Source organism: Dromaius novaehollandiae, chromosome 1 (assembly GCF_036370855.1).
Source record: "Dromaius novaehollandiae isolate bDroNov1 chromosome 1, bDroNov1.hap1, whole genome shotgun sequence".
Lineage (NCBI taxonomy): Eukaryota > Metazoa > Chordata > Aves > Casuariiformes > Dromaiidae > Dromaius > Dromaius novaehollandiae.
The window spans coordinates 189,438,070-189,580,033 of record NC_088098.1 but is presented as its reverse complement, the minus strand read 5'-3'; the positions used below and the strand labels follow the sequence as shown (position 1 = coordinate 189,580,033).

The following is a 141,964-nucleotide window of genomic DNA, read 5'->3' as shown; positions in this document are numbered from 1 at the left end:
AATGCAGGGATGTGAACCTGGATCACGTTCAGTCAAAACATCAGTCATACATAACATGACATACTAGATCGGACCAGAACGTAGAAATACACTGTACAAGACAATCTTACATTGTCAAAAGAATTGTGCAGCTAGTTTAGCTGGCTACATAGTCTGACATTAGTGTCCTTCATTTAAATACTGCCAGTGGTAGAGTGAGCCACATATAGGCATACACTAACACAAATTAATAGCAACAACTAGCACTGTTTAGCAGGCTCAGGCCGAGTGTAGTTCATGCCACTGATGTCTCAGTGTATGGTGTTGGCTCTCTAAAATAAACTATATGTAGGTAGGAAGAGGAATGCTGTAAAATCAGAGAAAGAGAGTAACTTGGGAACAGCTACCAAGGTCTTTTTAGCACATGGAAGGAGCAATGAGTGTACATCAAACCCAGAAATGCTCATTATGAAGCTGCTAAGTCGATAAACCAGTCCCACCACAGGAGGGATGCTGGACTCATGTGCAACCCTGGGGCCTCTTGGTATCACAGGAGGTCAGTCCACTGTGGGTATCCAGTGATACTTAGAAGAATTTTTCTAGTTCCTTTATCTATTCCTCAAGTACCAGAAAAAATCCTAGTGGTGTATGAGGAGCTTAATGTTTAATGTGTTTTGAATATCCGGCTTGATTTGCACACATGTCATTTTAAAAGTAATACAAGTTTGTGTGGAGGACTTAACATAAATATTCCAATATAAATAAGGCTCTAGGTGTGGAATAAGCCCCCTTAATTGGAATCCCTCTTCCCACTTTCCTCTAGCAAGTTATTAAATATGAGTTTGGACAAAATGCTATAAAAGGTACTCAGTACACATCGGTCCTGTACTGGCATGTGTATAATAGTTCAGAAATTACAAAAACTCTTCCATCCTTTCTGACTGATAGACTATACCATCTAAATCAATTTACTCATATGTGCAAAATTAAATGCATACAATTTCTTTTAGGGTTGGGACCAAGGTGCTGTGCCAGGCTGTGAGAGTAACTGTGGCAGAATCTGGTCCTCAACTTCTTAACATTTAAATCACCACACTCAGCTAAGAGGCCTTAATGTGTTTTCAGACATTGTGTGTTAAGTGATTTGCCTAAGGCAACAGAATGGCAACACTGAGGCAAGGATTCAGTACATCTTTAGTCCCAACTTGGGCCTCTGTTCTGGGAAGAGCTAAATATTTGCTCTCCAACAACTGTAATGGCTATGGAGGACACTGAACCCCCCAAAGGAGGTAGTCAGTATTCTGTAGTACCAGCGCTGGATGACCCTGCTGTCCCTCTGATTCTTAGTCTACACACATACATTTATTTAATCAGTGCAACTCTGTTTAAAAGCAGGTCACTCCCACTCATTTTAAGTGTGATCTCAAAGTCAAATAAATTGAGTTTAGCCACTGTTGAACTAATTTAAGATGTAACCAAACCTCCTTAAATATTTAGAAATAGATTTAGTTAAATTGATGCATTTCTGCATGTAAAGTTTTAGGTGGTCAGCTAATACATCTTTTCCGTCTCTGACTTTTATTATTCTAGTTAGTTATGTTTAAGCACTGGCATATGAAAGGATCTGGAATAGATTTTATGCTGCATTTAAGATTAATTTACTCCATCTGTCCCAGGGAGGGAAAACAGAAACATTCTAAAGGAAATATATAATTAAGATAGTAAGTAAAGCTACCACAAACTCTAGGCTCTCTTATTTATATATTTGCCTCATTTAACTCAGTTTTATTCTGGTCTTTCACATAATTATGGTGAAAAGAAGTCTTCTCTGCAATGAATTCCAGGCATTTCAGGGATTCTAATGAATGAGGTGTTAAGTCCTTGCTTTTACTTAGTATTTCTCTGTTACCAGTTCTTCACATGAGCTCTTCTGTATGGTCTGTTGAAAAGAGAAGTTAGATTTTAATTACTTTCTTGTATTTATGAGGTTATGATATCAGTTTCAAGGTAAGGATAATAGTGAAAATATTCCTGGGTTAAATTTCCCCAAATTTCAAGTCTTTCATTAAGTAGCATTTAATAGCAGTGGTCACAAAGACCGTTAGACATAAAAGTGTCAGGAGAAATCTTTAGAGAAGCCAAAAAAATAAACCATTCTTTTGTCAAAAAGTAATGAAACTAACACTGAGGACATGAAATTAATACCTGTTCTGCAGAGAGTTCTCTTGCTGTTAGTTGCCTAGGACCAGATCTAAAGTAGGACTTAAAGTACTTAAAGGAGGATATGAAGAGATTTTAAATGCCTGTGTTCAAATCTGTGATTCAGCACTGTGGCTGATTAGGAGGTGCCTAATCTCCAAAAGCAACTTACATTTTTAATTTGAAATTTTCAAAGTGCCTAGTGCTGTATGCCCAGAATTTACAAGGCTAACCAATTTACCTCATACCAGGGCTGAGCCTAAGAACCACCTGACAGCAACCACCAGCTGCTATGGCCTCCACCCTTGTAGACGCAAATGCAATAGAACCTCCTCCACCATCCCTCACATAATGGTTTTGGTCTTAGTAACTGAGAACACAGTGCAGGAGAGTGATAGCTGTGGCCTTGAACTGAATAAAGACTTTGTGAAAGCTGTGTGGATGAAGCTACATCAGATTATACATGTGCTGAAGGAGAAGAGGAAGCAAAAGCATTGATTTGCCTGATGAAGCCACACCTGGATTCAAATTTCAATCTCTTCTACTTGTGGAGTTCTACCTACCTGGCTATCCTCTTTCCTGTCTCAGCCATGAGGACAGAGTGTGTGTGAAAGAAAGAGTGTGAGTCTGGTTCCTTAGCCTAAAGAGAAGTGAGGGAAGAGAGGTGATGGTTCCACTGCTCCATATGAATGTCCTAATGATTAAGGACAGTTATGGGATATTTCTAACCTCTTCCTTATATTTCTTTCTGTACAGTGGCAGAACTTTACTGTTGGGTAGAGAGAGAAGAGAAAATGTAACTTAAATTGTGGTATCAGGGCAGTCTGCTGGGAAAAAAATACTTGATTCAGTTCTTTTCATGTGGCATTTTGAGTGTCTTCCGTTCTGTGCAATTCCAAAAGAAAAGAGGGCAGATGCCACTGCAGTTTCTTCTGCATTACACTATAAATTAGACAGTCTTTCTAGTCTTTGAAAAACAGAGCAGAGATCTGGCTTAGCAGAAGATTCAGGACTGGACCCAGAAAAGACAAAGAAACTGAAGGATGGGATTTTTCATATGTGACTGAAACATTTTGTAATGGACTATATTCGTGCCCTTTCCATCCTATGCTACCTCAGTCTGCAGGTAGGATCTAGCCCCTAACACAGGGTTCTGAATTCCATTCCAGACACTTTTTATTCCATTCTAGGTGCTGCAATGACTAACTTCTTGGTTTACTGGCCTTTCTAGAAAAAGGTTTCTCTTTGGCAGTCCCCGAGAAAATTAGCACTCTGTAGGTCAAGACTTTGTTAACATAGAGTACTGAACTTAAGGCACTGGATTGTGGATTAAAAAAAAATATTGAGACAGTTGCAGTTTTAGAAGGAAGAGGCGAGTTACAGCTTGGCATGCGGTTCAGCCTTTATGCAAGGTCAGCCCTAAAAGGCTGACTTTCAGACTGGTGCATGTTGCCAAAATATTTGTGGCAGTTTCTCACACAGACTGTTGGGTTGTTGGCTTCTTTAAGGGTTATGATGAGGTCAGTTTCATTTGTGGGAGGTCTCAAGCCAGACACCCAAGCTCCTAAAATTCTGCAATTTTGAGTTAAAATACAACTATGCAATAAAAACTGTTTCTTCAAAGCACTGAGGCAGAGGTTTTCAGTGGAGTTTAAGGGAATTTGGTTCCAACTATTTTAAATTTCATTTGAAAACACTAGAACAAAGTGTATAGTACAGTGCAGCGAATATGTATTTTGTAAGTAAATTGCCCTTTTTTACTTGAATTCTAGTATATTAAAAAATTTATTGAGAAATTCTAGCACTCGGTAACAGCTGCTATAAAAACTTGAGCATTTGGAGTCCCTTTCTGTACCATCCTAGAGGGAATACAAGAGGAGCAGAGCTGCACCCCCTTCTCTGTGCAGGTATCCAGCTGGAGGCCTAATTAAGCTGGGCAATGGAAAGCCCTCTTCATGGGACATAACATTGAGGTGATTCAGTATCATGGACTTGAAGAAATTCCATTTGCCCTCACATTGCAAACTGATCTGTTGAGCCAGATCTTTCACCGTCTGTAATCAGTGGGTTTGCTCCATGGAGCTGGAAGAATCTGCGCTCAGGCCTGGGTTTTAGGGCAGTGGCTCTGTGGCAAGCAATAATGAATCAGTCCCCAGGCTTTGTGAATCAACTGATCTGTACTGACATCCTGGACGAAGTGTAAGGACTGACCTTTCACTCCAAATTTTAACCTAGCTTTCAGGTGGTGCAATAGCTCCCAGAAGAGCTTAGCACCAGTTTAAGCAACCTGAATATGGAAAGCCTGGCTACATGCCACTGTTTTATAAAGGAGTGTGGAGGTAATACAGGTGAATTCTCCCCTTTTCATCACCAGCTTTTTTAAAGGATCATCAGTGTCAAAGCAGGGATGGGAATTGTCAGAGGACTCTCCTTTGGTGCCCTACGAAGAGCACATCAGCACAATCCAAACAAGGCCATCTGGGATGCCATTTGGACTGCAGAGATGCTTTCAAGATCTCAATGACTGGATAATCCTACAAATTTACACATATTTATAGATACTCTCTGCCCACTTGGCCAGAGGCTATTCTGATCTGTGTTCACCTGTGGAGGGGGGAATGTAGTTGCCTTCTGTGGACTTGTTGAGTTGGAGGGGGTACCACTTGAGTCAGGGGTGGGTTTTAGGTGATGCTCAGGTGTTTACCTGATTCCTCCTGTGATGGGAGTGTTAGGTTGTATTCACACATATCCATCAAAACACAGTGGAAATGTTTCAGTTGTCAAGCTTAAAGGAGTGCTAACAAGTCTCATGTTGTGCCCTTGCATCTTAGGACAAACTGCCAGGTGTGAAAAATTTGCCAGGAAAGCAAAGAACTTTTCATCAGTTTTATGAGGTCAGTGAGACAGTTCTGGCTTCTGGAGCCCTTCAGATACACTCAATATCAGTACCCTATTAGGAATGGTCAGAATATTCACATAACCAGTCCTATGTTAGTAACCCTGATGACTCCCACTAAATGAAGTTCTTCAAGAAATAGTGAGCTTTACAAGGCAGAGGAAACATTTGCTTTCAAGGACCATTCCTGTACCCACTGGTGTTCAAAGAGGAAGGATTAAACCCATAGAACAGTAGCAGTGAATATTATAGCAACTTTTAAGTGTAGACTCTTCTGAAGGAAAAAATTATCTTCATTTTCTTTTGCCTTTGCATCTTGTCATGACAGTAGAATGTTTTACTCTGGGAAGCAGCTATACTTAAAATGCTGTTGGATCTCCATGGGAGATTTCATTTCTTAATTGTTTTACCACATTGAATTACCTGCAATGTAATTTTTTTATCATAAGATTGATTGAAAATCAGATGGGCTTATTAGGTGTAAATGATATTTGTATTAAAACCTTTCATCCAGTAGTTGTGGGGTTTAGTAGCTGATTTATCAAGCAAGCAGCAAAAATGCCTGTTTTATCAATCGAAGACAGTAATCATTAAGAAGTAGATCATAGGAATAGAACATAAATAATTTTTACTAGAAGATATTTGATTCTCTTTCTACTTATGCGAACTGCAAACAAGAGTAGACTTACTGGCATAGAGGAGATGCTGAAGTCCCATACTGATGCCAGTGGTTGTGTCTTGTAGGCTGTACAGCCCTCCTTCCCCCTTCCCTGTCAGAGTGAGGCTATAAACACTTCTTTTACTGGTGCAGTGGGGGAAGAAATGTTAAAATATCCCTTTTCTCATATTGGAAGTAACCTTACCAAGACACTAGAGAAGGACAGAACAAAGTGGCTGCCCTTCTCCAGGACAGGAGGAGAGGACAGGACCACAGCAGCAGCTGAAGTCAAAGTGCATCAGGGCTTTGTCTTCACTTTGACTTCAGCTGCTGCTCTCAACTGCACTGAAAGAGCTGCAGAACTATAACTGGGCTATATTAAAGTATTGAGGGCAGAAACTTGGCCTAAAAATCCCTTAGCCAGAAAGCATTATCAGGAAAAAATTTGGATGCTATTTCTGTGGTCTGCAAGTTTTAACTGAAAATTACATAACTTTTTTTTTGCTTGTATAAACCAACTTAAAAAAAATAGTTCTAATGTTTAAGAAGGCCGGACATATAATAGGTGGTTCTGGTATTTTGAGAGAAGTTCATAAAACGGCTTAACATTCTTAATATTTGTTGCTGTAAACCCTTTTTTTTTGCTTGGGAGCCATCTGTTTATCTCTGTAGTTTATTGCCATCTATCTACCTTAGAGTTTTGGGTGGCTTCCCATCGCTGTAGTGTCTAACTGCCTTTTCTGAGAATAGCAGTGCCTCCTGGAAGCCCTGGCTGCTCTTCAATCTTCTTTTATTAGAGACTATAAGAATGGTCATACTAGGCCATAACCAAGATCCATCTAGCCTGCTATCTGTCTCATTCAGTGGCCAAAAGCAGATGTAAGTGTAAGAACAGGGCAAACATCTAGTGATACTTCTCTGATTTATCTCAAGATGCAGCTCTGATGTTAAAGAAGGTCAGGGATCATAAGAGCAAAATTGCTGGATCAGAGCATAGGTACACTTAGCCCACCATCTTGTCTGCTTGCAGGAGCAGTTTGACTATGGTTCTGTCAGAATATGTGGCTGACTTTGTGAATGCTGCTTAGCTAGTGGTGGGAAAAAACCTTAATAAAACAGAAAAGCTGTCTTGACAGCAGTTATACTCCAAATTAATTTGCTCTGGAAGTCTGCACTGTGTAGATGACAAAACATCTAATGGCTTTGTCCTCAGCTCTGATATGCCTTGATCAGACTTCTGTGATTTATCCAAGGTCTCTTGGTGAGTGTCTACCTAGAACTCCACACTAGCGGCCCTCAGTGCTACTGCCTGAAGCTGAGCTCTAGTGATACATAGGTATCATCCTGCACACAGCTGGGTGGATATATCCTCTCTGAATATATTGGTTTGATTTGATGGGGAAAGTTTGTCTAGAAAAACAAGGCAACATATCAATCACCATGGAAAACGTGTTAAGAGACAATATCTACTATTGAAGATGCTAATTGTACCTCTTAGCTCCAAGCTATTTGACCAAAGCCCAGCTGCTCACAAGTCTAAAGAAACCCAGCTGAATTTGAACATCCTTACTTTCAAGATGAAGAAGGTCCTGTTCATGAGAACAAGATTGAAATGTATGTCTTCTGTATAGTGTTATAAGAATTGCCCTGGTGAGACTCAACCCTACCTAGTTGCACTGGCCCTCTGCTTTGCTTCCACTTTGCTACCACTGGAATGATGGTAGTAGTGTGGCTTCCCCACTCTGGCAGAGAGGAGGAGGTGGACTAAACTCTCATATCCCTCCTCCTAGTTAATTTAATTTCTTCTCATAAAATGATAGAGTAGCAGATCTGCTGAGTATGTAGGGACTGTGTGGGAAGGAGGGATGCTCTGCAATAGGAAGTCCAATATCCCAGGAGAATGCAGGAGCATGGGAGCCACAGCAACTACCACTGTGTGCTATAGCCATCCCAAAATGTCTCGAGGATGCATGACTGCTCAACAGCTAGATTGCATTTGCTGAGAAGTGCAAGAGAGAAAGAGAGCAATCCCTAGACTTTAGAAAGCTGCTCATTCTCGAAGATGAAACCAAAACTTCTAACGTACCCAGGGACATCTTGATACTTTCCTGATGATTACCTGTCATTAAGTAAAACAAGCAATGTATCACCAATTTCCAAAGCATAGAGCTGTTGGATCTCCCTCTGACTTGTCTAACAAGGGCAGCTGGTACTCAGGGTACTGTAAGACAGGGAATTTTGGAATTCTGTCTCCAGAAATGTGATCTGAGAAAAAGGATTCCAAAAGCTATTCTCAATGCACCTTATAAGTAGCAGCCAAGAGAAAGACAATAACACGTGCAGGACATTCTTAATCCAAATCCCAGTAATGGAGTTACATGACAAGCTGGAGCCTCTTGCCTCTCAATTTATGAAGGATCAGTGGTTTTAGAGCCAGTCAACTATGCATCATAAAGTGCTCATCGCAGCACGTCAGCATGTGAAAAAATGACAGTCCACAGAGAGAATGAGGAATAAATTCTTCATCTCTCCTTTGACTAGATACTCAAGGAATGATCATCATGTTCTTGTCTGTGAGGGAGGAATGTTGTTTATGCTCAAAAAAATGGTGTGTGACTTTCATGAAATGGCTTGGATATGGATTCTGGGCAAAACAGAAATGCATGAAAACAATGAAACAGCAAGGTTCATTGTCTGAAAATGAAGTGTTAATCCTAACACTAAGGCAACATTATTCATTATTTTGTATCTGTTCAGCAAATGGTGCTAGTATTTTAAATTTAATTTTGTGTATATATGTTCTTTATAGCCATGTATGTGTGTGTGCATGTTGGCATTTCTGGGACTATTTACTATGTGCTATTACTGCATAGCATTTTATGGATCTGCATAGTATTTTTGGAATATGCACTACTGACAGTATTCTGCATCTCATAAATAGTTCCTTTTCAACTGTTTTCAATGATAAAGTTGCAAAAATCCTTAAGCAAAACTAAAGAGCAAAAAAAAATTACTTGGCCTAAAAACTTGTAAAAATTTTACTCCAGGGCTGTCAAAGAAAGAAGCAAAATGTAATATTTTAAGTATTTGCCTTTGCTCGAAGAATGTGAAAAGAAGTTTTACTAGTTACTTCTGCTTGTCCAGACATTGCTCCCATAGCTGTTCTTCAGAAGTTCTGTGCATGGAGTACTAATTCAGATGCCAGTTTATTCACCTAGGATTTATCAAATTTATCAGCTTTTCAGAGCTTGCTGTCCGTGGGCAATGCACTCCTCAAAATCCAAGTCTCATTTATTACTCTGAATGTTAGCCATTAATTCAAATATTGTTTGCGGGGGATGAGAAAGCACTCAAGCATGTAAGGAAGGGATGGAGTGATTTATAGATAAGGACAGAGGATACTGTCATCGCATCTAAAGTTACAACATCCCTTTATTTTGCTCACATTTTCATATCCATTCCCCTCTTTTGCCCTTTCTTTTTGGCCTATTTCCCCAAGGAGATGATATTTTTAGAAGTATTGTCTTTTGACTGCCATGGTTCATCTTCACGCTCCATACCCTATTTGTTTATGTCTCTCTCAATAATCCACTTCACATGCCCCTGGGGAACCACAGGGAAAATACATCTTACTACTTGTTGCAGCATCTCACTGCCTATTGTTCTTAGACAGTCAGCTGAAGTTTGGAGAACACTTTGTATAAGGCAGTACAGCAGTATAGAGAAATCTGTACTAGTATGAACAAGGGCGCTGTAATCTTTTCCTTCCATTCAGAGCAGTTGTGCTCACTCTTCAGGAGTCTGTGTTGAGCATATGAGAGAGAAGCTGTTTTTGTCCAGAGAACTTACTGGTGTTAACTTATAGGTAAAAGAGACAGATGCATCAGTCATCAGCCAATAGTACACGCACAGGATAGAGGAAAAGTCTCCACTCAGTGAAAAGTTTAAAGGGACTGATTTGTCTTAAAGAAGATCCTGAAACAGAAAAAGGCAGGTTATTAATGGATGAAAATGGGGGGCCGAGTTCAGTGTATAAAAACCTATGTACGGTTTCATTATGTTTTCCAGGGGAACAGTGCCAATCCAAACACATACAGGACGGAATTAATTTTTTTAAATCATTTTTAATCTCTGAAGACTTATAGGTGAAGAGCTTCGCTGGCCTACTTATCTGCCTTCTTTAGTCAATGGAGAAAGATAGGCACCCCCAGAGTGATTCACGTTGCATGAGGTCTCTATATATCACTAGAGAAGTAGCTTACAGTGACCACACTCCTAGCTTAGGTGTGTGGTAGGGGGGACTGTGTCCAGGCTTTTAATGATATTCTTGAATGTAGACCAATGCCTTCAAATTCCTGGTTCTTGAAGGAGCTTTATGACACCATTTAATAAATTGCAGTTAATGTGACTGTCTTAGCTTACTGACTATTTCTGCTAGACAGACATTTCTTGTGGGATAACATCATTTATCTGGGGTGGAAAAGTTCCTTTAAGTAACTATTATAGTTTCTGTGGTTGCTGTATCGTGAGATCACCCACATGAAGAAAATGTTTATTGGATTCTTTGAGTGATTGCTTCCTTTCTTGCATTTTTGGCAAAGCTTTTGGGCACTGGAAGAAGTAAATGGACCAAAAAAGTCTCATGCATTTCCCCACCCACATTGTCAGCCATGATTATATCAACCATGATATAATAACACATGTTTAAACATTCTCTAAGTAGGGAAGAATTTTAATGGATGATAATGGTGGAAGTTTATGGTATAAGTTTGAGACCAGTTTTACAGTGGCTGTGCAAAGGGTATTAGATGGCTTAGGGAACTGAGTGTGGGCTCTGGATCATTTCCCCAGCCTAGAAAAAATAGTAGTGGTTTACAGCCCAATAACTATATAGTGATTTGTCTGCTGTGAGTTTCTCTCCTTGTGTGAGTGACAGAAGACCACAGCCATATCTAGCTGCCTTGTAGTAGAGCCAAAGGCTGGACAGATAGGGAACCCAGCCTTCCCACAGAGCAGGTGTCTGGTTAAAGCTGGGTCTTGCTGGGGAATTGTGAAGATACTGCTATTTCTGAGATATATGACTAGGTAATGTTTACACAGTGCTATGAAGATATGAAGTGCTGTAAAACTGTTGCCTTTGTTTTTCTGCATATGTTAGTAAATCTAAAAGGCTATGAACCCTTCTGCTAATCTGGTCTCTTTATTTACCAATAGTAAGCTCTACTTTCAACAGCATCCTCAGTAGCAGAATATTTATGTAGTCTGTGATAAAGAGACATTGCTATTTGCCTTTTTCACTATCTGTATAGATCTGGCTTTAGGAGGAAACCTTTCCGTTATATTCATCACATCATTGTTTTTTGAGCTGATTTTAGGGCTGTTCTTCTGTTACATATCGGCTTTCTTTTCTGCTTCCATACAGTTAAGAATTTTGCTAGGACCAGCCCTCGTTGGTCTGCACTGCAGTCCAGCAAAAAGCCCTTGTGCAGAAAGGAGCTTCCCTGCCTTCGAGTTCCCTGCTCGAGCCAGGTGCCTAGAGATGTGGTGTCAGTAAAGCTGTTCCAGTGAGGGCCTTGTCCACTGGTTGCCTATCTGCTCTGTCAGTCTGCCTTATAGGGCTGTCCTGCAACACTGGGAGTGTGGTGCCAGGGGAATATGGCTGTGGTCCAGGAGGGCTCTCTGGCCTCCCATGGAACAGAGATTCTTAGAGCAGATTTTCAGGCAAGTGATCAGACACCTGAAATTTAGATGCCCACGCTAGGAGACTGATCTCTCTGGACTTGCTGCAAAGTCATAGGTGCTCTGAGTCACCACTGGAGGAATTTGTTCCTTTCCAAGTACTGTACAGCACACTTGTTGCAAGAAGGTGTTATCTCAAACACCTAATTTCAGGTTAGTGAAATCAATACCCATGTATGTACTTGCAATGTACATCACAAGCCTTGAACCAGAAAATTCACATTATTAAGAACTAGACTACAATGACCAAACAAGCTGTTTGTCAGGATACTAAGCTGGGAGTGTGTATATTATTACTGTATGATCTTTTATTGATCTTCAGGGGTCACTGGGCAGTTCCAGGAGGGTGGCCAAGGCAGACAGAAAGGAACCTCAAAGGAGACAGAGGTATGCGTGTGTGGAGGGGAGATGTCAGAGTGGATATCTGTATCAGCAAATGGATCACAGTACACACAGTACAGACCACAGTACCAAGCAAACGGAGATGTTCCCAAGCCATATAGACTTGCCAGCTTAAGTCCAAAATCATTCTGATTGAATTCACAGAGCAGTGTATCTGAGACAAGGGTTGTGAAACTGGGTTTAGAGACATGAGAAAACAAGCTACTTCTAGACCTAAACTGTATCATATCCAGATACTTCCCTTCCATCTCCACATGACTTCTGGTTCTGGGCTTGGTGCAAGCAGAGCCAGCTTTGAGTCTTTGGCACCACCAGTAAAAACGTATCAAGGGGTTCTCCTGAGACATCTCTGGCCACTGTAAGGCTCTTGTTGCTATTTTATCATGCTTTTGAAGCATAGTGTATCCCCAATAGACTGGATAATCTGGCCTTCAGGGTGAAGCAGGGAGAGAGCAGCGTCTAACCCCCTAATAATAATTATTCATCTCACTAATGAGAATGTTCCACCTTATCTACCCTGTGTTTTCTAGTCCCTCCTAGTTTCCTCCTTTTCCACATTAAACAAGAACTGGGTAATGACTGAGAGTCATTTTTTCTATGAAAAGAAAAGCTAGAACCAATCTATAAATAGCTGCAATCTGACTGCCCTAGTGAAAGTTGTTTTCATTTCTATATGAACTAGGTTCATTTTCAGTAACCTTTAGTGATGATGTCAATATAATCCGCAAGCAAACCCACATGACAGAAAGTGTTGTTCATTGTAGAAAGTGCCTTTATCTACACCTCTGTGTAAAAGAAACAGTTCTGGGAGTAGTGCATAAATGTGACATCAGACATGGCATCTTTGTGTGGAAAAGGGCGGGGTGAGAACTTGTTTGGAGACAAAAGACAGTCAGCAGGGAAGGACAGCTCTGCAGGCTTGTCATCCAGATCACAAATTTGAAGAATGAGTGAAGTAAGCCATAATATAGCCAGAACAATAGTTAAGGAGGACAGTATGCCATTCATGTATTGACATTGTACAGCTGAAGTAAAAGACAACTTTGAGGCAGGGTGTCAGAAACTAGGAAAAAAACGCCACAAAAATGGAGGCAAGGAGCAGGGAGAAAGTGAGGAGAAAAATCCTATACTTAGGAAGACTGCTGCAAAATGTCTAAGAAGTTATGGACTTTTCTTGATCTAAAAATCATTTTAGATGACTTCTCATTTCCAGGGAGACCTGATTCTGATCTCTCCTTATGTTGTGATGAGCTGCATATGTGAGGAAAAGACAGGCCTGTGGAGCACAGCAGTTCATGTCTTTCAGTAGACCAAGTTCATCTTTTGTGAAAAGTTCTCTGTCAGTGTCCAGGAAAACCTACTAAAATTTCTAGGAAGTGGGAGTACTTTGTAGGACAACTGCCTAAGGGCACAAGAGTGCAAGGAGAGACTGACAGTTTTTATTTCTAGAAAGGTCCTTCTAGCCATTGTTGTCACTGACGTTCTCTTCTCTTTGACAACAAGGGCAAACATGATCATGTATTTGACTCCTGGGCACAGAGCAGTCTGCCTGCATCTCTGCACTCCAGTGGCTTCATTCCATTAAGCTAATCGTATCAGACACTGGAACCAGTGCAGATTTCTCAGCCTTTGACTTATATATCTGGCTGGTAAAACTATGTTAAACTATGTAAAATTGAGCAATGTAAAAAAATCTTCTGTGACCAATCTACCTTTATTAGTAATTAGAATAAGGAATAGACTGTGAATTTACTGAATTTGGTTGGACTCTTTGGGCAGCAGCTGGCTTATTAATGGAAGAAAAGATTTAAGCAGGTTGGGCCATAAAATGAATGTTCACATGGCTGTATTATAATCATAGAATAAAATAAAACTCAAATTTCTTCTTTTATATATATATACACACACATACATATATATATATATATATATATAGTTTTAGCTATCAGACTGGCATTCTTACCTCTGCCCATATACAAGGCTGCACTCTGTATATGTGTATTTTCCACTGACAAAATTTGAGGAGTCTGCAAATTATGAAAAACTGAGAATGATTAGTGTAAAAAAAGGGTGCTATTTGTAGAGGCTTACCACATATTTATTATTTACAGTTTTCCATTCAATAAAGGCTAGCCTTACCACACAAGGCAGAGATGCAATAGTGTGACATCATCCATGATTCCATGTTGATACCATTATCCATGAGACTTTTGCTTCTTTTCTCTAAACAGCTTTTGTTCACACTAAATAACACTTTTAAAGGGACACTGTCAACCTGAAATGCACTTGGTTTCAGAAATGAATTCAAAGTAATCTTAGATAGTACTGTCACTGATGATTCCTGAAAAATGTTTGCATTTAACTATGGCTTCTTCCTTTCCTTGTTATAGGGATGAGAATCCATATAAAAGACACACACAAGCTGAATATTATTAGTTCCGGCCATTGAGGAGTGCTCAGCCAGAGATTCCAGCTGCTGCAGGACCATGCCCTGTCTCATACAGAATGCTCTACAAGGAGTGACCAGGGGTGCGTACACAAAGAAACTGTGCCCAAGCCAAAAATTTTCCATCCCTTTCAATTACAATAATCTCCAGTGTTACTAGTAGTAACACCAAACAAACAATTTCCCAGGAAAAATAACTTTTTACTATGTCTTTTTAAAGTTCATACATGCCGCATTTAGGCATTAAGTAGTGTGTCCCACTGCTATAACAGTGTATTTGGTCTGGACTAGCTCATATACATGAAGTATTCCCCTTCTAGCACTAATCATTCACAACTGTGGTACATCTTCCTTTTCCTGCTCCAATCCATAAAAAGGACACCCAATAAAACCAAACAGGACCATGAAACAGATTGACTGAAATGAGCAGAACAGATTAATGACATCTAGAATAATGAAAACACAGTCCTAACCCCAGCAGACCCCACGAGAAGAATGCCATCTGGGAAGCCCATTAGAGGGTAGTTTTTGCTGTTGGTGTTACATGCAAATCATTTGCATGTGACAGTGAGCAATAGCAGTGAGAAACTCCCAGGTAAGATGTGGTGAAAACAAATCTGTAAAACAAAGCTTTTTCTCTAACCTGTACTGATCTCTGCTAGTGTGGACTAAAACTTTGACTGGCATAAATGTGGCTAAATCCATTGAATTAGCTCACCTATGCCAGCTCAGGGCCTAAACTGTAAGAGGCATGTCTACACTGGTAGGTGAAACAGAGCCATGGCACTATGGGATCATGCCTAGCCTGTGGTTGTCCATACTGGTTACATGCTCCTTGACACTGCTATAGCTTGTGTTAACCAGAACTCCCTTCAACAGTGCCCAGCACAATTTGAGCAACAGCACAGGCCAGAGATCTGTCCAACTGGCATAAAGGACAAAGCCAGATATTCTGAGGGAAAACAGCATTTATTCGGGTAGACATTATACATGCCATGTCCATTGCCCTCAGAGCCAGAGATCAGACATTATACTATTTGACATACCTGTATAGATGTAGCCTCACATGCCACTGGTTGACATACACACCATTTCATGTAAACTGCTCTGCAGTTCAGTGGCTCTACAGAAATAACAGTTGTAGTACTATGCGTGAGAACAATCATAGGGATAAAGAGTGGGATATATAATTTTTTTGCATTTTATTCAAAATTGAAGAGCAAGAAACAAGGAACTTCTCACCTTTGCCTCCAAATCTTTCTGTAGCCTTTTAAAAATAAGGACTAAAGAGGCATGAGTATCAGAAATTCTTTTCAGAAATAGCCTCCTGAGTTTTTAAGCAAATTTCTATAAACTGTGTTTCCTGTTAGCTTTGTCTGAGTATTGGAATGAATTTGTTACTTGCTAAAACAGTAGACTTCTCAGGATCTGATTTAACACTCAGGACAAGGAACATCTCCTACTGATTTTACTGACATGGGCTATATGAGCCAATATGAGTTTTCTTCAAAAACAAATTTTGTGTTCATAGTCATGAGTATTCAATAGTTCACATCCCATTACTAAAAGCTAGTTACCCAGTCAGAAAATACATCTCATGTCCTAAACGTCTCGAATTTTGAACATAAAAACTCACAGTGAGCCACTCAGAAATAGAATAAAAAAGTATTCATTCATAAGAAGTATTTGGTGAGTAATTTCTTATAATAAATAAACATTGAAAACTCACACTTTGGTAATGTTATGCTTGCAGCTGGAAATCTTTTGGGAAACTCAGAGTGTATAGCCACCATTTATATATCAGAGATATCAGTAGTGTGTTGGGGAGCTTAATGCTACTGAAAAGAATAGCCTTCTATGATCTTTGTAACCCTAAGTATGTACCATTGGTGACCACCCCCTGTGAAGGGGCTGGTGGGAAGCACTGATCTCATTCTCTTCCTTCGTTTATCCAAGGCCAATCCCAGTCTAGTTCCATATTTTTGGTAAGGATTTAAATAGCCCTCATAGTCTGTACAGTTTTATCTGTGAATGCCTGGGAGAATCAGCAGTCTTATGCCTTCCATGTAAGAATCAGTAAGCTACAGAAATGCCAGAGTGCAGCTAACTCTTACTTAAATATTCAACTGTGTATAGGTAAACAACTCTTCAAGAAACTGGGATATACAAACGGTCAGGAAGCTAACAGAATAACTCTGGAGGTCAAGGCTTCCATCTAGTGGTAAAACATAAAGGTGCAAAAGTAGCTGTTCATAGGAATGAAAAATGTCTGAGGTCCTGAACAGCCACATGAGCGTATAGACAGTGCAGCATCTTATTAAACCAAGGAAGAGACCATTGGAGAAACTCTACCACGGGGCTGGGACCTGAGGACTACTATTAATAGGGCTCCATTCAGATGTTATGCAAATACTTTAAGTTAACACGCAGGTGTTAAAATAAATCACAAGCTTTTTTCCCTTCTGAATAGGAGTGTTATGTGCCTCTAACTTAGCAGGGAAGCTTTAGGAGAAACAGTGGCAAGTTTCTGTTGCAAGTGGCACTAATGGCTGAGGTACAGAGCTGGTCTATATATCACTACATCACAGAGGAGACACTTGCTGACAAGTGTTGCTGACTAGGGTGCTAGTGTTGCAGATTTATTAGGATTGAGATTGCTGTTTCAAATTATAACTGATTGAGGAGAACAGCAAGAAAATGAACAGTAGAAAAAACTACAAAAGCAAACAGACAATTCACAATATCACAGAGGTTCAGGAGGAGCAGTGTAGTTCAAGGAGAAAGGGATTACAATTCACTGGAGTGAGTATTGTCTTTTATTTAAAAACAAGCATGACATTTTAAAGAGGTCCTGGCAGTCAGGTATACTGAATGAGCTATAAGCATGACCCATGGCCTCAGGCATACAGCATAAAGCAAAACTGAGCTCTGCATGTTAATCTGTATTTTCAAATTTCCTTTTTGGAAAAGTGGCACTGTCATGGAGGGTGAGGAGTATGAAATTTTCCAAGTTGAGGTCATCCTGTCAAAAGCCCTTGATAACCTTTTCTCTCTCACATGGTTTAGAACTGTAATCGGGCCCATAATCTCTTCTGCAAGGATATGCCAAAGAGATGGAGCAAATAAAGCCTTTCTTGGAAACCGTAGTGTTATTATAGGCTCTAGGACAGGCAGTGGATAAATGAAGAGGTTTGCGACCTTGTAGAGATTGCTTTTGTGACCTTGTAGAGACTGCTTTTGCAGTATTAGCTACCCTTTTCCACTCCCCCTCCCCAAAACCTAACACCACAGGACAATTCTTGGTATCTGCAGATACAAATCTAGATACAGTGTGCAGGAATTTGTGTGTGTTAGATATGCATATCAATAACCGTAACCATATTCATATTCAAAGAATGAAGAACAGTGACAGTTGAATGGTAAAATGTAGTGTTCTGCATACTATTGAAGTCAATAAGAGGAACTGAAGTGAATTAAACTGAGGTATCAAATTAGTCAGCTCCTGCTGCTTCTTGTTTTCAAGCAATTGGATTTCTCTGTATGCAGGAAGAATTCTGAATGATAGGCTACAGTTCATTTCCACTGCAGCAACTTCTTGTGGATGTTTCTGTTGTATCCACTTAGCTCCAGTGGATAAGTAAAGGATCCTCAATGAAGTCCTTGCTTACTGTGTTTTAAATCAGAAATGCAGTGACTTTTGCTTGCTGCCAGCTCTGACCATGATTTCATATGTTGTTTTGGCTTGTGCACTTCCGTAACTACCTCAGTTTCCTGGAGATGTTTTTTATTTATAGTAGTTGTAGAAAAATTCTCAAGAGGAATGCTGGTTACCTCAGTCTTTTCTTTCCATTGTAATGGTATCTTTCAGTTTGTGATAATGTCCAATGTACAGGCTTGTAAATCTCAGCTGTTTCAGTTTACCAGCATTCACATAAATATTTCCTTCAGTTTTAGTTAACATAGTCTCACATTCTCTTGTGCCTGACCTAGAGGTCTCAAAGAAAAATACATTTAGAACCTCCATATTTTGATCATTTTGGGGTCAAAGGCTCATGTTCTACCTTATTTTAGAGTGAAGGTGTAAATCTCCATGTTCTTTTGAGACAACCCAAGTTTACTTGAAAGATTTATGAATTTAATGAGATTATAGCTCAGCCTGGAAAGTGCCATTTGGCTTTGCAAATTACTGTAACCATCTTGCTAAGCTGCAACCCCAGCCCAGCATGCCTGCCCACCAACACCTACCTGTCTTTGTGGTTCTCTGGCCTGACTGTGATCTTATCCATGCACCTTTCCTGAGACTTTTCAGGTTGCTTAAAGAACACGAATAGATAAAGATTTGGTTATTTTTGTATTACTTCTTTTGTTACAATTATTGAGCCATCTCAGAGTTAAGAAAGTTTCTTAAAATTCCTGAACGATTGCAAGCAGTGTTTCCTCCAGTGACACCTCATGTGTCCACTTTTGCATGTTGCCGAAAGGGCCTTGTGCAGCCCTTAATCCAGATATTCCAGCAGCACTACACTTTCAAGCCTTTCAAGTTTAGGCTTGAAAGTCATAGCTGAGGCTGGATAGCCACTTCTTCCTTTCCTTCCCACACCTTTTAAGTGTATCCTATTGGATATAGACTGACAGGGCTGGTTTATAATGGTAGCTGAAGGGTAGGCGAGAAGTGGACAGAGACAAAAAATCAAACTAGTTAAGGTGAAATGATTTGTATATATCCACAACATTATTTCCTGTTAAAACTGACAAATCAGGAAGAGCAATACGGGATCTTAATTCTCCTGCCCTTTTACTCAGTTAACAGGGAGAGGCAACAAAAACTGCTCCTGACAATCCTGGGAAATAATCATTGTCTTGTACATGTTGGTTGCTCCCTTTCAAAGAGCTACTTGCTGTTTACTCATGTAAAACCCTTTCTATTCCAGTGATGCATGGAGTGATAACAGCAGTAGCTGGAGCAGGCGTGTGCTGGTGTGCACTCCAATAAGGATGGTAATGTAGGACTCATTCCCTGTAAGGCGTCAGTGCAGATTTAGCTTACATTTCATGCGAAAGTGTTCTGGTTGGCTCCTTATACTCCTCAGTATGAGCAGTGTTGCTCCAACTGGAAATTGCTTCTGCAGCTGCTGGGCAGGCCATACGAGGAGATAGGCTCAAGCAATGTGTAGGAAAGAGAATCATTCATTTTATTAGTTATGGCAGCCATCAATTCGGGCAGGACCTCTGTGTTTTAGGCCCTATACAGATGTATTTTTCCCAGGGACATTGTGGTCAAAACATAAAAAATGCATGAGTTATTATGCTCAAAAGCACTATTAGGAAAGTGCTCAAGATGTATTTCTTCTTTCTTTCCATCCTGCCTAGTATTTATATAATATCTCCCTTGTACTCAATGCCCCTTTCTCAGACACCTCAGCCAGGCTACTCCCCCTTTGCTCCTGCAGCTTAGCTAGTCTTTACCTTGTTTCATTGGGTCAGCAGAGTAGAGAGAAGATACAAATGGGAGATAGGCATCCAAGGACACCTATGACAATGTCTCTAGGTGCCCTGAGTGGGCCTTGCCTGGAGATGACTCTGTGACTTACCGAATGGCTAGGGATCCAGACTCTCCCCTCTCATAAATTCTCCTAGGGGCTTCCTTTGCTGGAAGAATGAATAGTGTATTAGAATGTAATTGGAGTGAGAAACAGATGATCCAGTTAAAGATCAAGACAGACAAGTCATTGAATAGTTTGTCTTCTATAAACTAATTTGAAGAACTGCTGCTTACAATATCCATTCTTCATTGAGCTATCACGCAAGAATCTTAACTATTTATCACCTTCTCTAGGCAAAGACTTTATCAATGGGTAATGGATGTGACAGGCAACAAGCTAGACATCACAGTAATTCTTCAGCCATCCTTGGAACAAAAGACTCAAGAGGCGAGAGAATAACTAATTCTGCAAAGACGAACAAAGCTTAGAAAGGTTCTAACAATGTTTATACTAAAAGGACATGAATTCTTCCAATGAAACAAGCGAGGCCAACTGGTTGTCCCCTGACCCTGTGTGACAGAAGACAAGACAAAGTTCCCTTGTCAGGCTTGTCACAGAGATGGAGCTTTTAATGACAGCAGGGTTATTCTAGGAAACAAAGGGAAAGAGAAGGCTAGATACAGCAGTGGATAAGTGTGGTAACCTTTCACCCTCTGAAAATGCTGCCAGGCAACAGCTGTAGAGCTAGCACTAAAGCAGCAGTGTTTCACCAGAGTGGATTTTATTGCTTTGTGATAGAATGAACACAAAACATTGCCAAACAGAGGTGTCAGGGTAACTTAAATTAAAACAATTTTTGACTGATATCTCATTTGTATAATAATTTCCTGAGCATTTCTCATACATAAATGGCATTTCCATACATAAATAGCATTTCTTAATCTTCTTGTGCTTGCTGGAAATGCAGTCACTCCTTTGGTTGGTGGCAGTCAGTGCTAATTGTACAACAAAGACTATTCAATGAATGCAAGAGTTGCCTGCAGTGAAAATTTATGGAAAACATGCAGAGTCTAAGTCAAATGGAAATACTCAGTTTCAAATGTATGCTAGATGGAAAGATGCTGCTCCAGCCTAACAAAAAATTCTGTTCATCATCTGACAGACAGAAGTCTTCGTTCTATGACTCAGATGGTTTTGCAGGTCAGTGTTGCCATGGTGACAGCATGACTCAACTGTGTACCCTCAAGAAAAAAAAAAAAAAAAAAAAAAGACCTCTGTTAAATCTGACATGGGCAACACACCTAGATTTTACTGGGTTTACATCTAAATCAGCTTACATGAAAATATCATCTGACATGGGCAACACACCTAGATTTTACTGGGTTTACATCTAAATCAGCTTAAATGAAAATATCATATTGTAACATCTCCCTTCTTAGGAAACAAATTTCTCCAGTTTTATAGCTTAGAGAAGCAGTAGTAACTTATTTCAATTGCATGGTACTGGAACTGCTGTCTCTTCCCAAACTTCATGAACTTCCAGAAAGACTAAGAACTTTGTTCACATAAGGTGATCTAGTCAATCCTCTAGGACACATCAGTGACTTCTAAAGAACATAAAATGTTTCTGGTAGCAATTCTGAAGAGGTGGAACTCCTCCAGGGTGTTATTTTTACAGACTGACAGAGAAGAAGAAATAAATATTTCTGAGGATCCTTTTTTGCTTGGTAACAAGGTCCGTTCTTCTTCTATTTTCCCTCTTAGTCAATGGAAGGCAGGAATCTTGTAGTATTGCACCTCAAAAATCTGCTGTATCTCACTGCCTGCCAAAAGCAATGACATTCAGCACCTGATCTATGATTTGGGAATGTCCCCCCAAAGCTAGTCCTTTCAAGTTTGTATCGATTTTGAAACAAAAAGTCATGTTAGCCACTACATACCTGTATCAGACTTTGTTTCAGTATTAGGTTGTTGCCTCAGCATGCCTGCATTTTTGATTTTTTCATGTATCTCCAGGAGATTGTGTACTTCTGTGTGTGTGTGTGTGTGTGTGTGTGTGTGTGTGTTTTTGCAGAATTTAAAGGAAATGTATGAAGCAGTAAATAGTAAAGAAACCAGGGAGCAGACTGAAGCAGTAGATACCTATTGTACACAGTGATTAATTGTTTGCTGATGCTTTGGGCCTGTTTTGGACACCTTCAGCTAGCTCTCTCCTAGACAATTTGCTCTTTTATTTAGCTATATAGACCTAGCCAGAGTTTAACAGAGACTGACAACTGCACTTTAGTTTCTGAATCATCTAAAATAGCACCAGGCTCAATAACTGATGTGCTTTTGTATCAGTCATTTGGGTGAAATGTAGCTATCAAGAAGAATTTGTATGCATGATATCACGTTATTCTGGAGGTAAGTCTAAGTTTTGACAAATAAATTATTGAAAAAAAATGATAAAGAAGTGTGATTTTATGTTTTTAGCCACCTGGCAATCTGGAAAATTGCTATCAACCTATTTTATTTTAATTCTATTTGTTTATATATTGGATTTTATGGGTTTTATTCAACTGTATAGTCAATAGAGCTAAACAGGACAAATACATTTGACTAGATACATCTAATTGGATTTTCTTCCCCAGACATGAGGGCTCAGGAAGTGCCAAAATACTAGGGGTAGATAACAAAGGCAATTTTGTGAGCTATTGGTAGGCGATCTGTGTTACTTAGACCACTCCATTAGCTACGAAGCAAAACAGAAACATTAAAAACAATAGTAGAAGAAAAGTCGCTTTAAAAATAAAAAATCTTCAGTAAGTTAAGTCAAAATCAAGTAGCCAAATGAACAAATAAGATATGAGTATTGCCTTGTCAAAGTTAGTAATCTTAGATGCCATTAAATATTTAGTGTGGTCCATTTGATCTGCTTCTCACAAGCTCCTTCTATGAGAGATCTTTATTTATGATTTAAAAGCTGCCTGTAAGTTTGGCACTTTGAATTAACAGACCAAATATTCTTCTTCAACCATATTTGCTGCTTGGTTAGTGTCTTTGTGCAGAAAAAAAGCATTCTGGAATAAGAGCTTGGTTTTTAATTACCAGCAGGCTTAGATATGGTAGTATATTCAGTCCGTGGCAGTAAGACTAGGGAAGAGAATAGTGATATCTGCTGGCTGAATTACAGATACAAGGGGACTAGAGCTTGACCTTAAATAAATACAGTGCTATTTAAGAAGTATGTTTGAATGCAAATATCTTATAAGAAAATATCTTGAAAAGACATAGAGCATTCCTTTTCTCACAAAACACGCAAGAGACAATTGTGGCCTTTAAAGATATCCATAGTTTTGCCATTTAACTTCCTAAATCCATGGAGTTATTTAAATTAATTTAGAGACTGAAGAATACAAATTGATATTCATTTTTACTATAGAAGAAGATCCTGTATTCTCACTGCCCATAACCTGTGTACAGAATAAAATATTAATGTCTGAAATAATTGTAAATGACCCTTTATTTACTTCAAGGGAAATTCTAGTATATCATGCAGCTACTGTATTGATTCATGGATTTATTAAGCCCTCCTTATTTTACAACCAGAGTGAAAAACAGGAATCACATACACATTGGCACAGAATGAATCTGGCCCAGCAAGCTTTTCTAAAAATTGGGAGTGAGCTTACTTGAAATTGAGAACCCTCTTAAGAGCCTGAAAGCTTTTGAAATCAGTGAGATGTCAGCATATGTTGTAAATATTTTGTTGAAGGAGGATAGGAAAATTTATGGCTCATATTAAATGTTTTTCAAATCATAGTGCATAACATCAGACTTACTCTTCACAGTACATAATGCATCTTTTTTGTTTCATAAACAGGGGCTTGGATTTTTTTACTCTTCCCTGTAGCTCTTTGTAAATCCGGATGAGCTTAGAGATCAATCTACTACTGAAAGGCAGTGTCTGTCCTATAAGCAGTTGCTCAGTGGAGTTTCAGTTGCTGTTACTAATTCCAGTCTTTGTCAATAATTCCTTGAGCTCCAACTGAGTATCTTGAATCACAGGTTTTGTGGGTTAAGTGATTACAAGGTCAGTTAGAGAGTGCCTTTCTAGGGCTCACTGGTACTGGATCACGTCTATAACCAAAACCAGTAGCCAGTATAGCAAATCTAAGTCTTTTTTAACAGGGGTGTTCTGGAACACTCTCATTTTTGTAACTTTGCCAGCATATGCAGGGTCTATATGTACCTCAGACTTTCAGGACAATGAGTTACAAGCCCTTTGTAGCCTTTTGCTCAGAAAAGGAAATCAATCCCTGGAGGAAAAAAGTTGTTACTCTGTGTTATTACTGATGACCAGAAACATTCTACATCTTAGACTTGCAATTTTGGTGTCAGGTCTAGGCTCTTTTCATAGTTCTAATGGGCTACAAGAGCACGAAGTGTGCAAAATGTGCACCTCTGTGCAGGTGCTAGATCTCAAGGAGCTGAATGTATTTTAGAGCAATCTCTAGGCTGCTCTAAACTGCAGTGAGACTCATATGTATGCTACTAACAGAGGGCTGCAAAAGTGGCAAGAGGCTAGTTTGTCTCATTTTTTAGTTTTGTGTTAAGCACATTTCAGCTTTAACTAAAAGTAAAAGTCAAGGACAAAGTGCACATTTTAATAAGATGGTAGTATGTGTTTAGTGCTTGGTGGATCAGAATTCCTGAGAGAATGCATGCAGATTTATATCAAAGGCTCTCTCTCCTGCTGGGATCCCACAGCTCTTAGACTACTTAAGCTTTCAGTGAACACTTCTAGTGGCACAAGTGGGAATTTGCCTCAGTGGAGTCTGCAGCGTCGTATCCATGCACTTTCAAAAAAAGACATTTTTCTCAAGCTCCCAAAGCTTGAGCAAGATGAATTATCAAAACTATTTTGAACATGTTAAGCCTGGACATCACTGCTTAGTTTGAAAAAGTTCTTGACCGTCTTAGCAGTGAGAGTTGACCAAATACACTCTCTGCTTCTGCCTGATGCACTCATCATGGTGCTATACTATCACATGTATTAGCAGTGCTTGAATATGCCAATAGTAGTTCATGTTCTCTATATTTTTCAGCCAAAAAACAGTCATCAAACCCATTGTATTAAAATGCTTATGCATTAATCCATGAAAAGAACTAATGTGGAAAGATACAAATGCATTGGTTTCTTTTGCAGTATTTTGGCAGCTGAGTATTTTGGAACAGTGTTTTATTTTACAGCATCTCTTACACAGTGAAGCTTTGTATTGAGTGTAATAGATCCTGACATCTGAATCCACGTCCTTCCTAGCAATGCTGTGGTATCGGATAGCTGTAACCATCTCCTGGTTACCATAGGGTGAAACCCAGAACGACTTCTCTCAGCAGCTGAATTCCACCCGAAGGAAACGATTCCTCCCCAGTCAGTCTCTTGTCCCTGTTGATCGAGGCCGACCTCAACAAGCTCTTCCGAAAAACACCCCGCAGAGGCCGGCCGGGCCGCCTGTGCCGGCGCTTGCGCGGGCAAGTGGACGCTCCTGGGACGGCTCAGGCGTTTCAGCACCATGGCCAGCGCCAGGAGGCCTCCTGCCTGCGGCGCGGCTCGGTGAAGCGGGACGCTGAGGCGGCAAAGAAAAGCGGAAGAAACGCTAAAGAGGGAAGTTCCGTCAGGTGCTGATGTTTTGCTTGGGGAGCCATCAAAGAAAAGGACGAAGAATGACATTTAACCGCCTGTACTGTATTTTAATCCGAGAAAAGGGCAAAGCTATTTAACTGACACGAGTGGAATAGAAAACTCGCTTCTGAGTTACCATCATGCTCTTCACAATGTATTAGGTCGAAAATAATTGAACAGTATTAGATTGTTTTTATCCTCATTTAGTAAGTGGCAAAGTTGTCTGTCAGCTGAAGGCAAGAGTTGCAGCTACTGGATACCAGATCTTTGGTTAAAATTAAGAAGCGCAAAGAGAAGAGGTACACAGGGGAGGAAGTGACACACTATGTTCAAAAAGATCCATTCTATATTTCACCCCAGTTCCCACCGAAGAAAGGTGACAGACAACATCCCTTACTGTGATGGCACGGGTTCTGCAGTGAGACTGATCCGCAGCACTTCTATGTATGTTCTTGGTGGTGAGCAGGAGAAAGTTAGTGAACCACTGAAAAAATGCAAAAGTACAAGCAGCATCGACTCCTGTGCTTACTTCCAGCCAAAAGAGGAAGACAGGGCCTGGATGTACTCCAAGACTCAGGACTTCCTGAAGTACCTACAGGATCTTTTAGCCTTGAGGAAAAAATATCTTGACAGTATCAATAACTTAAAATCCATGCATATGGCTGCAGATTCCCCAGTGTCCACAAAATCATCTAAAAGTGGAAAAAAGTCATTACCTCCTCTTCCTTCCAAAGAGTCTCCTAAGGTAATTCCTAAGAACTTTTGCCATGTGATTAGTCTTAAGCCATGAAGCAATTAGTTGTATGACCTATGATTTTTTGCCTTATTGGTCTCCTGCTGATTGTCTTCTTACTGTTATATCATCTGAAATGCTACTAAATACCTTAAAAATTCTTTTAGCATAGCATGAGGTCAAATAGGAATGATTGATCATGGGAAGAAATATGTCTACATGTGTGAGAGAGAGAGAAAAAGAGGAGAAGAAAATAGATATGGGAGTATGAGAAGTATGTGAAAACACGTTCTGAAAGATAGCTGTTTTCTCAGTACTCTGACAGGCTACAGAGTTCTCCACTATGGTTATTTATAGCTGTTACTGGCTGGCAAGCATAGTAATCCCTGGGTTTATGGGCAGCCCTTTTATTGGTTTTAAAATTACTTACACAAAGTAATTTTAAATACATTGAAACAAGTAGGATTTCCTATGGCTCGTCAGATTAGCTTGTCAATGCTACTTTTATGATGAGTGCAAGCTTAACTGATAGGTGGTAGGACATGAGGCATTCTTAGGGCTCCCTTCTCTGTTAGTTAAGAAACTGGCAGGAAGTTTTGAGATAGACAGTGTAGTTCCTCACCTTTTACTGTAATGACACCACAAAATAACCTTGAAATATTGTCTTTGATATCTCCATATAGGCTAGAGGAGAAATGATTGCAAAGCTTCCTCCTAGCTGCATTTTATGAAGTGCATGTGGCTAGAAAGTTCGGTGGCTGATCTGACTCTGGCCTTGATTCAGTGGGGACAAAGGAAAGAATTCCAGCAGGAGGGGTGATCTGTTCAGGTTACATGATCACAAACATGTCTTTGACAGCAGACTCACAGCTTGCCCAGCGCAGCCCTTAAACTGCATACCAACACGGATGATAGCAAAAAGAGACATATGGCTGATTTACTGGATAGCCCAGGTAGACATTACCAGAAAGGTATTGCCCCACTTTTATGTTCTGCCACTGCAGAGTCTCAAAATAGCTGAAACAGAGCTCTGTTACAGACATTGCTTAACCAAAGCACAAGCCTCACATTTTTAGGACTAGATAGCACATTTTTTATTTTAAATTTTTATCTAATACACATTTAGTCAGTGGGAATCTTCTGTTTGGTTTTATCAGGCTTCATGTCATCTTTATAATACTTTGGATGGTGACTCTCAGAATCTAGGAATAATAGTAGGAAACAATGTTCAGCTCCCTGGACTGGAGGAGAGAGTTTTTATAAAGATGTTTTATAAAAAGTTTTAAAAGTTTTATAAAGAATTTTTTTATAATTTATAAAATTATTTAGGGCTAGGGAAGCATCCAAAGGAATGACTGAGTTATAGGATAGTGGCTTGCATGGCAGTACCAGGTGTCAGGAGATGATTATCACCCTATCGGTACATGGTTTGTGAACTGACGTTGTGTCCTGTTATGCAAAGTCAGGCTTGAAGAAGAGGAGATTTACAGCACATCAGTTCCCCTAGTGAGCTCAGTGGTGATATATCACAGCAGTATGTGACTAACCATCGCGCCAGGTGGGGAAAAAAGAGCGAGAAAGGATACTCAAACTATGAGCCAAGAGCCCATGCACCTCTAGGCTTTATGAAGGGTTGTGACTTCCTGAGGTTTGCCGCCAAAAATTCCACTTAAAAAATGCCAAAAGCTTCAGTTTAGCAAACAAATGAATATCCCAGAGGCTGAGGCTGTCATCTGACTGTGGCTGACTAGCTCTTATGTATGAACAGCCCTGATACAGGCTGGCACTGTAGCTCCAGCAGCCTCCCCCTCAGGAACAGAGAGGAACATCAGCAAGATATGCCACACAGTGAGTCATTCTTGCTGACACGCACAGCAGGTCCACAGCAGCGCAGCACTAGCTTTGCAAAAATTAGGGAGAGATCAAGAAGACTTCCAGAATATCCACATGACTCACCTGCTTCCTAACTGCAAGTTTTATATTCACAGATCACAAGGTTCATTTTATCAACAGGCTTGAGTGGTTTTGTACCTAAATATTCCTGTTCGTGTTAAATTACCTGTCTGTGAAAATTCACTTCTTTCCCCTACCTGCTGCATGATTAATGGGAATGTACTTTGTCCAGACATCCTTGTTCTCAGCTCCCCAAGACTTTACTGGGGGAAAAAATGGGCAGAACTAACCCTTGGGTCCTGAATGCTTCTTGGACTTCAAAGCTGACTGTAGCTTCAAAATTTGTTACTTGGGTCTAGTGAGAGAGAGAGAAATAGAGAGTTGTATCAGATACTTGAAAAACAAGCATTTCTTTAAAATGTCTTTTAACCAATAAGGGCTTAGTCATAATAGCAGTCACTACTCTCAGTGTGGTAACAGTTATCTTTTAGTACTTCTGAGGATGTGCTAATCAACCCATAATGGTAGGAGGCGAATAAGTTAGTTCATATCTCTGCCCCCATCATTTCACAGAATGAGGAGCAAGCTGATCCTTCTGATATGTGATAAGCATGTACCCTTTCCTTGTAGGTTTGAAACCCAAGGTAGTAATTTTCTGGCTTCATATTTCTGTCTGGCAATACGCCTGGCTTGGACTCTCAGAGAAAATATACAGCCCTTTATTAGGTAGAACCCCTGTGAATGGCAGAAAGAGTTCATCCTACATGGACCTACAGAATTGCTAACCAAGGCTTTATGACTGTTTCAGGGTTTATAGACAGGCATTTGCTTTTTTTATCAAGACAGGCTCCTAATTTTAAACCCCGTGGCTTTCCTGTGGGAATTATCATCACAGAGTTGAATGACTCATATTTTAATGCACACAGTCCTTTTCCATTTCAAAAAGATTCCAGCAATTTAGATCTGGATTCATTTCACCTAACCTAGGCATTTTAATGAGGTGCTTAAATTAGTAACCAAGTTACCCTATGATTCCTCTGCAGTTTACAGAAAGAGCTGCCTGCAGAGGGGAATTCAGCCTACTAAGGCCTGACTCATCTGCTGAGGGTACTGGAGCCTTGCATTAATTATAGAGGAAACCCTGCGTGACTACAGTTCTAATGTGTGTGCCTCATTAGGTCCCTACTGCTAGGTAGAATAAATTTGGCCACAAAGCTAGTCTGTCATTAGGCACCCAATTAAATGGCCTGGTACTGGGATTCTGAGGTATTTTAGAAAATCTGGCCAGCAATGTCCAAGTAGAAAATGCTAGGTGTCGAGCATGTGACAAGATGGACATTTGTTAGACTGCTGTCCTGCTTTCTTTGATGGCTACAAACTTGAGTAGTCTGGACTTGTATCCTTTTCTGACAGCTTGAAATATGGAATCAGATACAATTTTTGCACTTAACTCACTTTGCCTAACTGTCAACTAACTCTTACATATCTGTTCAACAGGCATCTATGGAAAGAAAAGTCCCACAGTCCAGTTCAGATGTGAGAGAAGCTATAGCTTTCTTCGACTCAGTTATTGCAGACCTGGACTCAGAGAGATGGCGGAGAGTTCCTGACATGGATCTGCCAAATGTGGATGTTGATTTTGATGGTGCAGTATAAAACAGCCAATATATGATTACTCTTGCTGGGCAGAGAGTAGAGGGAGGAGTGACGATGTGAGACCATATTTGTTTATTTAATAGACACACTTCCCATCCTAATTTTGCTTCACAAATCTAGGATTGCCATATGCATCTACTTGAAACTGAGGTAATACACTGCTTGTTCCCCACTGAAAGGGTGGACTATTTTATGTGTGGCCATTACATGAGGAAATGTAGCATGTGGAGTGCTGGAATAGTGCTTGTGTTCTGCCCAGGGCTGAATTCCACCCTTGCATCTCTACCCTCTATAAAAAGCTAGAAGAGCTATAAAAAATGTAAAGATAATTCTTTCTACATCTGGTTTTCATTTTTCTCATTGAGAAATGGCTGGATATTTTCTCTCCAACCAGCAAAACAGAAGTAATTTAGAGATTAGGCTAAATAATGGTATATTTCCATTAGAAAGGATGGGATTTGCCTGACTAAATGAAGATATGCCCATCTGAACTCTTCATCCTTCCTGTATAATCAGTGGAGAGAAACAGGCATTTGTAAGTGCTTTGTCTTAGGCTAAAATAGATATCTGAAACAGATCAGATTAACTGTGCCCTAAAAGTGCCTATAAAGAGACTAGCTCTGATATACAAGCATCGAAATATTAGGTAAGGTGAATCCCATCCCAAGGAGCATCCTGAAGTGAAAATATGTTGAAAGCCATTAGTAACTGTTTGCTTGATTACTCAGTATTACCTCCAGCAAGGTCATAGCAGGCACCCCATTCTTCCATGGTGCATGTAAAAATATTTCTTGAACTCCGCTAACTCCAGATTATCTTCTGTCTTTCAGTTGCTACCAGCACAAGTGAACACAGTTTACATTCAAACTGGATCCTTCGTGCTCCCCGGAAATACTCACAAGATACTGCCCAAATGGCAAAGGCTTCAAGCCAATCTCAAGGAAACATCCAGCGGAGAACCACTGGCTCTAGAAAGAGATTGGAAAGACATCCCATATACTTGCCCAAAGCTGTGGAAGGGGCATATAACACTTTAAAATTTAAGCCCAAAACACATAAGAAAGAATTTTGAAAGAATATTCCATCTTCAGCTGAAGATATATGTAAGACTGTGCGTGTAAGACTTACTTCTTTTTTTTACCACTGGCCCGTATCTTACCCTGTAGAAGTGATATGTGCAGTCACTGAAGGTTCTTTGTGTGGGATATATTCTAAGCCATGGCTATTCCAGTGTTGGACTCATACAAGTGTTTAACTCATCGAGTTCATTGTGCCTAACAATGTTGCTTTATCATGGAGTTGGGGGGTGGGGTGGGGGACTCCAGCCTGACAAGTCTGTTTCTAGTGCTGTTATTGAAAGCAATGATTCAAAGATTGCCTGGTGCAGTAATTTTTCTTCTGATTCCAGCAGTACAAAGCAATTTAGCTAATACATTGTGAGCTTTTGCACCAATGTCCCCAACTTCAGAGCAGCGAAGCAGAGTTTTCTCTTTTTTTTCGCATGTGAAAATTAGAATGTGCCATCATTGACTCTATGATCTGAGAGTATCCAGTGGCACTGACAGGAGGCTGCGGTACAAGCAGAAAGAGCTGCAGTGAAGGAACCAGCACTGAGGAATGTTTTTGAGGAATTTCTCCACTGTGTTTTGAAAAAACAAGATATCTTGTATTCTGCTTGCTAATAGGAAAGGTTCTGTTCTTGGATACAACATCAAGTGAATGCAACATGCATTCCTTGCATGCAAAAATTTATACAGTGGTTTTTAATATGGTTACTCCCCCTCTTAGTTTTCATCTATTTCAACACCCAAATGCAGAATTAAATTTATTTAAACGCTAGCAATCTAAAACATCCCAGTGTTCACTAGAAAAGATTATTAGTGTCTTGGAGCAGAACAGTTTGAGCAAATTGGAGCATAGGTTGTTCTCAGGGGCAGGATGCAATTCTCAGACAAATCCCATTACATCATTAGATTATACCCAGTAGTGGATTTCTGAACAGTTCATCATTAAAGATTAAACATTAGGAAGAACACAGTCAAGAGGTGTTCCTCTTCAGGCTCTTTCATCTTAGAGGTGAGATGTCTTCCATGTGATACTTGGAATTGTTATGTCCCATTTTCTGCCTATTTCACTGATGTACAGCAATTTAAAAATTCATGGACTGTGACAAGGACCTAGCATCCTGTGGAAGTACAAGCTTGCTGCCCTTCAGGTAGGGCAATACCATTTGTAAATCACTGGCATCAGTCTAGGCCAAATCTCCCAGCTCATACTTTGCCTTAAGAATTTACTAAGACATTTGGAAGCAAGCCTTTGTTTACTCAGATATATTTTTTTCAGCTGGTGTTCAGTCAGGGTTGCTCTGTGACAGAAGGATCATGGCAACACTGATATAACCAGCTAATGATTCACTGGGGATTTCCTATTCCTAAGTTCAGTGGTCTTTGTGTCCAAACGCTTGGATAAATTTCCTAAGGCACTAATCATTAGTGTAACCCATCTGATATATTATAATCTTCATAAACCTTGTGCCCACTACACAGAACATTTGGCAGATAGCAATTTTTGCTGATCTATGTTCTTAGTGTTTGAGACTGAGTTATTCAACCAGCATTTCTGCCATTAGGTGCAAGAACCTCTCTCAAATCTTGCTGATCTAGGACACTTTCTGTCATGGGATAGGAAAGTGCCAAGATAATATGTGTTCATCTATTTAGAACTGGCATCTCCTGGCTGAATAAAACTTTTTGTTCTTTTTCTAGTGGTGTTCATGAAGGGGAGGGGGGAAATTGTTTCCGTAGTACTCCAATTCTAGAAGTGCTCTTGCTACTCTCAGTCTAGCCTATATCCTCCTCAGAATGACCAGTTTAACTAACATCATTGATACCTCATGGTGAAAAGTTTAAATGAAGGTCTAGGTTTTGCTTCTGCTTCCCCACCATTGGTGCTTCTCACAGTTAATCAGTATTCTCTATGCAGATGGTGCTGCTGCCTTCGTACCTCCCCAGTTCTGTCCTTACTGCCTTGAACTGAACATCATTAACTGCCCTTAAAGCTGTTCCAGCTTTGACATGTGTCTGTTCAAGACCACTTGGCTAGGTGGGATAGGCAGAGCACAACACGCTCCAAAAACCCTTGTCTTCCCTGGGGTACCCCAAGGCTTCAGCTCTGTATGTGTGAAAAGGGGGATGGTGCTTAAAACTGTATTATTTTGGAAGCTCTGTCACCCTGAAATCTTTCTCAGAATCTCATGCTGAAGTTTTTGAGGAACATTTTCAGTGAGTCTCTGGCCACCTTTAGTGCTACTAGAACCTGCAGCAGGGATCCTGACAGAAAACCTCACCATCTTTTTGAAGAACTATAGCAGGATTAGACATGTATGTCATTAAAATACTGATGAAAGAAGACTTCCGCCCTGGGCTGTGCTTCTTATTCATAGTGCCAAGGTTTTACTCATTGGAGTGGCCAATCTTTTTGCTGTTGTTTTAAGGATGCACTATGACGATGTACAAAACCAGACCACTCCAGCACTTGCACCTGCCCTGCAACTTCTTGTCTGTCCTTGTAAGCTGAGGTATCTCTGGTCACTTGCTGTGGCAGAGAGGAAGGGTCCCCTTGCTGTCCAGCACACAAACTCCAGTGTGAAATATGTGTTTGCTTTTATGAATGAGAGACAGAGAAAAAAAAAAAAAAGATTTGTAATTTTATTTTGGATTCTGTGTTTTCTTGTTTTTGGTCTTTTCTTAACGCTCACTTCAAACCTATTATTGTCTTAGGAAATATAAATTAAGCAAGGAAAACAAAGATGTCTCTGAGGACATCTTTTTCATCCTAGCCAACAAACTCGGGCCTCTTCGTTTTCTCTCTGGCTTCTGAACCTCTGTTGTGCTCCCAGATGGATGTGGCCCAGCTCCAACAGAGCTATGGAGAGTGGCCCTAGCCTGTTAGTTAGGGCAGTTTCTGGGGAGTGGGAACTAAGGGTTCAAACTAGCCAAGAAGAGCCCAGGAGGCAGGCCTTCTGCTGCCAATGCTGAAACGGGGCTGCTGTGCAGAAGTGGAGAGGGTGAGAGGAAAAGGGGACATTTCTTCTCTCATCTCCCAGACAATGTTAGCTGCCTGCTCAGAGAAGGGTTTGCTGTGGATGTAAGCACCCTCTGTCTTGCCCTGAGACAGAAATATGCCTCTGCCTAACATGCTCTAGGCAGCTTCCCACTTCGTTTCCAGGAGCAGTCAATTGTCCTACCAAGGTGCCTCACTCACTACTCTGAATTGTTTCCACGTGGCCTTTGGAGACCGAGGAGTGTCTCTGCCTTCTAAGTCACCTTGTGGAGACATGCAACTCTTTTCAGGCATTGCAATGTTGAAATTAAGTACCTACTGTAGGTAGACTATGCAAATCATAGAGCAGAATTATTCACGACCAGCAGAGCTCTGTATGACCTAGATCCCTTGCAGAGATTATTAGTGAGCTTTTTCAGTCATATCCCTGGGCTCTGATAATGAAGTGCATAAACTAGGAGCTCTATTGATCAAGGCTGCTGTGTGTGAGCATTACTTGCAGCACTAATTTCCAAAAGCTGCTTCCCGTAATGCATTGGAGTAATAGGCAAAATCTTCATGAGAGCATCTCTGATTTTGTTGTTTCAAAGTCCATCTCAGCTGAAGTACTGGGGTATTTCAAGTTCCTCTAGCTAGAGTGCTGGCGCCAGAGGGACGCTGAGTATAGATTTCTCTCTTGCCACATCTACAACCATCTGTGAGAAACTAAAGACACTGTACACAAGAATCCAGTAATTTAAAGAGAGATGAAGTCTGTTGAAGAAATCATGTCCTGGGGGTTTCAAAATCATTTTATTTATAATGTCCTTCTGTGTCCAGCAACTTGCTGTAACCATGATGGTGTAAGCACATAAGTGAGCTGAAATCGTAAGTGTCTTTGACAGAAACAGAAGAAATGTAGGCAGCTAATGGAAATTTGGCAGCTGGACAAGATGTGCACTCTGGTTTGAATCTTTCAGTGCCGTAAAGTTATAATGAAGGCAGAAGGTGTCAGCATTGCATTAAGTAATGCAGGAAGTCCTCCAAGGTAATGCATAACAAAGATATATGGTTATCTGCTGCTCACAAGTGAGTGGGATGTGTGAAAAATATTAGATTAGCACCTAACAGCTGTCTTCAAAATTCTCTCAACTGTCAGGCCCATTCCTAGGTCTGCTTGTGCAAATTCAGGAGCATGCCTGTTCTGTTTCCATGGTGGAGCAAGTCCACAGAGAGATGTAGGCAACACAAAGCTGGACAGCCACAGCAGCCTATGTTTAGGGGCCTTTGCAACCTTTTGGGCCTCCAGCTCTGAGTTAAGCACAGGGTAAAGTGAAACCGAGTTGCGTTAAATCAGTAGAACTACTCTTGACTTATTTTGAGCTAGAACAGAATTTTGTTCTGAAAGAATTTTGAGGGCAAATCAGAGGATATGAGCCCAGATGCTTCAGACTGGCCTGAGAAGCAAAGGGTAGAATCCATTACTCGATTAGGAGTTATTTAGTGCATGGTAGTAAGTTTGCTACTAACAGGAATGTTACATTAAAAATTCATCAGTCTTTGCTAACCAAGACTAGGCATCGTCACTTAGAGGGCTCAGTGATTATGATACCCTGAAACCTGGCAAGAGAAGACCATTAGAGAAAATATAAAAAGAATTTATGGAATTAAAAAGGTATACATTCCACTTCTTAAAGTGAGAATAAGAAGGGAGCAAGACCCCATGATGAAGGCTGTGGCCACTGCTAGTGAGCCACCACACAGCAAGTACCACTGAAGTGAAGTGTGTGAATGAGCAGAAGTCTTTCACTAGTAAGTGCTGTGAACTGTCAATGATCTTAGAGCAACAGCTATTGCAGATTTATAGAAAATAGCTAGAGCTGTCGCTTGGCCACATGGTGGCACTTCATTCCTAGCTATTCTGTAGCCCCCCTATATCTATGACCAGCAAGAGAACTGAGAATGATAGGGAAATGGAAGTGTTTTGTCCTGCTTCATCAACAGAAGGTCAGTGTGTATATCTATTATTCACCTCTTCATAAGTGTTTATTTGGCAGTTTCCAGTTTACACTAGTCCTTTAAATGAGTTTATTCTTCCAGGGAGATGATTTCCATAGGAAATAAATAACCATGACATCATAGGAGACACTGAGACCGCAGTAAATCATTTCTGAGATGCTGACCACTTGCCTCTGACTGTGTCTGGAAGCAAATGGACAAAGTATTGCCACTGCCAAAACCAGTACACTTTTAGGCCCAGAAAATATGGAGATAGATTAAAAATAATGAGCAGATGATTTGAATATTCAGAAGTTCAGTCTTGAAAAGGGCCTTAGCTAAGAGTTTCTGACCTGACTCTGAAGTTCCTTCCAAAGCCCATGCGAATCAATAGCTGAGGTTTCCAGTTTCTTAGAGCCTGCAACACCATTATTCCAGAATTCACTAATCCAAGCAGCTCAATCAGTCAAAAGCTAACCTGCTCCTGCGTCAGCTGCTGCTGTGGCTTCCAGGAGAATGTTTATATTTAGTGCACACACTCTAAACTTCTTGAGATTTTTTGCTTTGTTTTATGCCAAAATACTCATTTGCAGAAAAAAAGGAATATGCCCTTGCGCTAGTTATGACTACACACCGGCAACAGGAACTTTCATTAATTCAGATGGTTCTGTGGTCCCAAAGTGTTCAGACTAATGAGGTTCTCTGCATTAATAAGGCCCAGGTATGACCTCAGCGCTGAGACTGCTCACATGCAAGCTCTCAGCCTGGGCTTGCTTCTGGTTTGATGTATGACACTGTGTCCTTGTTAACTAACAAACACAATACCGTTGTCTCCAGATATTTGCATGGGGAACAGCAAAGGGAGAAGGGGATTGATAAATAATAAAATACTTTGTGCTATTCATAAGTTAGAGCTAGCTTTAGTATCACTTCACTGTACAGAATTGATTCATCACATTCTTACCCTTCAATAGCTTCACTTTTCAGTTTCCAATAGGCAGAATTAATTTTTGCCCCCTCACCACAATGATATAAATCTTTGCTGTGCCAGGAAAGTGAGCAGTTCAATGGAAGGACTCCAGTGCGAGCAGAGCTGACCCATAATTACAGCTGAGTAAACTGAAGAGAGTATAGTCAGGGCCAGATTTTCAGTGGTCCTTAGTGGGATTTTTCAAAAGGCACATAACTAGCATCAGTGGGAGTTAGGTGACTCTGACAATTGCAGTCGTGCATGATTTCTTTTGGAAAAGATGGTCTGCAGCCAAGTTTCAACAGACACAGCTCCACTTCTAGCAATGAGATTGGACTCACAACAAGTCCGGAATTAGCCCAGTCTGGCTGTTTCTAAGACTGCTAATGTAAACTCTGGAGTGGTGTAATTCTGAAAGAAAGGATTATCCCATAGCTTTGTTAGATTTCCACAGCCTTTACCATGCTCTTCCTGCGGTGTTGTTATTTGTTACCGATGCTCCCATGCAACTTAGGCCCTACAGAATTTGCTGATAATGTTCCTAAAAGGGCTATCACTCTCAAAAGCAGAACTTCTGTAACTGCCATATGAATATGAGAACTGCTGCTGCTCTTATATTTGCCTGAGTGTGTCCAGGTGCACTTGCAAAAGTACCCCTCTGCCGGGGGGGATACTTGTGTGCGGCAGCTTCGCATTTTCCACAGACCTGCTGTTCCATTAAGGCAATATCTCACCAATCATCCCTTTCCTCAGGGGAAGATTTCAGACTTGTTATTCTACAGTGAAGCCAGATATTAAGGATCGGATTCTGATCACTGTTACTACGGTAGATCTGAATGTCTTCTGTTGCCTTCAGGAGGCTAAAAGGAAATAAAGGACAGGAAGGAATAAATTCACCTAGGGAAAGATCCAGGGATGAAGAGATTCAGTGCAAATATTGTGTTTTTAAACACAGTATTTGATTTTTCTATTTCTCATATGGTATGAGGCCTTATGGAGACATGTATCAGCAGAACTTACCAGACACATTTGTTGTGCACCTGCATGGCTTCTGGAGAGTATCTGATCAGCTGAGAGGCTGGGCAGGCAATGGCCTGCACCTACCTGGACAGACATACCCTAGACAGGCACAAATGGAGAGCGTTTGATCCGGCTTAGCAGCAGCACTTAAAAGGGTAAGCAGCATACTCCCAGAATCCACGGATTTTGAAACTGAGGCTATTCTATTAGAAACAGACACCCTCATGTGCACAAATACCTCCTGAGCAACTTTGGGTTTTCACCCTGAAACGCTTAGTTCAAACTCAGACAAACAAAAATACGCTTTGTTTTCTTCAGAGCAATATGCTCTGCTTTCCTGGAAAAGGATATATAGAAAAGGCAAATGCTGGGGGTTTTATTTCCCCATGAATCTTTCAGTCCTGTGTATCGTAGGCTCTAGACATTCAAAATTGATATACTTAAGTGAAGAATGAAGAAAACAAACTCAAAGTTGGTGTGGCAGAACAGCAACAAGCAGGAGCAACTCAGTTGCTACAGAGAGCCAAGAGCACCTGCCTTGCAGAAGCTGAGAGCAGACAGCCAAACCATGGTAGGCAACTTTCAGCATCACTGCTTGAGATGAAAATAGCGGTGAGAGAACACTTAAAAAAATTCAATAGCAAGCTTTGTAAGTCAGATTTAAATGCCAATTGCAGTATGGTTTTCCCAAACAAAACAGTTGCCTTTCACTGAAGTCTGATATGAGATCCATTCATTTCCCCTTTTTATTCTGTCAAAAGTTTAGCCGTATTGGTTCTAAAAGGATTCAAATTGCCCAGGGATGATTTTCTTGTAACTATCTTTAATTACAGTCTGGCTTCAAAATTTAATATATTTCCTCTACAGAAACTGTAATTAATGATGTGAAGAATTTAGGACTGGGGGTGAAAATGAGCAGAGCTATTAAAAAAAATGCATACAAAATGAGGACTTTGTTGTTTCTTTTAAAGGGTTGCCATTACATTTTCTTTAACTACCACTTCAAGAGCTCTGTTTTTTTCCCTTCTCTTCCATGAGTGTAATATCTTGTTTTCCCTCCTTTTAGTACGGATTAATCAATTCTTGTCTGAAATCTATTATAGAGAGATTTGGTAAAGAGACCTGGGGAAAAACTTAAGGAAGTATTTTCTCCTTCAGAGGAGAAGTACTGGTTCTGGATGAGGACTTTTGCAATGGGACCAAATGGGGTTAAAATCTGATTATGCTGTGAAAAGGTTTATCAATAGAATTGGGCCCACCACAGTTCTGCACTTCACAATTATAATTAATTAGGAGCAGCCTGTGCCAAAATTCAGTGCTTAGTCATATCCCCACAGAAGCTGAGCGGGTTGTGCTCAGCGTAAATCAGGGAAGAACCAGAAGAAGCAAAGACATCCCACATCAGTGGTGACAGATGCATTTTTCCATGAGATTAATAATACCTTTACCTTTTGCCACATTTGTGTGTGCATATGTGCATGAGTGTGTATGTAAAGTGAGGAGGATGGAGCTGGAACCCTCTGTTCCCCCTGGTGGAATGGACTAGGAAAAATTCCATAAGGGAAATCTCATGCAGTTTGCCTCCCCACAGCCCTGGTCCATTGACAGGAAGGATGATTTTGTTAACAAACCATAGAAAGTACATTTATACCCCGCCCCTGAAAAATCACAAGGTTCACAGCATATTATTAGGAGGGCCTGTTATTTTTTGGACATGCTCTTGTTCAGCCAAAATGCTAAATAACAGGCCCATGGCAATGGGCATCCTAGAAGTGCAGAAACATGGAAAAATGAGCAGTGAGCTTTATCATTAATAATTTTTGAAACAACAGTTTCAGTGGCTCCTAGGTGGTTTTCATGGCACACAGCTCTGTTCCCCAGGAAAGAATTTCCATCCCAATCTGCATCGCTTGCCTTAATTGTTAATATGAAGACTAAACACAGACAGATGGCAAAATAAACTCTGTTAGGTTGGTGTGAATCTGGAATTCCTTCCACCAACATAACGGGGAGCAGATATTGAGCCAAAACATATAGAGAGCTCTTGATGTGAGTCTGAGTTGTCACAGTTTGCACAGAAAGATCCGAGAGTGAAGTTCTTGGCCTCTGGGGCCTTTATATCAAAACGGAGTGGATGGTGACATTTGTAGAGATTTCCTGGCTCCCTTCAACATGCACACACATGCTTAGGTTGGGCCTCGCACTCATTTTTGTCTGAATCTGGCAACTCTCTTTCTATGCTGAGCCGATAGTAGTTTTGTCTTTCAGATACTTACTGGTGTTGTGCCTGCAAGCATGCCAGAAACAGGCAGACTGTTCTGCCCGTACTCTGATTTTCTGCTCTCAACCTCTGAAATGGATTTGCACGCTGATATTTGTATATGATTGTGCTTTATTCTTCCTCCTTCTCTGAGTACAACTATATTTCTCTGGTTGTGTTACTGCATTGAGGTCAGCAGAGGGGGAAGAGAAATGTAATAATAAATGTAGCCAAAATTAAAGAGGATGGAGAGGAAAAAGGACTGACTGGTATAAGTATTCGTGTTAAATATAAGAAAATGCCTATGCCTCAACTCTTCTGAACAGGGTACGTGGGCCTTCTTCAGATTCAGAGCTAGATGGGATTCAGCCCATCTAGGGCTGGCTGGGATGACTCTTACCATCTAACGTTTTATGCATCTAGTCTAAGCCATGCTTAGGCTCCCTGTACAGTCACTGGAGGCTAACCGCCATTCTCACAGGCTATTCATCCTGCCTCTCTGAGGCACCTGTCTTCGGGTAGGATGAATTACCTTCTGAAAATACCTCTCTCACAGCCTATAAAAGGACCTGGCCAATTAGCTCAGACTACATGTATAAGCTTTAGCTAGCTACAGTTAAGTGAAATGCAAATTTGTCTTTGCAACATCTAGAGCAATGCACCATTCAGCCTGCCTGCTGCCCAGAGCTGCTCAAATCCAGTCCTCTTGATCATAAGTAGAAAGGAGTCATATGCTTAAATTAGAAGTCTGCTGTGGGCGGTCTGAGTATATCTCTGTCTCTTCCTCCATAGTTTTCATGCTGCTTTGATGATGCTTACAGGGCCAGCAGTTAAGGATTGAAATTTAGATCAACCTCAGCAGCTTCCCTGTGAAGAAACTTGAATTTACTGCTGGCTGCTTTATGCCATTATTTGCTCAGCTCTAGAGAGTAATCACACAAAGCTCCTGATGGAGCTTCACTAGGAAGATATGAGTAACATTTAGTGTAGGGTTGGGCAGAGGAGCATTTGATCCTGAATGTAGAGGGAATATTAATGTTTGACTTTTGCTGATCATAGTACAGTGGTATAGGTCAAGGTTTTTCAAAACTTAGTAATTTTGGGTGTTCAGCTTAAGACACTTGGTGATCAGGGCCTTTGAAATATTTCAAACTGGGAGTCAGAACCCTAGCTTTGAAATCTTGGTGGTAATCGCTCCTCTAAGCTCATGCATATCTGTCTTCCCTTCTCAGCCTTTCCCCCGCCCCGGGCCAGAGGCTCTCTGTCATGCATGTGTTGTAGCATATGACACACCAGTGTCAGTGTCTTGTTTGAGCCCTCTAGATGTAATTCAAGCGCAGGAGATGTGGAGCAATGCAGGCTACCCAGATGCTCTGAGCAATTATTGTTTGTGGCTTTCTGCCTAGTTTTCTTAACTAGAGCATCTAGGGACTTTCTTATTAACAGGGAAGGAGTAGAGTGCTCTGTACACAGACAAGAATGCCTAGGATGAACAGGTATAAAATGTGTTCTCTAAAGAGATGAGGCTAAAGAACTATACTTTCCTTTCAGCAGGCACACGTAACCTTTGTTCCACCTGCATTTCTGTTTTAGGAACTGTACCTCCTGGACAAAGAACAGAGCAACTCTTTCACCTTCCTGGAGCTGCCTTTAGCCACCACTCCAGAAACTTCTTGATAGAGATTGATTCATTTTCTTTATTGCTCCTTGGGATTTGATTTTATAAAATCAAGAAGTTTAGCATATGCTGGGCCTTGCTTTCTGGTTCTTCTCTGCTCAGTACTATCAACGGCTGGATCATTTTTCAGGAGGAAACTAGGCTGGATGATTTTTTCTCTGTGTTACCTGAAGTCATTACCTTCTGTATTTTTCAGAACCCAGGCAGGAATCAAAGGCACCTTCATGATTGTACTCTGTATGATGATGCTATGTGACATTCTGACTGATTCAAGAAGCCTGTGAGTTGCTAAGTAAAGACTGTTTGATGCTTCTCTATGGCTTAAAGAACACTGACATCCAGCTCAGTGCCTCCTGGTAAACCTTGCTGTCATGCCAAGATTGTGGTAGATCTGCCATAGCCTCTCTCTGAGGGCAAGAGGAATCATCTCCCATTCCAGGGCAAGCCCTGTGAGGATTTGACAGGGTCTTTCACTTCAGTGCGGTGAAAGGATATGCAAAAGCTGTGGACTGTAGAGGTAGGATATATACTCTCCTGTTGCTCCTTCACAAAGGAGCCTTTGCATTAGGCAATGTCCCAGGCCTTTCTCTCTGTTACCAAAGTGATACAGCTAAATGGCCAGCAGCTGAGTAGTTAGTCCTCTTACAGATAAGCTTCACAGGTCATCATCACTACTGTGCAGAACCAAGCAGTGAAATACAGCCCCCATTCCTAAGATCTTTCCTGTCTGTTGGCCAGACACCCTCAGAATCTCATCCTAAAAACGGTATTCTTCAGAGCTCCGTGCTGGTTGTTCAGAGTTCCCAAACCCAAAAGTGTTCACAGATTCCTTATTCCTGTCATGCTCTATCATTTCAGTTCTCTGTCTGAGGCCTCTGTCTTCTCTGCTTACCTCATCAGTTGCTTTTCCTGCTTCAGCAGTAACATTCCCTTCTTTATCTTTCCAAAGACACCTCTGTCAGCTTTCCTTACCTCATTGCCTTCTGCTTAGGGAGTCATACAATGGCAGCTATTCTTCTTGCTACTTTGGGGGAGATTTATGGATAACAAATTATGGATAATAAGTTATAATAATTATGGATTATTATGATAACTGTTGCTCATACCAGCTGCAGGTTACCTGGCCTACACCTGCTTCCTTTGAAGCCTCTTCTGTGGAACTCATTTCAAACAATCCTTACGCTTTGTTTCTAGAGCTTGCACAGAGCTGCTTTACCAGGTTCTAAACAAGGGCATAATGATCAGTAAGGACCCAAAGGGCTCTTTTCAGTTGTCCACATCAAGGTGTCTGCTTTCATTTCAGGTGCCCTGGGGTGTACTGCCTACCCTCCATCTGCTCTGTTAACTCTTGTGGGAGTTTAGTTTAGACATCTAGGCCACAAGCAGAAACCTATATGGGAACAACTGAATGTAGGTACCTCCAAGCTGGAGTTAATCCTGTCCACAGATCCCTTTGTCTGGGGGAAAAGAGGAACAAACTGAAGAAAACTGTTTCTCGGGTCTAATTCTGATCTCATTTACACAGATGTAAACAAGGTTTAACTTCACCAAACTCAGTGGAATTGTTGCAGGTATAAAATAGATCTCAGTATCTTCCATTGTTCACAGTGCTTCCTGATCACCTTCAGGAAAGTCAACTACGTTAATAACAGTTGAGAAAGCTATTTCTGGAAAGATTGCAGATCACATTTGGCACCTAACCTGTTTGTCCGTATCTCATTCAGCCCTCAAAAGCCCTTCAATGAAACAGGATTTGGCTAGCTGGGGCAGAGCTGTCATCCTGAGCCTCTGCTTTACACAGGTCTATGTAAAGAAGAGATTATGAAACTTTTTTGAGAACATTTCTTCACTTCTGCAAGACCTCAGGATATGACTGAATGCTGCAGACACTGGGAGAGAACCTGGAAGAATTCACTGAGAAACTAGATGCCCTTCATAGCTACGTTGCTAAAGGGTGGGCAGAGGGTCTCCCTTGAAGCCCATTCTAGAGACCACTCCTACGGCATGTTGGAGAAATGGACAACATGGCCCAGTCAGGCTAATGGCCAGGGCAGCACGTCTGCACAGAGAGGCAGTGCCTCATTCTCTGGATTCACACTTTCACTAGTTCAATGGCCTTCTCTGTGTCTCCTTGGCAACAATCAAAGCTTATGACAGATAGGCAGCAGTTCTGTGTGGTCTGCCCCAAATTAGCCTAGAATTTCATTAGTAATATCTCAAAATACAGATAAAGTCCATGAAGTAAACAAAAGAGGATGCCCTCTTCCTCTAAGCTAGATTATTCTCCTGACCCTTGGTCAAGGCATCATGTCCTTGTAGGTCAAACAGGCGCTATGCTAATTTCACCATCAGGTGATGTGCCCAAGATATTTTTAGTGGCTGTAGTCCTTTGGAAAAGTTATGAAGTTTTGCTGTGAAAAAAACCTGAGTCTTCTTACCTTTCTGCACTAGGAAATGAATGCACCATTATTTCATGAGGAAAAGAGCACAGACGGAACAATGCTTTACTACTATTCTGACAGAGGAGGCCTTTTTCCTATCATGCCAGGTAGGACAGACAGAAGTGCTATTGCACCTGGCCAGGCAGGCATGCCCTTGCTTCAAGGAAACCTGTGAATAAAGGACACTTTTGGAGGGGGTGAAGTTACATACAGAGTTCCATAATGCTAAAATACTTAGTTCTTTTACCACTCAGACTCCTATTACTCTTCCGTCCTTTTTTCCTCTGAATTGACAAGCTGTTTCTACATGTCTGGCTTTGGATGAAATAGATAGAGAGCAATCACACAACAGCACAGCCCGGCAGATCTGACCAGCAGGTGGAATGGTGACACACTTTTTGGACAGGCTGGAGATGCTAGTCCCTTTACAAGCACAATTGCAACGGGCAGACACTATATGAACCAGCCCTAAGCTCTTTGTGTCTAGAAATGCTCTGCATTGGATTCAACACATGCTTTTGCATTGTCTGTCCTCAGAACGTGCCCGAGATCCTAGATCTTTATTGGTGTTTAAGACCTATCCACCTGCAAGGAGATAGCACTGTCATGCAATATGGTTGTTCATCTGAGGGTCAGGATTTCGTTTCTGCACTTATGTATGCGTTACTGTGAGCATCACATTGTTGTGGGCAGTGGGAATTGTAAGAAACTAATGATTGCTACTCTAAGTGCTATGGCTTTAACTTCATCATATCCAAACTGCTATGGTTATGCAGCTGATGCCTGTATGCAGTGACTGATACTCCATAAATACCATAGTCAGATAGAAAGTAATTGAAATAGCATTTAAAAGGTCAGAAGAACATTGTTTTGGGGGTGTATAATTTTATTCTGGGTGTGGGAGACACAACTTGCTTTCCCAGCTTTTACTAACGTAATTATAAAATTGTCTGGTAATTCCATTTCAAAAAGGCACCCGTTTTCTTGCTCTTTCCACCCCCACCAACACATGCACACAGAAGCTTCACAGTTTGAACCATTCTTACTCTGAATGAAATTCTGAGCCAGATATTGACCTCAGTTCTTCTGGTGTAAATCTGGAATCGTTCTGCCTTGGCTAAAATTCTTTGAGATTTACAAAATTGCAGGAATTTAAAGCATTATTGAATTTGGTTATAATTCTCCTTTATACAGCATATTTTATACCAAATAATGCTGTTACTGAGCTAGATAACAGCAGAGATTACTGAAAAATTCAGGTCAAGCCAGAGAGAAGAGAAAAGATGTTTCATAAATAAATATGAAAAATGGAAGGGTTTGAAGTAGAGTAATGTTGCTTAAATTATTAGGCCACAATACAAAGCTGTGATACATTTTAAATCAGGTATCCTAGTTGGTTGCCAGAGAGTTCTTCAACGGTGAAGTGACAATGGTAATTCTTAATCAAGGAGAAGAAAAGAAGCATACAGGGAAAAAGGAGCATGTGATATTCCTTGTGCTGAAGAAGTTTAACAGCCCAGAGAGGAAAACAAGAATGGATACAAATTCAGAAAATGGAGCCTTTCATAAAGATAATGAGGTGCATTCAATGACTTACAGAAATGCGGAAAATTACTTACAATTTTCTGTGCCAGTTTGGCTTTCTTTTCATCTACCAGAAATATTTTAGAGATAACACAAGTTACAGACTTGGAGGGGTGGAGATGGACGATTTGGATTGTCCTTTATCTTGCTATTCACACAGGGCAATTGCCTACGAGCTAAATGAGGCCAAATGGCAATACTTTATGCAGGTGTAAATGACTGAAAGGTACTTTTCAAGTGCGATTCAGCTGACATATTTTAGATGTCTATTTTCAGATAAGATGAATTGCATTGTAAGAATGCCTGTTTCTTCTTACTGACTGTAAAGTGTGCCTGGGGTGACCAGCTCAGATAATAGGAAAGCATAACAAAAAATGTGAGAGAATATTTGAGACAGAGCATATGAACATGTAATGAAAGAATGCATCATCACTCTTTCACAGACTGAAGCAAAAATGAATAGTGCATGCACTGCTGCCATTTCATGCTTAGTAAGTGCTTATCTTTCAGCCTTCATGTTATCTTAGTGTATCATGTTAAAAAGGTCTAGCAAGATGACTCATGTCATACACATGAACATGAGCACACTCACATATGTTCTTCTCTATGCTAGTCCTTAAACAGCACAAGATGAAGCTTCTCAGCAGACAAAGAACTGTTCAACAATGTAATGAAATTGAGAGAAGAAATCCTATTGGGATATTGTGCAAAATGTTGTGAAATTAAGACAAGGTGAGAGTACATCCTCTTTACCTCCTCTACAGGGATCAGAATGAGATATGGGTCTCAGCTGTACAGACACTTTCCCATGAGTGAGACAGCCTGCTGAATATAAATATTGTAGGCAGTGAGTCACCAAAGATGATGTCATTGATTTATGCAGCGACTGCAGTTTGGATTTGGTGGGAGAGGTTTTCTTGTCTAAATACAGCCAAACCATGATATGCAGTGAGTTTATTCTCTTCTGTTTGTAGTAGATGCTTCATTTTCATTTGTATAGTTAGATGCATTGAGTTAGTCGCTGAGAAGAAAATATATATTCTAGATCTTTTGTTTCTTTAAATTACTTTATGTACATTTTGTCCTGAAAGGGGGTTGGTTTTTCAGCAGTTACATAAGAGCTGCAGTTGCTTATACAACCAGGGGACAAAAGAAGTGTTTTCCTTTAGCTTTCCAGAGAAGTGTCTGAAGTGAATGAAAATGGAACACAGTCGGCGTCTTTGATAGTCATCTCAGATGAGATACTGAGGTTTGGAAAAATGATGAAGAGGAAGAACCAGTTCTTTCTTTATCAGAATGATAACCCCTCAGATACTGGATTTGAACTATTGATGCATTGTCTACTACCACCACCAGTGTATATAAATATGTGTATGCTGGCTAAAGATGAGATCTCAGTTTTGAGGAGCATGGATCTAGAGCACGGCTGAATTCATATATAATAAAAACAAAGTGTATAAATGTAGTTTTTGACACTGATGCTGTAGTAACATAAACGCATGATACAGTTGGAATAGTCTTCATGTCCACTTTCTATAGGCATCTCCCTATTCACCTCTTTTACTGGAATAAATCTGAGTCAGAGGACTTTCGTAATGCAAGGCAGCCAGCTGTTCTGCAGGTACTGTGAGCCCTAACTAGGGTGCAACCGTCACTTTGTTCTCTTTAGTAGTAGAAGACAGGATGCCAGGAGGTGAAAAGCTAGTGGACTAATTCACTCCCCAACACTTCATCCCAGATGTGCTTCAGTTCTGTGTTTATTTGGGACTGTCTTCGGCTTCTCTTTGAACTCCTCCACTGGCAATTAGAAAATAACTCCACTCTTGGTCAGCCACAGGATTTTAATAGGAGCCAAGGATTTCAACAGGGTGACACGTTACTGCCATTCCTACCAAGCCACATGAACTGCTACTAATGCTTTTCTGTGTTCTCTAGAACATTTGTAATGACAAAAGCGTCATCTCAGAAGTCACTGAGGTAGCCTCCAGCGTTACACAAAGCGGTTCTGTCTAGCAACAATAACCTTGTTTGTACTAATATGGGCAGGATCTTTTTCTGACAGCATTTTCACAAAACTTATGTTCTGAACTTAGTACATTTTCCACAAAGCCATGCGGTCAGCAGAAATTTGGCATCAGAGGAGCAGTTTCAATACGATAACTAAGGCTTTCTGGTGATTTGTTTTCATGTTTACTTTGAGAAATTAAAATTAATTTGGTCATTGCTAATTTACATGTAACTGTGCCTGGATTCAGGCAGGCACAGGCTTCATCTTCCCTGTGATGCTTTTATGGCTCTTCCTTGGAGCACCAATATGAACCTAACACTTTAAAGTCTGCATTCATCAAAAATAAGACAAGGTACCTGCACCTCGTCAAAAGAACTGAGAAAAAATCACATTCAGCCTCCTAAATGTAAATATTTCAAACTATTGCATTAGCTTGTGTTTCACTCCTTATCAGAATAAATTAGCTAGCCACATTTTTAATTAATTCCTTTGATGAAAGGTGTAACAAAAATATTTCTGCAGGCAAAATAAAATTAAGGTGTACTGAAATCTGAAATATCTGAATATCTGAAAACAAAAATATTTTCTATTGTCCCATAAAAATCACCCATGGGAAAGTTTGACATGTTTCTACTTGTTAAGATTTTGGGGGGTTTTGGAAAATAAAATTACTTTTTGATTAATTGTCTGGTTCTCCGCGACTAGTTTATTATAGATAAAGAAGGTTTCTGAAGGCATAAGAGCAGAAAGGCATCCAATATCTATTCAAATTCAGCAAGATTTTTTGCCTCAGCACCATTTATTCATTTTAAAATCCTCTCCTTGTCCACACAGTCTCTATTTTGTCTTGTTTTGTTCTTTAACAGAGAACTTGTTACTTAATTTTGATCCTGTTTATCCAGAGAGGCTTTGGGTTGAAGAAAGAACATTCTGCTGTGCTTTTCTTTTCCTTCTTGTGTTTGACAAAGCAGTAAAGCAGCTTTCTTGGTCTGAACATAGAGCTAAAACTTTATTGCAGAGGAGGAGGGCTGGCTCCTTTGCCAGCATAAATTGCCCCAGGCTGCCCTGAAAATAATGTAGATAGGCTGAATTTTTGCAGACTCTTTCCTACCTTCTGCTGGAAATCAAGTAGTGTCACACTGTAGACTTGATGCTTGCATTTGTATAATTGAACTGGGAAATGAAAACCAGCTGAGGTGGTGTTCCCAGATTGAGATCTGCCTCAGGACTGGGGGGCTGGGGCTTTGTGATCTTCACTGTTAAACGGTACAGTCGTGACTCCCAAACAAAGGGGCTGAGGCCAAAGCAGGGCTATGGCATCTGTGAAATCACAAATCTGTCAGAAATTGAAGGGAAAAGTTAAGAGTTTCATCAGCTGAAGGCTGCTCTGTAGTCAGAGGAGAGAGATCTCCAGAATACCCTACTCAGAGGTTCAGAGTTCAGGGAACAGATCAGGTGACGCACCTCTTAAGGTGCCAGTCTTTATCCCTTGACTGCAGAGGGAACTTAGAGTGACTGTATCTCTACATTAAGTACCTTAGTTTGGTGTGAGCAGTCCTGATGTAAATATCTGCCCCCTGAGATCTTCCTTGAGGCAATAATAGCAGCAGACCCTTCTTCCAAAGCGGGGATGAGAAACAGAGTTGCACACCATCCAGAGTGTCTTTCTTCTTTCCCTCTCTCACCACGATCTTACTCTTTCCTTTTCTCTCCTTTCTACACACATCTGCAGACACACATTGTGGTATTATCTTATGCTTCTTTTGAAAGAGGGCTTTTTTATCTCCATTCGTAATTTTCCTTCTTTCCCTTAGCTGTAGATCCAGCAAGCATGTGTGAATATTCAGAGGTTCATATCAGGAATACGGAACCCAGAGATCTGTTTAGATAAATATTTTGCCATCATCCATCCACAAGATACCTTCACCATTTTCAGCATAAGGATCAATAAGCATCAAGTCAGTTTGTTCTCAAAACAAAAGGAGAAGAATTCATCTAAATTGTGGAGAAACCAGTCTATGCTTAAGCTCAGAGGTATCTTTTTACTGATCTCTCTGTGGACTGAAAGCAGAGAAAAAAGAAAATAAAATTAAAAAAACATGGAGCAAGTTGAGCTTTTGTGAATATATGTCTTACGGAAAAAGAAGCCTGACACAGCATATCAAATCTTCTGGAGATTTTGATCTTGTTTGCTAGCCTCCTCCATTCCCGAACACCCAGGATCCCAAATATCATTTTCTGCTCTCCCAGTGAGCGTTTTAGTGCTGACTTCAGTGGGAACAAAGGTAACTCACTCATGAGCACACTGGAAAAGTCTTTCATTAATGCATTGTTACAGTGGTGTTAGTTCTCATCTTGTTCCTAACAGTTTCTTTTAAATGACACCTTGTCCTTCTTTCCATGAAGATAATGGATGTTTGTTAAAATGGCTGGAAAACCTTCCAAGTGTCTTTTCTCTCTACTCTGTGAGACAGGTCCTGCATTAGTTAGGTGACAGGGCAGGGACTGAAATGGTAGGTTGCACCAAGGGAAGACAGGTTTCCTAGGAAGGTCTTTTTGTGTACAGAGATCTTCCTAGAAGGTTGGTCACAGTCTTTTCCTATTCCATGGCCAGATGCAGCAGCCAAACACATAGAGGAGCTTACCAACCGCATCTACGGCATGGGGACTGGGAGACAGCATTGTGTTGCCAGTGGGTGACGTATAGCTCTGTCTGAGGGGGAGTGTGATGACAGGAAGCCAAGGCTGTGCCTCAGCCTGTGCAGGAAACTTGACTGAGTTATTTATACTAGCCTGTTACTGCAGCTTTCCTTTCCGAGTGTCTCAGTATGTTGTGAGAAGCAATACAAGATGTGTCTGAAAAATATTAAACTTTGCTAGATCGTATGTGTTGTTTCTATCACAGACCAATCCACAGGTTGGGAAAGTGTAAAGGAGAAAATGTATGTGTTGGTAATTTTGTTGGCCCATGCATGATTTGCTTGTGCTCCCCCAAGCACCACAGCTTGGAGGAAGCGGAGGAACTGAAAATGTACCTCTCTGATATTGCACCTCATGACATGATGAGGGTCCTTATCCTGCTGAACCACCAGCACCTGGCAGAGACAAAGATGTCCAACCAGCTGAAGAGAAGGAAGAGCTCAGGATCTTTTACAAGAATTTGGAGACAGAAAAGAAGATGACAGAAAATTTGCTGTACACCATGCTGACAAAACACATTGCCAGTCAGTGTAAGGAAGGGAAAAAGGTGGATGCCAGTAATGGAGTGTACCCTCTATTCCTCTCTTACGTTTCTTCTAGTGTGTCTGGTCTGAAACTCTGCAGCTCCCTTAATAACAATGTAGTACCAGAGTAGTCCCTTTTCTTAGATGATGTTTTACAATGCAGAGAGAATATAAGCATCATCAGGGACACTTACAGCTATGATGATGAAGCACAGATGGCTGCACATCAAGAATGTGCCTTGTCTGGGAACTACGACTATGGGAAGGGCCCTTCATAAATTTATGTCTGAGTACCACTGATACAAGGCTTTAAAGAGAGAATCCTGTTGTGAAGAAGTGGAGGCCTAGTTTGCAACAGGAAAGAAGGGTATTTGTAGAATATGTGTTGCTTTGTTTTGTTTTCAATCTGGAATCTACTAGCTCAGCAAAGTCCTATCCAACACTTGCTAAGCAAATGCTTTTCTAGCCACTCCAGAGAGATGCTCCTTAGCACATGTGTTTTGCTGCCCAATTTGCATGGGCTTATTTGCATTGGAACCCTGAGTTTCAAAGCTTGACTGCACAAAATGGTGACCATGAATTTGGAGTTACTTCTGCAAGTTTACTCCTTTAATTCCTCACTGAAAATAGGGGTTCAAAGAGATTCTCTGATTAGGGGTGAACTGGGAGGCACAAGAGTGCTTGTATTTTCTCGGTCCAGATCTGTGTCCCGGTCCTTCCCAACTCCACGATGGGCACAAACCATCTTCCTTATCCCCTCCTCCCCAACTCACTGGTTTCCACTGAGAGGAAAAATCACAGATTGAGGAAAGAACTGAGATATCTTGTTAGCTGGTCCCTAGCTCCATAGTCCGTGGCTCCACAGCACACCTCCACAGCACCACTTAGAAGTTTCCTTTGTTCTCACCCTGCTGTTTAACATGAGGTCTGATCTGTGGCTCTGGCCACTAGCACTTCTTAAAAAGAATCCTATCTGAAGAGATAACTTTGTAAACAGATGCAAAATAGAAATGACTCAAATTCTGTCCAGTATATCTCAGTATATTAGAATACTCAGGCTAAGATGTCAAAAGAAACTTGCAAAGTGAGGTGTCCACACCCCAAGTCAGTCTAATCCAGTAGCCAACACAAGCAGGGGAAGATGAGACTCTTTCTTATGGCCACAGAGAGCACATAAAATAGAAGAAACTAAAAATTTGTCACTGGGGAATCTTTAAAACAATAAGAAAAAGTCCTTGTATCTCCAAGATACAGGTCACTCTTCCTCCTGTCAATGGGTGAACACCCGCACCATCAAAGCAAGATGGAGGCACTTGGTGCATACCTAAGTCCTTCTTACATTGGTGGGAGCTTTTCCATTGACTTCAGTGAGTTGCAGGTATCTGGCATTTTATGACTGTAGAATTTCTTGATGTCTGTCAGCTGCAAACTATAGCAGATGCAAACATGGTGGTCAGAGAAGTCCCGGTCCCCATCACTAGCTGTCCAGCAAGAGTAGCCAATCTGGTGCTTGGCATGGGAGCTGCCTCTCAAGAGGGGACGAACCCCATCACTGAGGAGCCCATTCAGGTAGGGATTGCTGAATTATTGCCTTGAAATAGATGCTGTATATCAGTAGATGCTTTAAGGAAGACCTCAAGTTCCACTGAAAGCCAACGGAATTGCACTTCAAGTTAATATTCACATAGATGCTTTGCCGGATTCAAACTGGTGCTTTAATTTTGCAGCAAGCGGAACTTTGCAATCCAGAATCCAGTAATACACAGAAGCATGCACGTAGCAGTAGCCAAGTAGTCAGTTCATTGACGGCTTAGAGAAGTGAGTACTCAAAAATAGACTCTAACTTTATTGGAAATTGTGTTCAGAGATACTTACAAAGTCACTTAGTAACTCCTATGTGGACACAAAAATAACTGACTTGACAATTTATCTTGAACTTGCTTCTCTCTTGCAAGAGCTGCTTGAACAAGGGCAGGCATTAAATTGTTTGTTGATAATACACATTTTTACAACATTTTATTGGCCAGCTATAAAAGCATAACATTAACTGTATATTACACAGAGCACAGACTTTAGGGCGCTAGATAATGGGGAGAAAGGAACAGTCCAGTGGAAAGGTGTCCAAAGTGGTGTTTACCATGGATGCAGTGGGGCTGTACTCTCTTTTCTTTCTCTGCTGATTACCACCACCAGTGTGACAGTCACGAGAAAAGGGAGGTCACAAGATTGGGAAGCAGCTAAACTGCTACACTTCTTCCTCCTCTTCTGCTCCTAACAAACAGTGCACTCCCTACCAACAGCCCAAGGCTATATTCTTGTTTCTGTGACCAAGTGCATGGGTTCATGTGGATGAGTAAGCTGTTGTTTAGTCCCCAGAATGGGAGGTGGGGAAGAGTCTGCTTGAGGCTGTGCACGGCATGGTGGTTCAAGACGGACTGCTAAAGCATTCTAGGTAGTGACAATGAGAAGACAGTTTCACCAACCAGATTTCCTGTTTGATTCATAACGGCAGATCGGAGTTGGGGTCCACTTCGGATCAGTCCTGCCTGGGGCTGTTGGTGAGCCAAGGTACTGCTTGTGTGGCGACACTGTCAACACAGCTGCACAGAGAGAAAGTCACAGCCTTCCCAACAGCATCCATCTCAGCTCAGCAGCGTTTAAGTAGGGTAAAAAATTATCAAATGGAGCAAAGCCAGCCAGAGTATTTTATTCTCCATCACTTCTGTCTAGAGCAGTCTAGACAAGGGAGCTTTTGGTATTACCTACAACAGGCTACTTTGGAGATTTCACTTAGGGTGGTTTAGAACATCAGTCAATTCAACACTTGAATCAGTGGAAAAAAGTAGGTGCTTCTGGGGGACAATCCAGTGTGTCTAAGAGAGACATCAAGGGAATCCTAAAGTGGAAATGTAAATGCTGCCACCCACAGACACACATGCATACAAACAGCATCATTTTCACATTGCTTAATATCTCCATCCACCACCTAAAATCCAGGTGTTTAAATGGAGGAGCAAGATTCTCCTAGCCCTCACCTTGTAAAAATCTTAGCAAATGCTTTGATCACACAAGAGTCAACCATTGGCAGGCAGATCCAGACGTCTCTGCAGCAGTGTGCTTCCCTGCCTCGATGGGTTTTCTTGGTCTCAAAGCCTCTCAGAGCAACAGGCTTACTGAGTGAAGTAATAACTTGGAAAGAGTGTAACATCCACTGCCTTCTGCGTAGGGACTTACTCCCCTTCTCTTTCTATTCAGGCTTTTACCTGGAGAAAGTTGAGCTGCAGAAGATCTAGAGAGTCCTTGAACAGCTTGGCCTTGTTCTCTCTAGGGCAGCGCAGGAGGAGATCAGTTGCATTACGCAGAGCTAAATGTGGGGCAGATAACCTGGAACCAGGCTTTCTGTGGACATGCAGTGAACTGAGAGCACAGAATAGAGGGAAGAAGAATGCAAAATTTACAGAGGATGCAGGGGAGTTACTTGGGCACATAAGCTTGCATTTCTTGCAAGAGTCTTCTGTGAAATAATCAAGGTGGCCCCTTTGAAAACTTACCCTCAGGATTTACACTTACCTGTACCTGCAGAAGAAAAAGGAACCCCTTCCTCCCCACTTATTTTGTAATACTCCTGATTTTGGTTTCCTATTTTATACTCAGGTTCTCCAATAAGGACATGTTGGCTCTGATTTATGGTTCGCACATTTTTATTGGTCATGGTCTTTGAGAATAATTCACAGCTAAAGCAATTTTTCGGGCATCCAAAACAGCAATGCTTAAAAATAAAATTTTCATGACCTGCAGTGATTTAGAACCTGGCACCAGTCCTAACCAACCCCAAACTCTGCAATAAATAACTTACAAGAACAGTTTTCTTCCTGTGGCATTACTTCCTCCCCTAGTGAACACATAAAGAGTCCTACTCTGCATTCCATTCTCAGGCAAAATTTCTGTTGGAGTTAATGGGACTTTCGCCTAATTAGACTAAAACGTGCTCAACAGTGGTCATAGTTGTGACACTGCTGATTGAAGCTAGTCTGCTCAGCTCCCATCTCAACTGGCTGTCTTACGCTGTAGTCACTTCAGGCATCATTTGTACAATGCAGAATAATTGTTGCTGGCTTTAAAACAATGCAGGAAAAACAATGCACAGTTCATCAGATCAAAACATTTACATGTTGTTATATAAAACAGGAAAAATGATATTGCAATGCAATTGGGGAGTTCAGCACCATAGAGTCTCTTTGACTTGCATTGTGCATTACAGGCACGGGCTCCCATGAAAACACAGAAATACTCATTAAATATAGAACCAAGAAACTCTGCATGCTAAGTGCTATACATATAACAACTTCACATATTTCACACCAGCAACGACTTCTGTAAAGTGCAACGTCAAAGAGCAAAAGAAGCGTGCAAATGAAGTCTGAAATGCTCAGACTAGATCCCTCTCTGAGAAGTCTTGCAAAGCTCTTCTCTGCTCAAAAAATTTGCTAATAAGAAATAATTTTTATTAACACTGCAGAGCTAACGGAGCTCTAGGAGAGAACTCTGGATTCCTTTCTGATTCATGCCTCGCAGTGGAATTGTTAAGTTCCAATTGCAACATTTTTTATTACTGGTGAGGATGCATGAGCCAGAAAAGAGCAGAGGCTGAATGGTTGCAGAGCTGGCATTCCTGAAAAAGATTTCTTGGTTAAAAAAAGGCCAAATCACATCAGAAGCCACCAAAGTGGACCCTCACACTCTTTTCTTACAGGCATATTTTTCTTTTCTTTCTTTTTTTTTTTTTTTGTTCTGTTTTATGTGTGGATCTTAAATCAAATATGCCATTGCAGAAGGATTCACAGAACCCCTATCCTGCAACATGTCATGCTTGGGCAGAGGGAAGCAGGAGGCTCCAGGTGGTTTAGCTGCCTACTCATGTGCTGTACATGATGAACTAGCCTTTTGGGCTTTCTACTTGGATCATGGCTTGAATTCACTTGCACAGCTATTTAATATCAGGAGAACCCACCCTTCCTCCAGCGTTTCAAAAATTGTCTTCTTTCTCAAAGTAAACAAACTTCTGACATCTCTTCCAATCCAGCTGAGCCCTTATTGAAAGTAGGAATCTGTGGTATATTGAGGGCTTGGAGGAGTGGGGCTTTTATATACTATTAGGTGCTTTTATATAATCCTATGAAAAAGGATATAGTATGGAGGGAGCTATTTACACCCAGAACCAATTACAGCACGGGCAACAAACTTAGAACAACAAGCTTTTGCTTTGGTACCATTGTTCTGGCCATCAAAATGTATCCACTACTAACAATGCTGCGCTGTCATTTTGTTTTTTAATCCCCTTTTGATAATTCTGAGTCCCAGAGTCACCGTAGGTCTCCTTGTCCTAACCACCTTATTTTTTATTGTGCAGATCTGTGCAAAACCAAGGCTCCAAAATAGATGCAAGAGGAGAAACTAAAGTGAAAGGGAAAGGGAAAATGACCACATACTTTCTGAGGAATAATCTGCATGCAAACAGAAATCATGGGGAGAAGGAAAGAGCCTCACCACAGACAGGGTGACCAGAACGGGGCGCAGAGGGAACCTGCCAGCCCGGTATGCCACAGATAAAACAATATTGCTCTGAATTCCAGGAAATGGTAGCAAGCTCATTTTATTTTAAAGTCTCAGGTAATTCAGCCATTATTCATTTAAAGCCTGAAGAAAAGCCTTCAAGAAATTCAATTTATATCATAGTGGCCAGACAGACCTTTTTTTTTCCTTCTCCTTCAGCTGTCAGTGAGCACTTTGGATGGAGTTAGCAGGATATGTTTTGAAAGTGGATGGAGAGGAAAATGTAAGCAGTAGACATGGAATTAGATCTATACCTCCCCATTCACACAAAACAAGGAAATGCTGTCCTGGCCCAAAACAGATAAGGCCAAGCAGAGGACTTGGAACTGGAGGGAACAACACAAAATCAACATACGTGTTTGCCCAGAAAGTTGTGTTTCCCTGGGCTGCACATTGTTCGCACCCATACGCCACCACGCTGCCTTCCGCCAGCGGGAGCCAGGCAAAACCCATGACTAACACACCTCTGCCATGGAGAGGAGGGGATTTCACTTCAAAATGAGCTTAGCTGCTTGTCTTTGAAATGCCTGTCAATGGGGTGTTTGTTCCTACCCTGCGGTAAACAAAGAGAAAACAAAACGTCAGCAACATGCCATGAAGTGGCCCATGAACCTTAGTCTGGATGCAAAATGCTTTGCCTGTTCATTGGCTCATATATCACTCCATGCAGAGATGGGACTTTGCCATGCTGGAGGAGTGAAATACTGACAGAGTGGGAACATCCACGGCAGAAAGCGAGTCAGTGGGATCCCAATTCCCATCTAGCGAGACGAAAAGACTATTGTTTCTGGCAAAGATTACATTTTGAACCTCAGGGGTGTGAAAACAGTAACAGATTTATGAATTCCTCCTCGATGCTTGTAGCCGTTAACCTTTAGCCAGCACATGCTAAGCCTGCAGTGCCTGGGCACGCTGGCAATAGCACTGGGATTGATGCTCAGAAAACTGAGGACAGCTAAGCTCATTTCCCACTTGTGTGCCCAAGTTACATAAGAAAATAACAACATGAAGGCAGAGGAACATGGTCAGATCAAAGGTCCATCTAACTGAGTATCCTAATAGGGGCCAGCAGAAAATCCTTAGGGAAGATCCTGAAGAATGGGAAATGCAGAGATTGAGGCTCTACTTGGCATACTCGCCTGGCTTTCAGCAACAAGCAACTTAAAGACTCTCTAGGCCTGGGGTTGTGTCCAGACCACCAAGTTTAACAGCCACCATGGACTTACCCTCTCTGAATTTGTCTAATCCCTTTTGGACCCATTACTTCATAACTCTGTGATAGCTGCACACACAAACACAACTTGGCAACTACACACACGCCCTTGTGTGTATGTGAGAATCCAAGCAAGCCTGTGCTTGTTAAAATAAAATAAAATAAAAACGGAAAAAGGTCTGGCCCTTAAGAGCTGTCCTTCCCTCTCAGTCCTCTTTTCAGGCCTTGGTTTCTAAGCTCCTCAGCCTACTATAGAGTGTGCTTGTTGTCACCTCTGCTTTCTTCCTCCTCTCACTCCTAGAGGCAGATGCTGTGGGAAGCCACAGCAGCAAGATGGTCACTGTTATGAAGCCCACTGATGATGACCAGCTGCTCACCACAAGCCACACTGCCGGTGGTCAGTACATCAAAGGCTCATTTTAAAATGGTCCTGACACTTTATTTCACACAAGGGGAGGTGGGCTGAAGATGATCCAGATGAGCCTAGTAAAAGCCAGGTCATACCTCATCTGGTTACCATGGCAAATAGCACCCCGAGGGCCGGATTTTTTCCAGAGTATTTATGTGCTCCACTCTGCCTGATTGCCCTGGGAGCGAGGCAGCTAAGTCCCTTTAAAAATCTGGCCCTTAGACTTTGCTACTGGAGTACCCACAACCCAAGCGATTTACCTCTGTGTGCTGCTGGCGGAAGCTGTGGCTTTGCTGACTTGAGTTTGCACCTGGTTCCTGGCTGTTTCCAGGGCAAATAATACTCATGACTGCGATGCCGGTAAAAAGTGGTGCCTCAGCCTGATGGGCCTGCACAGCAGCAATGGGGTTTGACAACAGGGTTTTTTTGTCAAACCCAACTGTAGCTAAAGGGTATCACTACCAGGTTCCCACCATAGCAAACTGTGCTATAAGCCAGATTTCAAACCTTGCCCTGGGTGGGACCCTGTAACACAAGCTAAAGCAGTTTTATAAGCTGATTTGGCCTTATTCTCTCTGAACACTGCTATCATCAAATACAGTAATCTGGTCTGGTCACAGCAGAGCTCAGACTTTTATGGGTTGATGATGAGTTACTAGGAGGGTCATTTACTTTTGTGTAGAACAAGCCATCACCTCCCAGGTTGCAACAGCAGCCAGTCATGTCAAATCACCTGCCTCCCAAACAGTCATTTGCATTGCAGTATCCCCACTTCAAAAATCACAAGCCACCACTGAGTTTTAAAGAGTTTTTTTGTTTGTTTCACATGTCTCTTCCTGATTTTGGAATCTGCTAGGAACATCATACAATCACTATTGGCTTCAAGAGGAAACGGAGACAGATGAGTCAGTACAAATTCAAAAAAAGAGAAAGAGATACAAGAATGTAGATGCCCTATGTTTTTGTAATGTTACTCCTCAGCCCATCACCCTCACCTCTGCTCTGATGGGGAACCATGGCTAAGCAGGAGGGGAATTATTCTCAGGACTTCGCCCTCTGCTTTTTTATTCTGGTGCCTTTCTTCAGTTCCCCTCACACTCACTCTCCGTCCCTGGTTATGTTCCAGCCTTCTTGTCTTCTTTTTTGTCCCATAAGCAAGTTTCTAGCACACTTTGCTCTGAGACTTCTGGTTTTGTCATTGCTTTTCTTGCTACATGGTCTGCAGAACTTGCAATGTGGTACATGACAATAGAAATCAGAAGCAAAGTAACAGCTCTGTCAGGTAAAGCTGTACTCAAAGCACCAGCTGGGACCAGGAGAATAAACAATTCTCACGGGACAGCACAGGCATCTAGAAAGCGGATTGTCAACTTTGCTAGAGTTTTCTCCTGGGACGGCTAACAAGCTAGATCTGTTCACACTGAGAACTGCTTGGAGATTTTCCTGGCTTTTTTTTACACCTCTTTTTGTTCTCATTTGTTATCTGTCAGAAGCTGAAGCCAGTTGGCTTAATGGAGAGTGTACAAAAGGGAACAATGAAGAGTGGCTTTCCAATCAGACAAGAACACAGCATTTTTGCAATGGCAACAGATATCCTAGGCTTTGTGTTTTGTTGTAATACATGGCAAATAAGGAACAATAAAATGCAGAAAACCTGATATTGAGAACTTTAATGAAAAAGATGAGTTTCCAGTCCAACCTTTAAGAATACCAATACTATGTAATAAAAAAAAGGTAAACAGCACTGTTCAGTGCTTTTGCTATAGAGTCTCAGAATGAAAAAAGATGACGTTTTATTACTTATTTTTTAAAAATCAAATACAGTTTAGAGCCTTTCTCTTCATCTGTTAATATAAAGCTGATGAGATATAATGCTGTGACACAGCAATTGTCCTTTAAATGATGAAAGAGCTCCCAAAACTTGGTTTGCCAATATGACATTCACGGAGAGACTACTTTAATAAAAAACATACAGAATGAGAGCAGGTATCTATAAGCTGGATCTGGATCCATAATTCAAGTCCTCTGCATTATACAGAAGATTCAGAGGTAACATTGACCAAGGACTTTGGCGCCTTATGCTTGATTTCATTCACAAGTGAAGCACAGCATGAAGTTAAGCATGGGGAGCCAGAGATCCGGTAGTAGACGGTCCATGTAATACTTTGGCTAAGAATCCATGATTGTGCCGTCCTCTGAGGTCTGGAACAGCGAGTACCCAAGACTTATTACTTACAGCTACAGCAGATATTTTCAACCTGGATTCTCTGTGACCTATGGAGACAAGGAATGCCTTCTGTCAGTGGACTTAAATTCACTAAACAGCAATAGGTCCTTCCTTTAGAAAAACTTTTAGGAGTCTGCAAACAGGGAAGAAAAAGGTTGAAAACCACAAATTTACAGAATTGAGTAAGGCTGTGATTTCTGGCCCTGACACTTTCTTGACTTCCATGATGATGGGGTCTGTCCCCACTTTATGTCTGGACAACCCAGCTGAGTATTTTGCCCGTGATTTCTTTTTTTTCTGCTGCATATGTTCCTAAGGTCAGTCCTCATAAACAGCTCTTGGTAGCTTGGTTACTCCTTGACACAATTTAGCCCCTTTCATTGTAAGAGCACCAGATGCCTCACCAAGCTGCATAAGCAGTTTGATTTAGTGCGAGAGGAAGCAGACAAAGACAGACAAAATGACTTGGCAAAGGTCAGGATCTGAACAAGGGAAAGAGCTGGGGCTCTCAACATCCACAGTCCCTCCTGTTTTGTGTCGTAATCTGGGGAAAAGGTCCCACAAGCACACCGAGGCCTGGCCCTGAGAGATATTAGAAGACAGAAGTATTCAGTGCTCCTCTGGAGCAGGCAAACATTAACTCACTGTCCTATCTCCATGTGGCCATGAGTTCATTCTACCCTCCCTGGGTGGAAACCATGTGAATTTAGTGCCAAGCTGGGGTTATTATTATGGGCTGTTTTAGCTCACTGTGTCAACAACATTCACACAACTTCCAGCCAGTTTGGAGCCTGGCAGAGTCATGTGCCCTAGACATACCCTCACTGATATCACTGCATGCACTAGGTTGGGGATTTAGCAGCAGAGTATTTAACTGGCCGAGGTAAAGGACACAGGGAACAGTGGAGAGAGGGAAGGTCGCCATCCCACCTCACCCCTTGTACTTCTGGGAGATGCAGGTATGAGCTGAGAGGTGAATGGGGCCTTGCCTTGGGAAGGTTTATGGGCTCTGGTGGGGCTAGAGAAACAAGAGACCTATCAATAGTATTAGAGTGGATCATAGCAATTCCCATGCTAGAGACCAGATCAATGGGATAGGGGAGGCAGGAGGAGGGAGTTTGGAAGGAGGCTCCCTGTGAGGGCACATCTGGCCCAAGGCTGCCAGTTTGCTAGTTTGTTTGGATTCTCTGTGGCTACTCAGTGTTATCACAAGTCACAGGCTTGTGTGGAGAGTCAGCAAGTAGGACCAAGCGTGTTTGGATGGCCATTGCAGTATGGTGAATAAGCAGCCAGCAACAGGAAGCAAGTGATGGACCCTGAACTTTAGGTAGGAGATTGAGACATTCACCTCCAAAAGCCCAGAATTTCTAGCTCTTTGTTAGGCTTTATGCTTGCTTAAGTCATTTTACATATGTGTTAAATGAAGTGAAGCATCTGTATCTTCTGCCACCCAGTGTAAAGACCATAATGCCTTTGAAGGATATTCCAAGGAAGTTCCTCAAGCTGTTCCACAACCTATGCGAAGACAGCCTGTCCTCCCATCCTTGGAGGAATATTATCTACATCCAAATGACACAAGGAAAGAAGATCAGGATTTCATGGTCACTAAAGCAAACACTTCCTAAAGAAGAGCCCATCTCCCCCTCAGTGTTGAAGAGGGATATTAGCTGTGAACCTTAAGGCTATTTTACCTTCTAGGATACCCAATTTCTATTTTCTCCTCAATATCCTACCAGAAGGTGCCAATATGAACAGAGAATTAATGATAAAATGTTTGGATTATTTCTGCTATTTATAAAAGAGCTGATAAGCTGCGCTTCCTTGCAATATTAAATCACTTGTTACCATGAGCATGAAACCTCTCTCACTGGACATAAAAGTACTTTCTTTAGTGACAAAAGATGCCACATTGACTAGTCAGGTGATAGAGCAAAGGCTGCTGCCATAGCTTGCGGGAGGACTTCTTCAGGAGCCAGGAGCCAACTAACAGGATAACCCTCAGCTGTTTTGTGGCCGTGGGATGAAGATAAGCTGCTCACAGCTTGTCCTTGGAAAGGGAGATCAGAGTGGGAAATCACCACAGAGCAGCACTGCAAATGTATGCCTTATGGCTGAGGCTGCAAAATGACTAGGTCCTGAAGGGGAAGCTGCTGTGGGATTTTCCTACTTGGAAAATGAAATACAGTATGTTTGCACCCACAATTTGTACTGACAACCCTTTTGTGATTGTCTCAATGAGCTTGGGCCCTTGGAGTCCCCTTGGAGCCAAGAGACTACATACCTTCTGACTAGAAAGGAATTGCTTGAGTGCCATGGGATGTCTCCTCAGAAGAGCAGAAAGACACCTTCCAACCTATCTACCCCTCCATCTTGCAGATCATGTCAGACCTTACAAAGCCTGGTAATGACTGTGCTTTGATGAAGAATACTGAGTATAACTGATTCTCCGCTTGGACGGGGAGAATGTGGATGCAACTGAAACAGAAAGAAAAATTTCTCATATATGTAGCAAATCGAAACAATTAATTTTCTTTCATTGTTCAGGCCTTTAAAATGAGACAAAAAAGACAGTCACATGGGATGGTATGGTGTCCTAGGCAAAGCCATTGAAAGAAATGTTGTCTTTCTCCCCACTTTGTGAGTAAAGGGCTTCAACAATAGTGTGTGGGGCTCTTGCCTGGGATGTGGATGAACAGGGTTCAAACCTTTGGTCTGCTCTGTTCAAACTAAAGGACTTGCATTAGTATCTTATGAAAGGGTGATAGGGTGGACACATACTCAGGGTATGGACATTTTCCAGTTTCTGAAAATAGTTACTTGAAGGGCAGGAGGAAGCAGGTGTGTGAGGATAACTTGAGGCTGGAGCTGAAGGCAGTGAGCTCCAGCAGTGGAAAGTGAACCCACATTCTTGCACCTGCCACCGAGAATGACTGAAAAGCAGAAATGAATCCCAATGGCTGCAACCAGGACACTGGGAAGAATACACTGATGGTGAGAGAATTCGGCTGGGGGGGCCTCTGTTCAGAGCCCTAGTCTGAATCAGGCAGCAGAGGTATTTTAACTCAGGTCAAAAGTATTTGAACATACTGCCTGCACACTAGGTAGCTGTGGGGAGCTCCAACAACAGTCCCCCCTGCCACTGCAAAGGGGGTCCAAGTACCCCTGAGAAAGCTGCCTCTTCAGATGGAAAGGGGTTGTAGTGGAAATGTCAGCACTGAGCATAAGTAATACTGGTGGCCACCCCCTGAAGGCTTTTGGCAAATTAAAGGTGTGTCCAACTCCTTACACCTTCTTTTTACCAGCATTGTCTCAGGTATAAAATAAAGGACAAGCATAACATGGGAAGTGACAGAGCCTTTCAACACACAGTGTGATGGCATGTTCATTTATTACCTAGACTCACTGGATGCTAACTGTGTCATTTACTTCGGTTGCTTGTTCTGCCAAGTTCACATAAGTCATCAGGAGAAATACAAACACATTTCCAATTTTTTAGGTGAAGTAGAGTGATGGCATAGGCTCTCTTACACTTTGCTTCTATGGAAAATACTTATTTTTTATTTTGTACCTGGCAGTTTTCTTCCTACACATTGTGCAGACAAATAAACAGCCACACAATCTATCCAGGGAGGCTAGCAGGCTTGATACTGTGCTGTGTCTAACTGAGCCAGTCTTTTACATATGTTATATATTCACCTTTTCTCTGGCATCTGCATTGCACTTGGGAAAACGCTCGCACGCAAAGGGATGGGCTCTGGGGAATGGAGAAACATTATCTAGCACGGGAATACTCAATTAATTTTCAGCAAGCAGCTTTTATAATACATAACATACACTTAACATAATACACTTTGGTCTTGTGCCAGAGATTCTAAATGATTAGGCTGTATCAATTTACTCTTGAAACACTGATTAAAATCTCAAAACTTTCATAGCAAATGATGCATGAACCAGAATCTGAAATGTGATGATTGAAATATTGCAATGTCACAGATTCATCACACAGCCTTTCCAAATCTACTCTCTGTTTCAGCTGGCCTCTTAAATGATCTGCTCACACGTCCTAGTGATCAGCTCTTTCTTTCCCACTCTGTTTCCCCCTCCCCAGTCCCCTGCCTCTTGGAAAGATAATAGCCAGGCCTTAATTGAAACAAACAGGTCATTAAAATAGTAATTTTGTAGACATTTGCAATGACAGACATTCAGTCACTGCCAAAGACAAGCAAAGAATCAAGGACTGGATATTCCATGCACACTAATTCTACCATAGGCCCAATCGACGTTAAACATCCTCCCTTCTTACAGTGAGAAGTTTCCATTGGGCACAGAATTTAAACAAAGGAAAAAAAAAACTATTCAGCTCTTGCTCTGTGAATCATGCCCTACCCTTGATGGAGCTTTTGACAAATGATGTTACACTTTCTCCCATGAGAAGGAGGACTCACCCCCTGTTTCTTGGTGCATTCTCATCTCATCCTTTGCTGCAGATAAGACAGGCCTGATTACTTTTACAACCTCTCTGTAGAATGGTGCTCATCACACTGTCACTAAAATGCATTTAGTTCTCACTGGAATCCAGAAACTCCAAGCCAAATTGCCTGCTCTACAAAGCACATTGTCCAAAGAAGATGCCTGACCCAGAAACCACCATATCAGAGTTTTCTTGAAATGACAGTTGATAGCTTGCTTTAGCAGCAAGCCATTGCCATAAATCTAGTATTGGGTCTCAAAAGACTGTAAAGATAAGAACAGCTGGCTTTCCTCAAACTGCCAATTACAGGTCCCTCACTTAGCTGTCACACCTATGGTGTCTTCAGTGAGAAGTGATGTCTGATTCAGATAGCCTGCTTGTGAGGGCGTCCTGACCTGCAAAGGGGAGACATCACCGCCCTGAAGGCAGACATTTGAGCCTGGATTCATCCTATTTAACATCAGACCAAACTGAGAGTGTTACTACACTGGGATTTTTTCCCCACAATCAACACAAAGATGTACTACCAAAGCCTCCATCAGCACTCAATTGAAGATGTTTCTGTCTCTAGTTACTCTAAGAGGGAGCTGAGCTCCTAAGATAAGCATTGCAGTTAAATGCCTAAAACAGGGTGGGATAACCCTGGACCAGACAACAGCCTGGTGTGACTGCCTCCACATGAACTTCCCTCACGCTCCATTGCCAAGTACCTTGGCAAATTAGGACCAACTTTATAAATGTGCCTAGATGCCTCTGCCATCACATTAGCATTTAAGGAGTGAAACTAGGGCCTGCGAAGGTGGCCTCACCTATGAATGGTTCAGGGCTACACAAACGTGAGAGAAGTAGGAGGAAAAGCACATCATCATTTCAAGTGGAGCATAGACAGGAGTCATGGTATCCACACCCGATGGCTGTGCCAAGGCCTCAGACTTACCTCAGGTTGCCCAAGGCTCAGGTCTGTGCTTCAACAAGGCTTCTCCTCCAACTATGAGCATGGTCACCCAGCCAGTGCACTGTCAGTGCTGCGTCTCCTGGGCTTGTCTCCAAATGGTGCGGCTTTCCCAAGGTGCTGCATGTCTCGTTATGTCTTGGGTGAACCGCTCCTCAGAGGGGTCCCTGGGAGTGCTAAAGACACAGTAGAAGTAACACGAGGGCTCCCCTCCTCCAAGCACACTCAGCTAGCCCCTTGTAATCTCAGTGCTTTTACACTGTGCTTTCTGCATGTTTGAACCCTCTTCTGCAGGCTCTCCTGGTCCATCTTGTCTCACACACCACTGTTAAGGGACAACTTCTGTGTTCTTTTCAGACCTTTTTCTCTGCTCCAGCTCAAGCTGTATGTATGCAAGAGCAAAAAAAAATAGCTGAATGAGATCATTTTTCTCTTCTCATCTCAGACATTCAGCCTGCTAGCCAGGGTTACTGGAATAAAGCAGGGAAGCTCTTTTTCCATAGTAAGCCATCTGGTTGACATAGACTCACACTGATGCTAATCTGTTGGTTTCTTTCTATTATTTTTTTTCCTGAGGAACACTTCATCTGCAGCTGTAAATTCAGACCTGCTCCCTCTGTGTGCAGAGCATTCATTTTGCACACATATTTATTACCGCATTATGTCCCATTGTAGGTGTCAGGAAATCATTGTTATCCTTGGTGTGTCTACGTTGTTCTAATGTCAGAGATGTACTTTCAAATGGAAATTAAGCAATTATGTTTCACATGGGGAAACCTGACAGACGCATAGATTTTTACACCACTGGCAATGTCACTGTCACAAAAGCAGACATTGTTCTCGGCGGACTGTCAAAGAAATATAATGTGTTTCAAGAGGGGAGCAGGAGGGGGAGGGGAGTGAGGAGGGGTAATTAACTGTGTGAGTCGAGTTCATAGATCACGTAGCTGTTCAAAATGCAACAACGACATGACAATGAGACTACTTAACTCATCCTTGAAAAGGCGGTTTTGAGTAGCCTTTTAAAACACAAATAGATGCTTTCAACCCTGTCTTCACCTCCACTTCGGGTTAAACCAGGATGCTACTGTATGTTTACTATTTGCACCGTTTTGTTAGGAATTTGTTTAAGTAGCTGCTGGTGCAAGTGCTGTAAGAGCTAGGAGCCATGCTGCCTCCCAGTTTATCAAAGATCAGTTCTCCAGCCCTGCTTGCTGTGCAGCTTCCTTGGGGCAGGGAACTCAGCATCATTTGTCTGGCAAGAATCGTGTGCTGCAGTTCCAGTGCCACCTGTGAAATAGTGGTGGGTGCTTTCTGCTTACCCCTCTGGCTTGCGTCATTGTAGTGCAGCACACAACACCGGTCCAGAACCTCGTGCTGCGCAGCCTGCCTGCCCTCCTCCTCCTCCCCCTTCTCCTCCTTCTCCTCCTCCTTCTCCTCCTCCTCCTCCTCTCCTTCCCCTAGTCATTTTTGGTTTTTTTACAGGCTTTATTCAGCAGTCTTTTGTGTAACTCTCCTCTGCCGTTGGTCATTAGCTTCATACTACTCCCCAGGGTGTAATAGACCAACAGCAGTACGAGTGAAGCCGGCAGCCAGTGAATGCAGACAAGGGGCTGTACTCATGCCCAATTGAAATCAACAGGAATCTGGGGCCCAAGGACTACAGTTTGTTGAAAAATAGTCTTTTTTTAATGTTTCAATCAAATATTCACCAGTAAACACACGTTATACAGCAAGCGAAGTAAAGCAGTATAGCAGTATAAACAGAAAACTAAGCATCCAACTAAATGGATTTCTAGACTAGATCAAAAAGCACTTAGCAGTGTTCAGGGAGAATTTATTTGTTAATGGATATTTTAGATGGGCAAATCCTGTAGTCTTCACTAAGGCAAAATTCTTATGATTGAGATTATGGAGGGCCACCTGGAGATCAGGGCTCCTGTAAGCCAAGAGCTGCATAAACACAGCTGAAGAAATAGGCCATCCTTCTAGGAGTTCATATTAAAAATACAAGGGATCACAAAACTGCAGGCAGGGTTGAAAGCAGAGATTTCCATCCTCCCTGCCTTATGAGGCAAAAAAAGATACGTTCCTCATCGCAGGTCACAAAGGAAATTTGGAGCAAGCCAAGAACAGAACCCACCTCAGATGTCAGTCAAGTGTTTCAATCGCCTCCTTTGGTCAGGTCAGGTCAGACTTACCTGTATGAGATGAGAATAAAACTGACAGCCATTGGTTCAGGTCCAGCTGGGTGCAGGCGCCCAGGGCCTACTGTTCCAGATATACAGAAGAGAAGTATTTGTTAATGTCCAGACACATGTGCTGAACTAGAGACTATCCTACAGTACCCTCTCAGTGCAACAAACCTCATTAGTAAACTGTGTGAACAGCCATCCACAATCCTATGCCTGGTAACCAGCATGGATGTCACTGGATGTAAGTTATTAACATTTTTGAACCTGTCTTCTCCATCTCCCAGTTCCAGTTTCCTACCTACCCAGCTACCTTGGCCTCAGACTCTGTTTTTTCTTCTTTTTCCAGTCCCCGAGGGAAGGTGTCTCCTTCTTCTAGGCCAGCACACCCCTGTTCGTTAAGATGCCCCTCTCCTGATCCTTACTTCCCTCTCATTTATTTCATTCTCAGATGCTTGACAGAAGACAAACCCCATCAAACCTGAAAGCACTCCTTGAAGAGATTACAAGATTGCCAGAGGAAGAGAACAGCACTGCTGTAACACCACTTGGATTAACACCACATGACTCCTTCAAAAAGAAACGAAAATCAATGCCCCACAAATTACATGGATAAAATAACAAACAAATCCAAAAGAGACAGCTCTCTGCAAGTGCAGAAGGGCCATCAGCATCAGCTGGGCTTGTTTCTAGTGAGGTAGGAGGGAGGCAGAAGGACTTTTTTGCCCCTCTGCAAATACATACTTTACCAACAACTTGCCAAAATGCACAAAGTCCTTCCTAGGAATATTTGCAGCTGATACAATGCCTCATAGAGTGCTAAAAAAGAAAAACAAGTTAGTGACACTGACTGTCAAGACAATGGGCCACAAACAATCAATGCGTGGCAGCGCAGCCATTACAAGTGCTTATGTTTAGGGATAAGGAGCATATGGCATCCTGGGAAGTAGTGAATCTGAGAAAAATGCATGGTGTGGATCCAAGTGGACTCTTGATGTACCATCCATACCACACGCAACATTGTCGTCAGAAGAGAGAATAGGTTCCTGGATATAGAACTGGAGATTCCCAAATAGGATCTGAAAAAATATAGGGAGGGTTCAGACCTGAACCAAGAGAACAAGAAAATAGGTTTTAATGGTGAAAGTCTGCAATCTATCAGCTTCCCTGAAGGAAGCTGAAGGATGACAACCCAGGGAACAGAAGAGCAGTAATATGTTTTCCACAAAGGAAGAAATCCAGTGACTGGAAGGCAAAGCCCAACATACTTAGGATAAAAATAAAGTACACACTTTTAACTGGGAGGGTCTTTAATCACAAGGATACCTTGCCAAGCACTGTATGAGCAAATCAAGGTTGGATGCTTCTTATTCTCCTAATAATGGTAGTTTAATTTATATAGAAGTTCATCCAAGTCCTGTATTATCATAGGACCACAGGAGAATTCAGGTTTGGAGGGTCCTCAGGAGGTTTCTAGTTCAATCTCCTGCTCAAAGCAGGGCCAGCTATGAGATCAGACCAGGTTTCTCAGGGTTTTATTCAGTTAGGTCTTGAAACCTTTAAGGGTGGAGATTGCACAATCTCTTTCCTGTTCCAGTGCAGGACTGTCCTCATGGGGAAAAAAGTTTTTCCTTACATGCAGTCAGAAATTCTCTTGCTTCCACTGACTTTTGTTTTCTCTTGTTCTTTACAATGGTGAAGACCCTGGCTCTATCCTCTTGATGAGCTTCCTGTACGCATGAGGTTGCTGTTGGGCCCCACTGAAGCTGTCTCTTCTCCAGCCTGAACAAGTTCAGCTCCCTTGTTCTTTCCTCAGAAGGCAAGTGCTCTAGCCCCCAAACAACTTGGTGGCCTCCACTGGACTTGCTCCAATTTGTTGACGTCTTTCTTGTCCTGAGGGACCCAAACTGGATGCAGTATCCAGATGTGGTCTAATGACTGCTGATTAGAAGGGGATAATCCCTCTTGCTCTACCCTCTCTGCTCCTGTTAATGCAGCCCAGGATGCTGTTGTCCTTCTGTGGTGCCAGGACGTGCTGCTGGCTTCTGTGCAGCTCGCTGTTCCCTGGCCTCCAGGTCCTTTCTGCAAAGCTGCTCCCCAGCCAGGCCATCCCCCACTGTGTCACTGCAGGGGACTCTTCCTGCCAGGGGGCAGGACTTTGCATTTGTCCTTACTGAATTTCAAAAGGTTCCTGTCAGCCCATTCCTCCAGGATGTCTTGGTCCCTCTGAATGGTAGCCCTCCTCAATCGTATCGACTCGTCCTCCCAGTTTGGTGTCATCTGCAAACTTCATGAGAACATATTCCTTCACTTCCACCAGGTCACTGACAAAACTGTAAAACAGGACAGGTCCCAGGATAGACCCCAGTGGTACCCCAGTTGTCACGAGCATCCAGCTACGGTACAACCCATTACGCATGACCCTCTGAGCCTGGCCATCCAACCAGGTTTTTAACTAGCTGGTTGCCCACCCATCCAGACCATAATGTCCCAACTGGATACAATAATACTGCAGAAGATTGTGTCCAAAGCCTTGCTAAAGTCAAGGTAAATGACATCTACTTCTCTCCCTTCAACCACAGATCTGATCATTTTATCATAGAAATCAATCAGGTGGGTCAGGCGAGATTTACCATTGGTAAATCCATGCTGACTGTTCCCTATGATCTTCTCCTTCATATGGCCAGAAATGTGCTCCAGAAGGATTTGCTCCATAATTTTTCCTGGGACTGCAGTGAGGCCAACCTGCCTGTAGTTCCCTGGATTGTTGTTTTGGCTGTTTCTGAAGATTGGTGTGATACTTGCCTTTTTCCATGAGACCTCCTTCAGTCCCCACTGCCTTTCAAAATGTATAGAGAGAGGCCTTGCAAGGACATCACCCAAATCTCTCAGCATCCTTGGATGCAATCTGTTGGTCCCATGGACTTGTATGGGTTGGGTTCACTCAAGTAATCCGTGGCTCAGTCCTGCACTGGTGGTTGTTTTTCTCCTCCTTGAGCCCTTTCACTAAGTGCAGAGGTCTGGGACACCTTTTTTGGTGAAGACTGAAGCAAAGAGGCCATAGAGCACCCCAGCCTTGTTGGTGTCTGCTGTCACTAAATCATCTGCCCCATTCAACAATGGGCCAACATTTTCTTTGTTCAGCCTTTTACTACTGTCATAGTAAAAGCTCTTGTTGCCCTTCATGTCTCTTGCAAGGGTCAATTCCAGTTGTGCTTTGGCTTTTCTGACACCATCCCTACATGCCTGGGCAATGTTTCTGAATTCCTCCTTGGTAGTCTGGCCCTGCTTCCACCTCCTGTATGCTGCCTTTTTGCATTGGAGCTCTGCCAGGAGTTTCCTGATTAGCCAGGCTGGTCTCCTGACGTTATCTACCTGTTTTCAAGAATTTCGGGATGATCTGTTCTTGCGCTTGGAGGATGCTGTCCTTAAAGACCTGCCAGCTTTCCTGAGCTCCATTGCCCTTCAGAGCGGCCCCCATGGGATCTCACCTACCAGTTCCCTGAATAAGCTGAATTATGCTCGCCTGAAGTCCAGGGTCTGTACTCTGCTACTCTCTTTTTTCACTCCCAACAGGATCTTGAGCTCCACTGTTTTACAGTCATGACACTCAAGGCTGCCATTGATCACCACCGCCACAGCCAGGTCTTCTTTGTTAGAGATTAGCAGATCCAGCTGTGCATCACCCCTGGTTGGCCCATCCAATACCTGTATCAAAGAGTTATCCCCAACACCATCCAGAAATCTTCTTGACTGCTTGCATCCAGCTGAGTTGCCCTTCCAGCAGATGTCAGGGAGGTTAAAGTCCCCCATGAGAACGAGGGTCTGTGATTCAGGGGTTTCCTCAAATTGTTTAAACACTTCATAGGCTTCCTTTTCCTTATCAGGTCTCCCTGTAGGAGAGTATTTGTCCCATGCTGCTGGCCACTAAGCAGTAGCTCTGAAAGGGAAATTTCAGTCTCTTCAACTTCCACATAAACACACAGGGACAACTTAGTTTGGAAATAAAAACTCAACACACAACCCTCCTTGAGGGCATTTCTCTGCCAAAGCTGCACTTTCCAACCAAATTGTTGGAGAAAGAGGGCAGCAAATTCAGCACCTCACTGTTGCAATACATCCCTTACGGATTTCCCCACCATAGTCAACTCCTACTTCTCCATTTTAATTTAACTCCAATTCTCCACCCAGTGGCTCTTAGAGCTGGAGCAGAGCACATGCTTATGCCTGTGCTGGATGCGGATCATTTGCAAAGGTTAAAATTCTGTCCTGCCTGGGAGAAGTTGCATAGGAAATCTCTCCCTGTCTTCAGAGATCTTGCAAGTTGCCCAATTAACGTGTCAGTCAATAAGATATCTAGGGAACAACCACTCTGCTACAGCCCCATGAACATGTTCTTTGCTGGGTTTGTGGCATAATCAGGCTCACAACAAGCACTGTGTGCTTTGGAGGAGGAACATCCTTTGAGAAGGTAGGCAAAAAGTTACAATTTGTGCTTACTAAAGCCAAAACCACACCAAAGCAGCACAAGAACTACAGGAGCTTTTGTTTGTGGGAACAAATTGCAGCATTAAATCCTCCTCTGCAAATCTTATATTCTATAGAGTCCAGCCTAAACCAAAAACTCACAACCTGGATCTAGACAAAAACTTCCCTCCATCAAAATTTGGGGGCCTGAGTCAGGACCCAGTTACTCTGCAACAGGTTGTCTCCCTCAAAGTGTTATGAAGAAAGAGGTAATCTTACATTGCCTTGCCCAAAATTAGAGCAAATCAATGTCTGTGCAGCTCTGTTCTCTAAAGAGGTATTTATTCTTCCTTTTGGTAGGCATATGGGAATTCAAAAAAGTTCAGGTTGAGTTCACTGGATTCAGTTTTAAATATATTTTCATTTAAGCTGTAATCCTGTGAGCGAGTAACTGTCACAACTTACTGTGATGAGGCAGGGAGACATAAATCACGGTTTATAGACGGAAGGTTGAGGGACAGAGGGTTTAAGGGTACACTTGGATATACTCTTTCAGTTGAGCCTTAACAGCTTAAACAGTTACAATCCTTTGGCTGTTGGTTGCTATTTCAATTCACACTGAAAGGCTGACTGTACCTCACACAATAAGTCACAGCAGTGCAGCCAAAGGGGTGGGGTACAGTTAACAGATGAGAAACAATAACTGGAAATTAAGGAGCTAAAACTCCTTAAAATCAGTCACAAGAGTACGTCTGGAAAGGGGGGTCCAGATCAACTTGCCTAACCTCACCACTTGTAAATTAAGCAGATAGATCAGTCCAGTTTCTCAGTGCTTGTGGATGAATGGAAGCATTTGGGGCATTTGAAAGCAGGCTGCAAAATTATTACAAACAATTTTTATCCTCTGACACACAGAAGTGTAACATGGGAGGACAAAAGTAATAGGGCAAAGTTTGAATGATTGTTTTTAGTGTGCTGTAAAGGAAAACCACATGGCAAAACTGCACAAGATGTGGAGGGTAGAGGGTAGAGGTTTCCCCTCTCAACAGAATAGGTTAAAAATTAAGTTGATTATGTATTTATAAAAAGAGAAACACCCAGAGAGAGAAAGAGAGAGAATACTTAATGGCAAGCTATCTTGAGATCTTGAGAGCCTTTCCTGTACTGTCCAGTCTGTCCAGCCTGGACAGTATATTCAATTCCTCAGATACAGGACTGCCTCCAACTCTTGAAGACAGTACAGTGATATTGAAGACAGACATCTACAAATTTTGTATGCAGGCAAACATAGCTGACTAGGCTCATCTTATAGTAAATGAGAAAAAGCCATACCTTCAATGGATGATTCTTTCTGGAATAACAAAAGTCACCTTTTCAGGATGCTCTCTATTAATAGCAGAGAAACAATGTTGTGAGTAGATACCTAACTTCCAGATGGTTAAAATGAGGTGGAATGACTCCTTAATGACTTATTCCAGTGCCAGGTAGGTAATCTTTGGAAGATTAAGACCTGGAATCTATTATATCCTAAAGCATCCCTTTATCAAAGGGCCAGCCTTCCTCTCTTTGTCAAATGAGCTACTTTTTACCTATATGCTGCATTTGAGAAAGGCAAACCTACCAGTAATGTAGTGATGCTTCCTGTTTTGTAACAAATAAGGAACTGAGGCAACATCTGATTCATTGCCAGTATCTTTTCAGTGTTTGTCTTTCCATTTCTAAGCCATGCAGACGTGTGTGCTGTGTATGTTCTGTCTGTCAACACCAAAACCTCCCAAGGATGAAACTTCAATTCTCATTAGATCCAATCTCTGTAAGCATTCTGCTCAGCTTCTCAGACGTAGGACTACAAGATCAGAAAGTACATCAACTATTATGTGCTGGTTCAACTGCTACTATATCAAGCTTCAACAGCCTGTGAAGAACCTATAGCAATGCCGATTGCAAACAGGGACTTCCAAGAGTAAGGCTAAATGAAGCTGCTGGTGGTTCCATTCACAGCCAGGACTAGTTCCATTCATTTGCAGGCTTGAATCAAGCTTTGATTTTGGTTATTTTGATAGATGTGGTTGGCTGTTTTAAGTAAGTCTTCTCATCTCGCCTGAAGTCAAGGGGAGGTGGGGCTGCAACAAGTTAGCATCTTTTGAGAAAGAACCCTTTTCACCCTTGGAGTGAAAAAACAAAGCATGAACACAAAAATGAACACACTCCCTAATTAGAGACCAGATTTGAAAGCACAGCTTTTCACTTTTCTATTAGCTTCCCTTTTTGAAACTGCTGAGCCTCACTGGGGCATTGTTTCAGCTGGGATAACACTGCTTGCTTTGTTTTGCAACCATCAAAGTACCAACCATTTGGTACCTTTGCTCAGGGTACCAAATGCATTTTAAAAGGAAGCTTTGGAAAAATTAAGGCAATTTGCAATATAACTGACCCTAAGAGACTTAACTGTTGTGCACAAAGAGGATACTGGAAAGCTAAGCTTAGCCACTTGAGCTGTGGCAGTTCTTTAAAGATGTAAAAGCAATGTGTCATTTTCTTTAGTCTTTGAATTACTTGAGAATTGACTCTATTAAACTAAGCAGTGTAAATGCTATTTCCTGTTAAAATAGAAGCTGCCTTAGTGCTTTGTCCTTAGCAGTGGTAATTCTGTTTCTACAGGTAAGTGCAGGTGAGTGATGGGTTTATGAAAAGGTACAAATCTTACTGCCTTTCTGCTTGGTTCTCATTAGTACCAATAAACACACTTGACCACCAAATAAAAAACACCATCACCTTTGTTTTGCCCCTTGTTCTTTGGATTTTGCAAATGAGATGGCAGTAAATTAAGTCTCCTAAGAGTCTTGATACCTCACACAGCATCATATAGACACTAAAGTGTTTTGGCAAAAGAACAGCTTGTCCTCTATGTCTGATTGATTAACTATCTGCTACAAAAACCAAGGGAGAGAATTGGCTATCAGTTCTGCATAGTCCTGTGGCTAAACACCCATGTAATATGTATGTGAGGGTGAAGAACGTGAAATATGTAAAAAATGACCCGAATAGCACATCATTCTCTCCATGTCCACCCTTCTCATCCCCTCATCCCTCAGATTTACTGCCATGTTCATAAAAACCAAAACGGCTAAAGTACATAGGCCGACAACTACATTATACATACATACAAACAAATTTTCACTAGACCATCTATACAGTAAGGTCCTCAAGAATTAGCCTAATTGCTTCACAGAATCTGCCTTAATGAACTTTTAGATTTATATCTATTTATCTCAGAATTCATTTTTTCCCTCAACTCAGACTAAGAATTATTTACCTGTTAACTTGTGGCGGCTAGCAGTATTAGTAGTTTGATGGCACTATATTTCCCTGTGAAATTAATGAAGTAATAATGAATAAAATTATTCCAAAGGTATTTATTTATTTGTTTTGCATGAATTAAAAAGAAACTCTAAAATAAAAATTGAACCACACTTTATTGAAATATATCATCTTATTTAGACTTCAAATATTTTTTGAATATAGGCCTGAAAACAGAAATTTCAACTTGGACCCATTTAATATTCCTGTAGTAGTGCCTAGAAACCTACATTAAAATAAATATTTTCTTCCTTAAAAATGGACAGTGTACATTGCTTAACTAGACAAGTGTAAAGGTAACAGAGAAAATTCAGTGCAGATTTTTAAAGTAAGCATTCAGATTACACTTATTTTCATACATGATTTCTACATGGTCAACAGCTCAGTTCTTTCATATTCCAAACTGGAGTTGATCAGAAACTGAAAAGAAAGTTGAATAAGCTACTGCCTCTTCCTCTTGGAATTTAGTTTTCAGAAATATCCTAATAAATTCTAGTCTGAACTCTCATGTGACTTTAATGAAGTTAGGCAGGATTTCCCAGAGTAGAAGCAAAATATATTTTTACTTATTATCTGGAATGCTTTAAATATAGTTAAGTTTTACATTGACATTTTGGCCATTTGCTGTAGGTGTCTGTGAATTCTGTGAATGTACGGCCATAGTTAAAGTTTACAGAAATACACACTCATTATGTTCAAAATCCTATCAATTATTACTTTAAAATAAAGTCTTTTAACAAAGATTTAGATACTAATGGTAGTTTGATAACCAGGTATTTAAGTTAAAAATATCTAGACTATGCATCTGACACAGAGCAGTTAAACATCTCATAAACATCTATTTCCTGCATGTTTTATGTAGTTTCAGGTTGACATTTTGGTTGAAGTACATTCCATCAAAAATGTCTCTTATATGAGAAAAAAATAAAATAGTAAAATTAAGTCTCTTTTTTTACCTGCAGGATTACATAGGACAACAAGAACCCAAAGAAACACATTAGTGTCATCAAAAAGAAAAACAAAACCTTCCGGTTCCCGACACAAAATGTACAAGTATTCTATGCATGCTTAGGTACCAATCTCTTAAAAAATAAAGTAAAATAAAAACACAACTTCTCCATCCTTTCTGTTATTTTTATACAGTTTCCCTTCTGAACACATATCCTAGCTCAAGCTTTAGCACTTCAAGAATCAGACTGCTCACAGAGTCAGAGCTAGGTGACACTTTCTGAATAACAGGTCAAGGTTGGCCAAAACTATTCAGGTAAAATTCAGTGAAATAGCAGTCAGAAAAATTGAAATATCCTAAAAAAAAAAAAGGTTTTATTTTTGATTATTCTAAGACTGAACATTTGGACTTTTTGGCCCAAAAGGGCATTTTGCTGAATTTGGCTAGATTTTGAAAGAAAAAAGAAAATTGCATAAAACGTATTTTATTATGTAGCTTCCAAAACTTGAAATTATGGCCACTAAAATCATATGCTCTTCTAAAATACAACAACAACAAAGAAAATTCATACAAAATCAAGCAATTATTTAAGGCTTGAGGGTGCTGCTAGTCTGACCTTGCAAAATACTTAGGCAGGTGCTTAATTTTAAGCATGTGAGTCATTGTGCCAAGAGAGATTTTATGGAGAACACTAATGCACAAATATTAGTTAGACCAGCTCTTCCACTTCAAGATAAGCATGGACGTAAGTGCTTTGCTGGATATAGATCAGGATGCTCAGCACCTAACAGGACTTTAGGCGCTGATCCAGCAAAGCACTTACCCACATGAACAACACTGCTGACTTTAAGATCACTGCTCATGTGCTTAACATTAGGCATGCTCGTAAGTGCTTTCCTGGAAGGGCCTGATAGACCAATAGTGTATAAGCTATAAAATTTGAAGCAGTGTATGTTTAACACAGTGCATATTTAACAATGTTAATCTGCTGAGATTTGCTTTTTCTTGGAACAGGGCATCTCTAACTTTAAGCATTTATTTTCAGAAAGTGTGTAAAAAAGGCCTTTAAAAGCTGCTTTGAGATGATGGCGAGTTAAAATATTAGCAAGTCTGCTTATGCTCCTTTCACTTCTTCTTTGAATGTCTTTGCACAGGCATCTAAAAAGAGAAGAAAAAACCCTAGGCATAAACATCAATCTATTCAAATAAGTACCCATGCATTTAGTTTCCCTCTAAAAAGCTTAAAGACAGACACAACTGAACACCTGAAAACAAGAACCACTGAACTCTCCTAATTTTCAGATCTGAATCCAAATTCTGCCAGTTGTGCCACCTTTTCCACTGAAATTATTCAAATCACCAATCGTCACTTCTACAAATATAACTAAGTTTATTACTTAAGACTGAAAATGATGCTCAAGCCCAACCCTGAAATATCCCCAAGTCAGTATGGGTATTTCCATATGAAGTTTTCCATACCCAGTGATGTCAATTCTTTTGCAATGAGAAGTCTAAAAAAGTGCAAATATAAGAGCTGCTTAATCCCCAAACAACAACTATAAAAGCAACACAACTCATCAGATATTTACATGAACATGTAGAGACGACACGTTAAACCTGGAAAAGAAATAAAATAAGACCACATTTCTACAATGGTGCTGGCATGTTGCTTCATACTAAGCTAACCAAGCAAGAAATAGCAAAGCAGCACTTCATAATGACCTACTGCTACTGCTGGCCAGTCATAGTAACTATATTTAAATCCTCATTGTGGTAGGAAATATTGTTTTATGTATTTGGCAACACACGCTCTTCATAACTTCTTACAGCTACATGTTAAGGAAGTTTCAAAGTTACTAAATGTATTTCATTCTTTCCTAAAGGGAAAAGAGTTTTTGTTTTCATGTGAAAGCTCTAATGGCTCTTGGAAACAAGTTGTGTTTTTTTGTCGTTCACAAGTTTCTGCTCAACCAGAGAGACAGTCACTAATAAAATTACTATTGTTGTAAGTTTCAGCATAGCTGACAGCTGGAAGTTGAGATGCGACACACTAACGCACAATGCATCTATGCATGGAGAAAGAACTCTATAGACTAGTCCTCATGTGCAGAGATGGATGTGAAAGTCATGAACAGAAAAAAAAAAATATCGCAGATCAGAAGTCAAAACAAAGACCTTCCATCTGTATCAGGATTGTCCTCCTTCTGTCCTAACTTTTGACCAGAGAAATGGGGCCTTTCTTGTTAGAAGAAATGTTCTCAAACTGTTCAGTCAATGACAAGACATGTTTCTAAAATTTATTTCACAAAATACTTGAACTGTTAAACCCAGAAAGCCTAAAACTAGCAGATCTAAACATCCAGAGTAAGACCTTCCACCATGCACCTGTCCTGCCTCACAGTTCTTTGTTTCTAGTGCAACTATCTCCCTTTCTTGGTTTTCCATTCAAGTGTCATCCCATGCTTGCTTTCTTTCTCATCATCTTCCAGTGCTTGAAATTGCTTTTTCATTAACAAAAACACGATTCCTTTCCTCTCATGTACCAAAAAGCTGCCTAAGATGCTGTTTACTGCACAACACTTCTCTACTAACATGACACTATGTACCTGGTTTGTTTGTTTTTTTTCATAATATTATCTTGCACTTTGAGTGGTGGTTTTCAAAAGTTGTCACCTTTGGTGTATCTCTTCTCCTATTGATACGAATTGGGGCAGGGGGAGGAGCTGACCTTCAAGGGAACTGCTAGATTTGGCTGAACGCTTTTCAGAATCTCACCCTTCTAGCTTATGACCACACTTGCTCATTCTGGGCTCACCAAATGCTACCTTTCCAATTCATATCAAGGACCCATTTGTTAATGCAATACATGCTGCTACAGAGCTGGCCTTCACTTACAGCCTAGACAAGTAAGGTAGAAAAAAGTAAGATGGCAATTCTTAAGGCAGTGCACATACAAACACATCGCATGCAATGACACCTACCATTACTTTTTAAACTTGTCTAACAGCTAATGTCAGAATAGGAAACTCTATAGATAGAGCTGCTGAAATTCTGATTAAGATAGCTGAAAACCAAGGCGCCATGGTATAACAAGAATTTCCCTACGGCTCTACATAGCATTTCCCACATTCTTCTGTCCCCTTTTGCTTCCAGCTCTTATACTGTTTTAAAAAGTTATCATGAACAAGTAGAATTTTATTAAAGTACCAAATGACTTGGCAGAATGATTTTAATTGAAGTATTGATAAAATCTCTGCATCTAAATCACAGACTTTTTGATCTACATTCAAACACTTTGATACTATGGGCTGATTTTCAAAGATAAGGAAGACTCATAGTAATGATTCCTCAGAATGATCGAAAAGCATTTTATTAAGGAACTTCATTTTGGGTCCAGATAATCCATTTCAGACAAACATTTTTAACACTAGGAGCATTAATTATACACTTGTGCTCTGTTCAGTCTAATTTCATTGGGAGTACATGACTCAATACCTTTAAGAGGGCATCCACAATTGTGAAATAAATCTTCCCATAATCAGAGATAATGATTTCATAGCAGATTTCCAAATATTTTCCTCTGTCTGAAATTCCACCCATACTGACTTCCCCATTTACAAACTACATACAAAACTTCGAAAAAACACTAGTCTGGAAGGCATACAAACCCCAACAAACTGCAACTGCAAAACAATCTACGATACTCAGCAAGGGTCTTCACTCATTTGCAGTTGGAAGAAAATGCCACAGAGCTCTTTAAACTAGCAGACAAACACTGTAATGCAAAGGTTGTAAACTGCGGACAAGTAAGCTTGAAGTGGAAAAATGGTATCATTATTAAGAACGAAGAAACTCTTAGTTTCTCTGAAGCCCCCATTGTCAAGGGATACAAACAGATGCTCTACTGAGTTGAAGTAGCAAATAATGAAGTATTTAAAGACTAGCTGTCCTTGTAGAACACACATTGTAGTTCATCCACAGTTACGGCTCAGTGGAAGAATTACTGGATGAAACTAAGAGCCAGTATTGTGCAGGACTGGATAGATCTGTAAAAATGATCCCAGTGACTCCATTTCTTTTCATTTCTGTGAATCAGGGAAGTTACAACATAGCAGACAGCTATCCTCTTGCCTATATTGGAATACTCTATAACGCTTCCTAAAACTAAACCTTATCTAAGGCATGCATGCTTAAGCTTTTGAACTATGCATCCAGTTCCACATAGACTTCTTCAAAACTCTCAGTTTCATCTTTAAATAAATCTTCTTCTAATTATTTTTGTAAGGACCTATGGACCTTGGAACTAAACATAAAAATATCTCCAGATTGCTATGTGTTAAGAGATTTATCACATAAGACCACGGTGATCTTGTAAGTCTTTAAGGATTAAAGATTTATGCACAGGGAAATACCAAAAGCCCGTAACTAATGTCCTGAAACCTAACTGAACTCTCGAAACACAGAGCAAACACAACATGCACAGATTTGTTACATAAAGCAGTTTATTGTATTACATTCACACTGACATTTATTGCAATTTGTTTCTGGCAAAATCAAAATCTCAATATAGACACTCTCTTTGCCTGCATAAATTGCCACCATGGCAATGCTTACATCAGCGTTTAGATTTGGGTGAACATAGAAATCTGAAGATGCCATCCCACTCTGTTGCTACACTTGGCATAACAGTCTTAAAAAATAATGCTCCTAATGAACCAAAAAACTCTCCTCTAAAATACATCGCAGTGAAGAGCATATCTCCCGCACAGAATGGAGTGCAATGGAGAAAACTCTGTGGTGGCCTTGACTGAGCTTGCTCTGGGATAAGAAGCAGTACAGCAACACTGCATGGTGCCATGCTAAGCCCTGCTTCTCAGCACACAGGACGACTCTTGTGCAGCTATGCTGTCTTCCAGACCCAGGCTGGATCTCTGCATGGCACTGCCTTGCACCAGTGAGGCATAACAGCTCTGCCCGCACTAGCTTACAGGTCTTTTCATTGCACTCCATTGTATATGCAGACATACCCTAAATATACTAACAAAAAGCCCCAAGGGACATCTTTAGCTTAATGTAAAAAAAAAAAAAACCACTGTATAAAACTGTTTCAGGAGCAAGCCTTTATTTTGATGCCTTAGGTTTGGAGCTAAAGAAAGCAGAAATGGATTTCATTCCACTCTTATCAACTTTGGCCAGAGCCTTCTGAGCTGCAGACATCTTGCTGTTTGCCTGTTAATGAAATGAAAAACAGAAAAAGTTAAGCAGCATCTCTACAGGAGGGGTGTGTAAGCTACAAACTCTTAGGTATGGAAGTCAAGCAAGAAGTTGAAGTGCTTTTTTAGTATGCAGCAGTAAAGATAATGTTACGCAGCATATAAATTGTAAGGGAAAAACCTTACAAAACAAATTTGAGATTATTCAAACAGAGAAATACTTCTCATGAATTACTTCACCTCAGACAAAGACAGGAATCAATTACAAGGACAAGGAGGTGAAACATCCTTCCCTTCTGCAGAATGAGGTATCCCGACTCAAACATTTACTTTGGAATAATCCCTGAGTGTACATTAAGAGGAATAATGCATGCAATATAACAGATGCATACTGTACCCTCCGACTCAATCTCATGATTATGTTGTCAGCAGGCTGAATTACAGCCTTGCATTAGAGATGATGAATAATTCACACTGAATTATTAGGAAGGCTTCCCAGTACAGTGAAATAAAGGGAAAAGAGATGGAAGAACTAAGACTGAAAAAGGTAAGCAACACTTGCAAAACACTTGGAGGCTACTGGGATAACTTCCCAGACTTTTACACCTAACACACATTTTATGAGCCACGTTTTATAGAGCTGACCTCTTTTCTTTCTTACATTCTGAAATGTTACGTTTGAAATCTCTAGGTGCTTTACCTATTAAGAAATCTTTGCCTTGACCTTTTCCTATGATACATCTCAGACTGTAGGACTTCATAATTCCACTAGTTTGGATCAGCTAGAAGGTTCTGGATAGGATGGAGATATGCAACTACAGTATAATTGTCTGTGTCACTTACTGTACAAACAAAAACACTGCCAAAGTGTTTAAAAAAGAGTGGTATACTGTACAGAATCCATGAGATATCTTTTCTTTCCCAGAGTCTCTCATCAATGTGCTTCATTATTTTAGAAGTAGATCATATTTAATGTTAAAGTGAATTATCTCTCGTCAGTCTTTTTCTATCTTTATGCGCAGTTCAAACGCTATAGTACATTATGGGGAGAAGGGGGAAAAACATGCATATTTTAAACTATTTATCACCTTCACTTAGGGGGCAATCCATCTCTCACTTCAAAACTAGTGTGTGCCCCAAATACAAAAAAGTTTGGGATCGGGGGGAAATAGGGGAGGAATGCATCTGTCACCAGCTGCTGCTCTTTGTAAAGGAATAAAGAGTAGTCAGCATTCGTCTGGAGGTCACAAGAACAGCACAGAGGGCCTTTCTGGTTCCCAATGGACTGGAGAAGGATTCCTTTTCCTTCAGTGTTCAGAGAAACAACCCAGTGCAAGCCTCACAAGCTTGGAACACACAGACAGAATCTATTTCTTTTTACATCTCTGTTGCTTCCGTAGGAACGATACAGTGGCAGACACTACTGGACTCAGATTTGAATTGGCCTCAAAACTTGCACTGAAGTTGGCAATCAGTAAGCTTAGTGTTGATTTAACTCCATTCAATTGACATAAATAAGTGCACAAGCAACATTTCTGGTAAAAATAAGGCCTGTCTTAAAATCCCTGTGAATTTCAGTGAATGCTGCCACCTTTGTTTCTTTTTCAAATAACTGAAATTTAACAGTTGCTAACACTAAGCCATAGGATTTCTCACCTAAAGAACTCAGAGAGTTTTGCAAACATTAGCTGCGTACCTTAACGCATTTGTTAAAGTCTGTGAGGTTCACTAGAAGTTTCACAGATAAAACATAGTCAAACAGTGACAGTATAGAGGAGTTCAGAGTGGGACATTAAGAGCATCAAGGTGTCAAACTAAAACTGAAAGAAAAGTTCAAGGAGATTATATTGCCAGTTCTGTGTTTCTCCCAGCACTCTGAAATCAGTATCACTAACCACAGCTTTAAAAGAGGTAGGAAAATGTTACCATTTTCCCGTTTTCAGGTATCTCCTACTTAAATTGGCTACCACCAAGCATTTCAAAACACTGGTTCAGAAGAGTTGGTTTTGTTGAGGTGAAGCCATGTAAAAAGTGAAGCGCATGGTTCTGAATCAGAGCCAAGTAGAATACAGCTGCAGACATCTGTCATTTTGTATTTGTTTTTCTGATGTGTTTGAAGGAGAAAAGAAGGGACTGTGTGCAGTTGTTGGGTACTAATCTATGCTTTAGCAAAACATGCATGAGTGCAAGGCTTGCTTACCTTTTTGTTTTTCAGATTGCTGCTGTTAAACTTAGTATAGTCGTCTTCTGCTTCCACAGGCACATCTGATAATTTCCTTTTCTGAAATGTTAAAGAGTGACGAAGTTGCTCTGTCAACCACTGTTATCATGTACACACATGGAAGTTTAAAGCTTTGGCTTTAAAACATAACCATAGCATCGAAACAGGGCTTGGAACCATCTGAGGAATATGCAGTAACAATGGTAAATCTCTTCTCATGATTGTCTTCTTTAGGCATGAACATACAGCATCTCTGCAGTATTTAGAAGAGATTATTTAATGTCATGGGAGGCATTTTCTTCTTTTTAGCCTTCTGTGGAATGACTTACAGAAATCAATTCAATACGGTTTTCAGCTTCCATGATTTTGACTTGGGTTTCAAAATCTGTGTAGAGAGCCTTTGTGAAGCAGCTGTTGGAAGTTACTGTCCAACAGCCAGGGAAGCTACAGTCAGGTGCCCATGGTCTCATGGAACCACGAAGGATGAGCAACTGCAGTGTTACTGATCTGCCAACACCAGTGGATCATCATCTAGTCTCTATCTGTTTGTGCACAGCCTCTCAGAGTAATTAGTTTCTACAGTTCAGCAACAGTGAAACACTGACACAGATCTACTGACTGCTTTATCACTTGAATTCAACAGTATAGTAAGAAGCTTGACTCTGCATATATTGGGTGCCTTCTAAATTCGGCAGTAATGGAAGTTAAGGGTTCTCTGCACTCACATGATCAGGCCATAAGAATGAATATTTTTTTCCATAAACTGTGAGCATGTGTTTAGTTTAAAGGTGAAAAATTTCTGGTATGTTTCCAAAAGGGAAAAAAAAAGTACATAGTATTTTACAACGCTGTATTATTATTATAGATCTGATATTACTACTCTGTCCTTAATATCCTGTGAAATCTAAGCTGTGGCCTTCCTAGTTTTTGTGCCAAAGAAAGTGATTTTGCAAGCTACTTGGATGGTACCATACCATTTTAAGCTCCTGTTATATTCATTCTGTTTATGGCACTTCTGATCTCTCGCTCACCCTCCCTCCCTCTATTCCTCTCTCTTTCTCTCTCTTTGGCACAGAAGCCAGGTCTGCAGCTTAGATTTCTCAGCTCTTAGAACCAGATCCAGCAGCAGCCTTTTCTTTTAATTTCAGTGGGATCTGGATCAGCCTCTTTGGGAGGCTGTTTACTGCACTGTGATTATGTTTTCAAATGACAACCTAAAGAATAATGACTATTCTCCTCTTTTTGGAATCTGATAAACAAGTTTTTAAATCTTACAATAAAACATTTGCATTTCAGCAGCGTGTTTGGTTGCAGCAGATCCTACATATTCTGTTATGATCTGCCAATGGCCAGATTCCCTATGCTGAAAGGCTGGACAGTACGATGATTACAACACAAGATCAAGGGCTTACAATTAACACAAGGATTAACTATAATATGTAATTTTGATTTAATCATTAAATCACAAAGTCCAGACTGTACCCAGTTTATCCTTGTCGTATATAAGAGAGAATCTGTTGTAGCTTTTCTGTTGAGTATTAAAGTTGCTAAATCTCTCCTCCCTTCAAAATTTATTTTAACATTATTTGTGAACATGCAGTTTCTTTCCTATAATAAGAAATTCATGTTGGATCCTTCTTTATTTGTAATAATCATATGCTGTTTCTGTGAATACACCTTGCCTTCATTAAGAGAAATTTAAATGCAAGCAAATAAAAAAAGGTTTAAAGGAGACTACAGATCTCAGAGTACAAGCCTGCCTTGCTCCTCTGAGGCTGTGAAATAAAGGAGTGTTTTAAGCTCTGGAGCTGCAAAGACTTAAACACAAATGCATCATGCACACCCTGGTCAGTCCTCTGGAAATTAATGGGATCCTCAGAAAGATTTCACTGCCCAACAACTGAACACAGTTCTAAGCCTCATTTCCTCTGTAACCAAACTGCTGAAATAAAACTATTTTTAAAAATAGATTCTCAGAACTATCCCAACGGTATAAAAGCTATTCGTACATAATATGTAATGCACATCACATGTAGTTTAATATAGTTGTAACATGCTTATATGGCTAATGAATATCAGTTGGCTCCTGATGTGTGTTTAATATTTCTTACAATACATAACGATAATTCTTAACAGAATCAAAGGGCCAAGTAACTGTGCAGCCAGAACAACTGTCCAACCACATGGAAATAACTTATATCCACGGATATACATTGGAGAACAAATGCTATTAATAACAGTAGGGCCCAATTATTCCTGCATGTGCTAGCTGACATACTGCTTAACAAAACAGTCACTGAAACAGCCAGAAATTATGTTATTTTAAACTTGGTTTCGGTAAGTAGCAGGGACATTGCAGAAAAGGTCATTGCAGTAAGTAACCTAGTTTCAGCAGAAATAGGGTGCCTCAGTTTAAATTAAATGAAAAGGATAATCAAAAGTAGGGCTCCTGATTCCAGAGGGTCAAACTTTGCAAACCATTCTCCTTACTTCTCAAAGCCACAGCAAAGGACTTGATGTGTCAAGAGGACGCTTGGAATGCAAAAGAAAAGGACGGAAAAAGTGGTTTTGGATCTTTTACTTCAAACAAGATGAAAAGTCCTGTAGGAAAGTGTGTCTCAGACGAAACTGGATGAATCCTCCCCCTATACACCCTTGCACAGGTACAAACACATCCCCCCCAAGGAAAAAGATATTAGAAGTAAGCAGAAAGCCTACAATGAATGGAAAAAAAAGTCTGATAAAAAAATAAATTTGTTTCAGGGATCAGGTAATATAGCGATAAAGGGAAAGCTGCCAAAAAGCCAAGATGAGTTAGACCTTGGAAAAGAAATTAAAACAAACAGTAAAAGGTTGTTTAGCCATAGAAGCAAAAAGGGAATCAAAAAAGACAAAGCAAGGCTGCTCTGCAGTAAAGGATTGGTCAGATATTAAACCTAATCTAGGTAGAGCTGCAAAATGAAGTAAATCCTTTACCTCAGTAAAATGTTTTCAATAAAGATGAAGAGGTTAAACATACGGGCAGAAAAGAGAATGGAAATCTGAAAACTCTGTTCAAGATAGAAGTAAAGCTCAATATGCTAAAGCTGGTGAGAGACTGCCTCAGAAATCCCAGGTCCAGGAGCAAGACCTGGCAAACGTAGGGACCATATTGCTGCAGAATAGGAAAACACTCATCTACATATAAGGAGGAGGAAAAAGTGATTCAGTCAATAATAGGCCCTTTAACTGGACCTCAGCAGAATAGAAGGGGAAAAAAGTTGAAAGGATTAGGAGTAATTAAAGATACGGAGTAAACGAAAAACTAAATGTAGGTAATGCCAAATCTTTTTTATCAAAGATAACACATTTTGTGAATGTGTAAGGGATTACCCAAGGACTTGACATGGTGCCACCTAAGAAATTGAAATTAGAGAAAATGAAGATTGCACAAAAATTTGAAGGCAGGTAAGAAACTGGGTGAAGGGGAAAAAAGCAGGTAATGCAGAAAGGGAAGACATTGGGTTGGCTGGAGATTACTATAAGAGTTCAATGAATAATATTTATTCAAAATGTTCATTAATTGTTAATTACAGATAACAGAATGCTAACATTTGCTGAGTATACATCACTGAGAAGCATTATGAATACCTAAAGAGCTTGTAACACCGTGAAGGAAAAACCACAGAACCTTGAAGACTGGGCATATTACAAACAGATGAAATGTACAGATGTATAAGGTCATATACGTAATAACTAATTGCATAAATTTCTGCTATAACCTGAATGCTGATCAGCTAGAAATTGTAGTGGAGTAAAAAGACTATTATATCTTAACTGTTCACAGCATGACTATGAGCTATCTGCACACAACAAGAAGAAAGACCAGAAGAGATGAATGCTATCATATTGCACTGGTAAAGATTTTATCCTGAATAATTATACATAATTCTGGTCACCTGTGTTCAAGGAACTGAATCATCTTAGAACAGGTGCAGAGAAATGTTCCTGTGATGAGGGAATGGAGAACCCATCCTACATAACCACGTTTGCCTTCACAAAATGAAAACAGGGCCAATATATGTTTTCCCTTTACATACTGAGAGAACTAGTGTTAGGGAGGGAAAAGAGCCATTTCAATTTAAAAAAAACATGATAAAGTTAGCACAAAAATGCAGGGGAATAAATTGGCCATGAAGAAATTCAAGGTGGAATTTACAGGAAGGTTTCTGAGCATCAGAGGAATGAGGTTATAGAACAACCTTCCAAGAGAAGTAATGGAAATAAAAATTCTAATGAGACTTACAGTGGAGAACGGTCAGTGTATGGGAGATTATCCACCACGGTTGGTGGACCCTTCCAGGGTCCTCATAAATTACATATGAAAGAAAACCTATGAGGTCATATTGTCCCATCAACCTCAATAAAACTAAATGAGCAAACCACGTAAGAAAAGACTACTGATCAAAAACATAAAGTATGTCTTTTTCTTCCTCTCTCCATTTTCTAAACAGGAAAACCAACCAAAACATTGCTTAATAAGAAATATAAAAGTACTTGTTAACTTTCTGGTGTTATTTCAGACCGGCTTTTTACAAGGCCAATTTACTTTACTCATTGTATTGTACCCAGTGCTTGGCCTAGTCTAGTTTTAATAATAATACAGAGAAATTAGCCTACAACATAATATATGTGTCAATATCTTTCTTCTTAATATCCTTTTACCTTCAGTTGTGGCTCCGGTGCTGGGCTTGTGAGTTCTGGGAGCCTGCAGAACAGAAGATTACAGTGTAACTTAAGACAACTGAATAAAACTTCTGAATGACACAACCTGAAGCTAATTACTTCCCCATAAAGGATGGTTTGGATATCAGCTGCTCACACATGGCACAAGTTTGCAAAAAAGTGGCTCATGGACATCGTATGCCTGGCTTAGATACCTAAAACAGAGCCAGGGACCAAAGAAAAACCATGGGCTCTTTTAAAAGTTAAGTCTGGCAGCCAAAACAGGAGAACCCCACGTTTTTTCTGATAACCCTGACTATTATTAGTGAGATGATATTATATGGCATCTCTGTTATACTATGAGACTTCCGAGGTGCAAATTGCACATTTTTTCCCTAGGCCACAATAATACAACTGAATCGAGGGGCAGATGCAGGGTCCCAGTGATGCTTCAAGCAAAGTCTGCTGGCAGAGAACAAACACCACGATGGGGATCCTGGCTCACCTTCCAGATTTAGGTATGAACTAACACAGATTAGATATGTAAATTCAAACCCCAGCAGCACTGAGTGAGAATGCAAAAGGACAGAGGAGGACAGGGGGATGGGGATTCTACTGCTGGCTCTGCTTCTCGTGCTTGACAGTTCTGGACAATCCACTTTAACTCTTTGGATTTCCATTTCCTCTCCTCTAAAAGGGGATAAATTGTGGGGTTTTATGATGAAACTGTGATAACAGACATAACCGACTCAGCTATTATTACCTCTCTCCTCCAGCCCATGTTTTTCAGCATCACAGAAACAATACAGAAAAAATACATCCCCAACTCACATCTGAAAATACGTCTTTTGAAGTGTGGCAAATACAATCTCTCTGTATTCACTGTAACCTTGATGACTAAATTTCAGTATTCAATAGAAATGACCAGAAGATCATTAATGCATACCACATAAAACTAGAAGCTGGAACAATACTTACTCTAAGTATTTTGACAACTCCTTACTCAGATCTTCAGAAATATATTCTGAAATTAACCCATGGGCATACCGTACATAGTCTTCGGGAGCAGGGCAGGGAATAGAAAGGAGGAGAAAAAGAACATTCACATTATATAGTCATGCTGTCTTAGCCATGCTGTGTGTGCCATCATAAATCATAAAGTTGAGCTAATAGTAAGAGACTTCTAATGGATACACTGTGATGCTTCTCTGTGTTGAGTAGTTTACGTTATATGACACTTGTAGGTTTATTTAAAAAGTAAAGACTTACTACACTCACTTTGTCAGCACATGTTCTTAATCTCTGCTGTATGTATTTTAGAAAAGCTGTTCACTTTCTGAGAATACTAGATATCATGTATTTTTCTGAAGAAATTAAATTTTAAAAACCTGCAAAAGTAAAAAGCTGACTCAACAGAACACGCAATCATTAATTTTAAAGCATCTGGATCTTACAATTATTTGGCAAGGGCTTTAGTACTAAAGTACATTTTCTGGCTTCAACTGAAAACAATTAGATGAGACAATGAGTCTATTTCAAAGTCTTGTACTTAATTTCAGTACTTTATGGAAAATGCCAAAGCCTATCTAAACATCACGGGCAAGACAGGATAATAATCTGTGGAAATATGAACTACTAGAAGCTGTTTTCAGTACAGGGCACTCCTGCTATAAATGTTTTTCTGAAAAAGGGGAAGAAAAAGTGACCCTTTTATAACATGAAGTCCTAAAACACATTTTCTGGTCCCATTCTACACAAGCACTTACTGATCAAGGGCTGGATTTTTAAGTTGCTGTTTTGGGGGCTGCTTGTGAGTAACTTTACCCATACACAAGAAATATTTGCCAGATAGACACTGAGCTAAAATCTCATCTCTGAATTCTATCTAAAATAGGCCAGCTCTAGCTGTTCATACTCCTCCATGCTCAGAGAGTTCAGAAGCACATGGTAAACCAGCCTCAGAGTAGTAAAGAACTATTTCTTCTATGTCACAGATAGTTTCTTCTATTTTTATCTAAGAAGCCCAGTGTAAATTCGCATTGAAGCAGAAAGCATTAATAAACTGAAACCAGCATATGCATTCCAGCTAGACTGGCATCAAATTCAGTATCTCTTATCTGCACTTCTCCCTCCACTGCCTACATTCATGAAGTACTGGTCACTCCCTAAGTCCACTTTAGGGGCAGGAGAGAACAAGAAATGTTTCCAAACCAAGACAAATTCACCTCAGCGCTTAATGTGTCCGATTTATCTCTTAAGGAAAATATTCTCATCATCACACTCTTTGCTTTATGATACTGAATGGTGAGGTCAAGTCAACTACTGTTATAATTCAAATACAAAATCCATTTTCTTTGCTTTTTTGCCATCAAGCAATCTTCACTGACTTCCTTTTTATTTTAAAATACCACTGTCTGCCTTCCAAGGACTTTGCACTCTCATCTCAGCATTGCTTTGTTATTAACCTCCTGTCAAACATCAGGAATATTTGCACATCTCCCTTCTTTGTCTTCCTAACGAAATACTCAGGTCCCAAATATCAAACCTTCCCTCCTTTCCCCTTGGCACGCGTTATATCCTCCCAGGTTTTTGTCCTACCACATCTCTGTAGATACCAACTACAAATACCCACCCATTCACAGTATATTGAATTTTTGTAATACCCCTCTGGCAAGCAATTCTGAACAGAAATAAATTGCACTGTCATGGTAATGGAAGGACCAGACAAGAAAATTAGACTTATTAAAAATAAGTTTTGGATAAGATCCATTTGACTTCTTGTCATTCACCTTGCTACATACAGTGGGACTGCCTCCAAAACTTAGCTATTTTTAACCGCCAGTATTCCCCAAGTCAGTGCTGCTCTTTCAATTCTAAAACATTTTAAGAAGACAAGCATATACATGCTAGTATACACAAGGAGGAAGGCAGAAAAAAACACTGCAGTTTAGCTATTTAATTACAAATTTCAGAAACAAAATATTTAAGTACAGTCAAGATTGCCACTGTCAGGACAGGTCATTATCCTTTAAAAAGAGGGGGTTGGGAAAAGGATAAAAAGCTACTGTAAAGATAAAGACACTTCTAAGTTTTGCAGCTTTGCCTCTTTTCAAAAACCATATATTATAATCTCTGCTCTATAAAACTGTCTAGCTGCCTCTTAAATCTCATTTATGTTGTTTCCTTTGATATCATTACTTGGTAACTCATTTTCCACTTCGTCAGCAAGTTGCTTTGTTTCTCCTTATTTTTCAACTGCAGGCGGACTTCTGAATGTCTCAGTAATCAGAAAAAATTTGCTTTTGCTCATCTTGTTCTAAATTGTCTTAATTTTCATTAAAATGTCACAGTATTTTCTTAGTAGAGTCCATTTTCAGGTAGATTCCTCTAGATAACTTCGTAACCCAGAGATATTCAGGATGTCCCCCTCCCCAGGAAAAATGTGACCAGAAGCAAACAGGATTACTTTAGACTTTTTGGTACCAGCACTATCACTTTCAGGGAGATTTAATATACACATTATTAAAGTTTTTGCCCTTAATAAGCACATACTTGTGTAATTCTAGAAATCTGTCATATAAAATAATTATATCTGGGCCGGAAGCATGCAGCCTATAACTTCCTAAGATCTCTTTTCTTTTTGGAGATTTCTATGAAGCACACTTACTGTGTGAATATTCATACATGTTATATGCATGTGCCATACTGTCCAAAATGGTCTCAGTCCAGCAAAGCTCTTCCGCATAAATTTCACCGACAACATATGTCCCTTCTCTGAACTAAGGAGAAGCTAAAAGAACACCAGCGAAGATCTAGTGTTAATTACAACTTCACCTGATGAAGATATCAAAGAACTCAGAATAGTCAAGACACAGTCACAACGTGTATGGAGTTTTCTGTGCAAGGAATATGTTTGTAGCAAAGGCCATTTTCAGTAAGTTTTAGATTCTAATCGTGTGTTTTATCTCGAGGTATGTTATTTCACAAAAATACAATTCATTAGAATGCTTAGTTTTCTTACCTTCATCAGCATCTGTGATTTGTTTACCGCTGATAAATGTAGCTGACTGTACCCTTTCACCTACAGTTACATTGCTGCTTTTAAGTGCTTTCACTGTTTGATTGACCTATAGGAAATCACAGAATGAAATGTCTGTATCAGTGTTGTTATGCACATGTTAATGCAGTGACAAAGCTCTTGTAATTTTGTTTCGAGCACATAAAACACTCAAGTTATGGACTGTGGTGAAATTTAATATACATTTGTAATGACTAGCATATGAGCTCAAAAATCCCAAAGAAACTAGCATGTCTTTGAACATGTTGCCTTGGCAACACAGTACCAGTTTTGCAGCACCCTAAGATGAGCTGAGTGATTCAGATGCAACAGCCATGATTATACAGGTGAGAAATACACTTGTTGGGGGAATAGAGAATGCTTGTGTTCAGATGGATTGCAGAGGCATTCCTGACGGCAATCTAAGTTTCAGAACACTAAATGGCACTGTTCTACTGGATCTGACCCAGAAATCATTGGCAGAACAAGGAATTTTCAATAACACAAACAGATACCTGTTCAAACAGAAATATTAAAGCATTCATTGCAAAAGAAGGTATTTCGATGCCTCAACTTGACTCTTTGCTGTATTTGTCCCTTACCACAGCCATGCAGTATTCCTACCAGCCCATAAAAGGCAATTTCTTTTAACAGGAAAGAGAAGTAATAATGTTTTTCCACAGCCCCATCATTATGACAGAAAGTAGAATAGATTTTGTGCTTGAGTTGACTAATTTAAATGACAAGGCTTCCTTGTATCAAGTGATGCATACAATATTTTCCTATGTAGGTTCATTGTAGTAGAGGCGTGCGTGCGTGTGTGTGTGTAAAATGAGATTCATCTTCTTTATGTCAATGCATAGGCTACATCAAGCTTAGCTACAGTACCAGTTTCTTTTCAGCATACTGTACTAGCTTCTCTTACAGTGTAATGGGATCAGGATAGCAGCAACCATACCAGCACCAATCTGGGAGATACTGCCAAGACTTCATGAGGGAACACATTTATAGCACAAAACCAAGGTATATCTATGCAGCTTTACTGCATGGTAGGATTTAAAAGTTGTGAGAGGGAATAGTCACAGCCTCCCTCTAGCCCATCTATGAAGTGGATGAAGCCCCTCGCCTTGCGCACAGCATACAGAATACAGTTATAGCTCACTTCAGCTCCTTCCTCTGCCTCCACCTCTCCTCCACGATCCCCTTGCAATGCCAGCACCACCAAAAAGAGAACTGTAACAAACTTGGCATTTCCGTAATACTTCATCACATTCCCAAGTTCAACAGCTTTAACACAGTGTCTGTCCTTGGATGGGACATGGACCTTGAACTGAGGCATGCTACATGACTCAAACACAGATATGGACAAGTTAATAAGCATTTTCATTTTGAACAAAAAGCAAATTTTAAAGCAAAAGAAAATCACGATACCTTTTTCTTTAACCACTTCAGTGTCTTCTCTTGACTGTATTTGTGAAATTTCTGACTGCCAATTGCTGAGATAAACCAAATAAGAGGAAGAAAAGTTATGAGTGGTTTAGATTGCATTTTCAATACATTTAAAACCTTGTAAGATGCAGATATAGCATGGAAGTTAATTTGTGTGTTGCACCTGTCTGATATCAGAGTAATAAGTTTTAAAAATATTGAAAACATGGAAAAATAAACAGACCAAGCTGATATTCGGAAGTTTGAAGAACTTGACAATTCTCTAATTAAGCTCTAATCTATCAAAGCACGTATTTTATTTATATATGTGTAACCCTAGGCTGCATAGATTAAGACCCTTCTCAAGCTTTTGTAGTTTGTCAAGCCTTTATCACCAGACCTGGTCATTTTAGCTACCCAGCTTGTAACATAAAATGCTGAGTCCATGACTGCTTAAAAAAAAGAAAAAAGCCTTAAATCTTTACTTTATGAATTCCAGCACTTAGTAAAGGGGCCAAAAGAGAGATGGTTAGTGAAGATAAACCACCTGTCCTTTCAATAATCCCTTTTCCTATCAACTCCCCCCTCTCACTTCACAGGGTGACTACAGCAAAGCATTTACTTCCATCCCCCTTTTACATAGTTTAATATAACATCAACAGAAAACCCAGAATTCAAAATAGTGAAACACACTCCTTGTGGGAGGAAGTATATGATTCATTTATGATTTATTGAGCAACGTAAATTAACTTGATGATATAAGAATTTCAGAAAGTGTTTCCCCTGTGATAACTAGGGGAACAAACATTCACTATTCACATGTGATCAGTTATCTGGAGGTATCTGAGCTCAGGATGCTGAGGCAAAGGGGAAAAAAAACTACAAAGGCCCATAGAAATTTCATGATAAAAATTACTGAGTATTAATTCACAGACTGCTACATTTTGGAAATGGAATGAAATGCCTAATAAGATTACATAGGAGATTTTAGAGCCCACAGTGTTTCAATCTTGTTCTTCAACAGGTATTTCAGTAAGTTTTAATCTCCTGTATACCATTCCCATAAATACCTACATCTGTTTCATGTCATTTACTGATCCAATTTCATATTTCAGCATTGGGTTCATGGAGCTTCTTCCTTCCCCTTTGCAAAGAATCAACAACACATTATTTATGATTCCTTCAGCATTTCCTTCTTTGGGGTTTATTTTGGCTCTTTCAAATTGCATACAAATATCTAACTTCTGTGTGTTCTTTGTGTATGCATGGCAGGGGGGATGCAGAGGTTGGGGAAAGCTGCACACAAGATAAAGTTTAAATCTATCTCAATGGTTGTAGAAGAGTAAAAATCAAAAATTATTTAGAGCAAAAAAGGAAAAAAACACTAATAAACTTTGCTTCATGAAGCTGATGAGTTGCAGGTAAAGTAATTAGCTGTGACATAGCTGGCTGCAGCCTTTAGGACTTAAACATTTCTAAATGGTTCTGAAAGAAAAGAAGCAGAGAAAATGGGGGAGAGACTCTGGATACGTGAACCTGCTTCTCAAAGATCTAACATGGTTTAGGTCCAAGTACAGTGAGTACGATTCATGGATTCCTCTCTTATCTGAGAAAGTTCGAGGAAGGGACATCCTCCTGCCACCATCCCCCAACCCGTGCTGAAAAGTAATTCTAGTCCAGATTCCCAGGCAGACTCCCCCACAACAGCATGATTCAGAGTGACTCAGTTAGGGAAAGGAAATGCAGAACTGTGAAGCCATTTTCATTAAAACACGTGAAAAATAATTACGCCAAACCCTTCAGAGATCACTTTGTTTGAAAATATTTTGTGTGCTTGACAGTTTTGACTATTAAACTCTAGAAACTGACAATATTTGAGACCTCTGAAGAATTAAAGTGAGTTATGAAAGTCACAAACTGCTGACAAAAGGATTCAATATTGGAACGTGGATTTAACATGTGATGCACATTTGATATTGGTGAGACTTAGCGACTATGTTTGATAATATGAGTATATATTGGAAAGCCTTTTGTTCCCTAATGTGTCTGGTGCCTATAAAACTGGTCTGAGACATCTGGAAAGATTGGGTTTGAGAAATACAGATGGAATATAAGTGGTTCTACAATTAAATAATATGTTCAGCGATCGGGTAATCGCTATGTAGACTTGGAAGTTTCCCTGATGTATTGTTGAGCAAACTGCCTAAAGCACATTTTAACATCCATTTTCTCAGTGTTTTCCATAACTCAGAAACTCATATGGCCCCTTTTTTCCTACCTTCTGGGAATACAAGCTTGGCAATATTACTTAGTTATTCTAATCAGGTAAGTTTTCTTGGCTCTTCATGTTAATCACATCAGACAAGATCATAGTGCAGTTTTTGCCTTGCAAAATGAAACAAAGAGTAACACTCTGGAACTGGAGTTCATAACCCTTTTCTTAAACCTCCTCTGTTTTACTCGCTACCCTGTATTTGAATTTATTAGCAAACAACCTGCCTCACCCAGATTTAGCCAGCTGGAACACACCCTTTCCTCAACTACTAGAGCAGGTAAATGGGAATTTTATCCAGCAAAATGAATTTTCATTGTTCTTCACCACGGAGGCCAGACAAGGTGGACTTTCTGCTAATCCAGTAAGTGTAAACTCTGAGTGCTCTAGGGTAAGAAATTGTTATACAGATGTTAAATGCCTTGAGATTAAATTAAGAGTTAGACAATTATGTTGTTAGGTTCTGCCAAACAGATCAGAGCTGCAGAAGACTCAACATAACAGGTACTTCTTGCCCTAAGACTGTACGCCTTAAACAAGAAAGGCTACAAAGCAGACAACCGGTGATACAGCTAGAAAAGTACAAGTATTCTTAAAAAGAGTACGTTAGTCATAATATTGATATTTTTTACAGGTAATAACAGACATGAGAATATCAAAGCGAGAGCAGTGGATTGAACAGAAGGGTGATTTATGCACAATAGGCAAGCTCCAACGAGGCTCTTGCATAAAAATATTCTTGGTCTTCTAAAATAAGAAAAAATTTCTAAAGAACAAGCCACATTGCTGGTACTTTCAACCCAAACCAAACCCAAGTAAGACAAGTAGCAGCAGGTACATGTTCAGGGCATCCAAGAACATCATGTACAGCCAGTGTGTATATGGGTATACAGTATTAATGTCAACAACAATTTTTACATTACATTTCAAAACAAAGAACAGAAAGTGCAAATAATTTATTGAATGGTTAATATCAGTTGTTGAAAAGACAATCCAAGCTTACAGGCATACACAATACGTTATTAAAAACAACAAAACAAAAATCAAAACCAGGAGGTAAAGCATTTTCAATTTTCTAATGGAGCACGCTTTCAGAGGACGCTCTGGTGGATAACTGCAAAGCTGATTTCCAGAATGGATACAGAAGTCAGAACAGAATGTAAGACCTTTTCTGTGGCAAAGATTTTTTCTTTTAATTTTCCTTTGCTGTTAAGAGGAAAATATAAATATTGCCCAATGACAGCACAGTTGTTCATAGGAAGTGCCCCTCCAAAGAAAAAGTTCCTGGCCTTGCCCTATATTCCTGTCTGAGCTTCTCAACTTGACAGCAAGATTTCTCACCTTCTTGGACTGGCGAGTGGAACACTAGTACCCCCACCCTTACCCTTAGCTCCTTAGGTAGTATCAGACAAGTTGCAGGGGACAGCAATGGCCTACGACTTTAACATTTGTTTTTACTGGAAGCATTTAGCACTTCATTGGAAGGCAAAAGCAGAAAGTAACTGCAACTGAGATGCATCTGTCTCAGACAAGCCTCCTCAAAAGTCATAACTCACCCTAAGAAAAGGGCTGCTTGTTCCCAGTGATACTGAATGTAACTTAATGCTTTCTGAAGGTTCTTCGGAAATCCAGGAGTATCACAGCAGCAGACAATTCCAATATCCCAGTCCCAGCAAAATGTAACAACTGTTTTGCTGCACAAATTTCCTTCTCCCCTTTAAAGATAAGATGATAATTTTCAATGGGAACATGTTCTATTCTAAGTTCAAATTGATTTTTTGCGGGGAGCAATTGCTTCACATTACTACATATGTACGTTCCGTACAGAAAAAATTTAAATTCATGTATCTAAATCTTTCAGGAAAAACTTACACCTCTCCATGTTGATGTTCTATGTAGCAATAAGGAGGTATGGTGTTTTACTTCTTATCAGGGTGTTTATTCCTCCAACATCCTGTCTCAGACACTTTCCAGTTATCTGTAGGAGAACATCTAAGCATTTCTTCTCGTAGATACCAGCGACAAGGGCTGAGAGCTTTGTGAAAGCAAATTCCTAACATCTCTGGCTTCTAATCTCTATACCTCAACCCCTTAGAGCAGCTCTACACACACAGGTGTCAGAGTTCAGTTGTTTTTCACTTTGTGGTAGGGAAGAAAAGGGAAACTCAAAAGAGATTCCGTGTTCTCAGGCTCCTGTATCCTTTCCTGTACAGTTAGATTTCTATTCGCTATCAGGAAGTCAGTACAACAGAAAGACAATGCTCTTTAAAAGCTTGAATATAAAACCCAAAGTCTTCCATCTTTTGCAGATCTGCCAAGCTGCAAAAGTTATGCAATGTTCCTTTCTCTTCCCTAAAGATCATACCCTGTCCTCAAATAAAATAAAAGCCTGCTACAGCAAAGGGAATTCTGGACAAAGGTTGAGGGCAAAACATATAGAATTGATACTAATCTACCTTTTTCCATTTAGGTTTTCTCTCATACATGCTTATATATCCCAAGTAAGGTTCTTATTTAAAAAAAGTGTAAGTTTCTGAACACACACCAAATTACACAAAGTCCACAACACTAAATTATACCAAGCTGGAAAAGTGCTTGCCTTTCTCAGCAGCATATTCACCCTTCTCCAACTTTTGCCTACTTATTGTTTGAATGCTCTGCTACAAAGGGAGGAAAAGGGCCATGTGGACAGAGGTTCACTTCTTCCACACTAGACCATCCAACCCTAAAGAAAGACTTAAGAGTTGTGCAACTTCCAGCAAAAGGCAAAGAAAGTTCACAGCATATAAAATAAGGCCTAAGAAGCCAGCTCTGACCAGTTTATCATTTTTATACCACAAAGCAACAAGACTGCAGAACTATTTTAGAGCTACAGCAGATAATCTGAGATCCACATATTACCATTTACAATACTACAACGAAGACTTTTGAGCATAAGCTTCTGCTTTTACAGTACTCCTCCATCCTGAAAAATGGCACTGTGCAAATGACAACAGCAGCAGGATTTGCCGCACCTAACCATAGGAGTTTAGGTTCTATTAGGCATAATTTTTTTAAATAAGAACCTTGCTTGGGATATATAAGTGTGTATGAGAGAAAACCTGCTCTATCTGAGGGAAAGATATCCTTCAAATGGTGGTTCTTCCCAGCCTGATAAAGCTAATTAAGATAGATGAAAGAACCATTTTCCATAAGTACTTCTTCTCTACCACTAAATATATAGAAAATGTCTAGATGGCTAACACAGACTTAGAAGATCAAGTGAGATGAGAGAAAGTATGCACATTATATTTTTGTCACCTCAAATGTATCCATTTTAATGAACAAAAAGCTGGTTCTTCTAAAGACGAGCTCAACAAGCTTAACTTCGCATCTAAAACACAAGCATACAAAGAACAAAATCGAGCTCACCCTTCATTCTGCAAATATAGCCCAACCAAAATGAAAGGAGACAATACAAATTTATTTTAGTACTAACAACACAGCAGTATAGCGCACAGCAGTATAACTAAATCTGTCTTGCAAAGAAGTGGCTTATCCTCTCCTAGCAGAGTGGTCAGTCAGAAGAACTTCACTTTGCACAATCTAAACTGTTGCTTACATTTGAGTTCATTAGTGGAACTAATAAGCCCAGCCTTTTTTTTTTTTTACCTTTTTCTTCTGTTACACGATGTATGGTCTGTTTAACATCTGTACACTTCAACAACAACGAGCAGCAAGGATATTCAGAGTCTAGCACAACTTGATCCAGTGGCTGGAACTTTCCTTTCTGAAAAAACATCAAAAGGATTCTAAAAGCATTATCATAAATATCAACAGACTAAGAGTAAGCCGTTGTTAAGCCATATATATATAAATATATATGTGTGTGTGCACATATATACACATGCAGTAGTCACAGCTTTAAAATAAAGTATTTAGAGAAGGTCATATTTCAAATGGTACCACATGACACATTCAAAAACTGATTACAAAGCAACTATAAATATTTATTTCAAACCAGTAAATACCTGCAAAATGCTGAACTCTTCAATTAATGCACTTAAAAGCCCAAATTTAAAACAACATGGGGAGAAACTAATGTGAAGTACAGGGGGATTTTTTGGAAGATGACAGAAGACACAGTAGTTAGCGTGTGCCAATAGTGTTTTAGACCAAAACTTGTTGGATTAAACCCAATGTCATAACTTCCATTCAAATTTTGCTTTTCCTTCCATAAAGATAAATCTCAAAGGAGCAGGGCAGCTTCTGGAACACAGTATTAACCTTTCACCTCTGCAAAGTCAATTCCAGTTTGGCCAGAGTATGTATATAAAGTGATTTTGGCACAACTTAAATAGCCTCACACATGACAGAACCATCAAACAAATCCTGCTGTTGCCAAATAATGCATAATCATTCAGCACAGTTTGGCACAACTGGCAGCCTTCCCCTTGGAAAGATCCTTTAGCGCATCAGTACAAAGACTCAGTGAGCTCTCCATTCTGACAGAGTGCATGGTTTCAGGGAGCCAAAGGTGAAATCATTATACTGGTCAGCATGAAAAAAAGCACCTGGGTAAACTGCTTTCATTATTAATCAATTCCCCTATTAGACAGTCAGAGGCCTAATAAAAACAACCATCCACAGTTAAATCAGGTAAAAACCAAAACAAAACGGATTTTACTTTTTTCCTACGGAACAGGAAATGACAAATTATAATGGCAAAAGGAAGATTTTAAGAGGCAGCAGTAAAGCTGCAATCAACTCCTTTATCACCCATAGAAAACTTCCCTGCACAAGCCGGCCTATGTGCAGAAGCAATACAGCCAACATTCATGTTGTGCAGTGGCACAGAGCCTAAGCTAAGAAGGCCTGCTGGACAGAAGCTGGCCCTGCTCAGGGACACTTAGGCAACCCTGTGTCACACTATCAGAACCAAAGAATGGTGCAAAGGATGATTCAAAACTACCAAGCGGGAACCTTAACGTCCCTGTTAGTTCAAGCCAGAAGCAACAGTGCTGCATTCAAGCTGGTCTCACATGAGGTATCTGGACCACAGACCTCAAGACTTCCTTTTACTGGAAAATATGCTAATTTGCACATGGCACTGCAGGAATACGTTTGTCCTGATTTGGTACCCACACCAGCTCTGTGCACTTATCTGGCACCATGCCTGGCCTAGGAAACCTTCCCAGAGCCAGGTACTTAAGAAGTAAAGGGCAATACAGGACTCTTCCCATGCACAGAAAGAGCAGCAATGTTCTTCCTTTATTCAGGCTTCCCAAGCACTCTATCACATAGACAGAGGAGATTTACTGTTTCCATAATTTAAGTTTGGTATAAAGCTTTCAAAGGTATGCTAAATGTAAGTAGAACATAGTATGCAGAGAAACAGCTAAACTATTGCTGTGAAATGACTTCTTCACCATGAGGCAGGAATAGACCACAGAAATACAGAACACATTTGCACACCCTATATTATAAAAAATTTAAAAATAATTATAGAGCAATAGATTACTGTTACAAATCTCTAACAGGACTTTATTTCTTCAACATACAAAAATTGTTTTCCTGCATTCTCTACTTGCAACCTAAAGCAGAAAATAGCAAGCAACCTTATAAGAAATGCTCTTAGAAGAAAATCTCTTAGGATGCATAAAGTGAAATTACTGCCTCCATCAAATAAGAAACAACGATCGACATTTACATTTTCTTTTACGCCCTTTTGTTCACAAGCAGAAGATTATAATCAATAAATCAAAAGCATTACCTGTGCCTTTTGAGATACTTCTTAAATTTACTTGAGGTTTCACAACACTCATGATGAACCAATTTAGTAATTATCTATCTTTCGGATATTTGATCACTGCTTTGCCATTCTATGATAAACCATCTCTACAAATACTGTTTCTAAAAAGGCAACTTCTCCTTCTGAGATCAATCTGCCACAGAAATGTTTCTTCCTCCTCCCCCATAGCATCCAAATCATCTTTCTTTCATTCTTTCTTCCCCAAAATGACTCATCTACTGATGCTGCAGAATGGGCACTAGTTTTTTTTATTCTGATGACATCTGATCACTTTAAATTCAATAGTTCGGTGACAGGCTCTCACAAAAGGACAAAAGAGATTCTCTGCTTCTCTTACAAACAGAGAGGATTAGTATTTGTTCAGATTGCAAGGTGACTCCTTGAACTCACTTTACTGACCATGAAAGGTTGATGAAAACAAAAATACTTCTGTGGTGGACATCTCTGCTCTAGACACAAATTAAATTTCCCATAACATGGAAGTCCCTCTTTCCTCTTTATAAAATTAAAATACCTTCTGCAAAAAATGAAGTCAGTAATAACATTTTCACCTAAGAATTCTAGTGAAAAAAATAAAGCAGGCTTACCTCTTTGTCTGCCTTTATGAGGTAATAAAGTATTAGAAATAAGGGATCCATCGGTGTCACAAAGAGTAGACGCCCATCTAAGTGACAGACATGTAAAAGAAAGCTTAGCACCAAGAAGCACAAGCATGTTGCTTAACCTTTTTTTTTTTTGTAAAGATGTTCTTCAGGGGGGTGGGTGGGTGGAAGGTTTTTTTTTAGACAAAATATTTCAGTATTTCAATAAAATAGGAAGGAAAATAGTAAATGCTGAGAGCGTTCAATTGTCAGCTGTGTCAAACCAAAGCACAAGCTCTGCTGCAGGTTTGCTGGCTTCAAACACTTACTCAGTTTTGTCTTTTTCTGGACTATATTAAAAACAGCAAAATTAAAGCTGCCCTCTATTGGCAAAATTGGGCATAATAGACCCTTGTTTTGGTACATCAGTTCTGCCTGGTATACTCCACCCCAAATACTGGGCAAGCAACGTTGTGCTGGCAGAAGACACACTCAGTGCAAAAAATAATTTCAAGAGCTTTTATCAGTTAGAGCTGCCTCTGCCCACAAAGGCAAGAGATATCATTTGCAAGGACAGAATGTCCATTCAGTTTCTTAATAGAAAAAAACAATCAGATAAGGGAAGGTCCTAGTCTCCCATTAAAACAGATACCTCTGCCCACATGGAGCTCATTGCAGGACAGTGGCTTAGTCAGGCTTTTCATACAAATGCAGATAGTTGCAAAAAATGCAACATGAAGGCAGTGCACTAATGAGACCCAATAACTGACGACAATTTGACATTAATTAGCAAACCAAAGGCAAATAGAGATGGTGCATTTTTAGTTCACATGATTAAGATAATTAAAGAAAAGGAATCCTACTGCGATGGCTCTGAAACTGACAAAAATGTGGTGGGAAGAAGGTGGTTCGGACAAAGCGGATACCCAATCTAACATCCGTATTACTAACATGATGCATTCCATGAGGTCTCTGCAGTAAATCCATAAAGCCAGATTAGCTTGGAGATCCAGTTCACATTTATTCCAAGGCTAATTTTGTTTCTTCTCTCCAGAGAGAACATCAAGGAGTCCTCTTACAACACCATAATCCTCAAGGATCCTAAATGACACCTAGGAAACAAGGCTGGAGTGGAGTGGACTCTTAGACTGCCCTCTGCCATCCCCCTTTTGTAATTCTGTAGTCAAAACAAGCCTAAAGGTGACGGCCTCCAAAAGTGGGTCTAGTGCTCAATGTGAGCTGGGTGAAACAGAAAAATATACGGCACCATGCATTCATGACAAACTGATACAGATCAGCACATGCAAGCAAAACCAAGATGAGTGTAGGGCATTCAGGGGCTGGAATTTTTCTTCAGCTAAGCAAGTTTGTGAACTGGCACTGCCACATGCGAAGCCCCTGGCCACAAGAGGATATATTCTCTGGACAAGGATCTGGAAAAGAGGGTTCTCAATCTCAATTACACAGCCATTAGCAAAGAAAGTACCTGGACTTCTTACTCACAAACCTGAAAGTTTTGATAACAAAACTGGAAGAAAAAAACACTAGCCACTTTCCCAAAGTTCCTATGTAAATGCTTTCCACAGCAGCTCCAGCACACAGACACACTGTAGGTTTATAAAGCCCTTTGCCCTTCCTTGCAGGTAACTGGATAATTTGCTTTAACTGCAAACACACAGCTTTTGTGTTTTGTTCTTCCCCTGAGCATTTCAGCGATGCAGCAGCTCTAACATTCAGGAACTATTTTTTCCCTGTATCTCTTAAAGAAAACCTTAGGTGATGACTCCTTAAGGCAACTATTTCCCAAGGCCAAAACAGAGGTTAGAAAGGGAGGAGGAGAATACAATGTGGACATAATTGGGAGCAGGGAGCAAACGAAGTCTCTTGGCTCATCCCCAGATGGAGCAAGGCAAAGCTCACACACATGCCACTTGCATTGCTATATGCACCTGCAAAGGACGTTTAAAAGTTAACACACGCTTTGGGATATTACCATTAAAGGAAGCATAACTCTGGTGTGGTTCCTTTTATTTATTTATTACTATAAATGATCTCTTTCTAGTTAAAGAAAGGACAAAATAAGTATAGTTTTATCTCCTGAATTAATACCTATTGCTTGGTCTACAGACAGCCTCAGGGAGAAACAATACTCCAGTGACATCCTTATTGATAAAGGATTGTTACAGTTGTTATGAGCAGTTACTTAAGTCCCTTGCCTCATACTCAGAAAGTAATGCTAGGATCAGGAAATGGCTGGAACTCTATAGATGAGCTCACTTCAGATAACAAAACTCTGAAACTCTGAAGGTTCAGAGAGCAGCCCCATCTTAAGATCCCAGCACTCACACAAGAGACTAGAGTAGTAAGTAAACGCAATAACATACATTGCAATGCTTGGAGCTCTAACACACTGCTCTGCTTAGGTAGCTCAGGCCATCCAGCCCGTTTTCTTTCCTCTAGAATACAATACATTTCACTTACATGGAGGATTTGCTGGTTTGATTGACAAGGCAAGCTAAGTACTTTATGGCATTTCAGTTTAAATACAATTGAATGACTCCCCCCCAAAAGACAAATGAACATCTGTCTAATTGAGGCTGCCAAAGGCAGCCTTTTAAAAGAAGACCACAAAGCCCCCAGCCCTGGTTAAGTCCAAATGGTAAATGAGTGTGTCAGAAGGTGGGGATGTGATGCAGCATGCCTCAACAACTAGGAGAAACACCTGTAAATTTATTATAAGAGAGAGAGAAGGTCTGAGTATGAACATTAGTTACAGTTGGGGAAAGGATATGTTATATTACTCACCTTGTTGAACAGTCTGACCTATAAACCAGGAATGATATTCCTCCTGAAAAGACTTTACTTCAAACAGCTGCTGTGCACCACTATTGAATAAGTAAAGGGTTGCTTCCCCTGTTGAAAAGAAATCTGGATTGTGTTTGGAAGCCTTCACAAAAATCAAAAGAATATCCAATACATCGGAAGAATGTGCTTTATACACACACACACACACATACACACAGAATCATACACACATTCTACATAAACTCACTACAAAGAAAGCTCAGACAAAGAAAACTATTATATACAGATGTTCGTTTAGTAGCTCTATAAACCAAACTGAATTTGAATCAATAAATAAGATGTGTGAATAGTTCATCTTACAACACAAAGCCTTTGATCCAAACCCAAATCAAAATCACACAAGAAATACAGCTTTTATCTGTACTGAAGGGGGAAGGTGGATAACCAGAAAACTTCTCCCTTCCTCATGCCAGTCTCTGAGGCATCAGACTCAGGAGTACGGGAACAAAATTCTCAAACCTTCAAGTGACAATTTGAAATAATTTTTGTATATTCATTGAAATGGACTGCAGATGACTCAGTTTGGGGAGACTAATAAGGTGAACAAGGAAGCTGAAGGAAGTTGCTTCAAAATGCCCATCTGTATCTGTACTTTGGAAAGAAAGTAAAAGCTTTGTTTTAGGCCACCGGATAGCACAGCTCTGTCATTTCACATTAGTTCTGGGGACGATGGGGATGTTGCCAACAGGATTGGCATTTTCCACGTCTAAAACAGGAAGTCACCAAAACTACAGAAGGCACCACTAAAATTTGGTATGCTGAGTCTGTTGGCTTGACTCGTCCTCTCTGGGCTATCAATCCATCTTTGAGAAAAATGAAGAAGATGGGGTAAGACAAGAGCAACTGCAACATGGCAGTCCTGCTCATAATACATAAAATGCAAAGCTGCACTGACTTGCAGATCATGGGCTGGCTCAAAAAATCTCAGTGCAGGCCCCTGCAAGCTGATGTCAGCACTGCTGTTCTCAGTCTCTAGAGATTCCCAGATGCAGAGGAAGGCCAGATAAAATAGGCAGACACATCTCTTCACAGAAATGACTGATGATGCTTTTTTTTCCCCTTTATCTAAAAGGCTGACCAGATGTTTAACCTCACCTAAGGATATAGTTTCAATTTTCTGATCATCATTTTTCTTTTGGGGAGGGAAGGAAAGGAAGAGTGAAGAGTAGATGGAAGAGGGAGCAGAGGTTTCAATCATTACCACGTGCTTCTCAATGAAGGGTCTACACCATAGTCTGATCACTGCCAGACGTCAAACTATTCACAGAAGTGCTCATTGAACAATTTAAAACTCCTACCAGTGAACGCCAAATGCGGTGGAGAGCTGGGGAATGTTGGGAAAGGGAGCATTCCTACTGCCTAAACTTCAGCTCCTTAATTTATTTTCTTATTTTAAAAGGTCAGTACAAATTCCCAACAGTGTCACTACACAGAAACTCCAGGGTCTGGAGAGGGAACCTACGGCAGCTTTGCTCCCAACCTCAAGACTTCAATTAACTGCTTAAATCAAGTGGTATGGGTATTCCCCTTCTTTTAGTTCAGCACTTTGGCAAATGTTTCTTGTGTTACTTTTGAATTGCAGGCTGATACCCTAGTTTACAGTCTCTGTAAGGGATAGAGACTTTGTCCTTTTTACCTGTCTACCATGAGTACTTTTATTTAATAAAGTGGTTAGCATGAATTCTATAGTGTGCAGAGTCCTTCAATGGGTATTTATGCAGTATCTGGCATCAACAATTCATCTATTAAACCCAAATGTGAGGAAAAGACATTAATAGGGTTTTCTCAGTCCTTCCATTTTCAAACCCTATACTTCTAATAGGCTAGATAACTGAAGGTTTATGCAGCTCTATAAATAAGCTTCTGTAAATTTTAAAGGAACGCACCCAGGCTTTTGGTCAAATCACCGTACTTTAGGTTTTCCCCAGAAACTTTTCCCAAGATCTCTGATTCTATAAGCTAAATAGATCTATCTCTTCTTCCATAGCAAAACGCAAATTAATATCTAGGCTTTTTCAAACATAATAAATTACAAAACCAGTATAATACAGCAGGTGGAAAATATCTGTGGCTATATATTTTTCCTGTAAATTCTGAACAATCAAAAAAACAGATACCATGAGGAGAATAAATGATTTCACATTCTGCATCTATTGTTTTAAATTATTCTCCTCTTTCAAGAACAAGTGGCAATTATACTGTGATATTAAAATGTACCTGAAGACTTCTGTTACAAACATAAATGAATATGAACAGTGAATTTCAAAACAAAAACAAACAGCTTAATTCTGTACAAAACAAATGAGCTTATGAAAGAGAAAATAACAGCATGAACCAGGTTCTTCAAACAAAATATTTTAACCATAACCTAGGTTCACTGCAAGTTTCTGTTGCTGTATTTCATACTGCAATTATTACATTGCTCATCTAATAGTAACAAATCCTTGACAAAAAGGGTAATCTGACTAAAGAAAGTGACTGTGGAATGGCAGGAGGATGATTAAACTGCCAGCATTAGTTGGTCTTTCCAATGTGTTTTGAATTCAAAGTGCCTCATCACCTATTAACAAGAAAAGAGATATCACTATTTGGAACAAGGAAAGAAGAAAATTAGATTTAAAAATAAAAAAGGCTCAGAAAGCTTGGTAAGTATAATTGAATCACTTCTTCTAACTCCGATTATTTATCTTATAGCATAAGTTGAATAGCTATGAAGCCTAAATTTGGATTAAAAAAAAGCCAGGCTCAACTCCCTGCACTGAAAGTTCCCCAAAATTAATGCACTTAAAAACAGAACTTAAATTACACCTCTTTTTTGTTCTGCCAATAGTCCTGATGAATAAACAGTTCAGCCAATTAAAATTATAAAAGAAATCCTAAATGTTTGCATAGCATTAACTATCTGGCATCACCAGCAATATCTTTGGCACATAAGACTTACACTATCATCATTATTTCAGCTTGCAAAATAGGAATATTTTGGTGATGGAGGGAATCAGCCAGAACATTAATAGGCTCATGTCACAATTCCAAAACTTGCCTGTGCTTGGGTTGCGTAGTCTTGTAAACAAAGGTTCACTGTCAGGTGTCTTAGGGAGGTCAACAGCAGCCTCTGTTGGGGAAGGAAAAAGTTACGAACTTGTAAATTGAGAAATATTTCATGTTCTGCTATGCTTCTCCAACACACTCAGAATTAGCTGTGTTGACACTTTTTGGAAGCATATGCATTTTTTGCTAAAACCTGTATGTAACAGCCCAAATTCATCCAACCTGACCAAAGCACTGAAATTATGATTCCAGACATCCTGGCACTCTCTGTTTGCCACAGGAAAGAGACATGCATCTGGGGATGACTTAGATTTTGAAAACCACTGCCCCAGAAAGAGCCTCAGGTGACAGAGCTCGTAAGTTTGACATCTCGGTTAAGTGAGATGAACTGATGCGTTGCCCTGATTAGTCTGCAAGACAATGAAAACACTTTGGTAAGTTAGACTAAGCATAGTGTGTGGCATCAAAAAGTTAAAGTGCAGAAGGTAGAATATTTGTAGGAAGAAAGAGTGGTCCTTTAAAGCATGGTTTTCAGAACTCAGCCTATGCAGCAAAATATGGGTCAGGAATTATCTGAGTGGCTGTTATTTCTGTGAAAAATATGCATACTTGTTTATCTGTTATGTATAATCCTGAAAAATAAAGAGCGCATCTAATTCTCTCTGCAGGAAATAGAAGCTAAGAGTACAGCACCTCTGGCTTAGGCCCCCGACAGTTCTGCTTTCTGTGTCTTAAAGCAAAAAAGTCAAACAAAAAGCAGAGCCAGAAAAATACTACCTCTCTGTGAAATTAGAAAAAAAAAAAATTTTAAAGGAAACAATTCCCATAAGAATGCTGATTCAAGTCCGAAAAGATTCTATAAGGGTCCCCAGTTAATTATATTCTATCCAAGTTTTCTTTGTAGGGAAAGTCTAACTTATATTTATGAAAACAACTTCTCACATCTGAGTGAAGAGCGACATGACAGCATCATCTTTCTTAGCCTGCAGACTGCCAGTTCTGTCCCAATTCCTCTCATAAAGGCATTCATCAGAGCAAGGAAAATTACTAAAGCATTTCACACATATAACTGGCATCCAAACCTCCAGAGAGAGGACTGACAGGGACCAGGCTGACATTTGGGTTACGATGCTGCTGAGGAAAGCAGAAGAGAAGCACAAGAGGTGGGCTGTACAGCCATTCACAAGGGGGGCTGTTGGAAGGAATACAAGCGCCACATCTTCCTTTACCTTCCAGTGTCATCTAGGAGGTTTGGTAAGATTGTGGGAACAACACAGTCCTTTTCTATGGGCAACAGGGAAGTAGGAACTTCAATATCACCAAGAATAGCTGTCCACTCTCCTGAAAGCCCATTCCCAACACAAAAGAAAAGAAAGGTGGACTTCTCTGTCTGTTCACTGGTACCTCAGTGGCAGAAAAGCCCTGAATAACCCTCATTTTTCACATCCACTCCTGGCTATTCAGTTGTGCCACAGATAGAGATTGCCTGGATAAAGACATAGGCAGGGCTCAAAAGGCAAGTGTGCTTTGTGGTAATGTATCAGAGGATAACAGTTCTCAAAGCTGGAGAATTTACAGTCATTTTCCTTCTTTGAATTTTTAGTCAAGTCTACAGGTGGCTTGAAAAAGTGCTTGAAAATGTTTCAATGCAAGTTGGTTTTTAAATGGAAAAAATGTCCACATTTTCTAACCAGACTTGCTTCATATGCTGATATATAAACACACACACAGTTGTCAAGCTACATTTGTCCTGGCAAACGAGAACTTTGAATTTCTAAAGCTGTGTATATTTCGATTCTTGACCACAGTTTAACATCAGTGTATTTTTTGTTACTTTTTAAATCACTGCAGTGATTAATGACAGTGAAAGTAACATACAGTATGTGTTTACTTTGATGTGTTTCACATGAACATGTTAAAATACACACACTAAATGTGAGATTTAAAATTTAAAACAAAAAGCAAAACAAAAGAAAACCCCAAAGGAACTTTTAGCGCTCACTTGCTCTGCTTTCTTCATGCACAGATTTATGAACACTGGGAAGGAGTCCAGCTGAGCCCTAAGTTGCATCTTCTATAATGTGAACAATTAAGTAGACAGCCCTTCCTAATGTAGCTGTTTTTAATGAAGTTGACATCTTCATTTAGTTGATCTGTCCTTTTCCTAATCTTCTGTTAACAGGCTGAATGTATCCATCCCAACTCAGATTGGAAGGAGCACTCGACAAAGCCAAGGGCTACAGTGTCCCCCCCCCCACACGCCTTGCCGATTCTCTGCCTTCTCGAAGCAGATAACACCCGCCCTGCCCTGTGCTACCCCACGTGCAGCACCGCATGGCCTGACAGAGATTCCCTCACAGTATACGCAGCCTGGCCCCGCAGCTACCGAGGCTCAGCCAGGGGCCCTGGATCTCCATGTGAAGAAAAGCACAGCTCTGCCCAGTGCGTTCTCCCCTCCTTCTCCCAGCTCAGCGTGGTTCATCATCGCACAGAGAAAAGCAGCTCCTACCAGTTAGCCCCTAACGAATAGAATCCAAGCTGCTGCCATCAGCCCCAATATCTCTTGCCCGTGGGATTAACGTAAATGTCACATTCTTCATACAGGATGGGCACGCACACCCACGTGCGCACACACATACAAAGAAAGGAAGCGGTGGGCAAACACAAACGGTGTTTCTCCAAGTTTCTTGTAATCTCAGTTTTCCCACTCCACTTCCAGGGGCAGCTGAAGTATATTTTCATTAGAGACTGGCCTTCCTAAAAATCAAGCTGGCAGATAAAAAGAGACAACTAGGAGAATGCCTGCTTGGAAAATTGGATGCAATGCCAACTTGGCCTCCTGGGTGAAGAAGGCCCTATATATCTGAATTTAAATACTCCATGATTAGGAAAATGCTGAGCAAAAGATTTTTGGAGTTAGGTGCCCAAGCTCTTTCCTGTGTGTATTCTGGCCTTCAGCCAGGAAAGGTAAGTGGATTTCTTTAATGTCATTACACTTATCAGCCCCTGTATTCAGGCAAGGATATCTTATAGCTAAATAAACAAAGCCTTCTTAAAAAGCAGTGCTGTAGCAATTTTCCAGCAAAACTAAGAGTTAAACTAGTTTTTTTTTTTTTTGAGTTTTAAGATTCACAACCAGATAAGAAACAATCATACAGAAAATAAGCATACCAAAGGGACATTACAGGAAGAGCTCTTTTGTTAAATCCTAAAGGAAAACATCAGATGATTGCCATCATATTCACTACAACAGTTACCATAGCTCAGCCCTGGAAAACTTGCTTTACCCAAAGGAATAACATGTGAGAGTGGATAAGATCTTTCTTACTAAATGTTATACCCTCTACCAACTGTCTTGCAGCTGTAAACTGCAGGTAACATACAGCGAGCACAGGCCGATCCAGACAGCATGCTTTTGTCCTAGGACAATATTCACTACAAGGATACAAAAACTGATATAAAGGTACAGAGAGACCCAATTTAATGCTGTCCCAAGGAGGCAGCTCAGTTAGTAGGCCACTCTTTAAATTGCCAAGGAAAACAGAAACTTCAGGGAGGCAGCTGAACCCACCTAAAGCCTGAATCATCCCCTGCAAGTATATGTCTCCCTCTCACAGGCACCTTCAGCAAGGCTGCATGAATGCGGGCCACAGTACTGCCATAGCTACACCTGAAGAGGGAGTTCTGATGCAAACCCAATGCAGGACAATTAAAACAAGTGCCAATACTGGGCTGATATGTATGTATACTGTACTTAAGTTATAGTCTACTATTTATTCTGTATTAATCAAATTACACTAAGGTCATTTAAAAATCTGGGTGATAGATCCATCAGCTGTAATAGTGTCTACAAAGAGAACCTCAGAATCCTGAAGCTGAGTTAGAGAGACTATAAAAGCTTAAAAGCAGCTTTCCACTACAAAAAAAGGAGGAAAGCCTATCATATTTCGTGGAGGTCAGACATACAACCAGACAAATTCCATAAAATATATAAACAGAACAAAGTGAAAACGAACCAGCTGTCAAAGGATCTGGCAATAGTTTCTTCCACAATGGATAGATATAAGGCATTAATGAATCTGGCTATTGAAAAAGAAGTGTTACCTGGTATTGCTACATGAATAAACAGGACAAGGACATAAAACTCCCACTAAGATCTATGAAACTGTTATGGATGATGCAAAGTCTATTCACCTTTCCTTTTTTTTATTAACTGCTTACAGAATACTAAATAGACTAATATCTCGTTATATGCAATTCCCATGCAAAAAGCTGCCAGACATGCAAGCAAAAAGGCTGTAAATAACTGTCAATTGCATAAAAGGAAAAAACCCTCTGAGAGTACAAATTTCCCCACCACCATCACCCTGGAAAAAAACAGAATCATTTAACAGTCTGGAAATATAAAGTTAAGATTTCATTTAAAAACAGATATTAAACCATACGTCACCTACACAAGTCTTTTCCATTCCCTCCTGAACTTCTAGCTGTGCACAAAAGGTGTGTCAGATGGAGACATTATGACAGAGCTCATTTAATGGACGTTTTATGGAAGACTTTAAACTACATAGTCTAAAGCTGCAGATATGTTAGATCTAATAATTTCACTTTATTTATGTTCTTTGTAGATTCAGTGAACTCTTAAGTAAATGGTTTTAATTCTGTGCCTGTGCTAATGGTATATGAGCAAGGTGTCCTCTATCCTGCACCATGCCCTGCAAAAAGCCTGATGAAAATTAATTAATAAATCCAGCACTTTTTATCATCCAAACTTCTGACAAATTTTATAAGTTACAAGGTAATTATGTGTTAGCATAATGAATAAATTCAGATATGCATAGATTTAGGATGCAGTTTCACAACTGACTTCAACTGACCTAAGACCACACACCATTAAAAAGGGTAGTCCTGAGGTTCCCACCTCTTCTCCCCCCCCACTGCACATCTCTGCTGCTTTCTTTCTATCAAAGCTAGCAATCTTACGGACACATGGCGAGCTGGATCAGTTCACTGATCCAGCTAAGAAGTAACCAGCCATGAAAAAGAAGTATTAATTTTCAGCCAGATCAGTAAGCTATTCTGACTCACCGTATGGTTACATGATCACCAGAACAACAGGAAATAACCCATGCCAGGGTTAGATGACGTGGAAAATAACTTACTCTTCATGCGACAATGCTGTCTTTCAGCTTAAGCCGATTAGACAGCTAGATCTCACCTGACTTTACAGAGGTGGGAAAGCAAGTCAGCATACAAGACTATCAAGACTATACTGTTGCTTCCTTGGCTCACAACACTTCCAGAATATAAATAACACAAAGCTTGATTACCTCTGCAAACAGCAGAGGGACAGTTTTCAGGTACTTACATATAAATGCACTAGCACCCCCTCGATTTTTGGAAATGCTGTCTTCTCAGTCGTTACTCAATTATGACCCATTGCCTGATGTTATCTGACCACGTTATGCTTTTCTTGACCATACATAGTACTAGCTTCAGTGAAAGGGGACTTCTACAGTGCCTGTTGTCAAAGCTAGAATGGTTGTCAGTTTAGTAATCACAGATTTATTATTTGATGTCCTAAAACAAATAATGTTTAATGTGGTATAATTTACACCCCTTACATTTTCAGGCCTCCCACTTCATCTGGAAATTCTAACATACAACACATTGCCATCTGAAAATGGCACTAAGATCTCTATCTTGAGCAAAATTTCACACAGAAATACTACCAGATGGTTTGAGTAGTCTTGCCCCTGTACACAGTTAAGCAATAGGGCTATTAAGACTTAACTGTTTGAGAGCATCCTTTGGCTTCACCTTATGCTGGCACAATTCAGTTAGGCCAAAAAATATGCTCATGGAGTCACTGGCAACAATGGACACTATTAATTCAGCAATTATTGAAATCAAGATGCTAGGCAGGTCATGCAGGGGTTTGTACTGACTGAAGGAGAGGTCAATCTTGAGCAGTTCAAGAACAAGTTATCACTTGAAGGATAAATACTCCAGACTTCCCTTCTCAGTATTTATGGGGTCAAAACTGGTGCAGCTGTATTACTGGCTGAATCAGCCCTAATCCCATGTGCAGAGAGGCCTAAGTTGGCATAACTTGGTCTCTTCCAAGCCAGATGGCAGAAAGCAGAAGTAGGAGATGGTGTTACACATTAAAACATCTCTTTTCAGTTATTTTATTTGCTATGCTTCCTTCTGGCTCCTTAGCTTGCCAGTTATATCTGCTTTATATGCAGCTGAGCTCAGTATGCCCTTTTAAGAGATGACATATAAGAAATGGTGCAAATTATCTGCAGGCAAAAGGCTTTGTTCAGGGATACAAATATACCAACAGAGTGCTAACTTCTAAAATAAGTGTATTCACAGCCACTTTATTAAGAAGGTGTAAAAATATGTGCACATACAATCTTTGTAATGTTTTAAGTCAGCTGTTAAGTATATATTTCTTTGTTGTAAATACTATTTTGAAGACCTTTAGCTGGGCACAAGAACCTTAATATTTCCAGAATAAATTAGGTAAATTTTGACGTTCATTAAAATTTCTGAATCAAACTTCCTAACAGCCCAGCAGTGTGGTCTATTTTGTAGCAGGTAAATTGAACTAGTTTTTTTAATGTTAAAAGAAAGCATGTATCAAAATGTTTTTAAGTGCAAACTGCAAGAGTAGAAAAGAATAAAAATAAAAACTGCTGACCTAAGATTTTAAAGAAAACTACAGTTTATGCATTATGTATCCTAGAGCTTCTTTTAATATGACATCTTCTCTCAATATGACCCAAAATTCTTAAGTCCTCTGTTGTTGCATGGAGACAAAAGTTCCTTAGTCTCCTTTAAAAGCACTAAGGATTAATTTAATGCATGCTGATGCCCTATGGTTTGGCAAGACAGTCCATTTATTCCTGCCTCCATCTGACTTTTGGCATATATGAGATTTGCTCAGAAAACTTGCCAAGTCTCATGTGAAACTGCTCTTTTTATTTTTAAATAAGTAATTCCTAAAAATAATAGGATTGTTAAATTTCCCTCCCCTCCTTGTTATCCTTCCAGTGCTATTCATATGGCAGTTACCATAAAACAATAAAAAAGCTAATCAATTTACTGTTTAAGAAAATAGCAGGCTGAAAAATCTACATTTGTCTCATTCAGGAAACTAAAGCTTGAAATTCATTTTCAGCTTGCAGCTAACCCCTACTTCTTTTACGAATACAGATAAACATGGAACAAATTAAGTACAACAGTCTTAACCTTAGGTGTAGAATGGAACAGACTTAGAAAACTGTCTTCAATCCCTGACCTCTTTGCTAAAACTTGCAAAGGATATAAACAGTTCCAGTTCTGACACAACACCTATCCCTGAAAAACTTTATTGCAAAGAAACTGTGCTTCACACACATCCTGTTAAGCAGCCAGTGTGTGATTTTAGTTGCTACTGGTAAGACTAGTTTGAAGCCACTACATTAGAAGGCCCGTTTGTTATACAGAACATAGACCAGATCTACGCCACATGCTGATTTCATCACAGTATTTGAGGGTTTTCTTAGAGCTACTACTCTTAGAACCCAACAACTAGGTGGGATCTGAACAGTATTTCTTTTTCTGAGGAAAAATTTATAGTTCTTATAGTTTCAGAAAAAGAGCTTGAAAATGGTAGTTCCAAGGGCCCAACTCCACAAAACAAGTAGAAATATCCATATGCTCATTAAAAAAAGTCATTGATCTAGGTAGTGTGATTTAAAAAAAAAACAATGTGAATACTAAGTAAACATGGGCAGAATGTCTTCTATTTAAGCATTAGCGCTTGTCTAGCTATGAGATGGCCAGGTTCTAATCCTCAAGAGTCATTTTTTTCCCCTTGTATCTATTCAGTAGCTAGGCCAATACAACAGGAAGCTTCACCTTATCCAGGGTAAAGGGGTCTGGGACACATGGATAATTTAACAACCCTGGTTATCTGACTACCACAAGAAATGCAGAAGAGCACAATCTGGAAACTCAAGACACCCGCTAGTGAAGTCCATGTGGGTCCTTCAGGACATAATAGCACTTTGATGTCTCTGTACCATGACTCCCCCCCCAGAGCTCCAGATTCGGGAGGTCTTCTTAGCTGTTGACGCCAACTAGCCCGGACAAAGCAAGTTCAGATCCAGTTTTCCAGCCAAGCTAATAAAATCCCCTGGAATATGGAGCACAGTGCAGAAACACCCAAGTGGGTCTGCACAGAGCCAGCTTGGGTCCATCAGGACTTAGTAGCTCAGACACTGTCTGAAAGCAGCTGCACTGCAGAGCTGGTCCTGGAAACAGCAGAGATGTGTTAACATGGCACAGCACTTGAACTAATAAACCCTGTTAGTGCTGAGCTGAGTCTGCTCTAGGCCAAATCTGGTGCCTGTATATCCACAGCACAGTTAATCTGCAACTGCAGAAACTGCTGAAAGAGTTGACTCTAATTCTGGCCCAGCATGCACAGCTCTACTCCTATCCTTATGCCTAAGTTTTCTGTTCTCATCACCTCACTCCATCTACCACACACCACTCTCCCTAATTGTTCATCCTTATATCTCTTGGCTGCTGACCTCCATTTCTCAACCTTCTTCTAAATGTCTGTGACAAGGCTGCACAATGTACATTGATGGCTCCCAGTCTTTCAGGAGTGATTATCACAGCTGCCACCTTCTCCTCCTTGCCCCGTCCTCTCCATCAGACTCATGCTTTCCAGCTCCTCTGCTCCTGACTCTCAAGCCAAGGCTTACCCCTTTGCCTTTCTCTTGGCTTTTCAATCCCTAACACAGGAACAATTACACCTATAAAAACAAAATAAAAAGCTGCTTGTATTGGTATAGCAAATCATCCTGCCTCCACGGAAAAAAACAGTATCAACAGCAGTATCAGTAGAAACACCACCACTAGATATCTCACCAGGTGAAGCTACCAGTTCTAAGGGTAAAATCTGCTGCTTCACTTTAAAGTCGCTTACCTGCCAGGCCACATATGAGTGTCCAGGGCTCTTCTTCCTTCCCCATTCCTATTTGCACTTGCCTTGTGCGACTGCCCCATGCCATGCAGGCCTGAGGGTCCTGGCACAACAGAGGGCTGGTGAGAAGAAACACTGTCCTCAGGCTGCTACTGATAAGAACAGTGAAGGAGGTTCTTTCATTGCCATAAGAAGGAATTAAGGTAAGCAAAGGCAGACTGAGATGAAGCACAGGGCAACCAGCCTGCTGACTGGACATCAGCTCTGTCTCTCAGATCAGGCACTTTTGCTCTCCCTTCCGATTATCACTCACCTCTATAATCCACACAAAATACTCCCTGAGCTGTGTGTTTTGCAGCTCTGTCCTATGTGTAGCATGAGCTACACCAGTGATCGAAGTTTTACAGTACTGGAAATATAATGATACAGTTAATTATTTGTAACACAAAATGATTGAGCCTGACTTTCTAGAATAGAATTGTTCAGGAAGGTTGGAATTGCACACATCGAACAAGCACTCCAACTGCATTACTCCTCGAATTACAATCAAGACTCTAACAAAGACCATGCGCAATTCTACGTGGCACAGGAGATCCTTGTTTCTGAGCTGATTCTGGAACACTGAAATCAATATAAAAATAAAAAAATCAGAACTAAAATTGAAATTTACCTTCCCAGTCATCAATCATGCTCCAACCAGTATACCAGTAATTTATTGTCTACACACTATGATGTGTTGTATATATGTGTGGTGAAAGAAGGAAATAAATGATCACTTTATAGACTTCAGTCCTAAAGCACATAAATACACTTTGCTTACTTTCTAGGGAAGATTAGAAAGTGAAATCTACCTGGTTTTGAGCTGCTGTGTTGCAAATATCAATCCAATGTTGCCAGCTGTGGAAGTCTAAAGGAAAAAAGGACCTCACCTTCCTCTTACATATGCTTTTTGCATCCAGTTAGGTGTTTCTATATGCCACATTAGCAGCAAAACCCTGGCCAGAGATTTCCATAAAATCAAGAGATCCATTTTCAGTCCAGTAGCATAACTATGGGATCAGAATGACAGGAATCATTGTTCAAAACTCTGACCATATCCTTGCCTTGTTCTAGGAAGCCACTGTTGTGCCTCAGAAGGTTTAGGGGATTGAGAAATACAGATACCTAGGGAAGCAAGTTTCAGTTCTCATTGCTTTGATTTTATACTGACAGACCTCATTCTCTTCTAGACTACAATTTCTAGTCTCTCTGCAGAACTAGTTCTTATCTCCAGCCATACAGTAACTTTTAAGATGTCCTAATCAGAGCAAGATGAATGACATATCTAAGTGGAGATGCCATTAGGTTGTGTAGGATGGTATACAACATTATTGACCTCATAAGCTCTTCTGGGAGGCAAACTACTCAGGTGAGTAGTTACAAGCTAACTTAAGGACTTGAAACTGGGGCCTTAGAAAGCTCTTTTCTTACAAGAAAACTATCAATTAGGTCTCTGAAGCTTCTTGCATAGCATTAAAACATATCTTTCTCCTTCTTCCCATCATGCTCAGGATAATGGCCACAGATACAAGATTATAAACATGCTATTTACATCTACAAAGATGTTGGTAGATTATGAATACATACTAAACTTGCACCCAGAATCAGGTCTCACAAGCAATTACTTACACAAGTCATTCTTATGCATGTGTGCAGCATAATACCATGCAGATATTATGATTAATATGGATTGCTGTATGAACAAAAATTAACATCAAACAAGAAAAGCATTTTACAAAGATGTAAAGATACAAAAAAGCAACTTTGCCCATCTTATTTTCTAAAAGCAATCAGGTCTTCCTGTTACAACTTCTGCTAAACAACAGAGAAATTCTGAGATCTATCAGAAAATTCAGTTCAGACATGCAAAACTTTGAAAAGTGATACATACAACTTTAAAAATCTCCTTTCTGAAAAATCATTAAAATCATTCAATCTATTTCAGTTCAGCAGTCCTGTTCATTTGATAGGCAAGTTTCATCAGCAGTGGAGCTATGAAGTTACTGTCTGCAGATTTTTTTTTTAATCACTATATGCTTTGAGGTTCCACTAAAGCTTAATAAACTTTCTTACAGGTCTGGAGTACTATATAAATTTTTCAGAGCTGTGCTGGCATAATTGGTAATACAAACTGTCTGGCTTTAAGAAAGTTACAAGCTCTGGCTCCAATCCTGCAAACACTTACTTAAGAATTTAACTTACTGCACAGAACTGACTACTTGTGCATAAGTTAAGCATATTTGCAAATATTTGCACAGTATGGACATCTGTTCACAGAGCCAGTCATCCGATACAAGATTTAGCTTTAAATCCTACAGCAGAGAATCAATATTAAAGAAATGAATTCCTCACTTATGAATTCCATTCTTAGGCATCAAGCATGTCAGATACCAAAAGCGTGGAAAAGAAAAGTTAAAACCAGAGGAAGAGAGGAATCAGCAAATCATAACAATTGGTTCTGCTGCTCATATAACTAAAGAAGTCTGGTTTCTGAAGGATGTGTGTCTCAAGATTGAGCTCCTGCCTCATTGTAAACCCTTCCTGAACTAAGCTCATGCTATACCATAAATGTCCCCTTTTCACAGCTGCCATTTTCACAAAGCTCTAAAATACCCCTAATAGCACCTCCTCTTTATCAAATTTGGCTGAAATTAACAAACAGGCTCAAAAGTTTTCAGTGGGATAAGAAAAGGGCACTGTACAAAGCTGACCTATCGATAATGTGACTGGGTAAGTCTCATTTCCTTAGGAAACCAAGCTAAAAAAAAAAACCCCACCTTTGACAGGCCTCTCTCCTCTTATTGTCTTGGGAGTTTGAACACGTCCTGTTTTGCTCATACTCTTTAACACAAAATCCTTTTGTGATCAGTGAATTTAGAATTTTAAAACCTGACACCAGGCAGAAATAAGCATAAAGGAAGAAAGGCAACTTCACATTTATTCAACGCTCAGCAAGAGAAATGCAGCCTACGTGGTGCTTAAGGCCTTGTGTCCATCACATCCGCAGAGCTGCTATGTGGAGCTCTATTTGTTTAGCCTATAAAGAGCTGAGCAAATCTCACCCTGGATTAGGATTTATGGTTTCCAAGGAGTTTGTTTTAAAGCTGATGCTTAGGGCACTAAACCATTTCCTCCGGAAAACACAGGAACGGACAAAAAGGGTGGAGGTGAGGTGGCCAGCAGCGGCAGCAGGGAGACATCGGCGAGGCTCCACCAGGGGCCTGGGTGACAAGACTGCTCTCCTATAGCTCTCCAGGGTTCCCAGTGACGTTTACAAATCAAGGACCTTTGCAAAGTCCCGATACCACAGAAAAATAAAACGCCCAGATGCTGTGAGAGACACGGGGTCGGGGCGGGGGTGCTCTGTCGGGGCGTGTGTGGAAGCTGTGTCACAAAACGTCCGTGTCACACCAGGACTGGGGCTGGCTGCACAGCAGCCTGGAGACCGGCCCAGCCCTGAGAGAAGGGCACCGGCCTCCTGCCCGAGCGACGGCCCCAGCTCCGCCGCGAGGAGCGCGAGCGCCGCCGGGGCCAGGCAGCGGGGCGCGGAGGCGAGCGAGAGAAGCAGCGCTGCGGCAGGGCCTGTCCCGCCGCCGAGCCCCGCGGGTTACCTGGTGCAATGAGCACCCACTGCCTGGGGTGCGCGTCCGTGGGACGCTGCTCCGCGCCGTGCATGCTCCGAGCACCCCCGGCCGCCGCCCGCGCTCCCGCCGCTCCCGCTGCCGCCACAACATGGCGGCCGGGGCGGGGCCGCGCAGCGGGAGGAGAGGCGGGAAGAAGCGCGCGTGCCCCCACAACCTCCTGGCGGCCGCGCGCCGCGGAGCCCGGCGCGGCGGCAGGGTGCCCCTACGCCGCGGGGGGGGGGGGGGGAGGCGGGCGGCAGCGGGGCGTTTGGAGCGCTGCGGCTGCGCTGTCGCTTCCCCGCCGCGCCTCCCGCTCCGAGGAATGGTACGAGCCACTACGAGCGGGACCGAGGGCGCCGAAGCTCCTCCCCTCCCCCTGCCGCCAGTCGGCGGGCCGTTGGGCGTGTGGGGAGGGGGGAAGGGCGAGCGGGCAGGGCTCTGTTTTTCCGCTTGCGCGCAGCGGCGGGCGGGCGCTACGCGCACAGCCTCTGGCCCCTCACACCGTGAGGGCTGACCGGCAGCGCCTGCCTTTTAACCCCCTCTGGCTGCCGGCCGGAAGGCGCCCGTTTCTCGGGTGACTGTGGCAGACTTCAGTGCGGGCGTGCCTGAGGAAGGCGCCTGCCCCGTGGGCAGGGAGGACCGGTGTCTCTGCCATCTGCTTTGTCTTGTTTTGCTTGTCTTGTTTCGCTTTTCCAGCCGCAGCTGCGGTTGGAAGCGGTGAATTTGGAGCTAATGGCACAAATCCAGGACCTCGAAGATGATTAAGGGATGGGAACACGTATATGGGGAGAGGCCGAGAGAGCTGGGACGGTTTAGCTTGGAAAAGAGAAGGCTCAAGGGGGAATCTTGTCAATGTGTTTAAATACCTGAAGGGAGAGTGTACAGAAGGAGCCAGACTCTTCTCAGTGGTGCCCAGTGACAGGACAAGAGGAAATGGACACAAACTGAAATACAGGAAATTCTGTTTAAATGTATGAAAAAACTCCTTTACTGTGAGGGTGGCCAAACACTGGAAGAGGTTGCCCAGAGAGGTGGTGGAGCGTCTGTCTCTGGATGTGTTCAAAACCCAGTTGGGCATAGTCCTGAGCAACCTGCTTATCTGGCTTTGCTTTGAGCAGGGGGTTTGGACCAGGAGATCTCCAAAGGTCCCTTCCGACTTCAGCGACCCTATGAAACGATTCTGTGAAATTCCAGTCCTCCAAAGCTGGGCACGGGGAGATCCAGAGCTTTCTCATAGCTGTCATTCTCCGTGGTGTATAATATGATCCTGCTAAATATGTCCTATACCTATGGATAGCACCAAGGAGCCCCAGTCACCAAATAAGATCTGCACATAGGTATAGCTTCATATGCCTATATATATACACCTAAGTAGACATACACAGCTTCACCAACACAGGACTGGGTTGATGGCCACTGTCCCAGGAAATTAAGAGACAAATATTACATGATATCAAAAGTATTAAAGTATACATATCAATTGCAAGTCTCAGAGACATGAAACAAATATTAAAAACATACTAACATTTGTGCCCCAAAACAGAACAGAACTAACCAAGGCCAACATATGCAAAACAGCTGAGTTGATGTAAGGCTGAAAAAAAATAATTTCCTGAAGTTTGAGCATATACGTTCATAACTCTGAGATTACATTAATCTAAATTTGTTTTATTTTAATTTTCCCATTTTTTTTCTGCCTGAAGTGGGACAGGATATAAGTGCCAAAGACCACACCACACCATGTGTTCTGAAGGAGAAGTCCCCACTGAAATCACAGGGAAGTTCTGTTTTCAAAATGATTGCAAGTTGCTGTAGCATATGCCTAGATTGCAACATTCACTGATGAATCTTGTACAACCCTCTTCAATACTTGCATTAGCAAAGAGAAAAAGAGGCTCCCGACTGTTATCCTGTAATCTGCACAAGAGCAGTGTGAGAGAAGAACAGAACTGGTTGCTGTGTTTGAAATCTTTCTACAAGGAAAGTTTTCCATATGGATAAAAAGTTTTATTAAATAACAACATCAATTTGGCTCCCAATCATGCAAATTACAATGAATAGTTAGCTATTGTACACTGCTGAGTTTAATAAAGCTTCAAAAAAGACAGGAATCCAAGCCTACAAACCTCCGGATATACTGTATGTGTCAGAGTCAAGTCCACAGGTGTAAGCCTGCAGTTGTTGCATGCACAGAGATCCTATTTCCTCCGTGACTTCAGTGTGTGCAAGACCATGTATGATGGAAATGTTACAGCAAGCATGGCTGCACACTTGCAAAGTTGAGTTATTAAACACGTATTTTTTGAAGCACCAATCCATTCTTATTTAGGTACCTGATAAGCAAACTTACTTGCAGAAGCACCAAGTACTCCTAACATCAACTGAAATGAATGGATGTTCCAGTTGTTCATTTCTTTTGATTTATAAACATCTCCCACAATTTCTAGATGAGTATTGGCCCTGAGACCTACAGTGTACTTTTTCAAAAACTTCCAGTTAGAACTGTTTTTCTCAGATACTCCCAAATGCCCCAAACTTCAATTCTCAAATGAGCTTGAATAAAGTTTTAAAATGAAATCAGCTGTGGAGCAAAAATAATGCAGTGATTTATACATATTAAATATTTTAAACCTTCTGTTGTTAATCATGGAAGTTTGAGATATACTATCTGCCGTTATAAACAAATATTTAAATATAGTAATTAAGGATTTTTCTCAGGAGCTTATGATACTAAAACCTTATTTGCGTAAGAATTAAGTATTTTCTCTCCGGGCTTGCCAACTTTTCTAACCTAGTGGTATCTACTGTAAAGAAAATGCTGAAGTTTAAAGCCTACAGTGATCTGAACTGCTGTGGTGATATCATTGTAAATACTCATATCTTAATTTTACACACATGGGTATTCTCATTTGGGTCAGTATGACTCATCATGTACAGAAAGCTAAACGCATGCAATATGGGACTGCATCCTATCTGTGGACAACCATTTCACACATTTCAGAACCATTTGATATGCATTCATACATCACCTGCACTCTGTCCCTTCCCTCATTTTTGCTAGGGCTGCTTCTAATAATACAAATATCTGTGCAAATGCAAGCATCCCTTTTTGCCAAACCAAAATTACTTACTTTCTGCTGCCAAAGAAATGCTACTTTTGCCCACCTTCAGCTGTGGAATTTATCCCTTCCTTCTCAGCTACACAAGTAACTTTTAAATAGTGCTTGGAGCGAGAGTTGAAACATAGTTTAGAAAGAAGTGTGATTCTTTTTTAAGCCAAGGTTGTCATTTAAAAGACAAAAATGTTTCCACTTATGATTGTGTTTCACTTTGCAATGTTTCAACAAACAAATTAAAATTATGAGCCAAGTTTAGCTATTTTATGCTTTGGTGCTTCAAACATTTACATGCATAACTTTAAATCTATTGACGTGCATGTTTAAGGGTCAGCTGTATGCATGCAACAGCATTACATTTCATCCCAGTAGGATGCCTATTGCTACATGTAACTTCAGCTGATGTACCAGAATATAAAAGTAATTATGAGTCATTTAAAATTGTCTAGTTTGAAATACTGCTCTCTGTTCATTACAAGTCAAATTATTGTTTTGTTTGGCTTTACTGAAAACAAAATACGTGTGGTGTTGAAACTATTCAAAAATATTTTATTCAATCTTTATTTTCATTATTTTCATTGTATTAGACAAGAATTATGCCCCTTCACCCTCAAGACTAATGATGGATACATACAAAAAAGAAAACATTAGATATATATAAAAACTGAAAAGCCTAATAAAACTGTATCAAGAAACATGAATCATGCTTCATTATACATTAAAATAAACTCATTTAAATGACAGATGGTATATTTTTGGAAAGCATACTTTAACAGAGCGTAAAACAGTGATGATGTATCTATGTTCTGACCCACCAAAATAAATCATAGTTCCTCCTCACTGTGTGACCGAAAGTGCTTTCTGATGTGACCAAAATGCAACATCCATCTCCTCGAGTTCAAGTAATAGGATCATCTCTTCTCACATGCCTTGGCACAGTCTCATTCTGTAGCAGGAAGAAATGTCATTCTGGTCACATGAAACACATCCTGGCACACAAGAGGAAAGAGATCAAGCTGTGTGGTACTCCTGCCCTCCAGGATGGGTTTGCTTTACTCAGATAACAGTTTTCCAATCTCAGGTTTATAACTTCAGAAACACTTAAGAGCAGGTAAATCCCTCCATTTAAATCCTAGTGGCCTTACATTGTTCAGCTGCAACTCAGAAGAGCATGCATAGCCTTAAAATAGATGTGCCATGTCCAAAAAGAACATACGCTTTAATATAAACATTAAGAATTTATAAAATAACTCTCAAAGCTATGTTTTAATTTCTAACTGAAATTCAAAATCAGTTTTTCAAGCTGAAAAATAATCATTTAAAGTAGTTCTTCATGATAGTATTAATCTAAACAAGTACTTTTCTTGTTGAAGTTATTCCAGTTGAATAAAATAGCAGTATTCATATAGAAACATTTAAATAACAGCAATGAAAAAAATTCTAATCAGCTCTGAGCTGGAATTGCTTTGTTCTTTGTACTAATCAAGGTTGTGTCACATCCATAGGTGATTATCATCAATTTTTGCCTTAATGAAAATAACCCATTGCATTCTAAATTTTGCCTATATGTTAGGTTTAACAGGGATAAGAGATGGAAAAAGAGTGAAATCAGAAGGGGAAAAGATAGGCACACCCATAGAAACTATGGGATTCAAAATGCTTAATTTTAGGCATCTACACTATAAATATCTACCTTCAAGCTGGTCAGTTAATGTCTCTTTGTGGATGGAGAGAAACCAAGTGGCTATTCATCAGACCTACTTTATAAGTTTATCTCAGAGGTAGCCAGCTAGCTAGAGGTAGATATCCAAACTGCAGATGTCTCAGATTGGCAGATATGAACACCTCCCCTCTTACCTTTTTTCTTTACTGGGCTCCATTTTACACCCAGTTGTTATCATTATCTCTTTTATATCTTTGTACATCCTCCACACTTTAAGGATGGAGAGGACTTTACTGTGGTGTTAGCAGAAATAGTTAGTCGTTGACCCAAGAATGCTGCAATTTCATAATTTTCTTTCAGAGCACCTGAGATTTTTTTCTCTATTAAAGCAACCAGAAAATTCACTTGTTGGGGGGGTGTTGTGATAGCAAGTAGAACTTGGTCTGTTTATAGAAACTGCTTAGTGTGATGTATACTGTTTGGAGAAAAAAGTTGAATGAGCATACAGATTGTGAACTGGCTTGAAGTGAACGGTAGCAACGTTTGTTTGATGTGCCTGATACATTCATCCATAGCAGTAAGTTACTGCAAAATATCCTCCAGATTATGACTCAGACACTGACAAAAAAAAAAAAAAAAAAAAAAAAAAAGAGACTAACACATACTTCAAAAAACATATGGGGACTTTTTCTGAACATTTTCGGATTAAAAGATGTTACCTCAAAAGTCTTACTGTGGTCATATTAACCCTGCCTACCTATACTGCAGATTTCAAGGGATCTCTCAGCACCATCAGGACAGCCTCAGAAAACAAGTGCTCACCTGATAAGCAGAGTATAAAAAGAAATTATGCCCAATAGAACAGATTAGAACACAAAAGACATCCAAGTTGGTAAGAAATAAGACAGTTCTTGAGTTTGAATGCTATATAGCTAGCCTCACAAGTGTGATGCAATAGTATTATTACTATAAGCCAACAGTACTTGGGCAGTCTTGACCCTGCATCTTTCTTCCATAGTATCAACAGTTAGAAATGTAGTAACCTTAAAGTAAAAAAATGGAAACAATACACTGCTATCGCAATTCACCTACACATGCACATATGCATATATAGCTACATACAGACACAAACATGTTTAATAACTATATAATTTATATACAAAAATGTGTGCTATAGATCTGCACATACATAATGTGCGTGTGTGTGTCTATGTGTGTGTGCATGCACCAAAATGTTTCATAAGTCTATATGCCAGTCTATTGGACCTGAGGCTTCATCCCTTTGATATAGAGAAAGAGGAGGCTAGATTTCTCAGATGAATCAGCACTATTTATCCTAGAATATTATCTATCTAGTCCAGAAAGTGTCTTGTCTCCTTCCCGTCATCCTTCTTTAAACAGCTCTAATTCCTTTGATCTTCTGTGCTCCATTTTTTCTGTTTGAGGAATTCCCTCTGAATAATCACTGTGTGTTTAATGGCTTAATTTCTGCCAATTTTTTCCCTCTCTGCTTTTTCCTGACAGCAATCCTGTTATTAAACCAACATATTCATAATTTTAATATCCACCAATAATCAAGACAGTATTCTATATTCAGAAATCATTACAGAGTTCCGTCATGGTTAGCTAACGAAATTCGGCTTTCAGTCATACAAATATAAACCAACAGAGTTATCCTCTTACAGGAAACCCTCCAGGTGGGATCTTCAAGCACTATTTATCATGCTTTCTTTAGAGGCATCTTTCCATACAGGCTCAGTTTCTCTTCTAGTAAATATGATGTGCCAGTCTGCTAATGCCAAGGATGGTCATTCATGTGTTTCAAAAAGCAGACTTGGCCCCCAGCTGATCCACTGAATTTCTGTCACTAGAAATGGCATACTAATCCTCATTTAGGTTGGGGAGAGGGTCTCTGTCCTCTACCCAGGACAGAAAGAGATTGGGAACTAATCACAAAAGAAAAATAATTACAGAAGCTTTGAGTGGCGTTTATAGCCCAATCTCCTAAGGAAGCAAGTCTTGTGGGAGCTTATGGTGTTTAACTATGCACATCTGTGAGTCCTCCCTCAGTAAGTGGTGACTGACTGCAACCACCTTTGACACAATTTCCTACATATTTTATAAAAACAAGCAGCTAAGTAGAGGAGGGAAATGCTCTTCAGGTGACATGCAGCTCCTCCTAAAACAGAGGTCTATCTCTGGACAACCCAACAGCTTTCTAGAATCCACGGTATTTATTGACTGCAGGCTTGATTTGGTTGCTGGCCACCCACTTCTGGTCCAGCAGAGCTTCAGGCTTCCATAGATCTTTTGTCATATCTTCTAGCTCCATATGGGTTGAGACACCCTAAGGTATCTTAGATGACATTATTGTCATCTGGGGGAGGAGAGGATTATGAGATGGGGAAATAAATGTTATAAATGCCCTAATCATGAGTATTTTGGCATTTAGGCCCTAAAAGGCAGTAGAATATCAACACCATAACCAAGATTTCACTCTTGTAAGAATTATTTCATGTCAAACTAGGCCCGAATATTACTGAAGCCTTTCAGCTATGAATGGCCATGTTCGTAAACTGGCTATCCTCTGTGCGGATTATCTATGTCTAACAAGAGGTTGAGCTCACGCTGCAATTCAAAAGAAAGTCCAATCATCTGTGGGACACAAATTCTCTACAAATCAGGCTTCACTGGTTCTGGTGAATTTGGCACTTTTGGTTATTTTCTTGTTTTTATGTGCTAAAAGCCCAAAAGACTGTGAGGGGTGATCTGACTGTGAGGGGTGATGGCATCCCATCTGTGGCCTCACTTCTGCACAAAAATACCTCCACAAGGCCAAAAATGGGTTGTGTAGTGATTGTGAGATGGCTGAACATGGCTTATGGGTGGAAGTAGGGTGATCCATAAGCTGAAGGTTGCTAGTATGAGTGTAGTTAGAAAGAACAACCAGGCCTAGAGCAGATCAAGGCATCTGGTTGTTGAACCCAAAGAGCCTAATCTAAAGCAGAACACAAACACTGCCTTCACAGACACAGAAAAATATTTAATACAAATATATTTAATACAAGTTATTTGTTCCTTGTTTGCTTTCATGCAGTTCTGAGACCAGGATTCAGCATTTCCACTGTAAAAGCAGACTGTTGTGGCACAGTCTCCCAAAAAACTTGGAGAGGTTGCTTCGCTTGCCTGTTCTGCAATTCCTGGTTGTGGCTGTTCTACTGTAACTGTGGGTGTCATCAGGAGAGGTAAAATAAGCAGGGTGAGAACATGGCCTCAAACACTATCCTGAGACTGTCTGTATCATCTAATTATCAGCAGCTCCTGACAAAGCTTTGCCCTATGCCAGCTAGCAAGCTCCCACACCACTGCCCTAGCAGAATTTAAGGGACAACATGACTGTTCCCAGTGGGCTACCTGAACAGGGCCACTCTGTTTTGGGGAGAAAGAGAGTATAGCATCATGGACACATGCCTGCTCCTTCCCTTGCGGCCATGGAAGGGGCTCAGGCCTGTTTGATTTACTAGTATAGATACAGCCTCGCTTTAGTATATGTGTCACAATGTGGCCGGTGAGAATTTTTGCCAAATAGGTCTACTGCAAGCCAGAACAAGAGGTCAATATTCACATAAACTTTATAAGGCTCTTCTGTTCATAGGAGCTGTGGATGAATGGTGTGTGGAGGTGGCCAGCTCATGCATAGTAAGGCTGACATTTCTGGAGTTCTGGGCTTACTGCATATGCAGAAAGCACACTGTACATCTGCATCGGTAATGTGTGCAAACAGACTGTGTAACAACTGCACAGGAGTGTGGGTACCGGTGCATGCACAGTGGCTGTTTGCCCAGAATGACAGCCTGGCCAGAGCTATTGCTATCGCTCCAAATGAGCTGACAGACATGCAGAAATCCCTAATAAATGAAAATGTTTTTCTGATGCTACGAAATTTCTAGGTGGAAAAAGAGACTTGTCTGTGGAAATATGCAGGTATATCTAACTTACATATTTAAGATTTTTAATAGAATTGATTCTGAGTTAATGGCTCTCATATTATATAAAGCTTTTCACTTCACAACAGTTTTTCATTTATCTTTTAAAAGTATTCTGAATTCACGTGCAAAATAAATCTTACTGGTAATTAGGTATTTGGTGATTTCTTAGCTTGCTGCATGTGTTAATTGTACTGAAACTAGCTCTATTCTAAGGTTACTTCTAAATCTGACTGAAAACCAGAAAGCTCAGTTGAATTATATGTTGGCTTATGAAGTGTTATGTCTTCACTAATGCAAGTAAGTCTATTATTTTGTGAGTACCACAAAGAGATTATATTGTTAATATGCATAAAAATAGATTTCAGCCAAGTATGTACTCAAGGGGAATTCTAGAAGGCAAAGGGTCCTTGTTATTTGAAACATCATTAACAGTATTTTGTGACCTCCAAAGCAGATCATCAGAAAAATGACTTGTTAAGGTATATGCACTCTCTATAGTTTTATTTAAACAAAGGGCCTGTGTGAGATGCTGTATTGAAAGTTCTGTACAAATCAAGTGTTGTCTTTGACATAACCCTTATCAAGAGCATCATACCAGAAATGAAAAATTGGCAATAAATCATACCTCATACTGGTTTTGGGAAGGAACCAAACTGATTACAAAGAAAGATTGTAAATTGATTTAAAATGTGAAAGGGTAGTATTAAACTTAAAGACTGCTGTACTTGTTCCATATCTTTAGAAGACTGACTGGCTGAAGACTGACTTGCCTATAGTCTGAAACAGACTTTTTATCATCTGTCTGCTGGACAGAACAATACAGGCAAGTTTCATTTATTTAGAAAATGGCCAGGAGCCAAAGAAAGATTAAAAATGTAAGCAAGAGTCAGTGCAATGGTTGTTTCTGTAAGAGTTAGGCATTTGGACTGCAATATCAGCAAATCCTCCCACAAAATATATATTCCTATAATACAGGGTTTGCATTTGATGTCCTGGAAAAGCAATTGGTAGGATAAGGACAGCCTTACCAGTTACTCCAGCACAGTTGAATTTGGAATGCATTTGTAGCTTTAAAGAGTAAACAAAAATAATTGACATACTTAAATAAGTTGTTCTGTGAGCAGCAGAATCAACGAATAGAATCAAATTCTAATAGGAACAAATTGTTTCTTATGGATTTCTATCCTTTGTTCTCCAGCCTCCCTGCCATAATAACCCCAGGTCCCCTGCCCAGTTCCTCTTCAGCATGTCAGTCTGCCAAGATTCAGTATATGCTGCAGCTAGTCTAGAGCTGTGCATATGCTGGTTGGCCCTCTGGCCACTGCCAAACAGACCATGCAAAAGCTAAATTCAGTGCATCTCCCTCTCAGTGTGGGTGGCTCATCTGTGTCTCTTACCTCTGTCCTCCAGATACATCGTCATTGTTCTGCAGGTACTTAGGATGGGATCAAGCCTGCCTAACTTAGGGACCTAACTTGAAATTAAATTCAAGGAAACTAGTGAGCCACTCTTTTTACAGTGGCTCTGTCCTGACGACCAACAACATAAGGACAGCAGTGCCTGTCTACCTAAGACTAGACACCTAAGCCTGGCAGACAAGGTCTGCCTGTGGAGGCTTCCAGAGGCATTTATTTACCTGTCTCTACTGACTGTAGAGAGAATCCTTGCCCTAGCAGGGCTTCTTCTCCAGTTGTCTGAAATTTTGGTTCAAGTTAGGAACCTAAGATAAGATTACAGTTGTAGCTATCTTTGAGCCTTACTTTTCTTTCTAATTTGGCTGAAACTTGCCACTAAGTTCAGAAGAGACTGCCCAGTTGCAGGAATTATGGGAAACCAAGCTAAAAATACTAGCAATTAGGAAACATGTGTATTTAATATAGTGATTTATCTGCTTTTATATCATTATAGATAATGTAGAAAAAGTATTGCAAAGAATACAATAAATTCTCATTTAGTACCATTAAAACTTTTTATGAATAGGTGAATACCAGTCCAAAACTTATGTCTACCTGGAACAATTTAATTCAAGAAATATAGAACAGTTCAGTCCAAATGTCTGTTTGGGTATGGGAACTAATTCTGCTACATACATCATAAGTGAACTGAACAGAAAACTAAAACATTTTTGAACAGAAACTTCTGTAGAAAAGCTATGCATTAACAGTTGAACTCAGACAGTTTATTAATATTCTTAAGTCTTCTGAATCTACCCAGATTAGTGGCTGATGTGATTCCTTAACCTTTCTCAGAAATATGTTTTTAATTTTTCCTTGACACTCAGGTTCAGCAGAGATTCATGGTTTTATGATTTAACTGTACTCAACTGTTTTGGAACATACACAGTTCATTACACAAAGAGAGCAGAAGAACATGAACTAGTTCAAAAGGACATTAATAGAATTTCAAACAGGTCAGTTTGGATAAAATAAGAAACAGCCTGAGCTGGTATCCAAGAATCTCACCAATTTCAAGCTGAAACCTTTTTTGCATTCAGTTAAACAAAGACTAGGTTATAAAATTCTGTTTTGTGTCTTTTTGCTCTGTTGAGGTGAAGCAGGAACGAAGACATACTCTGATAGTATTTCCAGTACTATGCTAGCTCTAACTCAAACACAAATGTGAAGTGGATGAAATCTCACAGGAAGTCCATTTCTAGTTCATCTGTGCAGACGAAATAAGTGTGGGTGTTTGGGAGTGAACATACCTAGTTTTCTTCAGTGAATATTTGAAGACTTTACTATAAAAACCTGACATTTACAATATGGAGTATTTGTCTGTTTTGTATTCTTAGCATGCTCACTTTTTTTCAAATCGAGTGCCAGTTTGGCAAGAATGTACATTCGGGAAATGTGCTAAGGAATCTCTAATTGCCTGGGCTTGCTTTGTCTTAGAGACAACATCTGCAGCAGTGCTGAATCCCCATCTCTATTCTCTGTGATGTTGGCACAACCAAGAACATTCTCCCTATTAAATAACCAACCTCCCTTCAGAGGGCAAAAAGGTGTGTTCATTAGGCTTCTCCTGTTCACACACAGTGAGGCCTTGGTTCTTTCCTTCTTAGATGTGCAAATACCCTCCAACCCTGTGACGATCTGGATATAGACCCATCTGAGGTCACTTTTTGCTTCATGGAGAGAAATGAAATAAAACTTTCAGAGTCAGCCTTGCTTTTGTAGCAGAGGGCTTCAGGAAAGGTTCTGGACTCTGAGAGAAGATTTGCACTGGACTACTAAAGATACTACTGGTGCTGAATCCATTGTGTGAATGCTTCTGAAAAAGAAGAAAGCCTAAATTATATAGAAAACATCCATAGCTTTATTCGTCTAATATATAATTTGTGAATTACATAGAATACATCTAGAACAGTGTCAGCATTTAGGAGGGAGGTTGGACTAGATGATCTCCAGAGGTCCTTTCCAACCTCAGCCCTTCTGTGATTTCTTCGTTCTGCCCTCAGGATTTCCACATCCAAAGCACTTAAAAGTGGCAAGCAAAAGATAACACCTTTTTTTTATACTAAGGCTTTGTCACTTTAATTCTCAGTGCTTTGCCACTCCTCAGGGCATTCCCATGGAAATCCTGAGGGACAAAGACCCGAAAAGGGGAAAAAAAGGGAATGAAAATGCAAGAAAGGGGGCACTTTGGCAAAGGAGGAGAAAAAGGTATGAAAAGAAAAGGAAAAAGAAAAATGAAATATGTCTAGTGTGAGAGAAAGAAAAAAATTACTGCAGGTAATATTAGAAATTTCTTAGCCTACAGACCACGTCATCTGCTCAGAAGCAAGCAGTTGTACCCAGCTGAGACCTGGATTTGTCAGAAACATTGGGGTTCTCTTGCCAGAGGTTGGACCTAACTTCCAAACATCAAGGAAAACAGGGTCAAAGGATGAAGGGAGCTTTTTGCCTTGTTGCTTTGAAAGGAAGTGCCATAATTAAAGCTCTCAAAGGACTGCCCCCCTCTTTCCTCCACTGTATGAAAAATGGCAAACTTTAGGAATGCCTGCAGGACTCCCTCTTCAAAGATTTGGTTATAATGCAGCTTGGACAGCCAGGGTAGATGAGGCCAAAGGGTGATATAAATGGAATTATAACTTTTGTTGTATATTATTTTTTATTTCTTATAGAAAAGCTCTTTAGTTTAGGTCTCTACCTAGGCATTTTCTTAACCTAGATATAAAACAGTGTGGCTCCATCCAAACTGGCCAGCCAAACTTCATTATAAGGTCAGGCCATAAACAAATTTAACAACTGTTGTTAATTAAATAGTTATTGCAGTATAGATGGGGTCAAACAAAGGGTATGTGTGGGAGGGAGGGGAAGAGAAGGCCTAAGTGGCAAAAGGTGGGGGAATCTTGGCTCCTGATTTAGCAGTGAACAAGTGAGAACTCTCTGGATAAGGCTGCTGGGACAAAACACGATAATACTTAACATTTCAAAGTTTGGTGCAACAATTAAGCAATTAATAGTAAAGGACAGCTCATGTTCTCTCAATCACACTTTTCCAAAAGCAAACTTCATGCTCTGCCACTGCCTCTTGGTCAGTAAGATTTGGCTTTGTTCAAGCAGAAATCCTGTATCTACCTGTATCAGTGGTATCACTTTAACAGCAGCCCTGCATTGACCTATTAATGCCTCCCTGTGCCAGGATTTTGTCCAAGTTCCAGCTGGTTAAAAGAGCTGTTATGGAATGGGAATTCCAGCCGGAGATTTATAGAAGAGCAACAGAGAAAAAAAAGAGGACTACATTTAATTTCAATGCTCAGAAATGTGCTTTCCTTGTCATGAAAATGGAACCCTGCCTGCGTGTCTGCAGCCTGTCTTGCATACTGATTTTGCGTGTGCCTAGCTAAAACTGGCGCGTGTGATATGATCTGACTCTGACTCCGCAGAGGAAGGCAGGAGGAGCAAAATTTATGTTTCAGGTCTGTTAGGCATTTTAAAGCTAATCGGGTCCTTTGGGTCTGATATAATTTGCGTAAGATTGCTGTTGACGATTAGAATAGCTATTTAAGATTTTTGTTAATAGTCTGTTACACGGACCCAGTGGAAAGATTCCAATAGCAGTTTGTTAGTTTTTCCCTGTCACATTCAGGTTACAGACCCTTCACAGATGTTGTAAATAGACATCAATACTAAAAGGGAATATTACACAAATTAAAATCATAAGTGTGCTCAAACTGCCAACACAGACATTTTGTTAAAAACATCTGTCACATAAAAGCAAACATTTAAGGCCATTATATTTATAACAATTGTTTTCATTTTTAATATGTACTACATATTTTTCTTTTCTTCTGTTATTATTGACTTGGTTATTTTTTCTTCAACTTCGATACTTACTTTTTCCAACATTACTTATGTCCTTGACTATATAAATAATAATGTGGACTTCTAATGAAAAGAAATAAATCTCAGTGGTTGGAAATCTAATAGATACTTGTACAATGAAGAGTCTGCTGAGAATCCAACACGGCGTTCTCCAAAAAAGTATATAGTTATCGGATATTATAAAGACAAGTAGTAAGCTGGATGTCTGTTCAATTACATCCAGTTATTTCATTCTGTTCTCAAACTGATTTCTCAGATGAAAAGGATAAACGGCATATAAATCCCCTCTTCTGGGCCTTTCTCTTGCATTAGTGCTGATGGGTTTGTTCTAGCCTTGCCACCAGTCACGGTGACGCCATTTCAGCAGAGCTCCCCAGGCCGGACCCAGCCAGGCTGCCCTTGCAGGGGCACACCCCGGGCACTGTTATTATACCTCCCTTCCTTCCCACAATCAGGGAGGCTTTGCTGCTCACAGAACAAGTGTCTTGGTCTGATTAAAAAACAACACTTATTATTTTGTTTATTATCTATGTACTGGAAACTATGCTCAACTTTAACTTCACACTTAACTTTTCCTGAAGTTGATGCAAGTGTAGTGATTTCTTGATATAAGGTCTCTGTATAATTAGACATAGCTGAAGAACAGTTGCAGTCTCTTGACACAGTTTTTGTTTGGCTCAGAGGGTGTGTTAGACTCTTTACAAATGTAAATAGAGACACAGCCCATGTCCTGGGGAGCTGATGAACTGACTCAGACTTACATAGAAATGCCCCCAAATGAAAACAAATACTGGCTTCTGGTTCAACTCAAGAACAGAGCAGACCTCATGAAAAGATTAGGAAGATGCTCTGTAGTATAGGACTGAGCAAGCCAGGCTGACAGAATCATAGAAATGTGAGTTGGAAAAAATCTCTGGTGGTTGTCCAGTCCAACCTCCCTCTCGAAACAGGACCACCACCAGCACTAGAGCAGCTTTTAGTCTGAAGGAATGTTGAACATTTTTTTTAGCTGGTTGTAAGAAGCTATCCATACTCACTGCCCTGTGGCATGGAGTATCACGACCCTCTTAAAAACTTGTTTATGGCTTCTCCAGAATTCTCCTATGTGTCAAGATTAGGCCCAGCTGACTAAATAAAGGCATCATACACTTAAAAGTGCTATTATTAAAATCACATTAAAGCCAAAACCAGAGTTCACTGGGCTTCATTCAGTTGCCCAAACACAGTTTAGATGTGTCAGTTTAGATGGTCAAGTGTATTCCTGCAATATCCAGCTGCTGCTGCTGGTTTGGCACATGTCCTGTGTCGTATCTGCCAGGCATCTGTAGAGATGCCTCAGATGTCTCCCTGTATAGATGTCTCCTTATGGTACTAGAGAATCTCAACAGGACATCTATGTTTAGGCACCTCAGCTGGACTCCAGTGACTGTAACAAACAGATTTCTGTTGACTGTCAGGAGCTTACACAACACGCTCACAAATAAATACCTGCATATAGACAGCCATAGGAGCCATATCCTACTTTGAGTGACAAGTCAGGAGGCTTCTGGAAAAAGAGAGTTTTGAACACTGACTTAAAGGAGACTAGGTTCATCACCCACCTTTACTGTGAATGTATGTATGCCATATCCTTAATGTTTCAGAGGAAAGGATTAGGAGGCCATGCTACATGAGCCCGGATTCTCGATGAGTCTTTACCAGTCTTATTCAACCAAAACCATCTGAATTTAAGCTTCTCTCATATATTTTTCAGGGGTTATGTGCTATTTAACTAACACTTAGCTGTGTACTCACTGTATTTTTTATTTGAATTTCATAGTATTTGTTAAATTATCTTCTGTTCATATTTTTCACAGTATTTCATCTAACAGAAACAATTGAGAGAAACAGTTAGAAAAGATAGTGAAAGTACATAACAGAATGAGAAATTACAATTTTCCCCACTAAAATGACAAGACAAATTTTTTAGGCTTTTTTGATGGGGAAATGGAAATGACATATAAAATGAGGCTCTCAGAATTACTGCTGTTATGGACTGCAAACCAGAACCACCAGATGTTCAGGCAGCGCACAGAGAAGACCCACCAGCGTCAAAGCAGCAAACTAACAAATTCTTGTAAAGCATGTAGCCCCTAGGTATGTGACCTGTATGGAATCCTGCACTGGAAAATATACAATTCCTGCAATATGTCAGTTGCTCCATTTTCTGGTCATCTTGATTTTTGTATATGTATCTTACTGCAAGAGGCCTTATTTGCTGTACTCTGCATTAGTCTGAGCAATCATTTCTCAGTCTGCTTGCATGTGCACTTAGTTACTTTATATCCATTATTCTGCTTTGTGAATGTTATTACTGCTGTTTGTGGCATGAATCCTGGTAGCATTGTTCACCCCTGTCCTTTATGAGCTAAAAAGTGCATGAATTCAGGCATTCCTGTACCTGTCATTCTATTTTAATGCCAAATTAAGCTACTGCCTGTAACTTACTGGGTAGAGCAGTAGAGATCTTCAGAGAACTATTTTAAGATTCATGTGCATTCAGAATATTTGTTTACAGCTGGGACAAAGGAGTTTTTCCCTTCTGGGTTAAATGAATTGGAAAATTAATGGGAAACAAAATGTGAGAATCAAACCGCTATGCTATTTGTTTCAGAAAGAATGAAGCAGTAAACACAGTTAAGAGGTAGTTGAAGGATAATGCAGTATGCGTAGCAGTGTGGGAGGGATTTTTCTCCCAAGGGATTTTATGTTTAATTGTATTGCAGCTTTGCATTGCCACTAGACTCTGCTTTGACAGAGATAAAGTACCACGGGGAAGAACAGCATGCAAATATTTGCTGCAAATCCACTAACATATTATATGTTGATAATCCCATGTGCTATTTTGCCTTGCAGAAAAGCAATCCTTTGAAATCTCTTCCTTCTCAATGAAAGACGGTTTGACAGGTCAACGATCTCTCACTACTTAAGGCAAAAGGCTGTGCTGGGCCAGCAGACTGGCACATCTCATGTGGCAACACTGTGCAAGACCTGACAGATTGGGAAAATGCAATCTTGGGTCTTTGGGGTTTGTTCTAGGTTCTTCCAAAGCTCAGTGGAAACTTTCATTGCCTTTTCTGAGTGTTAGATGAGACCCTCTATGTACAGATTTTCACAGTACTCAGTTCAGATCCTGTTTCATGCATTCACTGATGGACGTGGTATTGCAACTGTTTTGGAATCTGCAGCATGCAGCCTTTGTGCTAAACTGTTGTATCTGTGCCTGCTCTCTTCCTTCACGTACACAGTGGCACAGGAACCTGTATTTATCCTTGTATTCATTGTGCTTTCAACTGTGTTTAGCTCTTACACGTGTTATATTTATTATTTTTCTGCTGAAGCCTTTGGTCGCCTAATTCTTTGATCTCATGTATCCAAATATAAATAGCCTCTCAAATACTGTACTTGGATGGCCAGAGGAAGGAACGGTTTGCAAATATACATTGTGTCATTATCTCAAAAATCAGGGACAGTCACATTCGTAAGGCCAAACTGTATCCTTCTGTTTATAAGACAGTAAGAAGTAGGAAGGCTTCTTAGCACTACCCAGAACAGCTCTGCATGGGGGTGAGAGGCACTAGAGAGGGTCAGTTCTGTGCTGATGTTGGGCTGCACTGATACGATGGGAATGAGCAGCTACAGGGGAGGACACAAAGGTCATGCAACCCTTTGCAGTTTCAGTCTCCCATTACTGCAGAAGTGTGAGGTCCCTAATAATCTGCATAATGTGGCCTTGGAGTGAGAGTGGAGGGTGAGCTGAGGCCAGCCAGTTTTAAAGGAATAAGGTGTCACCCTGCAGCAGGAGTGGCTGGGGAGAGCTGTGTCTTCCAACTAGGTTTTCACTAAAGACAAACGTGATTTTGTTTGGTTCCTACAGGGAGGCCATTCAAGCCAAAAAGGGCTACGATCTCCTCCATGGGACAGCTCCCATGTGAAGCTGGAAGGTAAAGATGTGGCTAGTGCCAATTACTTCTATTGTATAAACTCCCTTGGGTGAGAGTTAGGCTTACAACTCATCTTAAAAATGTCTGGTTGCTTTGGGAGCTATGTAAATGCTATGGCTGAGCTGTCATTTCATAGGGGAAATTCAGAGGATGGAGTATTCAAGCCATATAAATTCTGCTGTTGCACATTTATGCTTTCCATTAGAGTGTCTCCTATAAAGATGGGGTGAAAAGGAATAATAGCCCTTAGTACAAAAAAGAAATATATCAAAACAAAAGGTAAGTTTTATTTTTGTGTATTTAGGATGACCTCCCAGTTTCTTTGGAGCAAATAGAACATCAAACATGACAAAAAAACCACCCCAAAACATGTTATCTGGATACTTCTGATATGATAATGAATTAAATGTTTAACAAAATGAATATTTTAAGTCTCAGATACTGGCTTCAGAGTAAACTCTAGAAGGAGAAGAAAATGTTACTTTTTCTATTGTGTTCAAGGAACTGACTGGGAGATTTATCAACACGGTAAAGGAACGTGGTTCTTAACTCACAAAAGCATAAGCTTAGATCTGCGTTGCTAAGGACACCTTCAAAACAGCTCAAATTCTAGACCCAGTCCCTTCTCTCACAGGAATCCCCCTGCATGCTTATGCAAGCATGTCTGTTTCCATAAATTGTTGATCAGGCCCTGAGGTTTTAAAAGATAAATTTTAATTTTGGAGCAACCAGAATATCTATCCTCTCTGGGGAGATCTAAGTCCCTGGATTTTATACATTTTCCACATCCAAAGATTCTTTGTTGCCCGTGCCCTGGAAAAAGGGGAGGGGGGGCTTGGTGGCTGAGGTCCGAAGGCAGTATTTACAATAAGGAGAGTCTAGTGATTTTATTGTAGTTAAAAAATATTCTAAAATATGATGATAACTTGATTGGCAGCAATGACTGTGCCAAGGGGCATGAGAGGAAAAGGACTCCAGTGATCTTCAAGACTTCCAGTTTTGGAGGATATTTACAGACCTGGATGTATTTGTCTCAGTAGGATGTAGCCCCCATATAGGGGACTTGCTCTCTCACAGTCTCTTCCCCAGACATGACACAGCATGCACCACATACTGGGCAGTGCTAATGCACTAGCCATGGAGAAGCCAGTTGTTAAAGAGAAGGTTGTGTTTTGTTTACCAATATTTGAATTTGAAAAGTGTGACTGCAGCAAAAATGACTGCAAGCTACTTCAAGAGTTTGTCATGCAAAGTGGATAAGAAGTTCGATCTTAATTTTGTGTCAGTGTCATGAATGAACTCTCATTCTATCATTACATGTTGGTTCCATAGGAAATATGTTAAGGATCTGCATTGCCTGCCCGTCGTGCCTCTGCTCCCCTAGAGAATAATTTAACCTCTGTTCTACCCGTATTCACTTGCTGCCATTCAGGCTTTCCCCAAGTACCTTATCAATGGATAGCAAGGGCAGTGCAGGATTTGGTTCTTTCACTTCAATTTCTGCGGTTTGTTCTTATATAAACACATTTCAAGGCGTTTTACAAAAGCTGCATAATTTAAGACAGCTTTTGGCATGATGATAAGGACTGAAAAGAGAGCAGAAAAGAACCTTTCATTCTGATTTCAAAATGAAGGAGTAAAAAATGTCCCAGACATCTGAGATGGGAAGTTCCAGAAAAGACTTCTTAGCATCCCCCTATCTACACAAACAATGAGACAAATGAGCCAGTATGAAATGCTATGAAAAGCCATGGTAGTCTCAGCCTGTATTTTTCAGAGTCTTAGAGGATGAAAAAAACCTCTATAGACCTAGAGCTTGTTGGGAATTTTCTGCTTGGAATGACCTTCCACACATGAAAGGGTAGTTTCTGCAAAACCAACACTTTTCCACTGGAAAATGCTGATATTGTAAAAAATTGAAATTTTCTTTTTGGAAAATTTTAATTAATATGTCATTTGAGGTTATTTACTTAGCTAGTCTAGCTTTTTTTTTTTTTTTTTTTTTAACTCACCTGGAAATTTTGATTATGAATCGTTTTAAGAAAATTCTAGAAAATCCACACCATTGCCTAAATGTAACCTCACCTGGTTTCCAGGTGCCGTTCCTGTACGACACTGCTCTGCCATAGCCCTGTGTCTCATCTGTCAGCCCTACGTGAACATCTTCAAAAACTTCACAGCATGCCATCGTCCTTGGACGTACAGCTGACCTGAGGCCAATTCTTCCCC

The 141,964-nt window shown here is 40.4% G+C and overlaps 2 protein-coding genes and 1 long non-coding RNA gene across 7 annotated transcripts; 1 reads left to right on the top strand and 2 right to left on the bottom strand.

Moving 5' to 3' along the window:
* Positions 1 to 25,795: 25,795 nt before the first annotated feature.
* Positions 25,796 to 30,824, top strand: C1H13orf42 (chromosome 1 C13orf42 homolog). The gene is made up of 3 exons (XM_064523428.1): positions 25,796 to 26,215; positions 29,594 to 29,741; positions 30,583 to 30,824. Exons 1-3 carry the CDS (start codon positions 25,796 to 25,798, stop codon positions 30,822 to 30,824), a joined length of 810 nt encoding a protein of 269 aa, XP_064379498.1.
* A 29,040-nt stretch (positions 30,825 to 59,864) lies between these two features.
* LOC135327152 (uncharacterized) lies at positions 59,865 to 74,718 on the bottom strand. 2 transcript variants are annotated; one of them, XR_010387261.1, is made up of 4 exons: positions 68,063 to 74,718; positions 65,847 to 66,037; positions 62,720 to 62,913; positions 59,865 to 60,485 (listed from the first exon to the last, which is right to left on the bottom strand). It is a non-coding gene; the product is annotated as an uncharacterized LOC135327152 (long non-coding RNA). The 2 variants fall into 2 exon arrangements; XR_010387260.1 differs by lacking the exon at positions 68,063 to 74,718 and having other exon boundaries at positions 65,847 to 67,266.
* A 1,259-nt stretch (positions 74,719 to 75,977) lies between these two features.
* Positions 75,978 to 121,870, bottom strand: RNASEH2B (ribonuclease H2 subunit B). 4 transcript variants are annotated; one of them, XM_026108380.2, is made up of 11 exons: positions 121,646 to 121,817; positions 109,002 to 109,073; positions 105,902 to 106,009; positions 103,103 to 103,179; positions 100,376 to 100,493; positions 94,456 to 94,520; positions 92,989 to 93,094; positions 89,946 to 90,024; positions 88,968 to 89,010; positions 84,243 to 84,323; positions 80,182 to 82,058 (listed from the first exon to the last, which is right to left on the bottom strand). In XM_026108380.2, exons 1-11 carry the CDS (start codon positions 121,707 to 121,709, stop codon positions 81,951 to 81,953), a joined length of 921 nt encoding a protein of 306 aa, XP_025964165.2. In that variant the 5' UTR covers positions 121,710 to 121,817; the 3' UTR covers positions 80,182 to 81,950. The 4 variants fall into 4 exon arrangements, with proteins under 4 accessions (XP_025964166.2, XP_025964165.2, XP_064360943.1 ...); XM_026108381.2 differs by lacking the exons at positions 80,182 to 82,058; positions 84,243 to 84,323 and adding an exon at positions 75,978 to 77,987 and having other exon boundaries at positions 121,646 to 121,864; XM_064504873.1 differs by lacking the exons at positions 109,002 to 109,073; positions 121,646 to 121,817 and adding an exon at positions 104,048 to 104,208.
* Positions 121,871 to 141,964: the final 20,094 nt, after the last annotated feature.

Bases quoted from the DNA above. Each gene is read 5' to 3' on its own strand.
- C1H13orf42 (XM_064523428.1), top strand. From the start codon at position 25,796: ATGTTCAAAAAGATCCATTCTATATTTCACCCCAGTTCCCACCGAAGA. The intron at 26,216-29,593 runs GTAATTCCTAAG...TCTGTTCAACAG, and splicing joins CTTCCAAAGAGTCTCCTAAG to GCATCTATGGAAAGAAAAGT. The intron at 29,742-30,582 runs GTGCAGTATAAA...TCTGTCTTTCAG, and splicing joins TGTGGATGTTGATTTTGATG to TTGCTACCAGCACAAGTGAA.
- RNASEH2B (XM_026108380.2), bottom strand. From the start codon at position 121,709: ATGCACGGCGCGGAGCAGCGTCCCACGGACGCGCACCCCAGGCAGTGG. The intron at 106,010-109,001 runs GCAAGTTTTGGA...TCTTTTCAACAG, and splicing joins ACTACGCAACCCAAGCACAG to GGGAAGCAACCCTTTACTTA. The intron at 90,025-92,988 runs GTAAGAAAACTA...CTGCTCCCGAAG, and splicing joins AATCACAGATGCTGATGAAG to ACTATGTACGGTATGCCCAT.